We start from the raw sequence: 144,179 nt of genomic DNA, 5'->3' as shown, positions 1-144,179 counted from the left end.
TTTTTAAATCTTTTATTTCACTACTTGGATAAGAATAAAATTTTACTATGGATCCTATTTTTTTATATGTGCTTGCAAGCTTTAAAATATTATAAACACCTCATGTGAACAAAAGGCTCGTGACAAAATACCCAAAGAAGAGAGAATTATTACGGATGTTAACTCTTCTAGGTTGTTTTTTAAGACTTGTATTCCACCTAATGTACTCTTTTGCAAAGTCCATATAGGTTGCTCTTACTTAGGTCCTACACTCAACCATGTTATGAATGTAACATCTACTTTCTTGTCACTTGTGTGCAGTTTTAATTTTTCCACAATCATGTGGATTGCATAACATCTTAATTGTCATTATGTAGATGCATGTCTCCCATGGTTAAATAAGTTTTTATCTTTATAAGGAAGTGATTTAACTTCAATATACTTTGGACTTCACACACCATCAAGGCCAAACAAAATACATGCCATAAATAATAGCTACATGAAACCACCACCACTCAACTTGCTTTAGTATTGTGTGTAATGATGGAATCAAAGGCAAGTAGCATTACATTCCAAATTTATGCAAACAAAACAAAGATGAAATATCTAGTGTCTACTCTTGAATCCCTTTATTATTGACAAAACAACGATGCAATATTTAGTCTCTACCCTTGAATCCCTCTATTATTAACAATATCATTTGATTAAGGCTTTCCTAGAAGTCTCTCAATGTCCTTGCATAAGGTCAAAGATCTTAGGCACTCCAAGAGGGTCAAAGAGGATGAATTGATGAAAATGAACCTCGAGACTGACAATGACCCCAAGATGGTTTGGGTCAATGCCAAGCTGGAAACTGAGTTCTGTGAAGAAGTCTGTGTGTTGCACACTTCTTTCAAAGATGTCTTTACTTGGAGAGCTACACTGAGGTGAAGGGGATTGATCCCAGCTTCTACCAAAACTTGATCAATCTAAAAGAAGATGGCATCCCTATCCGGCAACAAAGATACCGGGTGAACTCAAATTATGCCAAAAGGGTGAAGGAAGAAATAGATAAGCTATTACAAGTTGTGTAAGATTCCTCCCCAGCCTCTCAAGATATCCAGCATCTTCCTCTGTAATCAATCCCCTCTTCAGAAATATAAAAGATCTTATTTCTAACTGAGAGAGAGAAAATATTCTAGAAAGAGAATATTCAGATTTTGAATATTTTTAGATAGAAAAATATCTCATCTTATTAAAATTAATTCCCCTGAAACAGAAATTCAAAAAGAACTTTCCAATGTGCAATTGGAATTAATTGGAAATGGGTATAAAGGACCTTAGCCTAAGGGTCTAGATTTTCAGAAAATTTTGGATTATGGTCCAATTAAGGTTCCTATGGGCCAATAAGATCAATCCATGTGTGGGGAGGAGATAAATCCAATTTTGTAAAAGAAGATACCCAAAAATGAGTAAATGCTCACATAAGATGAAGAGTTGAATATGTACAAGGTTTATTGGTAAGAAACTATGAGTAATATAAAACATATGAGATATTTTGGGTATAATGATTCCATTTTGACACATATGTAAGGAAGGGGAGTCCCTTCAATGCTCACATAAGATGAAGAGTTGACTATGTACAAGGTTTATTAGTAAGAAACTATGAGTAATATCAAAAATATGAGATATTTTGGGTATAATGATTCCATTTTGACACATACGTAAGGAAGGGGAGGCCCTTCAATGAGGTGCCTACTTCACATGCTTGATTGAGTTTTAAATCTTCAAAAATTGAGATATTTCATCTCTCCTCTCTCCTAATTCAAGTCTAGTTCCAAAAAGTTAGCTTAACTGACCTAAAAATGGTCAAAAATTGACCAAACTGATTTGAAAAATTCTAGAATCAGTTTGTTTGGTTAGGAGCTCAAATTTTCCTATAAATAGAAGCCTCCCCCTTTGTTGAAAAACAATAGTGTTTTATGCACTGTTACTCTACTCCACCCAAGCCAAGAACTATGAATTTATTAATAATTCACTAGTTTTTGACATTTCCCTCTTCCAAAGATTGGTTGGCCACTCTTGTTCAAACAAGAGTTGAACCCTCAAACCATCAAGCCAAAGGAAAGCTTTCAAAGTCATTAGTAAGTTGGTGATTCTTCTTTTCACTTACTTTATGGTTTTTATGGCTTTAAATGGTTTTTATGCTTTATGTCTTCTCTAAAAATGTAATACCTCATTACAAAAAGGCAATTCCCTCTCTTTCCTAACAAAACCAACCATTCTCTATTCTAGGTGCATGGTTAATTGACTAATGTCAAGTTTTTATAATGTTTGTTTCAATTAAGTGGAGAAATGTTTACTTTAGGATAATTTCAATACTTTTGGTGCACTTTTAATTATTTTTAAAGACTTGAAAATTTAAAAAATGGTCAGCCATACAAAGGAGGTTATGGCAAAATTTTTAGAAATTAGTGAAATAAAATTCATCTTTTATTATTCTAAAAGAGTAATCCTTATGGTTTCTATATTCTAAAGTATCATTTTCATGCATAGGGGTATGCATAAAAGATGATTATTTTATTATAAAAGTGTTACTTTTATCATATTTGAAATTCATGCATAGGAGTATGCATAAAAGATGATTATTTTATTATAAAAGTGTTACTTTTATCACATTTGAAATTCATGCATAGGGGTATGCATAAAAGATGATTATTTTATTATAAAAGTGTTACTTTTATTATATTTGAAATTCATGCATAGAGGTATGCATAAAGATGATTATTTTATTATAAAAGTGTTACTTTTATCATATTTGAAATTCATGCATAGGGGTATGCATAAAAGATGATTATTTTATTATAAAAGTGTTACTTTTATCATATTTGAAATTCATGCATAGAGGTATGCATAAAGATGATTATTTTATTGTAAAAGTGTTACTTTTATCATATTTAAAATTCATGCATAGGGGTATGCATAAAAGATTATTATTTTATATAAAAGTGTTACTTTTATCATATTTGAAATTCATGCATAGAGGTATGCATAAAGATGATTATTTTATTGTAAAAGTGTTACTTTTAACATATTTAAAATTCATGCATAGGGGTATGCATAAAAGATGATTATTTTATTGTAAAAGTGTTACTTTTATCATATTTGAAATTCATGCATAGGGGTATGCATAAAAGATGATTATTTTATTATAAAAGTGTTACTTTTATCATAATTAAATTGCATGCATAGAGATATGCATAAAAAAATAATTATTTTATTATAAAAATATTCTTTAAAAAAATGATTATTTTATTGTAAAGGTGTTACTTTTATCATAATTGAATTTCATGCATAAAGGTATGCATAAAAAAATGATTATTTTATTATAAAAATATTCTTTAAAAAAAGATTATTTTATTGTAAAAGTGTTACTTTTATCATATTGAATTTCATGCATAGAAGTATGCAAAAAAGGGATTATTTATTGTAAAAATGTTACTAAAAAATGATTATTTTATTGTAAAAGTGTTACTTTTATCACATTTGAATTTCATGCATAGAGGTATGCATAAAGATGATTATTTTATTGTAAAAATGTTACTTTTATCATAATTGAAATTCATGCATAGAGGTATGCATAAAGATGATTATTTTATTGTAAAAGTGTTACTTTTATCATATTTGAAATTCATGCATAGGGGTATGCATAAAAGATGATTATTTTATTATAAAAGTGTTACTTTTATCATATTTGAATTTCATGCATAGAGGTATGCATAAAAGATGATTATTTTATTGTAAAAATGTTACTTTTATCATATTTGGATTTCATGCATAGAGGTATGCATAAAAGATAGTTTTATACTAAAAGTGTGATTTTCATCCTAAATGGATTTTATGCATATATTAGATACATAAGAGAAATTCTTTTATTCTAAAAGTGTAATTCCTACTAAATTGAATTTATGCATAGGAAGATGCATAAAAGATTGATTCAAAAGTGTCATTCTCATTTAAAATGAATTTATGCATAGGAAGATGCATAAAAGATTGATTTTTATTTCGAAAGTGTTATTCTCTTTAAAATGGAATTTATGCATAAATAGATGCGTAAAGAAATCTTATATCAAATATAAGAATTCTCTTGTATTCTATAAATAGATATTGAGATGTGATAAGATGTGATAAGATGCATATGGGAAGTGATAGGATGTGATAAGATGCATATGGGAAGTGATAGGATGTGATAAGAGGTGTATGAGATGTGATAAGATGTGATAAGATGCGTATGGAAAGTGATAGGATGTGTATGAGATGTGATAAGATGTGATAAGATGCGTATGGGAAGTGATAGGATGTGATAAGAGGTGTATGAGATGTGATTAAATGAGATAAGATGCGTATGGGAAGTGACAGGATGTGATAAGAGGTGTATGAGATGTGATAGGATGTGATAAGATGTGTATGAGATGTGATAAGATATGATAAGAGGTGTATGAGATGTGACAGGATGTGATAAGAGGTGTATGAGATGTGATAAGAGGTGTATGAGATGTGATAAGATGTGTATGAGATGTGATAAGATATGATAAGAGGTGTATGAGATGTGATAGGATGTGCTAAGGAGAGTTAGGATCTGATAAGATGTGTACGGGATGAAGTAAAGAGTGTATCTGATGGGATAAGATGTATATGGGTTGTGATAGGGCGAGAATGGATGTGATATGGATGTATGAATATAGATATGGATGTGAATGTGAATGTGGATGTGTATGTATGGATGTATAGATGTGGATGTGAATGTAGATACGGATGTGGATGTATGTATGTATGTGGATGTGGATGTATGAATGAGGATGGGAAAATGGATGTATGCAGGTACATGTGGATGTATGGATGTGAATGTGGATGTGGATGTGGATGTATGGATGTAGATACGGATGTGGATGTATGTATGTGAATGTGGATGTATGAATGAGGATGTGAAAACGGATGTATGAATGAGGATGTGAAAATGGATGTATGCATGTAGATGTGGATGTATGGATGTAAATGTGGATGTGGATGTGGATGTATGGATGTATGGATGTGGATGTGGATGTGGATGTGTGGATGTGGATATGGATGTGTATGTATGAATGCGGATATGGGATTGGATGTATGATGTGGATGTACGAACATGGATATGTATGTAGAATAATGAATGTGAATGTGTATGTAAAATAATGTGTCGTCGATATGAGTAAATGGATGAGAATGAGTACATATTGAATGAAATGTGGAATAAATAATGTGGACTGAGGAGGGATAATGTGGAAAGACGAGAGTTCGATATAGAAACTGTATTTTGTGACTGTTTGTAAATGATTGTTTTATGTCAAGAATGCTGAGGAAGCATTTTGACCGTCTTATGGATTAAAGTCATGGAGACCTAACTGATAAAGTTGCAACGGTTGACGGAGAGTCAATGGAGGACATCTCGCGTAGCAAGGTCGACCGAGGTCTTGACCAGCCTTGGTTCGATCTAAATGGTGAGCTTCCGGTACGGTGGATGAGGGACCAAGGAAGCGGCCTATGAGTGAAGCGCTAGGTCACCTGCGAAGGATCCTAGAGGGTGCTGACCATACGGTGCTCGGGCTCTGGGTCACCGAAGATACCCACACGTGCGTCATGGAAGATATTGGAACAAGGAGTAAGAGTTGTTTACTGAAACCGGGCATGGATCTGGTTGATTGACCTTGCCGGTCTTCAACGGATGAGTCCATGGCTCTCTTATATGGATCTGTTGATTGATCTTGCTGATCTTCAACAAGGATTCCATCTTGATTTTTATATGTGAGAATATTGTCGGGTATTATGAGCTAGGAACTATTGAAAAGGCCCCCCAATACTTCCCTTAGAACCATTCCAAAAATGGGGCCTTGACTTTGTAGGTCCATTTAAGCCCCCGGGCCATTTTACCAGTCATAAGTATATCCTAGTAGCAACAAACTACAACACCAAATGGGTAGAACCCTGTGCTCTCCAAGATAACACAACACAATCAATTGCCAAATTCTTGTACGAGATGATAATCACTCATTTAAGATGCCCGATCGAGTTGATCAGTGACCAAGGCAAGCACTTTGTCAATGATGTCAACAAAGAACTAGTCACCCAACATCTCATCATTCATAAACGCTCCACAATATACTATTCACAAGCCAATGGTCAAGCTGAATCGACCAACAAAATCCTCAAGAAGATTCTCACAATGTTGGTCAATCAAAATCAGAATGACTGGTAGGAAAAGCTTTAATCAGAATGACTGGTAGGAAAAGCTTTATTCAGCTTTATGGGCATTTCGCACAGCCTACAAGATTTCGACTAGAATGACACCATTCAAACTAATTTATGGCACTGAGGTAGTCGAACCAATGGAATTCCTAGTGCCAAGTCTCGGCATCACCATTGTAGAAAATTTAAGACCACAAGAGTCTCTTCAGCAGCATCGCTTGGACGAGCTCCTTGCATTGGACGAAGCTCCCTTCAAGAGTTTCTATGTCACCCCACAGTTGTCTAGAAAAGAAGGAAGAAATGGGTCGATCGCCACTCAAGTTTTGGATATTCAAGGAAGTAGATATAGTCCTCTTATTTTAGTCTCGCATGGGTCCACATTTTGGAAAATTGAAGCTCTGAGGGACATGACCGTTCTGAATCATCTAAAAGTTCTATGATAGCACTTTCCTTCTCGGCATGCTCAACGGCACAGTTCTAGAAGCGAGTCTCTAGCTACCGCATGTGACCCTACCATGCATCGATGCTCTTGAATCCCTTCATTAAGGCAACAGAACCAACAATCCACTACCTGAGCATCCATCACCATCATGACAGCGACCCTCTCCAAACAATCATGAAAGATTTTCCTCAAGTGCTTAGCGACAAGACGCAGTCTCATCAAGAATTTTCAACCGTTGCATGCCAATGCTACATGGTAACTCTTAAACCCCCCAAAAAAAAAATCCAACTAATCTTTGTGTATTTATCTATTTGCATGCAGAACCCCTTCTCGCCCCAAGCCATAACCCTTTGCCTGTAATGACCTTCAACACTTTCTCTCTCCTTACACATGCTTTTCACATAGCCATGAAGAAAACCATATATCTGACCAAAGACCAACTTCTAACCCTAGAAAATCCAACCCCCATGTCCAAAACTGAAGAACAACCCGTCTGTACATCCACAACCCATGACGTGCAACACACTCCCAAAACCCAACATCCCCATTTCCTTCTTATGTCTCTGTTTACACAAGCTGAAGTTACCATTGCCTTGAAAAGAAGCCACCATCTACAAACGGATGTGTCTAGACATGGAAAGAGTGCCATGAATTAGCCATGAAAACTTGGGCTTAAGATCCAAGAAGATGTAATAGATATATGTCAAAAGATGATAAAAGGTATAACGACATAGACCAAGATCACTTTTACAGTGCCTGACCATTTCTCATGGCTAATAAATATGTCCATGCTCCCAAATCTATGCTCAAGGGACCCATTTAAAGAGTGCCATGAATTAGCCATGAAAACTTGGGCATAAGCTCCAAGAAGATGTAATAGATATATGTCAAAAGATGATAAAAGGTATAATAGCATAGACCAAGATCATTTATATAGTGCCTGACCATTTCTCACTGCTCATGAATATGTCCATGTGCCTCGACCCATACCATACATGTGCCTAGGCCCATACCCATACATGTGCATGTGCATATATAATTGTTTCATTTAGTTTTATTATTACTTGAGTGATAAACTAAATATATGTTGATGATATCTATCTTAATTCCTTAAAGTCTTTATTTGTTTAATATCCTCCATAGCATGTGTGTTTGAAAGGTATATACAATCTTATTTACTGAAGTACCAAAATAGTTGTTATTTGCTTTTTCATTCACATCATATTATATTTGTTTAAAACTCTTAATAGTTATGATTCGCTTTTTAAACTTGCATGGTAGGCTTCTTATATTTATCTTAGTTATCTATCCTTTATGTTAAATTTGCAGCAATGTGATGAGCTATGATGGATCAAATGTAAGAATCAACATCATTAACAAAGTGATTAGACGATGATTAAGATAAGATTAGTGAGCAATTAACTGATAGCTTAATGTAGGCATGGATAATAAAAAACCAGCAAATTCTCATTAGACCAATGCCTCAATTTATAGAGTTTATACCCACAAGATGCCTCAATTTATAGAGTTTATACCCACAAGATGCCAAGCATCTAATCCCACTGATCTCTCCTTGATTCACTCCACCTCTTTTTCTTGATTCTCTCCATCTCTTCACTTTTCCCAGAATATCTCCACACATCCTAAATCTTTTCATGCTACCCTTTATTCTCTCCCAGTAGATACCTCTTACCTTTTCACTCCAATGCCTCAAGTCCCTAAACTCATAGTCCTTGACACACTCTCTCTCTATGTTCCAAGGCTTACTACAAGTGTCCATGACCTTGAGTAAAGTGCTCACACATACATCTACCACATGGCCTACATCATCGGTGGCTCAGAGGTGGTTTTACTCTGTTGGGGCAAGCTACATTGGATTGTGGGGTTTCTCTCTCTCTCTCTCTCTCTCAAAAAAGATGATCTGACTCCACTTCCTTAGGAGTCTCCATCATGAAGTTTGCCAATGTATTCCTTCTCCACTGGGTTTGCTGTAGAAGCAGTCTCTTGCCATGTGTCCTGGCTTCCCACAGTTGTGGCAAGTGAAGGCCCTTCCTCCTACTCTGCCTTTTCCTTGTCCTCGTCCTCGTCCTTGTGAAAATCCTCCTTGGGGGAAGATTGATTTTTCCTCTCCAGCTGTTGAGTCCACCCATTTCTTCTCTTTGACTTTGGTCTCTTGCTCTAGTAGAGCTCCTTCTATCTCATGCAGCTTCAATTCAGGTACATTCTTTAAGGTTGCTACAATGTTTTCATATTTACCTTTGTCCACACTCTTCAGAAGCACTGCTAGTGCCTCATCATCCTCTACCTTCTTGCCAATGGCTGCAGTTGTGCTTAATGCTTTTGTATTTGTTCCAGTGTGTGATTAAAGATTCACTGCTAGTGCCTCATCATCCTCTACCTTCTTGCCAATGGCTGCAGTTGTTGCTTAATGCTTTTGTATTTGTTCCAGTGTGTGATTAAAGATTCACTTTCCTTCATATCAAGTTTGTAGAGTTACCCAATGGTAAATTTGAACCCTCAATTGCACTAAAATATAATGATTAGTGCTGATTAATCACTCATTAGCAGGGGAGGCTAGATCTGGGGCCTTAGAGTTCAAATAAGCTCAACTCCTTTCAAAGGCATCAATAGCAGTTAGTCTAGTAGAGGATCAAGCCAAGAAACAAAAGATTTGACCAAACATTGAATGCTTAATCTCTGTTTTACCAAAGTCACTTGCAGATTTGATGCAGAGCTTCATGCCACTTCTCCTTGAGGAATTTCAAAAATTTGACATCACCAGCATGTATAGCACCCTTGAAAACCCTTGGGACCAAGAGGAATTAGATCAATTGCTTCTATAGAAGAGAAGATCTGCAAATTTTTTCAAAAACTGGCGCTTGAAAAATTGTGATTTTCAACAGCTTCTCCCAGCAATTTGGCGATTCGACGTGACTGGCTTATGCATGGGGAGTATGGCTAGATGTGGCTAAGAGGGTTTGGGCTAATGTTATGGCAAGAGAGAGAGAGAGAGAGCTCCTCCACCAGCTGGGGGTAGAGAGGCTAATTGAAAAAGAGCTAAATTTTTTTGGTTATCTCTTAATCCAAATTAATTGGGTGATTAGCAAGACAATGAGCTCATAAATTGGATGGATTCTAAGCTAGGATCTAATATCATGTTAAATTTGCAGCAATCTATGGTGGATCAAATGTAAGAATTGTAACATACCCATTGTAAATAACAATGTACTTGCTTCAGAGTTGAAAAATATAACTTAGTTTGTCATTTTTACGATCAGAAAAATTCTATTTTTGGAAAATGAGCCATTTTTGCTTAGAAATTTGTAATTTTGAATCCAAATTTGGAATCTACGCGTAATTTTATGCTTAAAATAGTTTTTTTTAAACTAAAAACGGGTACCCGGAATGGGTTTAATTAAGCTTTTAAGTCTTTAATCTGCGAACTTCCGACCTAAAATAGTAACTATCCAGGCGTCTAATCAACGAACAGAACACGTCCCCATGGTCACGGGGCAAGGCCGGACATTTTCGTCAAAAAAATTTTTGACCCCCCGGGACGACGGCGGGCGGTCGGCGTGGGCCCCACCACCACGGGCGCCGCCAGTGAAACGACCGACAATCCACCCGGGACACCCAAGTGTGTACATGACCTAGACGCACCCTCCAGCACACCCCTACACGTACCCCCTCCTCCCAGAACCCTCTATCCACAGGTGTCGCGCTCTCTCTCTCTTGGGGACACCTCCACCCCCATGTGTCACTTTCTCTCTCTTCGAGACACCTCCACCCCCAGGTGTCTCGCGCCCACACTCTCTCCCGGCGGACACCTACACCACCCAGGTGTCGCCTTCCCGCACCCGGACGTCCACCCTCCAGCACTTATAAAAGGACCCTCCCAGCCCCCTTCTCCGAGAAAGCCCCCAGCAAGGCCCTAGGCGCAAGCCCTCCCTCAAGCTCTAGGACATGTCCTACACTCTTCTCCCCCCCGTGTGAATAGACTTAAAGTGTGCTTGTCCTCCAACCCTTGCCTTACTCTTCCCTAGGCCTCCCTAACCATGCACTTCCCTAGGCCTCCCTAGGCATACACTCTTCTCAAGAGCTCTCCAAGTTAAGGACACCTCTCAATCCCCCCCCATATGCGGCGACTTAAACTTAGGCTAAGAGGTCTTTCCTACCCATAAGCCCAACAAGCTTTTCCTACCCCAAACGGACTCCGTTTTCGAATCCGTTTGAACCAGTAGAATTCTCTCTTTTCTCTCCAAGTTCCCAACCTCTTATATTCACCCCGTTCTCTCTCTATTCTCTTAAAACTAGTGCTCCTATGGCGCCGAAACGCTGCCGAAATGAAGAACCACGCGCTGCCCAAGGAGGGAATGAAGCGAATCGCGTCCCTGCAATCGACTTCGCCCCTCTTGAAGCAAATAGGCACGAAAACGATAACCAGGTTGGTCATTTAACAAGTTTAAGTAAAATTCTCTCTTATGAAGCTTAATGCAAAGATTCGAAACAATAGGAAAGGAACCAAGGTTAAACCCCTAGTATAGATGGCGTAAAGTACCTTATGGTTACTCTTAAGTAAAGTTATAAGAAAATAATCTTGCTTTTGAATCATTGTCTTTCCGAAACGATGGTTTTTGTTAATGTGTGAATTGATTGAATAAAGGCTATGTCTCTTTTTATTGGATATACTACTGGTTTATTGCTAACATGCAGGTACAGCTTCTCCCCCCCTTAGCTAACTCCGTGCTTGCCTGTGTAGCCGGGCGGAGGATATAGCGAGGCCGGGAGTCAGCCCAGGGCAATCCCCTCCTATGCCACTGGGAATTGGATTTCACCACCAGGGTGATGTATATATGCTGCCTAGTTCTGTGGGTCCAGGCTAGTGCGGTGACTTAACCCCCACCTCATGAGGAGACGTCCCCTCCGAAGGGCGAGAGGGTTTGGTACAAGCGGCAGTACCTGAGGGGGTGACAGGACGGCTTGGCCCTCATCGGCTGGCTGACAACGAGGGGAGACGGTCCGTGAGGTTTACCCAGCTGGTTGAGGCTGGAAGATCGAATTCTAGATCATCGGTGTGGTTGTGGTTGTGGTTGTGGTTATGGTTATGGTTATGGTTTGGACATGGAAGTTTGGATTGGAATATCGGCCCGGTCCCAGGGTCTTTGTAAATATTTTTCACTGTAAGTATGTTTGTTGATTTCAATGTTGTGCTAAGGAAGATTTCTTTTCAGGAATCAAGTGTAATTAATTAACAAAGGAATTTGTTTTTAAGTGTTTCACAGTGTGGTAGGACTTAATTAGAAAACAATTGAATGGGTGAGTGTGTGGAAAGTGGGAGAATGGATGCCCTGACAGTACCATTCTAAGGATGGGTGGACCCGATCAGTCGGGTAGCTTTCTACTAGTCGTAACTTACGATACTTAGGGAATAGTAGAGTTCCGAACAAGACTTGTTTTAGGGGACCAAGCCAACGGCCGTGCCTCATGAAATACGGGGGGAAAAAGGCGTTGGCTTCCTTGAACCAAGTGTTGGTCTTGTTCCATCTCCACGCACATTCCGTGCTGGGGATTAGAATTTCCTTTAGGACTATGCTTCCCCTGTGAGATAGAGTTAGATCCCTCCGTTTTCTCGTAACCTCGTATTTCTACGAGATTGAGGTATCGTCAATCGGAAAATAACACGAGACTTAACCGCCTATCAAAAGGATTCCCCCGCTCTACGGGTAGGGGTCCTTTACAAGAATCAACATCATTAACAAAGTGATTAGATGATGATTAAGATGAGATTAGTGTGAGAAATTAATTGATAGCTTAATGTAGGCATGGATAATCAAAAACCAGCAAATTCTCATTAGGCCAATGCCTCAATTTATAGAGTTTATATCCATAAGATGCCAAGCATCTAATCCCACTGATCTCTCCTTGATTCACTCCACCTCTTTTGCTTGATTCTCTCCACCTCTTCACTTTTCCCAGAATATGTCCACACATCGTAAATCTTCTCATGCTACCCTTTATTCTCTCCCAATAGATACCTCTCACCTATCACACCCATTCACTTGTATATTTCAACACTTTAGAGTCTTAGAGTAGCTGAATAGATTTTAATATTTTAAAATATATCATAAACTTATGCTAAGTATTTTATCCCATACCTTATCTATTGCACTTATTACATATTTAATATTAGATATCATGGTACAAAGTTATTGGATTATTTTATGATTGAATCGATAATAGAAACTAAATCAAGGTGCTAAGTTCTAAATAATAGTCTTATTACAAGTTTACTTCTAAGTATTGTGGCATGGAATTGGTTGAAGACTTATATTTATTTAAAGTATAATTGAATTTACTATACAATGAAAATAGAAATAGATTTAAAATGTATATGTTTATAGGAGATTAATCTCTATCCTTTTTTTTAACTTTCTATAGTGGTTTTTGAATTTAGTTTTTGTGGAAGGGATGGTTTTGAAGTTCAAATTAGTGGGTATATGAGGTTTCTCCACCAAGAAAGCATGTGGGAGACAAAAGTCAACTTTTTATGACATCCTCTTAGACTTATCTTACACCCTTGTTATGCATGTCATAAATAACACCTAAATGTGGATTCTATCTAACTCATTATACATCTTCTCATTGAATGAACATTGATCACTAATGAGTCGTGGAAAATAGTGATTAGAATTCAATCTAAGTTTAATCTTTTCACTAATTTGTTTTCTTTTTAAAATGATTAAAAGACTTTAGGTTACTCTTACATATATCTGTCAGTGTTCGGTCAAGACCCGACACTTGCGTGGTTCCAGACCACGTGCGTGGTTCTAGACCACCTAGTCAGCTCCGAAGGCGACATGTCACATGACTAATGACACTGTGCCCAATACGATAAGCCAACGCTAGAGCCTTATGCCACGGTTCTACCTAGGTCAAGGAAGTCAGTTGCGCTAGAGCAACGGTTTGCTCTTGCCACCTCTGAGATGCTTGGCCTCGTTCCTAGTCCTGTCTCTGAATGGGAATCTCTTCCAGACAGGATTGACTGAGGACTAAGGTACAAGTTGAAAGACGTTCAAAATAGAGACGACACACTTGAGAATCAGACAACACAGAACAGGGTGAAGATGGCACCAACAAATTGATCTATTGTTGAGTAAGGCTTAGCCCTGTATATCCTCACCCCTCACTCCCTCTATCCTTTCTTTTACATTCACCCACATGCTGTGACATGAAAAACTGATATCTTTCATTTTCAATTTTAAACATATTTTGATGGTTTCTCAATGGTAATAAGGTGGAAGCTTGTCCAAGAAGATTGCGGTGCCCACAATGGAATAACGGTGTGGTGATGCAGCGGCTTGGCAGCTACCCTGATAATAGCATTCTATCTTCAAAGATAATGGTTTACTTGATTTAGGGTGCACACATTGTAAATGCCACAAGTATGCTTGATAAATACTTTGGTATGGTAGATAGGCTAGTGATGTGGAAAATAAAAGTGGGCCTTCATGCTCACATGGATTTTAATTGTATTATTAATATAGTATTCACCATAAGGCTACAAGTTGGGGAGTGTGGAAGGCATGTGGAGGAGTGTGTGTAGGTGGATAATTAGGAAAAATTCTTCTAGAATGCCTACATGGAAGAGGATAATTCCACCATGTGTAAGTGGGATCTCCACCTACATGCCACGTAGACTTGGCTATTATCTCATCACACTTTCAAAGTCAAAAAGTCTTCAATTTAATAATCAATAGAAAACTTAGCCTAAGAGGACAATTGATGGTGACATCTACCCTTATGTCACTGAAGGGTTGAAGATTTTTATGTTATAATTTGTAACAATGGAAGAGAGGGTGATTCTCCACCTATAAAAGGAGCCCTCCTCTCCCTTTCAAACCAATGAATGAAAGCCTCCTCAATTGAGCATTTTGTGTCATTGCCATTCTCTTATCTTCAAACCCTTATTCAAACACTCTCTTTACATGTGAATGTCTCATTTAGCATTAGCGACTCATGCTTAACCCAATTTTAGACCTCTTTGATGATTCATGATTGATAAGTGGGATAAGGAGTTATTATCTTGGTGGGCCTGTGACTTCTCAAGGTAGCCCTTGCCTTATTGCCACCCTTCTTTGGAGGTACCAATGGTTTTAGTAGCGGTAATGAGCATGTGGAAAGACTTTGGGAACCATAGGCAAATCTTTATGATAGTCCGCTAAGCAATGTTAACCCTTACCCTCTAGCTTGAATCATGAAGGAGATGAAAGGCAAGAGGCTATGTGACAATTGAGGTTTCATGCAAAGAGAGGGAAGTGCAGTTTTTGTGGTCTAATACCCAAATTTCAACCAGTAATTACTCATCTCGGGGTATTGGTTTCTAAAATTGATCATATGGCTAGGAAGATCTTTATATTCTCTTTCCACTCATGCAACTAATTTCTTAATCCTTTACTTCATTGATGATCACAATTTCTCCCAAAGTTGCTAACTTTTAGGCGAATTTTGGCAGTTTTATAGAGTCTTGTAGTAAAATGCTCATAACTTTTCGCTCGATTGCCCGTTTTTGAAAGTTTTTATATAGGCGCGAAGCTCTCTTCAAGATCTACATATCTATGTTATCCTCTTTTACATAGCCTATATGGATTTAAAACTGTAGTTCTCTGTGTGTCTATTTTTATAGACTTTTGGCCATTATTTCTTCTTAATAATGATTAATTCCTCTTAATCTCTTATCATCAAAAAGCAAATCCAATGTATCTTATCCTCTTGTAAGTGATTGCTATATTCTTTTGCTTTAAGATGTTCCATCCAAATCACCCAATTCGAACGGATGAACCTTACCAACAACATGCCCCGTATGTTTCCGTTCACATAATCCTCAGTCGGAAGATTTTCCTCCAACAAAGAATTGCCCTCTTGTTTGGAGCTGCAAGACTGGCATAAATTCTTACTTCTCGTGAGCCTTTCATCTTTCCTTCCATGAATTATGATCTCACATTTGATGTGTTTATCTTTATCTTAACCTAGGGAGGGTGTGAGGCAGCTCAAAAACACAAGAAGGCCACTATAGCTCGCCGACTCACCACCTTCAGAACACTCAAGCACAAGGGGCACCACCAGCTTCTCTAGCTGGAAAGAAAATCAATCTCTCTCTCTCTCTCTACCACCCCACTCAGAGATATCCAAAGAAAGGCAATTCAACAGCTCACATATCTTATTATAAAAGCCTTTTATTCATCAACAAGGCTAAGCCACTCACATGTCATCTATACAAACCCTGTTTGACCATCTACAAGGGGTGATCCATCACCATGGATTTCATTAATTGACAAACTTCAACCCACTCTCCCTCGTACTCTCCTTTATCACACACTCACAGCAAACAAACACACACACACTGCCCAAAGCTTGCTCTTGATCTCACACCAGAAGTCTCGAAACAAGGCAACCCTTCCCAGTAGAAAGCCAGCAGCTTTGCTCGCTTTGTCAGTAGAGCCACTCGAGTGCGATCTTCTCTGGACCCGGTCTCCTTTCCACGCAACTATCCCACACTTATCAGCTTCAAATCCTTGATCTGCTGTCTTCACTCGCCAACCTCTGGCTCTGCCTTTGATATCTGCACACTCCCAGCAGCATCACCTAGCGGCCCTTCCACGGTTGGCAGTCCATTTGTAGCACCCAACCTGCACACCTTGACGCCTGCCACTGCAGCGCTTCACCTTCACCGACGAAGCTCCTTCGCGTCTCTCCTTGTGCTGTGGCTGCCCTTGACCACCACCTAAAAGGCCCCTCACGCCAGTCCACACGACCTTACTCTTGGCCTTTCCTCTTGCGCGCTGGCAGCCAAGCCACCCACTTCAAGGCAGCCTCCCTCTATGTATAGCTGCAGCTGTGCTTCTTGAGGCCGTCACAAGCCAAGGCGGCTCTTCTTCACCGTCTGTCCCCCAACCATATCAACGCAGTGGCTTGCTATCCTTGCGCCTCCACACTTGTTTTACCTGACACCAGCTGCGCCCAAACTCTTCCCTTGGCTTGGCTTGCAGAGTTGCGCCAGAGAGCCCCCCAGCTGCTCTTTACACACGCATGCGCTCCACGCTCCAGAGCCTTCCAGCTTTTCGTTTCTGCAGCTACGTCAAAGAGCCCACTGTCCTTGTCGCCTCTCAGTCACCAAACTCACCACGCTTTCGCCAGCCCTCTGTCAGCTGCGCTCACCTGGCTGTGCAGCTATGCCCCCAGAGAGCTCCTCTGCAACAACACCTCGGTCGCTAGCAGCTTCGCACACGGCTGCTCTCTCACCTCTCTCCCCCTTTGGAATGACGAGGCCCCCCTTCCTGCACTCAGCGATCCTCTGCAGTGCCACACACACACTTCTGTCCACCTGGTTCGCTTGCACACCACACCACAAGGGCAACTCTCTCTTTCTTTTTGCGACCTCCCCCTTCTTCTCTGTTGGTTGGCACCTTCCACCACCTCCTTCACGCCGTCGCCTTCCTTCTAGATATCAAGCTGGCGGCCAAAAGATCTTCCACTTGGCTATTTATAAAGTGGCCAAGTGTATCATATATTTTATTTTTTTCTTCAAAATAATGGCCACCACTTACAATAGCCTCTCCTTCTCCTTGTGTTTCGGGTTATCACACCCAGCCCATAACCTTTCCAAAATTATGCGAGGGTTGCCCACAGCCTCGTGATCAGCATCATCATACCAAGACGGCCATTCCAAACCTAAAAGATTCTCAAACTCAAACATAAAAGCAATTATATTTTGCTGGCGTCGCTTGTAAATTTCAATAATTACAGTCTGAATTTAGCTCTCTCCACATCAACCAGCATGTCTACATTTATTTTCACCAGAGGCTCATCAAAACCCATTATTGATATCCACATGCTCATCCACCTCTTATTTACACACATCCCAGACACCTTCTTGATGACTAAAAGCTCATACAATAAAAACTTCAAGTCTCCAGCAACTGCTTCAAAGAAAAATGCATTCACTAAATCACTCCAAAGCCATTCCGTCTGTACACTTGCCAGGGCATTCAGGGCAAAGTTTTATTGCACACCACGCATTCCATATGTACACGGACTCAAAACATCTTTACAGAAAAAAGCCTGACATACTTTGCCCAACCCCCAGCCTGCTGAATCATTCATGATCAGCAGTAAAAAGTATTTCAAGACCTAAATCCATATCTAAAAACTGCCTTTCATCTGGAATCACATCTTCAAACACTGCATCCTGTACAATCACCATCAAACGTGCATAATACTTCTTCAGCCTATATCCATTTACCCTGGAAGCATGTAAAGTCCCATCTAAGTCTGCCAATTGATAGGTACCATTTACAAATCCTTGCATCACCAAGAAGGGTCCTTCCAACTTAATTTGAAACTTCTTATGAAAGGCATTATCCAGTCTGCTATTATAACGTAATACCAGATCATCCTTCATAATTCCTTTGCTTTTAATCTTCTTGTTGAACTTCTCCAGCGTCCTTGCCTGCATATCTTCATAATGCTTCAAAGCATTATCCCTGTTTAGCTGTGCTTCTTGTAAATATAACAGTCGCTCTTTAAAGGCATCTTTAGGCTCTTCCAAAAGCTTTTCCAACATTTTAACAACTGGTATCTCCACCTCAATAGGCAATAAGGCTTCTTTCCCATAAACAAGATGAAATGGAGTGAAACCTGTACCAGACTTAATTGCTGTTCTGTATGCCCACAAGGCAGCAAGCAGCTCCAGATCCCAATTCTTGCCTTGTTGCTCCGTCACCTTGGATAAAATCTTGATCAATTCACCATTGAAACGCTCATTCAAGCCATTACACTGTGGATAGTAAGGTGTGGTAAAACTGCGACTGATCTTCATTTTTGTACACAAATAATTCATAAGCTCTGCTCTGAAACCTGGACCCTGATCTGAAAGCAATTCCAATGGCACACCAAATTTACAACAAATATCCTGATATACAAACTTTGCCACCTCCTTAGCAGTAATTTGTTTCACTGCCTTTGCTTCCGCCCATCTAGAAAGGTAATCAACTGCAGTCAAGATGTAGCACTTCCCTCGGCTGGTAATAGACAATGGTCCCACAACATCAATTCCCCATTTTTCAAAAACATCATAAGAAAGAATTGTCTTCCTCATCTCAGGCCTTAATATTTGTCTACTGTGAGCTTGGCATTGTTTGCATGACCTGCACCAATGATTAACATCCTTATGTATACTTGGCCATACATAACCTTCCTGTAATACCTTATGCAAGGTGATCTTTGAGGCAAAATGTCCACCGCATGCTCCTTCATGATTTTCCTTAAGACTTTTGTAGATTTCTTCTTTCCAAGGTACCCGTCGCATTATCAAATCAATTCCCTTCAAATACAAAGCATCACCAATCATCACATACCTTGCAGCTTTCTTGATGAAACCATATTTTTTTGATTTGTCAATACCATTAGGAATCATCCCTGTTAACAAAAATTCCTCAACATCCTATAAATTCTCCCTGCCACAATAAAATGATGCATGAGCTTTAAGAACAAAAACTTCACCAATCATTCCCTGGGCTGCTTCATGAGCCTCCTCATTATGGCCTCGATCCACATGCTTTAGACTCCAAGCTTTAAATTCCTTCAGTAGACCCTTAATCTTGAAACACATTTCCTTGAGTAACATATTCTTTGACTTCCAAACTCCCAATACCTGTTTTACCACAAGCAATGCATCTCCTCGCGAATGCGAATCCTGTGTACACCATGCTTCAAGCATATTTGCAATCCAACTTCCAGAGTCAGATACTCCGCTTCATTGTTGCTATGTGCATCCACTTTAACACCCTTTTTAAAAACAAGGCAACCCTGTGGATCATAAAGCACCAAACCTCCTGAGGCTGCATCATGGCTTTTCCTGTAAGAACTATCAAAATATAATAAGTGTGCATTCACCAACTCAGCCGCATCCTCAACTGGCTTCTTGATGGTCTCCTCCTTTATAAGAAGAGGACTCTCCTTATATGTCAGTAGATCAGCTAAGGTAGCCCTGGTACTCTCTTCCACCAAGAATGAGAAAGTAAATTCCTGCAACTCAATCACCCACTTCATCATAGCCTTAGATAAATTTGTACCATTTATCAACTGAGGCAAAAAAGTGTAGCTCGTCAAAAATACAAAGGGACGAGGCAACAAGTAATGGCGGAACCGCCTACATGCATAAAGTACACTAACCATAACAAGTTCCACCTCTGATAGCAACCTTTCTCTGGCAAGTTTTACTCTGCTAGCACAGTAGACGGGTTGCATATAATGGGATTCTTTCCCCTTCTACAACAACATAGCTCCAATAGCATCTTCACCTATTGAAGGATTGACATAAAATACTTGTTCCCAATTAGGTGCCTGCATTGTAGGAATAGCTCCCAACACCTCTTTCACTTTCTGGAAAACAACCTCACACTCCTCCGTCCAATGCAAAGGATCATGCTTTGCTGCCTGCTGCAAAGGATATAACAATTGTGAAGATAGAGAGATGAAACGAGCCATATACTTCACCTTTTGCACAAAAGTAGCCAGTTGCCTTGTATTCTTTGGGGTAGGAAGAAGAAGAAGAGACTTGACTTTATCAGGATCTGGATCAATACCATTCTCTGATATAACATGGCCCAAGAGCTTCACCCTCGGTTGAGCTAAAAAACACTTTTTTGGATTTAATTGACCACCACACTCATCATAACGCTGAAAAACTGTAGCCAACTTATCACAATGCTCTTGCCTGGAGCTGTATATACAAAAATCATCAATAAAATCCTTCACAAACTTATTCAAAAAAGGAGATAATACCCAATTTGCCCTTCTCTGATAGTAAGCTGGTCCATTCATCAATCCAAAGGGAAGAACTTTGTAGCAGAAACACCCCCACGGTGTAATGAAAGTCGTCTTGCGCTGGTCTTCTTCTGCAATCTTTAACTGGAAATAACCTGAATACCCATCACAAACACTATACCTTTCATAACCAGCTACAGTATCCAAAATCTCATCCAAAAAAGGTAGGGGGTAAGAATCCTTCTTCGTAGCAGCATTCAAAGGCTTGAAATCCACACATATACGCCACCTGCCATCCTTCTTTGGACTCACCACCGCAGGACTTACCCACTCAGCTGTATCTACTGGTGGAATGAAACCTGCACTCAACAACTTATCAACTTCCTCTCTCAGGGCCTGCATTTGTTCTCGTCCCATCCTGCGAAGCTTTTGCCTAACTGTTCTTACACCTTCTTTCAATTCAATCCTCAAGTCTGGCCCTTTAAATCCTCGAATCTCTCTATAAGAAGTGATGAACAATTCTAGAAAATGAGATAGCATATTAACATATCTAACCTTTTCTCCACTCAAGAGATCCGGACTCAGCATTCGTTCAATCAGCTCCTCCTGCTTCTTCTTCACTTCTATCTTTGGCTGCAGTAATTCCTCGATCACTTCATATGACCCCATAGTGTCTTCTCCCTCAACACCCATTTCTTGCATTTCTTTATCTTCATTACCTTGTTGCTCTGATATTAGGAAAGCCACATCTGCCCCTTCTGTGCCACTTTCTCACTTGGTATTATGTCCTACTACACAGCAGCCTTTGCCTGTAGTTAGGAACCAGGTTTATCATTTGATCTTGAGTGATATTTGATTTCATCTTGCTGAGATCCTCCCAAAAGTCATATTCTTTGCTACTTTTATCCTCATCAGCTGGCGTGCCTTGTCTTCCATGCATCCTTCTTTCTCTCTCTTTTTCTTCTCTTTCTTGTTCTTGACTTCCTCTTGTTTGTACTCCTATCTTGATCCCTCTCGGAGATCCTTCTCTTTTTTCTCTCCAAACGCTTCTACTGCCTTGGGCTACACCTAGTCCTGGTTGGCACTTCAGTGCATGTCCTCTAGTTTCCCTCTCGTCACAAACCAGCTTCTTTCCTACTGTAATCTCTTCTTCCTTTTTGATCAGGTTTTTCCTATCCAAATTTCCCAAGCGTGGGCCTTCGTCGTGTATGGTCTTCACCATTCCTTGTGCACTTTGCACTAGTTTGGTTATCTGATCACCACGGACTGTGTGATGTTGCCCACTCCTTTGGCTTCTATCTCTGTTCTGGTTTGGCATTCATTCATGTTGGCAACTTGGCATGTCCTTGTGATCTTATTACTTGTGTCACTTTTGGTAGCTTTTCCTTTCGTGCCCCATGGTCTATTATTACCATGTTCATAGCCGCATCATTTCCTGATGTGTTTGCTTCCCTTGTGACCTTGCCTCCTATAATTCCTGCTGATGTTGAAATATAGGGCAATCATTTTGCCAATTCCCTGGTCCATTACAATAGAAGGAGGCTCCCCTGGGACCGAATCTTCCACCTCCCTCAAATCTTCCACCTCCTCTTCCAAATGGTTTGTTGACTTGGGGTGTTTTGGTAACTTGGTTGATAGTGGGGGCTTGTTGCTCTGTAGCCTTTCTGCCACCCTTGGGATCCTATTTTGTGTGTTATAGTAACACGTCTCTGTAGTGTGGTTATGCCTTTCGTAGATGGTGCATAATTGATGTGTGGTCCTTCATTGGCACTCCTTGTTTGTGTGCCCTTGATTGTTGCACCTCGTGCACCAGACATCTGGTCTGAGTCCTGATCCTACATATCCTGCGATAATCTTGGCTAGGGCAGCCCTTAGTTCTTCTTGAACTTTCTCTCCCTGCTTCTTGCCTTTTTTTTCGGGGGCTTCCACTCTTCGGCATCCGACTCCTGACTGGATCTGGATTCTGAGGTATCTTCTCCAGAATCAGTTTCTAACGTTTCTTCCACATTTGTCTTCCTCTTGTCCTTCTTTTTCTTTTTGGAGTCTTTGTTGGTTTGCTTCAGGACTCCTTCTGCTCTCTAAGGGCTCCTGCCACCACTTTCTCAAAGGTCAGGGTGTCCAGATCATATGAGGCTACCACCGTCTGGAGCTTTTCCCTTAGCCCTCTTACAAACCACTGGCATAGTGTGGCTGTAACAAGACGGTTGGGGGCTGGTCCAGTTGCATTAACATTGCTCTGAACTATGCTGCATAGTCTTCTGTTGGCCTCTTTTTCTGCGTCATCTTGTGCCGCTTTTCTAGTACTTTTGCTATGGTCTTGTCTTTCTTGAATCTTTTCATGAAGGCCTTCTTTAGCTCTTCAAATGTCTGGAAGTGCTCTAGACTATACTGAGTGTACCAGCTTATGGCCTGGCTTCCCAATGTTGTAGCAAAATACTCAGTCTTTTGCTCCAATGGAGCTCTATTTGCTTGGAACATGGTTTCAAAGGCAAAAGTATGGGCTTCCAGGTCCTCCTCACTCTTGCCTTTAAATTTTGGGTATTTGAGAGACATCCTACCCCCAACTGCGAGTTCTTCCCCTTCTTGAGCTTCCAGTCTTCTGTTTGGACGATCTTCTTCTTGATTCCTTGCTGGTTTTGGAATCAGCCTTTACACTAATGGGGATTCATGTCCAGTCCAGGTGATCTTCTTCATGATTTCTTTGTTGTTATAGAATCAACCTTTCCAGATGCTGTGGAATTATGTTTGCCAATCTCCTTGGTCGGTGCAGAGGACAATGCGATGGTTTTCCTTGTTCTACTGCTTCATCTTGTGTACGGCGGTACCGCATTTCCCGGTTTGTGCTTCCTTTGTTCTCCATTCCTGTTCCATTTCTCTTATAAGTCAATATTAGGAAAAACCCCATTCCCATGAAAAAAGTGGGGTTATGGTAAACTCATCCAAAAGTTTGTCAAAACATATTCATGTGACATATCATTGAAAAGAGCTGGAAAGGTAGAATCTAGATCTACTTTGTCCGACAAATTTGGAGTTTGCATGTTCAAGTTATGGCCAAAATAATTTTTTTATTCCCATTTTGAGGGATTTTTCCCATTTCATCTAATATTGACTTTTATGCCTCTCTCTAGCATTCCCAACCCTATGTAGTCTATGCTTTCTTTCCAGTCTATCCTATTAATTGTGCAGGACTTAACCTATACTAGCCAATATCTTCTACTCTCTACCGTCATGCCATTTCCCTAGCAGGATTGCCAAAAGTGTCAGTGTCCGGTCAAGACCCGGTAGTTACTTGGTTCCAGATCACCTAGTCGGCTCCAGAGGAGACGCAATTAATGACACTGTGCCCAATACAATAAGCCAATGCTAGAGCGTTGTGCCACTAATCTACCTAGGTCAAGGGAGTCAGTTGCGCTAAAGCAACAGTTAGCTCTTGAAACCTCTAAGATGCTTGTCATGGTTCCTAGTCCTATCTCCGAATGGGAATCTCTTCCGGATGATAGGACTGACTAAAGACTTGAGCTGAAAGACAAATTCAAAATAGATAGGTCACAACTTGAGAATTAGACAGCATAGTACTAGGTGAAGATGACACCAACAAATTGCTATATTACTGAATAAGGCGTAGCCCTATATATCCTCACCCCTCGCTCTCTCTATCCTTTCTTTTACATTCACCGGGTATTACCCATTTTGGCAAGAATCATTTACAAGGTTGTTACAAGAAAATATCCTGAGTTGTTGCCCAATGGACATTCTTGGTGTGGCAGTGGGTGGCTGCCAACACTTAAATAACATCCAAATGTGAATGGTATCCAACTCCCTAGGTATCTTCTCATTGAGTACACAACTCATTAATGAATTGAGAAAAATAGTGATAAAGACTTAATTTAAAAAAACTATATTATTATTATTTTTGAAATGATTAAGACTCTAATAAACCATTAGTTATTATTAATTTAAAGCATGCCTAAGGAACAAATTACACTAATGACCACTCTAAATAATTCACTTGAACCAAAATTTGAGGGTTGTATTTCATCCCTACTTGAAGAAAAGAAGCAACTAAAGAATAGTACACAAAGAACCACAAGGGAACAACCATTCTACATCAACAATGGCACAAAATAATGCTACCACTGTGGAAAAAAAGGACACTTCATAAGTGAGTGCAAACTCAAACATAAGTCAAAATGTGGACACTATATACCTAGGCACAAAGAAGAGAAATACAGACTAAAGAACCAAGAAGCCAACTACATGAACTCTTCATCATCAAAAAAAGAGAACAACCTCGACAAACATATCCTTCTAAAACCAAAGCTATATTGACAGGCCTCACCACGTTAGCCTATGGTTCACCAAATGAGTAGACCTAGTCTTTTGCTTTCATCACACCTAAGAGTAGTAACTTATGCACCGAGGGGGGTGATAACATATTTTATTATGACAATTGACCACCTTAAGTAGCATGTTACACTAAGGAGGGGTGATGGATATTTTGTAACTCACATCCAACCACCTTGTAGTAGCCTAAACATAAAGGCACCAAGGGGGGGTGTTGCGATTTTGTGGTGCCTTGAGCATAAGATAGAGGCAAGGCATGAGTATGTTGAGATATCGAGCTCAACTAGTGCTACGGCAGACATTGATGACCCAACTTGGCGATAGTTTCCGCACTTATCTCACTGGCATGGTTGGTGAGATTATGGTTTATATGCCACCAGTGGATGATAGGCTATGTCACAGCCACTTTGGAGTACTAGAGTTATGGCATAGTTATAGCGCCAGCTCACATAGTCGGGTTCACACTATAGACTGACCACTTTGTATGTTGTAGGAGAGTACTTTCCCTTTATGTATGTACTCTTATCTTTTAGTTATGTTGTTATAGAGAAGAGAAGAAGATAGAAGAAAATTCAAGCATCCATATCTCTTGTGTCTTGGACTCTTTTGTGTGTGCGTGTGTGTGCGTGTGTGTGTGTTTGCTTGCAACAAGGAACGCAAGCTCTCTCTCTCCCCCCCCACATTGTCTTTATGGTATTAGAGCTTCAATTTGTGTGAGAGATAAGGAGGAAAGAAAGAATCAAGGACAATCTAGCAAGGAAGTGGTACATGGGTAAGAGCATTACCATCTCTTTCCCTTCTTGGTTTAGGTACAACACCCCTCTGTAGCTCCGGTAGCTACGCATCTCCGATTGAGGAGATGTCTTTGCATGCTTGGAGGTGCATGTGTGGTACTGCGTAGGACTTTATATTGGTATTTTATACTTAATTTTTTTGGCAAGAATCGCATTTTGGGCACTTCTCAGTCTTCGTTATGTCACTACAAGGTAGTTTTAACAGTTTCACAGAAAGTTCTAGTTGAGAATTGTCTCTAATCGAAATTTGGTTATTGTAGCATATCAGTGCATTTTGGGAGTGCAGATAATGCTTGTATATGTATTGTGGATATTGGATATATGTACATGTACTTTGGTCAGATCTGTTGACGTACAGGTTGTGCTGAAGTACCACTGTAGTAGTCAAAGAAGATACTACTACAGTGGTCACATCTGTTGACGTACAGGTTGTGCTGAAGTACCACTGCAGTAGTCATAGAAGATACTACTATGTTACAGGTTGCATACATAAATTATCTATTACGGTTTTTTTATTATTGTAGGAAAACATGTCTCGTGATGGAATCAATCAGATTGTCAATGAGAAGCTAGATAAGAACAACTTCTATGCCTCGAAGTTTAGAATGACCAATTTCCTTATGGTGGGTAAAGGATTTTGGGACTGCCAAAGGAGATAATGAGGAACCTCCTGATTTATCCGAAGAGAATGCCACTCCAATAGACATAAAGGCATTCAAGGATTAGAACTAGGGTTCAAGGAAATTCATGTATTGGCTTTCCATTAGTGTCACAGACACGATGATAGGACACATACATGATGGGAAACACTCTAGTAGGTGTGTGGTAGAATTTGGTGTAAATATTCTAGACCCCAACACAAAGGCAAGGAAATTGTAGCTAAAGGAAGAGATACATACTGTGGAAAAGAAAAGCATGTCAATCAATGAGTATGCTTTAAAGATCAAGGGAATTGTTGAATCTCTTCGGTCTATCAATGTATCGGTGGAAGATGATGACTTGGTAAGTGTCTATTTGAATGGGCTTAGCAAAGAGTACAAGCCACTCAAGACTTCCATATTCCCAACTTTCAGGACTTGGTTTCTATGTAAATTATAGAAGAAAAGTCTTTAGGTGAGGACTTTTCTTCACAAAGAAAGAACACATTTGAACATGTCTTTTACTCCAATTTAAGTAGAGGTCGTGGTCGGGGCCAAGGTGGTGAAGGACGAAAAGGAAATTATAATTCTAGACAATAGTCTGATGATTCACAATAGCAATCATACACAGGTGAAAGAGGCCAGTCTAAAGGCAAGACGAGCTAAATAGGCCAAAGAAATCACAATGCAAATAGCATAGAGTGCTATTATTGTGGCAAACCAGGGCACATGGCAAAGGACTACTATAAAAAGAAGAATTACATTAAAAGTGGAAAGTTGCAATAAGGCAACTATGTATCATCTAGTACACAGGGAGGTGATGATAGAAGTGAGCAATGTTTTGTGATGCAGCACATGCTCAGTTCCATAACAGGAGATGTGTCAAGATCTCAAGATACATGGGATGTGGATTCTAGTACCTCTAACCACATGACCAGTTATAATAAGTGATTTAGAGACATGTAGAAAATGGAAAAACCAAGTTATGTAGAAACAAGTGATGATATTGTGCATCCTATTGTGCATGCTGGTAAAGTTCCATTGTCTATGCAGGATGTAGGATGAAAAAATGAATTACTTGGTAGATGTACTTCATGTTCTAAATATTACAAAGATCTTGGTTTCTGTTACAAAGATTGTTAAGCAAGGTCTGCAAGTCAGGTTTAATCCTCAAGGATGTTTTGTGGAAGACTTTAAAAATTAGTGTCGTTTGGTTGCAAAGGGTAACAAAAATGGCAGGATGTTTACTTTGGATGTGAACATGCTTGAAGTAAAGGCAGCCATGTTTGCACATGGAACATGTGTCATTATTTAGAGATATTGACATATAGCACAAGCGCATTGGTCATGTGAATGTACAACGAAGTCTATGCAGGCCGAAAATATTATTGTAAGTTTACCAAAGTTTAAGGTTGATGGTATACACAAAATATGTGAAGCATGCCAGCTTGGTAAGCAGGTCAAACATGCTTTCCCACATGAAAAGCATGTGATTTTGCCAATGAGTCATTAATCAACACTAATCATTATATTTTGGTGCAATTGAGGGTTCAAATTTGCCATTGGGTATCTGATATAGATCCCTATAACTTTAGATTACAATTCAGAGACGGTTTGATACTCCAACCATTCAGTACATATTTGTTACCCTTGGCTTTTTGTAATTTTTGGTGAATTTATGCTGATAAATCTGTTGTAATCATTACCTAAACACCAGATTGAGTTGTAAAAGGGTAGACACTACCCTTGAATCTTGAAATTGGATCAAGAGATAAGACCCCCTTCACATCATCATGAGCATGGTACAAGAGATAGCCAAATTTAACGGGGAGTAGTTTTATACATGGGGAGCAGTTTTATACATGGCACAAGAGATAGCCAAATTTAATGGGGAGCAGTTTTATACATGGCAAACAAAAACCATGTATTTGCTCATGAGGAAAAATCTATAGTTGAGGGAAGAGATGAATGTCCAAAGGTGAGTGGGAAAAATGAGTGGAAGAGCTGCTGGAATGAGAAAGCATTAGGACTCATCGCACTCAGTTTAAATGATGAAATCATTCATCACATCACAGGGATACAATGGGCAAAAGATGCATGGGATGAACTCAATAAATTATTTGGCACTCAAGCAAAAAATTCAAAGATAAATATGTTAATGCAATTCTATAAACTTGATATGAAGGAAGGTGAACCTTTAATCACACACTTGAACAAATACAAAAGCATTAAGCAACAACTGGCAGCCATTGGTAAGAAGGTAGAGGATGATGAGGCACTAACAGTGCTTCTGAAGAGTGTGGACAAAGGTGAATATGAAAACATTATAGCAACCTTAAATAATGTACCTGAATTGAAGTTGCATGAGATAGAAGGAGCTCTAATAGAGTAAGAGACCAACGTCAAAGAGAAGAAATGGCTGGACTCAACAACTAGAGAGGAAAAAGCATTCTTTACCCGAGGAGGATTCTCACGAGGATGAGGACGAGGACAAGGAAGAGGCAGAGTAGGAGGAAGGACCTCCACTTGCCACAACTATGGGAAGCCAGGACACATGGCAAGAGACTGCTACAGCAAACCCAGTGGAGAAGGAACGACATCGGCAAACTTCATGGAGACTCCTAAGGAAGTGGAGTCAGATCATCTTTTCTGAGAGAGAGAGAGAAAGAAACCCCACAACCCATTGTAATTTGCCCCAACAGAGTAAAACCACCTCTGAGCCACTGATGATGTAGGCCATGTGGTAGATGTATGTGTGAGCACTTTAGTCAAGGTCACGGGCACTTGTAGTAGCCTTGGACACATAGAGAGAGAGAGTGTCAAGGACTATGAGTTTAGGGACTTGAGGCACTCGTCGCGGGGGCTACCAAGTAAGAGGGAAACTTGGTATAGGGTCCAGGTGTGCTAGAATTATTCACTTGATGGGGAGGTGTTGAAATATACAAGTGAATAGGGTGTGTGCGGGAACAAGCCCTTAGCAAGTGGCTATAAAAGAGAATCTATAAATGAGTGAGAAGTAGTGAAAAGGTGAGAGGTATCTACTGCGAGAGAATAAAGGGTAGCATGAGAAGATTTAGGATGTGTGGAGATATTCTAGGAAAAGTGAAGAGGTGGAGAGACTCAAGAAAAAGAGGTGGAGTGAATCAAGGAGAGATCAGTGGTATTAGATGCTTGGATGTAAACTCTATAAATTGAGGCATTGGCCTAATGAGAATTTGCTAGTTTTTGATTATCCATGCCTACATTAAGTTATCAGTTAATTGCTCACTAATCTCATCTTAATCATTATCTAATCTCTTTGTTAATGATGTTGATTCTTGCATTTGATGCACCATAGCTCATCACATTGCTGAAAATTTAACAAGCTTGGCATTCCATCTGTGGTTACTCCTAGTGTAAGGAGAACGAGGACTATTTTGAGGACATCTGGTAGTGATCTAGATGTACGCAGCTCTACAAGGGTTAGGTACCCTATTGATAGATTGAGATATGATGGATTTATAGCTTATCATTATGCTTACATGGTTAAAGCCAAATAGGAATTGGAGCCGACTTGTTTTGAGAAGGCACTTGGAAATAAGAAATGGGAAGATGCCATGAATGAGGAGATGGCAGTATTAGATACAAATGCAACATGGAAGTTAGTGCATTTGTAAGGAAGAGAAGGCATTTGGATGTACATGGGTGTATAAAGTCAAGCATTTGGATGTACATGGGTGTATAAAGTCAAGCATAATGTTGATGGTTCAGTGAGAAGGTATAAGGCAAGATTGGTGGCCAAGGGCTATGCGCAGACTTACGGCATTGACTATGAAGAGACATTCAACCCGGTTACAAGAATGGCAACCGTGAGATCTGTCATTGCTATGGCTGTAACAAAGGTTTGGTCTTGACATTAGCTATATGTAAAGAATGCCTTCTTGCATGGTGATTTAGAAGAAGTTTACATGATGCAGCCACTGGGTTATGAGAGTTATGCACACCTAGATTTTGTGTGCAGGTTACACAAATCCTTGTATAGCTTAAAGGAGGCACCCAGAGCATGGTTAAACAAGATCAGAGAGTATCTTGTTACCATTGGATTTTGGATATCCAATGCAAATTTTTTATTTTATGTGAAAAAGACAGATAGAGGGATCATGCTATTAGTCATCTATGCGGATGACCTGATTATCACTAGTGATGGTGATGTTGACATACATGATGTCAGGAGCATTTTGAAGCAAAAGTTTGCGATCAAGGATTCGGGTGAGCTGCAGTATTACTTGGACATAGAGGTGGTGAGATCACCTCATGGCATTTTGTTATTGTAGAGACAATATGGCTTGGACATGTCCAAGTATGGTATGATAGGTTGTAAGCCTATTTCAATGCCATTGGAGTAGAACACAAAGTTTTCCATAGATACAGGTGAGATTTTGGAGGACCCCATTACATACAGACGCATAGTGGGGGTAGCTATTACTACATGACCATTACTAGGCTAGACGAGAGTTATGCTGTTGGACTTGTGAGTCAGTTTATGCAGGTCCCTAGGAATCCACACTTGGATGCGGCTAGACGAATTCTCAGGTATATAAATTCCATAGTTGATTATGGACTTTTCTATGAGGCTGGTATAGAGATATAGCTACATGGGTACACAAATGCTGAGTGGGCTGGTATTGTTGCTGATAGGAGATCTACCAGTGGTTTTATGTTCACATTTGGGAGTGTTGTTGTGAGTTGGAGCCTAAGAAGTAGCCAACAATTTCCTTGTTAAGTACAAAGGCAGAGTATGGGGGTGCTGCTATGGCATCTTGTGAGGTAGCTTGGTTTCAGAAGCTACTTAGTGATATGGGTGAGCCTGTGGATAGGGAAGTTGTCATTTATTGTGACAACATGAGTAGCATAGTTGGCTAGTAACCCAGTATACCATGCTAGAATGAAGTACATTGAGGTGGTGTATGTCAACATAGAGGATCAGGCGGCTGACATCTTCACGAAGGCATTGGGCACAAAGAAGCTCCATAAGTTTAGGAGTTTACTTGGAGTGTAGTTTGTGGAGTTGAGCTTGAGGGGGAGTGTTGAGATATCGAGCTCAACTAGTGCTACGGCAGACATTGATGACCCGCCTGGGTGATAGCTTCCACACTTATGTCACTAGCATGGTTGGTGAGATTATGGTTGATATGCCGCCAGTGGATGACAGGCTATGTGCTAGCCACTTTGGAGTACTAGAGTTATGGCATAGTTATAGCGCTAGCCCATATAGTCGGGTTCACACTATAGACCGACCACTTTGTATGTTGTAGGAGAGTTATGGCATAGTTATAGTGCCAGCTCATATAGTCGAGTTCACACTATAGACCAACCACTTTGTATGTCATAGGAAAGTACTTTCCATTTATGTATATACTCTTATCTTTTAGTTATGTTGTTGTAGAGAAGAGAAGAAGATAGAAGAAAATTCAGCCATCCATCTCTCTTGTGTCTTGCACTCTTTTGTGTGTATGTGTGTGTGTGTGGTTGCTTGTTGCAAGGAACTAAAGCTCTCTCTCTCCCCCACATTCTCTTTAGCATAGAGGACCAAGATTAGGAGCATTTAACCACATCACACTTGGAAATTATCCCACATGACCCCATATGCAAAAGGGGTGCCTCCCTCATATAAAAGGGCTCATTTTCAAGAAATGTGAATAAGCTAATCTCAAGTCTCTCTATGAGGACAAGTTGCTGTCTTGTAACCTAACTGAACTTCATTCAAGATTAATTAGTTTAATTATTTCATCATTGTGTTTGTAATTAGGCTTCATTCTTCATAAGATTAAATTAAATTAATCATGAATTTATCAATGTGATTAGGGTATAATGAATTTAATCAATATCAACATCATCATTATAATGGAAGGCATTGATGGTCGATGGCCATCAGACAATAGATCATCATTGTCATCATCATCATAAGCATCATGGAGGGCATTGTTGACCTCTTCACAGTAGTATTCATTAGCCACAACAGGAGACCTAGTGCCACATTGTAGACCAACACAATGGCAAGCATTAAAGTTAGCACATCATTTAATATATAACATTATATAAATATTATTCATTCAAGAACTGTCTGACAGGAGGTAGAGCACATCAACTAGATCCTCTAGCATATATATATATATAAGCATGAAGTCATAAATCATTCATTCATATCATTATTTCATAGAAGCTAGAAATCTAGAAGTCAGTAGAAAGCATGTAGAAGACCATATCTCCTCTATCTTAATCATGTTTATTTAACATATCATTTTTTACCAAGCTTAGGGTTTTGGATGAGTATGACAAGGCGTCCATGCATACAACACTTAGTTGTGTTAAGCTGGCTTGTATCAGCTCTTTTTATCCAAAGCACTATAAGTTTTCAATGAGATATTGTGTGAATACTTTTTTAATAGTTGTCAAATAAGATTTATTTACAAAAGTGACATATCTTTATGTATACACTATATATGTATGCTCGAGCATTGACAATATGGGTGAGATTTCATATTTGTTTTTGTTTATATTAGGTGTGATTAAGTTGATATTGTAAAGTTTTGTGAGTAGATTTACATGGAATCAAGATCAACCTTTTTTTTGTGAAGTTTGAAAAACAACATGGACTTTCCATTGATAAAAATTTTTAATCTTGAATCATAGGTGTTTATGCATGCTTTTATCCCTACATAGTGAGAATATTAAGGTTACAAATTTTTACATTATTCATATACTTGAACACTTTTTTATAAAAATATAATACAAGTGGTAACACTCAAAATAAAGTGTCACTAGAAAATATTTCATGCTCTTTGCAAAAATATTAAATATTAAGATTAGGATTTTTTTGTTTTAAGAAATTTAAAATTGTTAGATTAGTGATTTTATTATTATTTTAATCTTGACTAGATCATAAAATAACATGTCTTATTTATTTATAATGTCTCTAGCATGCCTAATGGTGTGCATAGATATCAATAGTATGTAGATAAAAAAGACTCCAAACAATGTCTTCTTCACGATGTTGCTCGGTAGGTAAACCTAAGGCAATAACACTTATATTTGATTCAATAAAAATACATAGTATATTAATTTATTTCATTTTTTTATTTTTCTTCCATATCTCTAAATTTGTACTCATCCACTAGAAATAAACTATGTATTAGTTTTTAAAAAAAATTAGTTTATCTTTGTATTTATATAAAATTCAATCTCATTGATGCTTAAATTTATTTAAGTAAATGTGTTCTCATTTGGATATTTAAGGCTTATATTTTTAAGGAGAATTTTTTGTGAATATCATATTTGAAATGATTCTAAAATTTTGACCAATTTAAAGATCATATTGCTATATGGATTTTCGTTATCACATTATGTAATATTTTCACGTCTAAATACTATAAACATCTTACATGAATGACATTAGCTCATTTCTTTGAACTCAATAATTATAAGTTTAAATTTTAAGTATGTTTTTATGCCTTATGGTTTGGTGAAAATGGCCATCTATATTTCACAAAATTTCACCAACTTTAAAATGGAACATAAACCTTAGCTTATGCTTAATTAATATTCTCTAGTGAAAGTGATTAGAAAAGTACTAGCTACTCTACAATGAGTTTAATATTATGTATTAAATGCTATATAACATTTTTTAAAGAAGTTCTTTAGTTATGTGTGTAGATAAAACCCCTAGAGCGAGAAGTCATCACACACATGTTTTTGTTTTCTTTAAGATTACTAGAGAGAACAGATGACTATTTGTTAGAAAGTAATTGATCAAGTGTAATTATAAATGAGGGGGTGTATGCACCTTAGAGGTAGGGGTGTTGCTAAGGTTATGAGAAAACACACTGGTAAATTGTAAACCTAAAAAGTTTTTCCCACCAAAAGGCATCTACTTCAAGTGGGCATCTGTTGTGTACAAAAGCCTTTGATCAGCATTAAGTGAGCCTAAAATTTAAGCAAGGTGAACTTAAAATCAAAGGAGATGATTAATATGTGTAGACAAGCTAATCCGTGATCAATCTATTCAAATCTCCTCATCTAATAGAATTTGTGCATGTTGGATCAACTCTGTAGCATTATCATTATCTTGTCATCATTAGTGTTTATTATGTTTCTTATACTTAGATTATGAAAAAATTTAATATATACTCTACTACTATCCATATATAATCACTCCTAACTTGCTAATTTCAAGTTGGTATCATAGCCTAACACCATCCCTTAACCATGTATGCATTCTAAGATGCGTAACTAGAAAATACCATCAAGCATTAATTAATTTGCTAATCTATTTTTTTTCTCTTCCACCCATTCATTCAAATCATTTCAAATGAATTGATTGGAGGGTTCTTACTGAAAATTTCGGCAACCCTTTATAATCCCCCACAAGATCAAGGATATCATGTACATCACCTCACATCAAGTACCTTAAAGCGGTTCACATATAAATAGGGAGGCATTTCCAGATTGTTAAACTCTCGAAGTAGTATAAATCATGCTAATTGAAGCTATAGGAGTCTTTAACTACATAGCCCTAAAATCATTCAAGTGTGCTAAGGGTAGATATTAGCCTTAAAATCATTCAAGTGTGCTAAGGGTAGATATTGATTTTATAAGGGTAGATATTAGCCTTGAAATCATTCAAATGTGCTAAGACCCTCTTGATTTTCATAAGTATGGCCACATAATTATTACTAAAGAAGTTCATGTGATTAAGGGCTTTGACACATGGCATCCACACATGGCAAGTACAAATAAAGGATCTAGTCACGACAGAGAGTTTGTGGGGAATTGTAAATGATAGAGGAGTATTTCTTGGAGTCCATAGTTGAGATGAAAAGATATAAGAGTAGAGATAAAAATCTCTATTCACCACTGCAATGGGATTATGTGTACATTCATACACGACATTACAGTAGAAGAAAACTCCAACGAGGCACAAGATGAATTGGAAACTTTATTTGGGGAGGAAAAGGGAAATAACTCTAAAATCAACCTTAAAATATAATGTTTTGGTTTGGACATAAAAGTAAATGATTCTTTTCTTACACATGCTAATAAAATGAAGAGTAACAGGCAACATTTAGCTAGTATTAGCTCCCTCATGGAAGAAGAAGATTACATCACCATCCTATTGAAGAGCACATATTGAAGATCATGCCAGGTTAAGAGTTTGGGCCATTGGTGGGCCAGCTTGAAAAAAAATTTTGAACCAAATTTTAACGGCATAGGAGCTACACTCATGGGGTGAAGGAAGAGAACTTGTTAAAGAGTATGCCAAGTGAAGAGTTTGGGCCATTTGTGGCCTTATCGATCCAAAGTTTAAAGGCATAGAAGCTACAATCATGGTGAAGGAAGAATAAAGGATCAAATCTAGAGTTTCACCTACAATAGAAGAACAAGAATTCTTCTTAAAAGGATGATCAAGACTAGGAGAGTAAGAAGAAAGACCAAGATGAAGTGTCATTGTTGTTTGTAAGATGATAGACACATTAGAACATTTTGGAGCTCATTTGTAAAGCCTTCTAAGAAATTCACGAATTCCTATTTTCTCTCTCTAGAAAACATGTACAAATATAAAACAACTGAATTTTAAGATGTGATTATTCTACTCTTGCATTTATGAATAGCTGCAAGCTTTTCATAAATTCGAATCCTAATATAACCTTATTCTCATATAATTCGTGTCAGCTTGTCATAAAGTAGTTATTTTCGTATCTTATAAACCAAGATAGGGCTCTTTAATGAAGCATTTCGCGCTTAGAATTGAAATTCTAATAAACCCCTTGATAGTATAAGCAAGATATTATCACCCTATCTTCACCCTTACACGTAGTCCATGGAGAGCAACAGTGTAAGCAACCATTCTACTAACGTGCTTAACGAAGTAGATAATAACATAAAATATCATTCCCACATTGATCTTGATAGTGAGTATGAGCCCATTCAAAAGCGTAGAAAACAATCTGTAACACTCTCATCAAATGATAAGGCAAACATGAGAGGGTCTGGTTTGCAGCACATAGATCTTTGGTGTGATGGATCAATCTATCCTATCAACCCTACAACCACTTCTCATCCTCCATTCTCTAATCCCACAACTCTATTACGTTTTACAGGAGATAAAGTCAATGGATTGCTAGGATATTATCAATTCATTATTGCCTATGCAAATAGTGAAAGGCAATACTCTCAATACCAAGCAGCTCAACTTCTTCGTTCAACTGAAGAATGCAAGGCACTAAAATTGACCTTTTAAAAACCAGAATGCATCGGAAGTGCATTTGTTTCCTTATTTCTTAAGGGTAACACCTGTCGAGTGAAGAAGTCATTTTTTATGCTTGTTTCTTTAAAATTTTGACAATACAATCATCCCTATACATAAAAATATATGTATGTTTACTATATACATATATGTACAACAACAACTGTATTGTCATACTTGTAAAGAAATATACTTAAATATATTTTAACATACAACACAATATACCAAAATCTTTATGATAGTCGAAAGGCGCGATATCCCGTTTCCAGTCTTCTTATTTTTCCTTATTCACGTCAAATGGCTACTAGATGCATATATTCTAGCTACTCTAAGCAAATAGTCAAAATTAAAAGATCCTAAATTAATAGCTACTCAAAGTGAATATCACATTTTTTGGTTATATGCACCATATTTCTATACAATTCTACCTGTGAATATAGTTGTGTATGTGTATATAGAGACACACACCCACACACACACGAGAATTTGGTCATGATAGCCGAAAGATGCGATATCCCATTTGCAAACCTCTTAGATTTTCATATTCACGTCAAATGGCTATGAAGGCGCAAGCATAGGTATATATATACGCACACACACACACACACACACACACACACACACACATATATATACGTATCTATTTATGATAGTCGAAAGGCGCGATATCCCATTTCCAATCTTCTTATTTTTTCTTATTCGCATTAAATGGCTACTAGATGCATATATTCTAGCTACTCTAAGCGAATAGTCGAAATTAAAAGATCCTAAATTAGTAGCTACTCAAAGTGAATATCACGTCTTTCGGCTATATGCACCATATTTCTATATGATTCTACGTGCGAATATAGTTGTGTATGTTTATGTAGAGACACACACACGAGAATTTGACCATAATAGCTGAAAGACACGATATCCCATTTGCAAACCTCTTAGTTTTTCATATTCGCATCGTCAAATGGCTACGAAGGCGCAAGCATAAGTATATATACGTACACACATATATATATATATATGTATATATACGTATCTATTTATATACATATACATACATACATATATATATATATATATTCTTATATACATATATTTTCATGCTTGCACCTTTGTAGCCATTTGATGCGAATATGAAAATCTAAGAGGTTTGCAAACGAGATATCGCGTCTTTAGGCTATCATGACCAATTGCTCATATGCTTGTACCTGCATTTATATAGAAATGTAAAGCGTATATGTGGATGTGTGTGTGTGTGTGTGTGTGTGTGTTGTGTTTGTGTATAAAGCGTATTTGAGATATATATATATGTATATGTATATGTATATGCTTATGGATATGTTTTGAAATGTGCAGTTTTTTATATGGCGAGGACTAAGAGAACTGTGCCCGTAGGCAGGGCAAGGGTCCCGATGTTGGTACAAAAGCTGCTGCTAAACAGAGGAGAAAGGGAAAGCCTATGCATATTTTGAAACAGGCGAGATGTAGTAGATTTTCTCAAAGGGTAACTATTTTAAGGGAGATTAGGAAAGCTAAAGAATGTATTGAGCTCTGTATTCCTAAGGCTCCTTTCCAAAGGTTAGTGAGATCAGTTTGTCATCAATGGTGTCTTCAGATGAGGTGGAAGAGAATAGGCTTGCTTTGTCTTCACCGAAGATTTAATTCTAGAATATTTCAATGATATGTGTAAAGTTGCTGCACATGCACACAGAATCACCATCATGATTAAAGATTCGGAGACTCTGAAGAGAGTTAGATGGAGATTCCAGAAGCTTCTGTTTCCTACCGCGCCGAAATGATTGATTGTAAAATGAGAGATATTCTTATGATACCCCCTATTAGGAAGCAGAGCGATTACATAAAGATCACAGAGGTTACACATGAAGTTAATAAAAGAGCTAGGGCTGAACAGGAGGCCCTGCAAGTTACAACAGGAGGCACTGAAGCAGGAGAATGCAATGGCCATGGAGAAGCCTACAGAGGTTGAGCTTTCAAGGGACAAGTTGTACCAGGAGGAAATTGCAGAATTAGATGCTGTGAATTTACATGAATTGTTAAAATTTCAGAATGGTATATATGTCTTCGTAGCCCTGGACGATGGGGAGAGACAACTTAGTCTCGACTTGGTGGACTTAAATATACTGAAGCAAGAGAGAGATCAGATATCTGACTCTATTTTGTATGTTTGTCTAAAGTAAGTTCTTCTTCATCTGAGTCTAATATATTTGTTTGCTTCAAGTTTGATAATTTCTGGTGTTAATGTTTATTTTTTTATTTGGCAGTTTGGTAAAGTGTAAGATCCCTGCAGAGTCCCAGACTAAAGTTTTTATTCTTAATTCTCAACTGGCTCCTCTGCTAAGGATCAAAAGTAGTCCACCGGATAACATAAGAAGATGGTTTATCTCTACTGCAACTTCAAGGAAGTCAACACGATTATTTTTCCATATGAATCAAGGTAAATATACATATTTTTTGATATTATTTAAAATTTTGATTGATTTAATGTCTTGTTTTTAACTCTGGTTTTTAATGTTTCAGCAATCATTGGAGCCTTATCTGTTTGGAGGTAGACAAGAAGATTGTCTGGACTATGAATTCCATACCAGCACCCTGAATTGAGACTGTGAGTCTTGCTCATTTATGTTACTCTAAATTACCAAGTCCTTTTGCAATTTCTGGTGTGTTATTAAATTTCTATACCTTGAAAGTTGTATTAAGAGAATGCTTGCAACTATTGGCCCTATTTGCCTTGTTGAAGGCATTTTTGATTCTGCAATCAAGGAAATATCCATGCCATATCAAATAGATGGCTATTCGTGTGGCTGGAGAACTATTATAAATGCAGAGTACGTACTAGATAGCCCTTCGTCTCCCCAAATGTCTACTTCAGGAGGAAATATGGTGTAGAATGTTCAAAGATGTGGTGGAAGACTCTTTTGTCCTTCAGAAAAAGCTGGTTGAGACTTAACTGGAGAAACAAACTATTCTCTTCTGCTCCCTCAAGATCTCAAAATCCCCTTCTTGTAGCTTTTTAAGTGGCAAATGGAAGGAAGTGTTGAACCTATCCTATTGGGATGGCTACCCCACAGAGGTACTTGAAATTCTTTTCTCAGCCTAGGGATCTAGTGGTCCCATAACTTTAACCCTCCTCTAGCTCTTCTAGATATTGCTCTTGCCAAAGAAACTAAACAATAGCGGACTAAGAAGACTAGCTTAGTATTGGGACTGGTCTCTGGCGGCAGGTTGGAAAGAGTTGGATCAGCTAGTCATCACAAGTCTTTGGCCTACTATCTAGAGAAAAGCATCTGGCTAGACAGATGATGGCAAAAGCACAGAAAGTATGGGTATCTACTGCTTTTGATGACTCTTGTTTGATTAAAAGACTCGATGTGGTTCAATGGTTTGTATAAAGCTAGATAAAGGGACAACTAAGGTCCTTTACTTAGAATTGAGGAAAACTGAGCTCAACACTGAATTCTGCAATAGAGCGTGGAAAGTAAACTATAGAGCAAGAACTTGGAGGAAGAGGTGGAAACTCATTTAGGAGTCAAACATTCCCTTGAAATTTTAGGTCTTTTTATGGAGACTTTGCTTTATGGCCCTTCCCATTGGGTCTAAACTCCTTCAAAGGAGCTTCACTTTAGGCTGCTACCCCAGGTGCACATCAACTCTTGAAGATGGAAGGCATGCTTTCTTGGATCGCCCTACTATATCTGGGACTCTTGGGTTAGAATTGGAAAATAGGTAGCCAAGTCCTTAGGTGTTTAGGGTCGCTAGGGGGATTGGGTTCTAGGTAGGGGGTGGAATCTGAAGATGTCACTAACTTGGTTTAATATTATTAGATATGGCTCCTTATTATGGGAAATATGGGTATCTAGAAATAGTATTGTGTTTCAGAAAGGGGGGGAAATAATGGTCTAAATATGTGGTTGAATTGATGTATAAATGTACTCGTTTGTGTTAGTCTATATACTATTCTAGCAAGCTAAATGATGCTAATATTTTTCAGGCAATATACTCTCTGCAAACTAGGATGAGTCGATCTACTGATCAGCAGACCCTTGTACATACTAGGTTGTCTAATATTTGGGTGCATGCAGGATTGATTAGGATATGATGTGAAGACTAGGCCTCTCAAATTTGGGCCAAAGATGTAAGATCCCTATTCCCACCGAGCAACGGATTCGGGGTACTGGCAGCGGAAGTAGCGCTTCTCGCGCGGGACAGGGGTCCCACACTCGGGGCCTCGCCCACGGATATCCGGATAAGAGACTGATCCGTCGGTTGTTCCAAAACCGAACCCGGAAAAACTTTCTTAACCGGAAGCACGGGCGATTCCACCAGGATAACTTTTTACTCTAACGTAGTCAAGATCATTTCTGATCGAGATGATCCAATTACATCTATAAGATACTTAGTCAGTTCAAGGAAGAAACTTGCACTTGGATCATTGGGATCAACGCTTTTTTCCCCATTCAAGAGGCACAGCCGTTGATTCCTATCCATAGAACAGTTACTGTCCGGGATTTTTTTTTTCTATCGTAAAAATAAAAGTTTGAGTCTCGATTTACGGATCCATCAGTCCAGCCTAACCCCATCCAGTCCCATGGGTTAGCCAACCGCCCAACCACTGTAGTGATGGGATCCAATTAAGAATTTGGTTAGGTTTTGTCCCGGGTACCAAGGAAAAGAGTTCCAAGGCCCCCTAGCCGGATGTTCATGCAAAATAAAACTAGTCACACCACTCACACACCCAATATGAAATTGCCTTTTCACAGATTCATCCAGTTTAAAACAATCCTTTAATAAAACCATAGTATCACTGATCACCATCTTCCAATATCCAGTTGATTCTTAATTTTCCCATCATTCCTTCATCAGAGTATCTATGGCATCATTGGCAACTAGGACGCTCACCACCTGTCCACACAGGGGCCGTTTCCTAATCCCTAGCCCATAATACTCGGCAATATAATCTCTTATCAAGATGGACTCTCGTTGAAGATCAGCAAGATCAACCAACAGATCCATATAAAGAGCCATGGACTCATCCATTGAAGACCAGCAAGGTCAATCAACCAGATCCATGCCCGATTTCAGAAAACAACTCCAACTCTTGTTCCAATATCTTCCTCGACGCACGCATGGGTATCCTAGGCGACCCAGAGCCCGACGCACGCATGGGTATCCTAGGCATATCTTCTCATGAGGAAGAAAACACGCCAGTAAGAAGACCCGCTCAGAAAACCCAAGATGCCTTGATCTCATGACGCAGTAGTATCGGGGACCCAAACCCAAAGCTTCAATAACCATGGCCAAGCGAACATTGCTACGAAAGTGCTGCTGACCCCAGGGTGTTACCCTAGTTATGTTTTGATAGGTCCGCCATTTGGTCTGCGCTACAGAAGTTCCTAGGTGAGGAAAAAGTGAGCGCTCATACTGTTCTATAAAGTCTTTCTTCACAGACTCTCTTGCGTCTTGAAGGTGAGAAATCATCAGGGATAAAACTAATTCCTGTTGCCAAGCCGCCATGAAGAAGATTAAGAAAGAAAGGAGATTGATGGGAGTAAGATTACTGTGAGCGGCAAGTAAAAGTTACGACTTATATAAAGGAAGGAGCTAGCGTAACCTAGAAGCCAACGGTAACTTGCCACTGAAGTTTTACCGTCTTTCCATGATTTGGGTTTGGCACATTTTTCTATAGAAGGCATTAAGAATTTTGAGATGAGGAGATAAAAGAAACTTGTAGGCTAAGTCACCTACTTTCATTGAATTCAGATATAAGGATCACAATATCTGGGGGATAACTTCTTATACTCCCCAAGAGATAAAGAACTTCTTTTGGGCCGTACTCGAATGAAAACCAAAACCTTGGTATCCAAAACACCGATTCTCACTTCTAAACTCATTGTTCTAAATCCTTAAAACAGGTGGGACTCTTGAGAGTATTCTAGGGAAAGGGTCTTCCTTTTTTTAAACAGAAACTTTCTTTTATTTTAGAGAGGGAATAATTATAAGATCAGAAAGGGAGATTCTTACTCCTGTATACCTCGAAGGCTGGGGAGGAATCTTACATTCTACCCCACTTAAAAAGAGCGAGATGTCCTCATCTCGCAAGGTAGAGGACAGCTCTTTTTCTTAAGATCCAATTTTATTCTGGGGTTCCTTATATTCTGGTCAACCCAACAGAACACTGGGATAAATATCCCTTATATAGAACTGATCATTAAATAACAATTCATTCAGATCATATCATTCATATCTTTAACATGATAATGGTCCATTAGACCGCAAAGTTTCCTTCGAAACATTCCTCCACGGAATTTTCAGTCAAGCAAGTTCTCAATTTGACATTCTACCGGTCAAGTATTAACAGTAACAATCTGACAACACAACCCACTAATCTCATAGTGATTTGCTGAATTCATTATCATCATTCTAGTTATGAATATCACCACAGGGACTCGTCCCATTCCCCCTCATTGTGGTTTCATTATATTTCAACTAATTTTTTAAAAAAATCATCATTTTTCAATCAGAATTTTCAATCAGAATCCAAATCAATTCATCAATTCTCAAACAGAATTAAAAATCATATCAATCACATTCGAAATCATCATCTGGATAGCATTAACGCTTATAATTTCAAGTCTTAGATTTACTCGTATATACTGTCAGTAAAGAGCTGCAGTATACTCTCGGTATATACGGGTAGTCACGGCCCTTGGAATTATAAGGTAAATACTATCATGTCTAGGCCTCAAGCAAGTCAGGGATTCTATATAATTGCGGCACTTCCATCTGAAGACCCAATTACCAAATTACGAGTTTCAGTTTGAATATCAAATTGTATGAATTATATCACATAATTATAACCTTTTTGTGTTTCTTGATAAATTTTTGATATATTTGTCTTCTCAGTTGATCTTTATTAACCAAATGCTCTGATACCAACTGTAAGATCCCTATTCCCACCGAGCAACGGATTCGGGGTACTGGCAGCGGAAGTAGCGCTTCTCGCGCGGGACAGGGGTCCCACACTCGGGGCCTTGTCCACGGATATCCGGATAAGAGACTAATCCGTCGGTTGTTCCAAAACCGAACCCGGAAAAACTTTCTTAACCGGAAGCACGGGCGATTCCACCAGGATAACTTTTTACTCTAACGTAGTCAAGATCATTTCTGATCGAGATGATCCAATTACATCTATAAGATACTTAGTCAGTCCAAGGAAGAAACTTGCACTTGGATCATTGGGATCAACGCTTTTTTTCCCATTCAAGAGGCACAGCCGTTGATTCCTATCCATAGAACAGTTACTGTCCGAGATTTTTTTTTTCTATCGTAAAAATAAAAGTTTGAGTCTCGATTTACGGATCCATCAGTCCAGCCTAACCCCATCCAGTCCCATGGGTTAGCCAACCGCCCAACCACTGTAGTGATGGGATCCAATTAAGAATTTGGTTAGGTTTTGTCCCGGGTACCAAGGAAAAGAGTTCCAAGGCCCCCTAGCCGGATGTTCATGCAAAATAAAACTAGTCACACCACTCACACACCCAATATGAAATTGCCTTTTCACAGATTCATCCAGTTTAAAACAATCCTTTAATAAAACCATAGTATCACTGATCACCATCTTCCAATATCCAGTTGATTCTTAATTTTCCCATCATTCCTTCATCAGAGTATCTATGGCATCATTGGCAACTAGGACGCTCACCACCTGTCCACACAGGGGCCGTTTCCTAATCCCTAGCCCATAATACTCGGCAATATAATCTCTTATCAAGATGGACTCTCGTTGAAGATCAGCAAGATCAACCAACAGATCCATATAAAGAGCCATGGACTCATCCATTGAAGACCAGCAAGGTCAATCAACTAGATCCATGCCCGATTTCAGAAAACAACTCCAACTCTTGTTCCAATATCTTCCTCGACGCACGCGTGGGTATCCTAGGCGACCCAGAGCCCGAGCACCGTATGGTCAGCACCCTCTAGGATCCTTCGCAGGTGACCTAGCGCTTCACTCATAGGCCGCTTCCTTGGCCCCTCATCCACCGTACCGGAAGCTCACCATTTTAATCGCACCGAGGCTGGTCAAGACCTCGGCCGACCTTGCTACGCGAGACGTCCTTCATTGACTCTCCGTCAACAGTTGCAACATTATCAGTTAGGTCTCACGACCTTAATCACAAGATAGTCACAATGCTCTCCCAGCAATCTTGACATAAAACAGTCATTTACAAACAGCATTTACAAACAGTTTACAATACAGTTTCTATTTTTACTTTCATTTTTCCACATTATCCCTCATCAATCCACATTACTTATTCCATATTCCATTTATATGTATACTCATCCCCTCCCATCATTTTCCATCTCAACACTTCATATTCCTTCACATCACATATCGTATATTCACATTCATACATGTATTCACATCTCTACATCCACATCCACATTCACATCCACACATCCACATCTACATCCATACATCTATTTTTACATCCACATCTACATGCACATTCATGCATCCACATCCATACATCCACATCTACATGCACATTCACATCCATACATCTACATCTATATGCGTACATTCTCATCTACATGCATACATCCACATCTCTATGCATACATCCACATCCACATCCACATTCACATTCTCCTCCTACATCTACATCTACATGCATACATCCACCTCCACATTCACATCCACATCTATACATCTACATCTACATGCATACATCCACATCCACATCTATACATCTACATCTACATGCCTACATCTACATCTCCATTCACATCCACATCTATACATCTACATCTACATGCATCCATCCACATCTCTATTTACATCCTCATCTATACATCTACTTCTACATGCATACATCCACATCTCTATGCATACATCCACCTCCACATTCACACTCACATCCATACATCTACATCTACATGCAAACATCCACATCTCCATGCATAATAAAATTCTTTTAATTAATCTAGGATGATAGTTCCTAGAATATAGTAGGAAGTCCTCTTTTTATGCTTTGAATGAATTTATTTTATGCGTAATTTCTATAAAAATTTTGCCATAGCTCCGCTACTATGACTGATAAATCTCAATTTTTTTCTAAGGGATAAAGCTTATCATTAAGGAAATAATTAGAATGCTCTCTAATTGGGTCATCAATCCATAATGGATTGGATCATCAATGTGCGTAAACTAAAAGCATAGCAAAAAACCATTAATTTGGCCTCAAGCATAGCTTAATCTTGGATTAAGGAAAAGCTTTATGAAAAGCTTCATTTGGATTGAGAATGGGTCATGAGTATGACCATTTCTTGAGTGAGAGAGAGAAATTACATAAAAACCATTAGAATTTTAACATAAATGGAAATTAACTTCAATAGCATTTATTAAATTATGTAACTCTTCACTACTATTCACCAATTAACTTCAATAGTATTTAAAAAACCATACCAATTAAACTTCTCAAGCTTGAGAGGGGTTGAGAAGAGAGAATCATTGAGTAATTATAGAAAAGATCAAAATTCAATATACTTACCTTATAATTTGCTTGATTCTTTATTCACGGTAGAGGCCCTCAACCAATCAATTGGTTTAGTATGTTGATGGAGCCACCAATGGGGATTGAAGAAAGAGAGAAGTGTCAAAAACTAGTGAATTATTAAAGAATTCACAGTTCTTGGCTTAGGTGGAGTAACAAAGCATAAGACACTATATATTTTGGCTTAGATGGAGTAGAGTAACAAAGCATAAGACACTATATATTTTAGCTTAGGTGGAGTAGAGTAACAAAGCATAAGACACTATATATTTTGGCTTAGGTGGAGTAGAGTAACAAGGCATAAGACTCTATATATTTTGGCTTAGGTGGAGTAGAGTAACAAGGCATAAGACTCTATATATTTTGGCTTAGGTGGAGTAGAGTAACAAGGCATAAGACTCTATATATTTTGGCTTAGGTGGAGTAGAGTAACAAGGCACATTGTACATAATAAACCTTGTACATTTTCAATTCTTCATCTTATGTGAAATATGCACCTCCTTTAAAAAAAACTCCCCTTCCTTACATATGTGTCATAATGGAATCATTTTAATATTGCTCATAGTTTTTTACTAATAAACCTTGTACATTTTCAACTCTTCATCTTATGTGAGCATTTAAGGGACTCCCCTTCCTTACATATGTGTCATAATAAAATCATTATTCCCAAAATATCTCATATTTTTAATATTGCTCATAGTTTTTTTTACTAATAAACCTTGTACATTTTCAACTCTTCATCTTATGTGAGCATTTAAGGGACTCCCCTTCCTTACATATGTGTCATAATAAAATCATTATTCCCAAAATATCTCATATTTTTAATATTGCTCATAGTTTTTTACTAATAAACCTTGTACATTTTCAACTCTTCATCTTATGTGAGCATTTACTCATTTTTGGATATCTTCTTTTTTACAATTTGGATTTATCTCCTCCCTACACATGGATTGATGCTATTGGCCCATAGGAACCTTAATTGGACCATAATCCAAAGATTTATGAAAATCTAGACCCTTAGACTAAGGTTCTTTATACCTATTTCTAATTAATTCCAATTGCACATTGGAAAATTCTTTTTGAATTTCTGTTTCAGGGGAATTCATCTTAATTATATGAGATATTTTTCTATCCAAAAATATTCAAAATCTGTATATTCTCTCTCTAGAATAATTTTCTCTCTCTAGGTTAAAACAGTTAGAAACAAGGTCTTTATATTTCTGAAGAGGGATTGATTACAGGGGAAGATACTAGACATCAAAAGGGGTTGGGGGAGGAATCTTACAAAAGACCAAAAGATGGTACCAGGTCAAGGAAAAGCACCGTAAGGAAACATTTGTGGCCTTCACTGAGAACCCCCGGGGACCAGACGAGTGGTCAAGGTGTGGACTGGCAAGTATGTGTTGGAAAGGCTGGCCCCTAAAGGATGCACCACTGAAGCTATGATGATTGCATGCATGCAGCTTGGGTATCACGTGTCTTGGAGCCTATCCTCATTTGTGTGGGGAGATGATTGACAGGATATGTTATGTAAGCTGCGAAATTGCAATGTAAATGAGTTGGAATAGTCTCTAGCTCAAAGTCTTTGGCCCATGGTATTTTTGGTACCTTTTGTACAGTTTCTCCATGCTAATATTATAAATATCTTTCTCCCAAAAAAAAAGAAAGAGAAATTGAATAAGTTGTAGATTAAGATGAACCTTATCTTTTCCCCAACCCTGCTTTAAGCCCTAGGTGGGATGGGGTTAATTAAAGTGAATATATTTGCGCTTGCTACCCCTGTAGGCCCTATGCGTGACAGTGCTCTTAGCCACGAGATTTGTGTAGCTAGATTGATGAGTGAGCATTAGTTAAGTTTTGAAATTTGGTGAGGGCGCCATCATTCATGGTGGGTTGAAAACGTACCTGCTAATACGTACCTTGCACGCGTTCAGGTCGCCGCGTTCAAATAAGTGCACCAGCGACTCTACCACTGCAAGTTGCAAAGGCATCCAAAGTTTTCTAAACTCCCAGGGCAGTGGCGGGAAGATAACGCAAGGTGCACGGGACTCACGCCCGTAAAATCCTCCTAGATTTCGCCAGGCGGTTGGGACCAGTGTTTTTTTTTCCAAGTAGGGTGTGCTTTTTCTTAAGAAGGCCTCTGTCAAATTTGTCTTTCAATTTCTAAACTCCCAGGCAGTTGCCCGTAAAATCCTCCTAAATTTCGCCAGGCGGTTGGCCAAGTTGGTTCGTGTATGAGAGTGTGTGTGAGTGCGCTGTAGAACAATCCAGAGCTGGGACGTGCACTGCAATGCGCAGTGTACTCCGCACCGGCAGGTACGTGAAGCACGTCGGAAACCGTAAGCTATTATTAAGAGAGTGGAAACCGTAAGGTTATTAAGAGGGTGGTGCCGGGCCACACGTGCCAGCCTCGCCATTAATGATCGACGGAGTTCTTTCCCTTCTTGTATTTTCCGTGACCCGTCCTCCCCCTCCTCAAAACAGCGATTCTCATACAAATAAAACACACGACCGACCTGCTCTTTTTTTAACACTACCTGCAGCCTGCCGCGCTCACACCCTCGCACTTGCACGATCGGCCAAGCCAAAATGACGTCGTCCCGCACCACTATTTCCCGATCAGCTGCAGCCGCCGACATGGCTCCTCCCCTTCATCTGTTGGTTGATGATCCTGCGCCTGCGGAAAACCGACCATCATCGGGGCCGCTGTCCGCCACCCAGGGCCGCGCCACCAACCCCATCAGTCGAATCGCGAAGCCCATCAACCGCCGGCTCACCTTCTCCAAGCGCCGCAACAGACTACGAAAGGAGGATTACGAGCTCTCCGTCCTCTTCGATGCGGAGGTGGACGTCGCCGCCACTGGAACGCTCTTCGAGTTCGCCAGCTCCAGGTAGGGGCCTTCGTCTAAGTTGTCCATTGTATAGTGAATTAAAGCTTTACTGCGTTTTCAAGAGTGAAACAAATATTTGGAATCTCAAGATTAGATGAAATTATAAATAAACGGCTTTCTCCTTTCTCCCTTAGTAAGCCCCAAGGAAAGGTGCTATCTCTTGTTAAAAACGATATGTTCCAGTGACTATGAAAATGTTTGCATAGCGCACATCACGTGTCCCGGCTCAAGGTTCGTGAACTCCTGGAGTTTATCAAGATTTTATTCATCAGTAATCTCACTCAAAATATAATTTGGGCCTTAATTTGCGTCTTGATTTTCAGAAGTATAAGGAGTGGAGAGCTACATATTCAGTTTTTTCAATTAAAAGGGAAGTGCTTTGTTTTGATAGCTTGATATAATTTGAAATGTGATTGTAAGCTTCAATGTGATGAGCTATTCTCATGAAGTCATGCATTCATTAAAACTTTGGTCATTATAAGCAAAACACTTGTATAAGATTATGTAGTATATTGCCAATGAGGTGATAGCTCAACTGGTGAAGGTGTTTGCCTAGAACCAAGAGGTCCTGGGTTCAAAACCCCCCCTTCTACTTCCTCGGCAGACCTACGGGTGTATAAATAAGGGCCTACGGGCGGCTGTCTATGGGCAGTGAAATTTCGTAACTATGGGACGATCTTGAGCCAAAGGCCACTTGAAAAAGAAAGAAAGAATAGGTAGTATATTATCATTTCTTTGGTCTTGCAACACTAACCTTGACAAAAACACTTCAATACAAATATGTAGCATACTGCAAAGGCACATGAGCTATAAGAACTAGAGTACAAAATGATGTGATGTGTATGAAAAAATTGTCTCTCTTCAGAATGGTGATATTATGAGTTGTGATTATAAACTCGTATGATTAAGTTGATCAAAACGTAATTTGTAATGCTCATGACATCATGCATTCATTAAGAATCAAAATCTTGAACATAAAGAATTAAGGGGTTGCTTAAAATCGTATATAATATTGACATAAATCTTAAAAGAAGGATGTATTATCATTATCATAGGAAATATTTTGTCCACAATTAATTTGACCTTGAAACATTGACAATAAGTAAACACTTCTATAAGAACATGTAGGACAGTAGATAGGTGTGTGAGCTGCAAGCAAGCAAGAAAAGGGCATAAGAAGAGCTCACAAATAAACTATTATAAGGAAATGATAGTGTATTGCTTATTGCTAAAAACGAACAACTCACTAGTTCTCACACCAGGCCGACCAAACTTAAAAATGATATGGTCTCCGTTACTAGTCTTAAGCAAACATTTACACAAAGTCCTTAGACTTTCCCTATTTGACATTAAGCACAAGGTAAGGATGCTTTATACGTTTTGACGCCGTCTTACACAAAAGAGAAGTGCACATTCGAGCGGGTAAGATGGCAAAGCACCTTATGGTATGGAAAATTTTGTGACATGTAGTATATCTTGCAAGAAAATGTTCTTGAGACCATTACTATAATGTTTGCATTTTCTTTATCCTATCAAGGTTATTATCCTATCGTGTGTTCTTTTACTTGAATTTCCTTGCATGTTTTAGATGAAACTTGAAGTTGAAGTGATCTCAATGAGAATTCTTACCATATATAGTTTCTATATTCGACCAAAATACTATGTAACATAGTTTTGCATTTCATTGTATGGATCAATAATCATCTTTGTAAATTAAAAAAAAAAAGAAAAGTAACCATGAAGACCAGAACCTCGTTTTTTCCACCTACCATAGATCTTTCAAAGAGAATTAAAAAGTACGTATAGATGTTTATTAAGGTAATACTAAGTGAATAAATCGAGAAAATACCGCCATTATCTCACCATTTTTTCACAACAAAAAAAGTGAGATTTCACAGTACACAAAACATGTCTATGTTATGGACTACCACACCTCCAAGAGGGAACTCAATGTATTCACCTTAGGGAAGAGCAATAAAACACAACTATCATAGGGCACTTACCAATGCTTCGAACCTGTGTCCCTTGAGGTCTCCAAGCTCACTTGAGAAGCTTGAATTCTCCAAGCTCCACCTCCCCGCTTTCACCGTAGAGTTGCTCATACCACCACACAAGGCAATCACTCTCTCTCACTCCTCGATACAAGCATGCAACATATAAGTCTTGATTAAGGAGGATGATAATAACAATTAGCATTAAATGAAAACATAGTAATACTACAGATGATTGAAAATAGAGACCACACATTGCATTGATTTGATGCCTTTTTAACTAGGAAGAGATACATGCATTAGCTTGGCTCTAATGGTACTAACCTTTTTCATAATTATCTCCATGATGATCTCCACTGCTTGCTTGATTAGGAGCCAAGATTATCTCAAATGTAGGCATGTAGCCAAGAATATCTCCAATGTAAGGTGTGTCTTTTGTTGTACATCTATGAGCTTTAACAAGAGTAAAAGGGCCAAGACTAATGCCTCAATAACCTTTGAGATTTGAACTCTACCAAAAGAGGATGTTCATGTGTGCATGTGATGGAGCATATCCAACATCCTCCTTGATCCATACATGGAACATGAAAACATAATGCAATAGCATAGCTCCTATGAGCATAGCTCTACACAAAAATGCATGAGTCCTAGGTATTTTCTAATCATAGTGCATCCCTCCAAAGCCCCATCATCACTCCATGAAACATAGTGCCTCATGTGCACAATCATGAGTTGGGCATACAGACCCAACACTCCCATGAATCTCCCCTTTGAGGGCTATATGGCCAAGTGAGAGACAATGTGGGAATAGACATATCACATAACCTACATCATCGGTGGTTAGAGGTGATTTTCCATATGGGAAATGGAGAGTAGTACATGGCTTTTAAAAAGCCCATGATGCCTCTTCATCATCATAAGCCTGGCATTCACATGGTTGCATAGAGCAATGTTTTCTTCAAGTGTAGACGTGCTAGCAATGTTTGCTACACCTTTGTTGTAGCATTTTTCTGCAAGATGTCCTAGCTTTCCACATGTTGTGCATTGAAGCTTTGGTTTATCCTTGTGATAACAATTCTTTGCAAGATGGCCAATCCTACCATAATGAGTGCATTGAGGAGGTTTATTATTCTTCTTTTAAGTGAGATATGCTTAATCCATCAGAGGCTTCCTGTCGTAGTTGTTTCTTTTTATATTCTTCCACCCATAAGAGAGGACTCCACATCTTGAATTTTCAGATCCGGAACATTCAGAAGTGTAGTTACAATATTATAATATTCTTCAGCCATACTGTTTAGCAATAAAGCTATTGCCTTGATATCTTCTAATTGTGTAAGGAGACTTTTCATCTTATTAAGACGATTGGGAAAGGAGTCACCGGTCTTCATAGTGAGCCTAAAGCTTTGTAGCTTCAGATTTATCTTTGAATTCTTTCCACTAGTACCAAAAAGTCTATTAAGAGTTTGCCATGCTATTTTAGCTGACTCTATGTTTGAAATATGATGTAAATATTGATCGCCAAGCCCAAGTGCTAGAATAGTAAGTGCCTTAGTGTTAGAGAGTTCCCATTGTGCTTTTCCTTCCCTTATGGTGGGTCTATCATTTTTAGATGTAGTAATTACTTTCCACAAATCTTTCTTTTGAAGGATAAACCTTTGCCTAGTCTGCCAAGTATGAAAATTTTCCTCAGTAAATCTTTCTAACTGTGAAGTTTTAGACATGATGGCAAGGTCTTACTTGAGAGACTCTCTTCGAGCAGTGTCTAATGCTGAGGTAGAAAGAGATTAGTTATCCATCACAGTTCCATACAAATGTTTGTGGCAAGAAAATCACCTAAACCAATATATTTGTCATAATTAAAATACCATAGTTTTCTATCAAGCCTTGATTTTAATTTTTATACTCAGTCTTTTCCTCATCTTAAGAATTTGTTTAGTTGGCTGATTTACCAAAGCTTTACAGTCAGATGAAATTTGTATGATTTCTTCACATGATCTAGTCATATCATCAATAATTCAAAGAACATTGTAAAAGAGTGTTCAAATACTTGACCTTCAAAGAAAACCACCTTGTATTTTGTTGTCACAGCTCCGGTTGAGTTGAGCAGAGCTGAAGGAGATCAATTCACCAAGGCATGACTGTGATGAGCAGATGAGTTTGATTTTTAATAGGCCTTATTACTAAGGCTTATAAACCTTATGAAAATTATTTACTTCAAAGCCTTAAGAAAACTGGCCACATGGCTTGGGTAGCACTACCAGCAAAGAGCGAAGCTGGCCGTGTGGCTCAGCTCAGGTGTTGGCAGCATTGTTCTTAATCTGCCGCCGGTAGCATCTAGCAGGTCTTTGGCCCATGGCGATGGAATGGAGCACGGATGTGGCAGCGATGGCAAGCGCTCAGAGTCGATAGAATTCTAATGAAGGAATGCATAGGCTACTCTAATCGAACTTGGCTATGATACCTAATCTTGATTAAGGAGGATGATAATAATAATTAGCATTAAATGAAAACATAGTAATACTACAGATGATTGAAAATAGAGACCACACATTGCATTGATTTGATGCCTCTTTAAATAGGCAGAGATACACGCATTAGCTTGGCTCTAATGAGATGATTAGGTACTAATCTTTTTCATAATTATCTCCATGACTATCTCCACTCCTTGCTGGATTAGGAGCCAAGAACATCTCCACTGCTTGCTTGATTAGGAGCCAAGAATATCTCGAATGTAGGCGTGTAGGCAAGAATATCTCCAACGTAAGGCATGTCTTTTGTGGTACATCTATGAGCTTTAACAAGAGTAAAAGGGCCAAGACTAATGTCTCAATAACCTTTGAGATTTGAACTCTACCAAGAGGATGTTAATGTGTGCATGTGATGGAGCATATCCAACAAGTATAGAGAAGGCACAAGTGCTAGAGTTCTCTCTCTCAATCTCTCTCTCAAGAGACAAAAGCAAGAGCTCTCAATAGCACAAACGAAAATTGTGTCCATTGATTATGAGAAAATGCCTTGTATACAATTGGTCCTTATTCACACTTCGGCGCCCAAAACGTACTTAACTAAGGACTTGGATGGCCAATATCTCATAATGTATAACTTTTATAGTGCCTTTGCATGACACTTATTAATGTCCTCAAATGGAGGAGCATATTTGTTAATCCAAAATGGGATTAACATCTCCCCCTACTTGATATAGCTTCTGTCCTCAGAACCTCTTACCAAGGTCAAAAGGACTGGTCGCCAAACTCGTGATGATAGAAGTTCTGGCACGACTAAAGGTTTTTCAGGGTTCTCATGAATGCAACGTGTGATATCCAAAACCTAGTGTGGACCATGTCCTCGAATGTGACATGCATATATGCTGGTAGACACCTTAGGCGATGATAATATAACATCATACCTCTGTCACTCGGTCCTTGATTCATGTTGAACTCCAGCTGATCAGCACCATATCCATCATATTTTTCTTTGGGTTGATCTCTCAAGACCACGAGCAGTTTTAGGAATCGAACACTAGCCATAATTACCGGGTCCGAGATATGGTGCCATGCCTATATCCAATTCAGTATCTACTTTCTTTTCTCTCCTATATCTGTAAATGTTGCTGGCATGAAGATGGGGAAGTTATAGCAGACATGTGAATCCCGTTGCTTTGCCTCTTGAAACTCCAATGGTGTCCACCTTCTCTTTAGTGGCATGTACAAGAGATCTACTCTTTGTGCTGGTGGTGCACACATATATTGATTGGCTATACTCTCGTATTGTAAGATAATCTTTTCTCCAATCTGGCTGTATTCTGAAATCCTCTAGCTTGGGGTTAGAATCATCTGTGATAATTGTTGTATAACCCCCTCTTGTGTGGATTGGATTGGCCTTCCTTCACCTGCGGAAGCAATAACTGATCATAAATATCACAATCCTTATTTACAATAGATATGCCAAATGTGGATTTGCCATCTTGGTGCTTCGTGCCACGTTGGACCATTAACTGCCATCTCTAGCCAAACGTAGTAGCTCTTCTAATTATGGTCTAGGTGCTCAGAGAGGATACGGTACATAGGGTTGTTTCGTTGGTGTGACATCTGATTATGCTTTGGGTAGGATCCACCGAGTAGGTTCAAATGGTGTTATTTGCATTAATACCTTGAACATGAGCTTTGGTTTGAGTAGCGGATTCCCGGCTCTTATGAATCCTTCGTACTCTGCAGCACACAAGGACTTGAGAATAGATTCATTAGTAAACGGTTCAATTATATCTTGTGGGGGAGTGTGACTTACCCCTTGAGTTGGCCATGGGGGTGGAGACAGTTAAGCTGCCGGTAACTCCTCGAGGGTGAGAGTGCTAGTGGGAAATTCTAAGGGTTGAGAAGGAAGAGTAGAAAAAATACAGTCCGCTTGAGATTTGTCAGTAGGCAAAGCATTTGGATATGGATTAAGTAATTGATTGGCAACATTAGAATATACGGGATAAGTAGGATTAAGTGATAAACTTGATGTTTCTTCTTGACCATGTCCTGAATTTGGGGGTGGGTGGTTGGGTTTGTGAAGCTTCATAAAGTCTTGTAGCTCAGTTATATCCTCTGGATTTATGTTGGGATACTCAATACGTGTTTTATCAAAAGTATAAAGGACGTTGGTTAATATGGCTTTTAGATGTTTGTAGACATTATGATATAGTCTTACTTAGAATACCAGAAGGATGATATAAAGAGGACTCACATAGATTTAAGTGCTAATGAGTATTATATACCTCTAGCCACCCATGGCTTCTGATCCATTGATAGCTTTGGGCTACAACCTCGTAGTTGGCCAGTGTGTCAGGAATATCATCTGGAACAAACAGGTCTAATTTATCGGCACTATTGTCCAAGATTTCGCAGTTTTGTAGCACCCATCACCAACTACAAAGGTTGAGCACAATGGGGTGCAAGGGATAAAAGTAAATATCTTTAGGATCAGTTAATACTAAGTCCCCTTGAAAAATTCCCATGATGAGGGTAGGATCATCATCATGTTCTGTGTTTTAATGAATAAGTGTTAGTTCTCCTAGGCTTAGGTCATCAGACAGGTGTATATCGTATTGAAGTAAAGAGAGGGTTAGTGTAGACAAAAAGAGAATCAGAGTTTGAGAAGGGGCCTGAGGAGTTACTCGCAAACTGACCTATCTCCAAGGCTCGCTCAAGGAGTAGTCACATCTCGTCTGTGGGTTCTTGTCGTTGGCTGCGTTCTTGGATGGCTAGTTGGCGTTCCAACTCTTGGATGTGCGAGTCCTTGATAGCTGTTTCTCTCACCATCTTGGCAGCATCTAGCTCTTCAAAGCGCCTTGTTGCTTCTTCTTGTGCTCGTCTCATGGTAGCTTCCCTTCCTTGAGCCTCTGTAATCCTTTGAAGTCTTTAGGTAGCCAAATTTTCACTTTCTTGTAGGCATATGCTCACTTATGGTAGCGCTATGTGTGAACAAGGTTAAACCAAGGGCACTTTTTCCCATGTGGTTTTTCCCCTTCGACATCAAGTGTGAAAGAACACTCTAACATATAATATTTTGTACTTCTATATTATATGGATGTGGCACACATGCAAGGGTTGACTTGCATTTTGTGGATGTCACAATTTTGGCTCACACACACACTCTCTCTCTCTCTCTCTCTCTCTCATTTCTGTGTGTGAGCTATTCTACCCTACACCTAACCCTAATGTGCAGGTTTGTGTGTGTGAGTGGTGTCAGAGCTGGGAGCTGGGAGAGCTGGCCTTGAAATTCTGCTGCTGGAAGAAAACCTGTAAATTTTCATCGCTCTGTAGATTTTCGTCGCCGTCCGTCCGCAGGTTCCGTCGACGCAGGTTCCGTCCGCCGTCGATTCCGACCGACGGTTCTGCCGCCTCTGCCTCCGTCAACCAAAGCCGACGGCACTATTGGGGAGCCCACCACCGTCGCTCAGCCCACTGGCGGTGCCTCCCTCTCCAGCCGGTGGAGATACTGCAACCAGATCCGCCGCCGCCCCACCAACGACCCTGCTCCGTTGTGTTCCGACCGTCGCTGCTGTTGCCCAGCAGCGACCCTGCTCTGGCTGCCCTCGCCGTTTTGTTCCAGCCGCCCTCTCTGTTCTGCTCCGGTCGCCTTTGACATTTCATTATGGCCGTTCGTCGTCTCCTGTGCGCACCCGCCAGGGACTCCAGCGCCGTGCCCAGTAATCGGCTCCCGTCCGTTCCGACTTGCCTGTGGCCTCCGACTCCAGCATCGTGCTCACCTTGCGCCTACTGCTTCTGTGCGTTGTTCGCGCCCAGCGCTCTTCATCGCCTGCACGACACTTGCCCAGCGCCCCGCCTCCTCTGACTGGCCCGACACCTACCTCGTCAGCTGTGTGTGCCCTCCTCGACACCTGCAGCTCCGGCACACTCTGCACGGCTCCATCTGGCTTCCACGTACATGCACCCGCCTGCAGCTCCAAGTGCTTCTCCTCATTGAGTTCCCAGCTCCGCCGGCTCCCACCATCAGCTCTAATTGCTTGTGTGCTCCCCGCCTAACATCATTTACACTCTGCAACTACAAGGTATTCCTAGTACACATTTTTGGTCAAACCCAAATACAAAATTTGCAGCCATTTCAGTGCAGGTCATATGCAAATTTTGTAGACACCTCTGTGCAAGTCAGATTCAAAGGAAAGTTGTAGGTGCAATTAGGGGGGATGCAGATCAGCCAGCCCCAACACAAGAAAATCCTCATGTAGAACATGTGGAACAGCCAGACATTCAGCCCCCTTCTATGGAAGAAGTGGAAGATCTTGTCAGGGAAGAGCAAACAGCCATAGACACAGCCATGTCAGTGCCAAGATGGTTGCTGCAAGAAAGCAAACTTGCAGCTCCACTCACAGGTAGAACAAGGGCTAGTTCCAGCCATGCTTTGAATATACATCGTGGGAGTCTGCATTAGCAATGGGTGGTCTCTTTGATTCAGAAGAGTCTTCTTCTTGTGAAGAAGCACATGAGAATGAACATTGGTTGCAAGCTATGCAAGCTGAAATTTCTTCTATCATGAAGAACAATATATGGGATCTTGTGGAATTGCCTAAAGGCAAGCATGTAATTGGAACAAAGTGGGTGTACAAAGTCAAAAGAAAGTCTGATGGTACTATTGACAAGTACAAAGCAAGACTTGTGGCTAAAGGCTACTTCGAGAAAAAGGGAATAGATTATGAAGAGACTTTTGCTCCTACTTCTAGAATGACCACAGTAAGATCAGTGATTGCATTGGCTGCACATAAAGGATGGATAGTGCATCAGTTGGACATCAAAGCTGCATTCTTAAATGGGGATTTACAGGAGGAAGTATATGTAAATCAGCCCATTGGCTTTGTAGTTCCTGGTGAGGAACATAAAGTATGCAGGTTACACAAAGCATTGTATGGGTTAAAGCAAGCTCCAAGAGCTTGGTATGATATTTTCTTTGTATTTGGAGGTATTTGCAACAGTGGCCACTGGGTGGAGTTATGGCACGTATACTATTTTATTACCCTGGCAATAACCTTGTGCCATTAGCAAGTCCTTTTGAACCCATTGCTTACGAAGGCTTTATGGAGTGTTGTTTTGTTTGGAGTACTACCAACTTACCTATGAAGACCATTTCTATCCCTTGTCTTCTCTTTGAACCTTTCTTTTGATGCCTTATTGACGCCCTTCCTCATCCTTGTAGTTTGAAATTCTTGACATATGATCGGCCAACACATGTTGTGTCCCATTTCTCACCGTAACTGTGAAGTCAAATTCCAATAGTAATAGCAACCAGTGTGTGATTCTTCATGTGGTGCAAGGCTTGTTCAGCAAATATAATAAGGCCTGATGGTCTAGGAAGAACACAAATTGTTGGCCAATAGGTAATGTCGATACTTCTTGACTGCATAAACCATGGCCAACCCTTCTCGCTCTGTGGTGGTATAATTCGCCTTTGCATCATTCAATTAGCGACTAGCAAAGTAGACTGGGTAGTCCGATTTGAACTCACCACGGTGTGGCAATACGCATCCAATAGCAAAGTTTGATGCATCGATAGGCACATGAAATATAAGGTCCCAATTAGGTGGTCTTAGAATTAGCAGGCTAGCCAGTGCTTGCTTCAATCTATCATATGCTTCCTGGCATTCCTTAGTCCATTCAAAGAGAATGAGTAGCTTATATAATGGCCTGGTGATTTTAGGATAGAAGATTATGAAGCGGCAGTCATACCCAACATGGCGATTTCATCTCTTTGTAGTTCTAAGCAAAACAATCCTTAAACTCTTTAAGGAGAGTAACAAGCTTATTTTCTTCAAATGGAGTCAAGTCCTTAGTGATATAAATAGGTTTGGTTTTCTCCCTTGGTTCCACAATATCAACTTCCTTGACTTCATCTGGGCCATCGTATGATGTGGACAACCCATCTTCCTTAACTCTTTTTGCCATCAATCGGACCACCTTTCGTTCGTCAATTGTGTAGGTTTTGAAATGTTCTGGTACTCAAAGCAGGCCTGGTTTATCCTCATTCTCACTTTTTGTTTTAGCCATAACTTTCCTGGCCTCTCGCTCAGCTTCTGCCAATGCTTTGTTTCATTTTTCGGTGCCCAGTTTTATAAGCTTAGGCATTTTTTATTCTCGAAGGATGAATTCCTCCTATGTTTCCCTTCAAGTGATATCTTACTCAATTTCTAACCCCAATTCTTAGAAAACTCATTGTGTACCTTAGTGGCTTCAAGGTATCTTAACCACTTGACATCCGTGGATTTTCTTCGTAGTAGGGCATTTCATCGAGCGATATATCATTCTTGCTTTCACCATCTTCTAAGGTGTTGGGCACTAGTACGGCCCTGTGATCTAGTCTCTTCTATGCTAGAGGCCTCCTCTTCTGATTCCTCATCAATGGTTTGCCAATTGACCATACAGACAGAGGTAGTGGAAATAGTTCTAGATTCCACATATTGGGTTCCTCAGGGTTGCATCACATCTATGGTAGCTAGCACATGCATCAAGTTTTCACTAAAATCCAGAGGAGGAAGTGATGCATACATTTCCATTTCCTCTTCCTCTTTGTAATTTTCCCCATGAGCTGGCATATTTATACGGATGTGGTTCGTTCGGTTGTGACCGAATCATTACCGAACAATTGCCCTTCCATGGGGTGTGCTTTCCATGTTCTCAGATTTATCTTTAGAATTTGTGAATCTATCCGAACATACACATGGTCTAATGCCCAATCGTGCACCAATTTGGATTCCCTCATGGTCTCCCCAATATTATGCCACGAGTCTGGTTGGCATAGAAAGTCCATTACTACAAATGTATTATGGTAGAAAAACGTAAAGAGTTTGAGTCTCACATTCTCTAAAAGCCCAATGGGCCTTGAAGATGTTCTGTCTGCCATTTTAATGGTAAGATATACTCTTTTTTGGATCGGTTTTTTCCCAGTTTTCCAACATCATTTTGTGATGATGCTAACCCCCACCCCATCATCCAAGATAGCGAATGCGTGGTATCCATTATGATGATTGGGATCATAGAATTAGTGTTGTCGCTTTTGTAATAACGCCCCAACTGATTAACTAGTATCTGGACGACTCTTGTTGTTCTTTCCCTTGTGTGTTTTAAGGTTCTTTCTTCCAAAGGTAAGAGAACATCCTCTGTAGTGTCGGCTGGCCTTAGTCCGCTTTCTATCCATTCCTTTATGTCTTCCCATAATGTTGGTGAACTACGTAGTAGCAGTTGTCCCAATGGCATTTACATGGAAGTAAACAATATGGCCGCGAGGCTGCCTACGTCTCTCGATTCTTTCTTCCAAAGGTAAGAGAACATCCTCTATAGTGTCGGCTGGCCTTAGTTCGCTTTCTATCCATTCCTTTATGTCTTCCCATAATGTTGGTGAACTACGTAGCAGTTGTCCCAATGGCATTTACATGGAAGTAAACAATATGGCCGCGAGGCTACCTACGTCTCTGGGTTCTCTAGCAATTGAGGGTTCCTTCCATGTGTGCATCTCGTATCCATCCCTAGGGAATGAATGGATGGACTCATCCTATGCGTCTTCCTCAAACATTCTTGACATGGTGTTTCCTTGAGATCCCTCTTCCGTCTCTTCTAGAATTGGAGTAGGTAGGTCCAATTCCCTTTTCCTTGTTGGTTTGTTTCTTGGATACATTGTATCCTTGACCCGATTAGCACTTAACTTGACTTCGTGAAATCGTTGACACTCTTCCACTAGGGCCCTCGCTTCTTCTAGCTTCCTTATCTCCTCTCTTCAGCATTTGGGTATTCATCGAATCCCTTAGGGGTTGATGGTCTTTTCCCTTGCGTCTCTTAGTTAGGTTCTTTTGGTTTGATCACTTGATCCCTCTCTTCTCTTCTTCTCTTCATTGAGTGGATTTGGTGTTGATCGTATCTTCCTCAGATCCATCTTAGATTGTGACCGTGGTGTCACCCTTACCCACTTTTTTCACCCTCCTTCTCCTGCCATCTTTGGAAGTGGTTGCATTTGTTGCGTTCTTCCCTTTGTCCCCCAATCGGGCCTAGGCACGCATGTTAGGGCATTGAGTGGCGTGATGTTTCCAGGCTCCAAATTAATGGTTCGGACAGTGGCCTGATTAGAAGTGGAAGTCAAACCACTTGCTCGGTATGGAAAATCTTTGATCAATTCCACATTTAGTACAAGTAAGTGTTGGCATGTCATTGGGTGGTGCAGTCAATTGTTAAGGTTGGTGTGTATGAATCACATTCTTGTTTGGACATTCAGCGATTCAATTCAGTCCACTGCAACCAAAACATTGTAGTGGTCCTCTCCTCATGTGTCGTTCTACTTCAATCCTCTGCAGATCTAATTCTACTTCCTTTGAGGTTGGGAAGAATACTTGACCAGTCCTAGCTGTGCTTTCGATGTCTCTTGTCATTCGGGGGGTGCCAGTGTTTGACAGCCTCAAATTTGAAGGTTGGATAGGTACTTCTTACCTTGGACCAAGTCTTGTGCTGGTTAACAAACCCATGCCTGTAGATTGCATCTCTTCATCATTGGTAGTTTGGAGACCAAAAAATCCCAGGGCTATATCAATGATACCGTTGGATCTAGTGGGGGAGGGTGGTTTCTCCTCTTCTTGAAACCTAGAGTATCGGAGCCCTTCTTTTATGGATTCTTTAGTATTAGTTTCTATGGTGGCTAGATTTCTTACAACACTCAATACTGAGTGGCATGAACCCACACTCTATTGATAGGAAGATCCTGGGTGATTTGATGCACTATCGTCAGGAGTGAGGTTGTCTCCCTGATGAGCTTTCCAGACCTCAAGTGAATGTGAATATGATTTGATAAGCTATTTTGCTGCCCTAATTAAATTTTCATTAGATACTATTGACTTGTTTTTTGAGGCCGTGATTGTAGAGAATAGTTCACGGCCTGAAATTTTAAAAAACTGTTCACATCATGAACGATGTTCAGCACTTTCGTGTTTAAAGTTTTTTCTTAGGACTCACAAATCCACGTTTCCTTGTTATGATTTTTATTGGTCTCAAGAAATTCCTTTACCTTAATCCGACAATACCATGTTCGTGAGTTAGATTTAATTAAGGCGTGAAATTGCAGAAATAGTTTACATCGTGAAGGGAAAATGTTTCACTTCGTGAAATGCAAATGGTTCATGTCGTGAAATGAAAATGGTTCATGCCATGAAATGCTCTGAAATAGTTCACGTTGTGAAATGAAAATGTTTCACGCCATGAAATGCAATTGATTCATGTCGTGAAATGATCTGAAATAGTTCAGGTCATGAACGTTTTCTGCTAATTCACAATTCTTAATTTTGTTTGGCCCATGGTGTCAGAGGTGTCAAGATAAGGCTACTTATTTAAGGCAAGGTAATCCCGTGAATTACGACACTAATTGCGACGATCATGCCAGGAGGGTTTCACGCTGTGAAGTTGTAGAAAATGTTTCATGTCGTGAGATGGTCTCCTGCAGTTTCACGTGGGAAATTCTTGTGTTGACTAAGATGAATTTGGATGCAAAATCCTTATCCAAATGCTTCCAAAATTATTGTGCCACGTATAAGGAATGTAATATGATTTTAAGACACAATCAATGGCTCCTTATTTTTTAAAAGTAAAGAAAAACAAAACATCACCCTACTCGTTCATGTTAACGATTCTAGTGATACAAACATCAAAATTGACTAGAAAAAATAGTGTCCACCACACAAATACACAACAAAAACAACCAATTTCTCATAATTTTTCACTTCCACTCAAATCTTATCCATTTATTCCATACACAATACACTACCAAAATGCAATTAAGGTAATGATGAATATTATGTAATGGGAGCTGAAACTCAAAGAGGACAGAAGAAACAAAGGTGTTTCCCCTGCAATGGCGCCAAAAAAATTATGGGCTACCATACCTCCAAGAGGGAGCTCAATACATTCACCTTAGGGAGAAGAGAAATAGAACACAACTGTCATAGGGCACTTACCAATGCTTCGAACTTGTGTCCCTTGAGGTCTCCAAGCTCACTTGAGAAGCTCCAATCCTCCAAGCTCCACCTCCATGCTGTCACCGCGTAGAGTCGCTCACACCAGCACACAAGGCAATCACTCTCTCTCACTCCTCAATACAAGCATGCAACATACAATTATAGAGAAGGCACAAGTGCTAGAATGCTCTCTCTCAATCTCTTTCTTAAGACAAAAGTAAGGTCTCTCAATAGCACAAAGGGGGATTGTGTCCATTCATTATGAGAAATTACCGTATATACAATTGGCGCTTATTCACATTTGGGTGCCCAAAACTTACTTAAGTGAGGCCTTGGGTGGCCAATATCTCATAATGTACAACTTTTATAGTACCCAGCATGACACTTATTAATGTTCTCAAATCTCCAAAATGGGACTAACAGTCTAGAATAGTTATGAATTGATTTTGTAGCCTCTGACTACACTTAGAAAACTCGCAACTTACTCAGATAGGTGAATATTCATTATTTATATAACCATGAAAATCTTTGGTTTTTCACAAAAGGAAAACAAAGAGCTCAATTATCAGTAAACATATTATGCAAAGTCGTGTGTGAAGATTAAGAATGTATCTAATATCTTTGCTCTCTATCATAGCAACTAACCAGACAAAACCTCACCATACTATATATATATAAGGATAGAAATAAGGCCTTTCTCTTACCATTTTGATCTTATTGTGTCAATGCACTTTTTTTATGTGTAAAGGATGGGATCCAAAAGGAAATAACAAATTTTGAGTATTAGTCTTCATTCCAAAGGAAGAGGCTACTATTTGTAACATGTAAAAGCTTAATAAATAGAATCAATACTTTAATGATAGAATTCAAGAATCTTTTGTGACAAAGATAACACATAACATAGAGAGATATGTGTAAAAATAGAGGGAGAGGGAGTCTGACACAGTATTAGGTCTCGAAAATCCTCTCTAGGCACCCACAATAAATGGTGTATTTGCTTTATTAGAATTATGTAAATCTATAAAATCTTCTAGTTCTTGATCTTTAACCTTCACCTTGGTTCAAGAGTTTTCCTTGGCTATCATGGCCCTTGCAACCCTTTCTGAATTTGTAAGATGAGAAATGAGATTCTTGCTTATGCTATTTATAGCCCTTTGTATGCTGGTCGATTTTCTCTTATAGGTGTCGGCATGTTGAAAAGTCTTCCACAACTAAAAATCATGCATTTTCAAGATGCGCTTCACACACCTAGACCTAGCCGCCTCTTGCATTATTGTCCAGGCTACTGCCTACTAGGACTGTGCAATGTTAGCTTACCTTGATGTCTAGCCTACCTAGATGGGGCTAGCCAAGACCTTATGGGCTAGCCAACTTGGCCCCCCTATCCCTTCTAAGCCTGGCCGTCTTGCTTCCTAGGCCTTCGAGGCTTGTCCACCCCACTGACAACATGTCCTAGCCAATGGTGGCTATTGGTTTTGGCCCTGGGCTTCTTGGCCCCTTAGGATGGCATAAGGCCTACTCAGACTCTTAGTTCAAGGATAACAATCCCTTTTTGGGGTAGCCCAAAGGGCTACCCCATATTGTAATGCTCCTTGACCCCCTATCCCTTCTAAGGCTGGCCGTCTTGCTTCCTAGGCCCTCGAGGCTTGTCCATTGATAACATGTCCTAGCCAATGGTGGCCATTGGCTTTGGCCCTAGGCTTCTTGGCCCCTTACGGTGGCCTAAGGCCTACTCAGTCTCTTAGTTCAGGGATAATAATCCCTTTTTGGGGAAGCCCAAAGGGCTAATGTAATGCTCCTTGAATCATAGCTTGAGGACTTGTAAGACTAGAACTTTGATTCTCCACCCAACCACATCCCAAATGGACCCTAGACACATGGTTATATAGGACTAGGTGATGCATGAACTTTGAAGTTTAGTCCCTTGACCTTTCAATGGCTAGACAAGTCCCTTTCACTATCCAATGGCTCCTTAACTCCCCCTAGAAGGGGCCACCTATTTCTGTGGCCTTTAGGCTTCCCTTATACACCATCTACATCCCTTTTACATTGAACTTAATGCCTATTAACCATTGCTTTAGGCATTTCCAATTTGAAATCCCCTCAACCTTATTTATATGCAAATCTTTTACATGTAAATAATCTTTTCTTGTCTTACCTTATAGTGTTTCCTATCAGCCTCATAACAGTTGCCCCCTTACATGTAAACAATCTTTTCTTGTCTTACCTTATAGTGTTTCCTATAACACCATATTGGGGAATATGGGAATTTCCCATAAGTTTGGGACATGTGGTCAAATCTTTGGATTAATGATAACTTGAACATCGTTACTCCAAATTGAGCGCTCTATAGCTCACTAGATTCCATTTTCCAAGCGCTTTCCAACAATAGGTCACATGATATGGTTTTGAAAAACTTATAGGCATGTTATCCAGGTCCCACCTTTTTAGTATTCAAAAAATGGGAGTTGGAAAATTCCCAAACTCACGAATATAGTGTTCTATCAGACTCATAACAGTTGCCCCCTTACATGTAAGTATATGCTCTAAGACCCACGTGTAACACACGGAAGCTCTAAGAGTCTTCTTTCAGCCCTAAACACTACTGGAAAACATCTGATGCAAAACACAAGAATGTAGAGAGAGTAGAGAGAGAGAGAGATGTGCTGGAAAATTCAATATATTACTATAGTACAAAGATGTACTTGTCTATAGCCCTAGGATACCTTGAAGAAAAGGTGCTAACACCCAAAATTTTGTCCCCCTATGGGACTCCTACTGACCCAATCCCTAGAGGATTGAATGGTTCTAATAATGAGCACATGGCCCCCTTTTATAGACCCTCTAAGGCTTGGCCAACTGGCCAGTTCCACAACCATAAAACACTTCAACGCTGCCCGACTGGGCAATAACTGCCTTAAACGCTGTCCAACTGGTGGTTTTCTTTGATCATTAGTCACCACTGTCGCCTTGTCCTTTGGAGCGCCTACAACGGACACAACTCTGACGTCATCCTTCATGCAACCGTCAGTCCATTCTAGCAGCAGCCGACAGCCTCTTCCATGTTGTTCTTCAAGACCAATACTACCAAACAACACTCCTTGCTCCAGTTTCTGGTTCTTATCTGGTTCATAGTCTTTATCTGGCTGCCTCTTCTGGATCAGCACTAGATAATTGTCCATGGCATTGATCATACACATGACATCCCATTCTACTAAACTTGATGACGGGATTCCAGCCTGTTCTTGGATGACTGTCATCATTCCATTCTATTCTTGGAGTCCCTCTGTCATCCATCCATCCCTGGCAACCCTTTTCTCTGAAAGCCCGGCCCGATCTCCAAACTACTCTGTCTCATAGACTAAGATCTATGCATCTGGTTCCATCTAGTCCACAATCCATTCTTGCCCTGAATCTGAACACTCTCTTGGTCTTCATTCCTGAGAAATGAGTCTCGCACTCTCACATCACCCTTTGGAGTATAATCCTCCCTTGGGACCGTTGCCCGAGGACCTATCTGGCTCACAGGACTGCCATCCCCTCTGGCTTCGTGGAACACCACCAAAAAAAACCTCCTAGGAGCTCTTCCCATTCTATGTTCCTTGCCTTGGGCTTCGTATCCGTGTACTTTCCTATACCTTAGACCTATACACCATCATATGGGACTGATTTAGTGTTTAGCTTTGCTGAGCCTGATGCTCTGATACCAATGTAACATGCGGAAGCTCTAAGAGTCTTCTTTCAACCCTAAACACTATAGCCCTAGGCTACCTTGAAGAAAAGGTGATAACACCCAAAATGATGTCCCCCTATGGGACTCCTACTGACCCAATCCCTAGAGGATTGAATGGTTCTAATAATGAGCACATGGCCCCCTTTTATAGGCCCTCTCTAAGGCTTGGCCAACTGGCCGATTGCTCGGCCAGTTCCACAACCATAAAACACTTCAGCGCTGCCTGACTGGGCAATAACTGCCTTAAACACTATCCGACTGGTGGTCTTCTTCGATCATTAGTCGCCCACTGCCGCCTTGTCCTTTGGAGCGCTTGCCAGCCGCCGGTCGACACCACTCTGATGTCATCCTTCATGCAGCCGTCAGTCCATTCTGGCGCTGACAGCCTCTTCCATGCTATGCTCCAAGCACAATACTACCAAACAGCCCTCCTTGCTCCAGTTTCTGGTTCTTATCTGGTTCATAGTCTTTATTTGGCTACCTCTTCTAGATCAGCACCAGAGAATTGTCCATGGCATTGATGACACTAGGTGCCTAGTACTTGGCTACAAGTTAAACAACAAGGTAGGACAATGTGCACCTGGCCAAGACCATGTACAAGACTTTTACACTTGACCTTTGATGCTTAGAGTGTAACCCTAGGTGACTTGTCTCTGACTGGGGGCTCACACGGGACCAATTTCCACTTCAGGTCTTGCACCTTCTATTTAGATATGTCCACGTGGCATCCAGGTGTGGGATGCACGTGACAAACTTACAAGGCAAGCAGAAGAAAGTGGAAAAAGATTGCCTCCATGTCCCAAAGATACACTTGTGTTCCTCTACAAGGATTAAGTGGTAGTGTACATTGTGCAAAGAGATGTGGATATCCCTGAGGGCATGTTGCCCAAAAAAATGTGTATCACCTCTAAGTTCAGATCCTCCAGTCCAGATGTCTTATGGCCTATTCCAACCACCTTTATAGGGTGATCCTGGGCATATCTTGGCTCGTAAGCCATCTTCCTGTGCTGCTTACCCAGGCATGCCGTGTGCCCGTCCTCTCATCGGCCTATTGAAATTGCACATGAATGGGTCGTTCCTCTGGATACCTTTGCCTTGCCCTCTTCATTGTGTCCATACCCATGCCTAGTGTGAAGACCTAGGGCTTTGATTGCTCTAGTCTAATGATATCTTCTTCGAAGATGGTCTACTCAACTTCCCTGGGCCTTCTTTTCCCGCCTCGACTCCATTTCCACCCATAGGGTGGTATGCATGTAGGTTCAGTCTTCGGCACTCCCCTTCCCCTTTTTTCTTGGTGACTTTGTTGGCGACGGGAATTAGTAGGGTCTCTCTTCCAATGACTTGTTGCCTCCTTACTCGGATCCACGAGTCATAAGAGGCCGTTTCTTCCATGCATTGCTCTAGATCCGGGGGAGGGGTTTCTTTCCTATCTTGATGCTTCTGCCTAGGGGCTGCTTTGTCCTTGTCTCTCTATCTTAGGCGTTTCTAACTGGTTCATGAATTTTGCAATTTCATTGAAGTTAGAAGGTCTCATGGAATGTGCCTAGATTAAATTTTGCATACATTTAAGAGGAATCTCCTTCCAGACGCCCATGCTTCTTTGGCCCATTTCTTCTTGGATTCTTTTCTCTGCAGGTGATCTTTTTCTCTTTTTTTTCCTTTTTGCCTAGCTTTGGAAGTCTTCTATCATTTTTTCGTTTGCTCGCATTTCCTCTACATGTACCCTTATCATGGCATCCATTTGATCTTATCTATTCCTAAGGTCAGTGTGGGATGTTGTCAAGGTGACCTTCAGCTCACTGTCATTTCCCCCCCTTTTCCTCTTGTCACCCTTGCAGGCGTAGCTACCTCTACCTCCTTTTTTAGAGCATTTATTGTCTTTCCTTCTTATTTCTGCTACTCTTTAAATTCTTCGATGAGTGTCTCTAACTCTTTAATTTGAAATTTGGCACGGCCTTATCGTTTTACTTTTCCTCTAGTTTCTTTGTAGCTACCCATGCATATTCTTTCAACTCTTCATCATGGATCAGGTCCATTGATGAACCTTTCCATAAAAAATTTCCTTTCTTTTCCTTTCTCACTGTGCGACTGGCTTCTTTTTGTCTCCCCCCTTAAAGATGGTGAACCTCCTTTCCAAAGACCACTAATTCTTACTTTAGCTGCTCATTTTTCAATTACAGATCTTTTTCTTTGCTGGTGTCTACCCCACTGTTGCTGGCCTCCTTGCCCAATGCATAGATTAAGCTTAATCTATGTATTGATCTTAATTTATGGATTAAGCTTAATACATGCATTAAGATTAATCTATACATTAAGCTCAATCTATGGATTAAACTCTATTCATGCATAGAGATTAAATGTATGCATCAAGCTTAATGCCTAGTTTAAGCTCTATGCATTAAGCTTAGTGCATGCATTAAGCTCTAATATGCATTAAGCTTAATGCATAGGTTAAGCTCTATGCATGTATTAAGCTCTATGCATAGCGCTTAATGCATAGATTAAGCTGTATGCATAGAGCTTAATGTATGCATTAAGCTAAATGCATAGGTTAAGCTCTATGCATGTATTAAGCTCTATGCATAGCGCTTAATGCATAGATTAAGCTCTATGCATAGAGCTTAATGTATGCATTAAGCTTAATGCATAGAGTAGGCTCTATGCATGCAGTAAGCTCTAATATGCATAGAGATTAATCTATGCATTAAGCTTAAGCTATTTGCATGCATGGTTAAGCCTAAGCTAACCCTAAACCTCGGCACCGACCAAGGGAAGTAATTAGTAATACAAAGCCCTAAAAGATTAAAGAATAAAAACAAAAGAGACCTTACCTCTATATTGTCAACCTAAAAGAGATAATTAGTGCAAGACCTACACAACATAAAAAGGTAAAAGATTGATTAGTAACACATTTAATGAACTCTACCTACCAAACATAAGAGATATACAAAAGAGAGCTTACCTCTATATTATCAAGCTAAAAGAAATGATTAGTGCAAGATCTACATAACATAAAAAGGTAAAAGAGTGATTAGTAATACATTTTTTGAACTCTACCTACCAAACACAAGAGACATACAAAAGATCAATACACATTAAGCATAGACACAAAAAGGAGAAGGAGAAGAAGCAAAAGAAGGTTAGTATTCTATGCATTAATCCTAATCACATTATGTTTCTTATTATTTCTCATTAAGTTTAGCATAATAGAATCAAACCCTAACCATTAGGTCACACCATAACTTGTAGAGTGATGGATAGGAAAAGAAAGAGAAATAAGAAGGGGAAGGTGAAGAAGAAGAAGAACCCTAAACAAATACATTAGAATAAAACATAATAGAAAAATACCTTCAATAGCTTACACCATAGACATATAGTGATAAAGAGAAAGAGTCTCATGAAGAGAAAGAGAAAGGGGAATATAAAGAATCTAGGTGCATGAGAGGAGAGATAGATTGATGAAGCGGAGGAGGTGGTGCAGAAACTTAAGGAAAGGATTGGAGAGAATTTTTTAGGGGAGAGAAAGATAGGCATCGACGGCGCCATAGGTTCAAAAAGTTAATTTTCTCTACGTTTCTATAAGCGTCATTAAAATTGATTCCTAAAAATACATTAACAATGCTTTAATGATACTTATGACATTGCCTATAGTAACAATGGAAAAATTCCAGAGAGAGAACTTATACATATATAATTGACACTGCTAGTTTTAGTACATGTATTCATATTTAGTTTTTTAATTGCATACTTTTTGCCCAATATAGATGTCTTCTACTAGTTCAAGTAGTGATGGGTCACCACCATTAATTGGAGGTCTAGAGTGGTTGCAAAGAAGAATCCCTTGATCATATGCAAGATGCAAGAATGTTTGTGTACGTGAACATCGAGTGACATTCGAGCATATCAAAAAATGGGGATGGTTTGAACCAATACTAGCCAGCTTGATGATGTAAGGCAATTCCTCAGTTAGTATATAAACTTATGAGATGAAATGTAAACTCATGGTTTGCCATATATAATGTTGAGTATCATTTTTAAATATGGTTCATTAGGATGAGGAGGACATGGACATTCATGTACAAGTATTACAACAATATGCCTTATTATTTTGTCATTGGGAGAAACTTGAGGAAGGAGTACAAGCGTCATAAGGAGCACTTTGAAAGTTGAGCATGTTTAGTACATTTCGAAGACCTAGGATCTCCTTCACATGAGATAGAGGAACAAGATGTTATGGAGGAGATGATTGCTCACTTTTCTCAAAGCGAGGGTGAGGAAGAGACACCTAACTTTGAAACACATGAAAGAGAGGATGTGTTACACAAGGAGGCTAACACATCACTGTATGAGGGTGCAAAGTACTCAACTTAATGGGCATGCTTGAAATTCTTGAACTTACAAACAATATATGGATGGAGAAAAAATAGTGTGAATAACCTATTCCGATTATTAAAGAAGATGATCCCAACAAACAATTTTATGCCCGAAAGAAAAAGTGATGCTCAAAAAATACTTTCCAAGATTGGTATGGATTACACTCAAATTCATGCATGTTGTAATGATTGTGTACTATTTAGGGGTGCCTTTGCCGATGTCATGCAATGTCCCATTTGTGGAGAGGATCGTTACAGGATGGATTTATAGGGTGCAAAAAATTTACAAAAGGTATTGAGGCACTTTCCTATTTACCTCATATTCACCATATGTTTTGATATCAATCCATTGCTGGGTTAATGACATGGCATGTGAACCATCATTCAACCGATGGAATGATGATGACTCCGGTTGACTCACTGGCTTAGGCTCACATGAGGATGGATGGCCAGAGTTCAAAGATGAGTCCCGTAATTTACGGCTTGGATTGGGTGAACCCATTTAGATTTAGGTCTACATCATGGTTCACATGGCCCATTTGTTGAAATATGCAAGTGAATGGTGTGTGCGGGAACAAGCCCTTAGCTAGAGATTGTAAAAGGGAGTCAATAATTGAGTGGGTAGTAGTGAAAAGGTGAGAAGAATCTACTAGGGTAGGGGAGGTGGCACAAATAAAGGAGAAATCAGTGGTGGGGAATGGGTGCTTGGCACCTTGTGGATGTAAAAGCTATAAATTGAGACATTGGCCTAATGAGAATTTACTAGTTTTTGAGTATCCATGCCTACATTATGCTATTAGATTAATTGTGCACTAATCTTACTTTAATCACTTTCTAATTGCTTACTAATCATGTTGATTCTTGCATTTGATCCACCATAGCCTATCACATTGCTTAAAATTCAACACTTGGTATCAGAGCCTAGCTTAGCATTGAGCTATTGTTTTAAGCCTAACCACCTTCTTCATTACTAATTAGGTGCTAATAGCCTTATAAGCCATTTTTCACTTTCTGAAGTACCCACACTCAGTGGAGCTTAGATCTCTCCCTCCACACAGCTCCATTGCCTACAAAATTCACACACCCTCTTTCCAACATCTTGGCACCTAGGCGTGGTACCTCAAAAGCTCAAACCGCCGACGAATGCAGCCAAGAAACATCGATTTGCTGGTGTCATGTTTTTGAAAAAATTTACAAAATCGCCATCATGACCTTGAATTGGAACCATTGGAGCTAGCCCAAGGGGCTTTTGGGTGTGCTTAACATGCTGGTGTCCTTAGAATTTTGAAATTCGTTAAGGAGAAGCTATATCAAGCTCTAGATCAAATTTGCAAGTGACTTTCGTAAAACAGAGATTAAGCATTCATTATTTGGTCAAATCTTATGTTTTTGGGCTTGATCCGCTACTACTAGAATAAGTGATATTGATTCCCTTAAAAGGATTTGAGCTCATATGAACTCCAAGGCATCAAATCTAGCCTCCCCATACACTTTATTTTTTGCACACAAAACAGGAGATTAATCTCACTAATTAGTGATTAATTAACATTAATCACTAAAATTTGATGCAATTGATGGTTCCAAGTTACCATTGGGTATGTGATATAGATCTCTATCACTTTAGATTGCAATTTGAAGTTGGTTTGATGTCCCAACCATCCAGTACAAAACCAACTATCCTTGGCTTTATGAAATTTTTGGTATATCCATGCTTGTTGTAAACTTGTTGTAATCATCATTAAACACCAAATTGGAGTTGTAAAAGGGTAGACGCTACCCTTAAATCTTGAATTGGATCAAGAGGTAAGGAATCCTTCACATTATCATCATGAGCATTGCACAAGTAGCTAAATTCAATGGGGGAACAATTCCATACATGGCAAGCAAAAACCATGTATTTGCTCATGAGGAAGAATCTATGGGGGGTAGTTGAGATTGTAAGCTACAAAGCTTAAGTAGATGAAAATGTGATGAGCTATTCTCATGATGTCATGCAGTCATTTAAACTTTGTTCTTGCAACACTAACTATAAGAAAAACACTTGTATAAGAATATATAGCATATCATCATTTCTTTGGTCTTGGAGCACTAACCTTGACGAAAACACGTCACTGCAAATATGTAATACATTGGAAAAAGGCACATGAGCTATAAGAACTAGGGTACAAAATGATGTGATGTGCATGTAAAAATTGTATCTCTTCAATAGAATGGTAATATTATAAGTTGTGATTTTAAACTCATAAAATTAAGTCAATCAAAATGTAATGTGTAATACTCATGATGTCATGCATTCATTAAGAATCATAATCTTGGACATAGAATTAAGGGGTTACTGAAAATCATGATATTATTGACGTAAGTCTAAAAAGAAGGATGTATTATCATTATCATAGGAAATATTTTGTCCATAGTTAATTTGACCTTGAAACATTAACAATAAGTAAACACTTCTATAATAATATGTAGGACATTAGACAAAAGTGTGTGAGCTATAGAAATCAACACGGAAAATCTCATCTTATCTTGCAAGAAGATGTTCTTGAGACCATTATTGCATGGTCAAAATAATATTTACATTTTCTTTACACCATCAAGATTATTATCTTATTTTTACTTATTTTTCCTTGCATGTTTTAGATGAAATTTGAAATTGAAGTCATCTCAATGAGAATTCTTACCTAATGTAGTTTCTATATTTGACCAAAATACTATGTGACATAGTTTTGTAATTCATTGTAAAGATCAATAATCATATTTGTAGATATAAAAAAAAGATTAATAACCATGAAGATCAAAACCTCATTATTGAGCATTGAAAAGTACGTATGGATGTTTATTGAGGTGAGCCTAAGTGAATAAATCAGAAATATAATGTCATTATCTCTACATTTATTCACAAAATGGAAGTAGGGAAATTTCATTGCACACAAAAAGAAATTCAATAGTTATGAATTGAATTTGTAGCCTTTGTCTACACTTACAAAACTCACAGCATTCTCCGATGGGTGAATATTCATTATTTATATTACCATAAACTACATCTTACAAGGTAAGGAAAAGAAAGTAGAAAAAGACTACCTACATGTCCCAAAGATGACACACTTGAGTGTTTACATGGAGCAAGTGTGGTAGACTACAGCGTGCAAACTTCAAAGGGATGTGGACATCCTTGAGGGCAAATTGCATTTTTATGATCATTACAATAATTCATGTTGTTCTCATTACTCTAATATTATCCCCTATCCTTAGCCCCTCCTTAAATTCTTCATCTATATTTGTAGAAATATAGCACACATAAGAGTCCTAAAATACTACTCTATATAATGCAAACGAAAGAACTAGTACAAACTAAACTCAAGTACAAGATGTAATCTGAACTTTACGACCTATTATACACTCATCATCTACATATAAATGCTATGTGAAGTCCAACATTGAGAGAAAAGAAGATGAATATGATGGTTTAGCTATGGGTCCATGTATTTATATGCACCAATGCTCCTAGTTAGCCAAAAGTAGTTCTCTTGGCCACATGTACCTGATTTCCACTTCCCCACTACCACAAGGTAGTGCCACATGTTATGTGGAGTGTCAAACTTTGCATGTGAGTTGCTATCCGATGTATGAGTGTGTCATGCATAGGTGTCACATTCTCTCGTACATGCATTATAGATGTCCTCAGCTCCTTGGCCTTTTGATAAGCTCTCAACAATGGGAAAGATCTTGTGAACTCTTCCTCATAAAACCTAAGTGACTATTAGATTAGGTAGCCCTTTAAAACTTGAGGAGATGCTAGAGCTATGTTTTACTAGAACCCCACTTGTACTAGTGTAAAACAACATTCTTCGGTAGTATGACCTCATGTAAGCCTTTGTCATCCACCAACTCAAGTTTATCCTCATTCAATAGAGTGCTATGTGATACTCTACAAAGTTTCTTGAATGAAAGACTAGATGCATCCTCCAATGGCTTGGTAGTTCTAGCTTAAAAACTACATCACTGAGCTTCTTAATAAAATCGTAGTCAATGGGTCGTTCCTCTTTGGAGCTAGTTTGGAAGCAACTTCCCTACGATGTCTAAGCCTTTGATTCATGGTCTTCAAAAAAATAGAATCTCTTTTTTGAAAGTGCTATCCTGATGATGAAATGGGATTAACATACACCACCACATTTGGTTTTTTAGCCTCTGCTAATTCAACAAGTTGCTTTAACCTGGTCTACACCATAATTCCTTGTGGGAGTTTTGAGAGCTCGGGTCGTCAAGTTAATAATTAGACAACCATATGCAACCTCAAAGGGAGACTTCTTTGTCTATGCATGCACTTAATCGAATGTCTTTTAAAGTATTTGTCTAAGTTGTGTTAAATTGGCTTATATCAACTCGCAACCGCAAAGGGAGACTTCTTTGTCTATGTATGCACTTAATGGAATGTCTTTTAAAGTATTTGTCTAAGTTGTGTTAAATTGGCTTATATCAACTCTTTTTATCCAAAGAAATATAATTTTTCATTGAGGTACCATGTTAATGGTTTTTGATGCTTATCAAATAAGATTTGTTTACAAAAGTGCCATATCTTTTTGTATACACTATACATATACTTGTGCATTGATGACATGGGTGAAATTTCATACTTGTTTTTGTTTGTATTATGTGATGATTAGGTTGATATTATGAAGCTTTGTCAGTAGATTCACATGGAATCTAGATCAACCTTGGTTTTTTGTTGTGAAGTTTAAAAAACAACATGGACTTTCCATTTATGTAAAATTTTCTATCTTGAATCATAGGTGTTTATGCATGCTTTTACCCCTACACAGTAAGAATATTAAGGTTGCAAATTTCTACATTATTCATATACTTGAACACTTTTTTTTAAAAATATAGTACAAGTCTTAGCACTCAAAATGAAGTACCATTAGAAAAGATTTCATGCTCTTTTCAAAACTATTAAATATTTAAATTAGGATTTTCCTTTGTTTTAAGAAATCTAAAGTTGTTAGATTAGTTAAATTATTCTTTTTAAATCACGACTAGATCATAACATAATGATTTATTTCTTTATAATATCTCTAGTGTGCCGAATGGTGTGGAGAGATATCGAGAGCATGCAGACAAAAAACACTCCAAAGAGTGTCTTCTTCAGGATGTCGAGGTAGGTAAAACTAAGATGATAACACTTATATTTCCAATAAAAATACATAATAATTTGTCTCATCTATTTTCTAATTTTTCCTCTATATCTTTAAATTTGTATTCATCCATTAGAAATAAACTGTGTATTAGTTTTGTAAAATTTTTAGTTTTTTTTCTATCTTTGTATTTATATAAATTTTAATCATTGATGCTTAAATTTATTTATATGATTTCATGTGTTCTCATTTGGATATTGAAGGCTAATAATTTTTAAGAAATATTTAACTTTGTGTATTCTATCTAAAATGATTCTAAAATTGTGAACAATTTAAAACTCATCTTGCTATATGGATTTTAGTTATCATATTACGTAATATTTCCATGTCTCAATACTATAAACATCTTATATGAATAACATTAATATTTCCATGTCTGAATACTATAAACATCTTACATGAATAACATTAACTCATTTCTTTGATCTCAATAATTCCAAGTTTGAATTTGAAGTATGTTATTATGCCTTTTGGTTTGGTGAAAATGTCCATATACATTTCACAAAATTTCCCCAACTTTGAAATGGAACCTTAGCTTATGCTTGGTTGATATTTTGTAGTAAAAACAACTAGAAAAGTACTAGCTACTCTACCAACGAGTTTAATATTATATACAAAATGCTGTATAAAATTTTCAACCAATAAGTTTTAAGTTCTTGAGTTATGTGTGTATATTAACGATAAAAACCCTAGAGCTAGAAGTCTTTGCACACTTGTTTTGTTTTCTTTAAGATAGTCAATAGACACTAGAGGAGATATGACTATTTTGTTAGAAAGTAAGTGATCAAGGGTATTTTGAAATGAGGGGGTGTATGCACCTTAGAGATAGAAGTGTTGCTAAGGTTATGAGAAAATACACTAGTAAATTATAAACCTAGGAAGGTGTTCCCACTAGGCATGATAAGACTCCTAGCATGGACTTTGAGTTGAAGTAGACATGATAAGACTAAAGAGAAGGAAAAGGATATTATTACTTCCTAGAAAGGAAGTTAGGATTCATATATGCCCTTTTAAAAGGGCGTATTGAGAGCATGAGTCTCACCCATACTTGTAACCCTTTTTCGACCTAATAGTGTGAAGACTCAAGTCAAAGTCAAAATTGTAGCCAAGATTCAAAGTGAGGTGGACCACTTTATAAAATGAGTAAGAGTGTAGAACCAATACATGTATGCTAATAGGAATTCAATAGTTAAGGGGTAGTGTTAGAAAATAAGTGATGAAGGAGAGGATACACCTTAGAGATAGAAGTGTTGCTAAGTTTATGTGAGAAATCAAACTAGTAAATGTTAGGAAGCAATGTAAACCTAGAAAGGTATTCAACATGGATGGTAGATTCCTAGGATGAAGACACCTACTTCAAGTGGGCATGCACATGATGTGCATTTAATCAATAAGAAGATCAGGGGGAGGTATACCTAGAATCAAGAGAGATGATAAGGGCATGTGTACATGAGGATTGTGTTTGTGTTAGATCAACTCTCTAGCATGTCATTATCTTTTCATTAGTGTTAATTAAATTTTCATGATTATGTTCAAGTATTGAACCTTGCCCACTACTATCGACCCTATTACTCCAAAATTTCTAATTCTAATTTGTTGGTATGAGAACCTACCACTATCCCTTAAATATCTATGCACTCTACGACGTGTCTAACTAGTACATGTCATTAAGTATTAATGACTTTGTTGATCTGAAAATTTCCTCTTTTACCCATTCACTCTAGTAATCTCAAGTTAAGTGATTGGAGGGCTTCTCTTGAAGATTTTAGGAACCCCCATAATCCCACAAGATCAAGGAGATCATCTACATCAGATAACATCAAGGAGATCATCTACATCAGATAACATCAAGCATCCAGAGCAGAACAAACATGAATCGGGAGAGATTTTTAGATCTATGTTGATTAGAGATGAGATCAATGACGACTAGTATAAGACACTTTTTATGATGCAATTGAAGATATAAGAATATTTAGCTATCATTGATCCATGATCACGTCAACTCTTATAGCTTGATTTGCTCTCTAACCTATTCAAATCTTCAATGTACTCTTTGTTTTATAGCAAACCTTTACCGACAAATAGAGTGTACAATTAATGCATAAAGAAGTGTTAATATTAATCTTTAAGGGTTTAAATATCTGATTAGGCCATTGATAATCTTCTATTTTGTATCATATTACACTCCAATTTCATTTGGGCACATATATCACTAATTTAAAACATGTTTTTTTTGGGGGGGGGAGGGGGGGCAATTTTTTTTTTGGGGGGGGGGAAATTTTTGCTTAAAATAATGTAAAATTTTATTTGTTTTCAACTCTAAGACTTGGATCGTTGGAAGCCTTTAAACTTAGATTTTATCTCTTCTTGTTTTTGTCACCAAGTGTGAAGGGGAGGTAAAATCTTGGAAAACTGGATTGGTAAGCTTTGAATAATAGAGGACACCAAGCTTGCAATAGAAAGCTTTTAATATCAAGTGCTTTTCTAACAAAAGAATAGTAAAGCGTTTTTAGGTTTAAAGCTTAATTAAGATTTACCAAAAGCTTTATAAGAAAGCGTATGGCAGTAGCGCGTAGCGCTTACATAGACAATGGAGATGGCATGCCATTCGCATGAGGTGATGTAATGCTGCCAGTGGGTGATCACCAGGTGGATGAGGGGAAAATTAATTAATTGGCGGCGACGAGAATTTCAGCAGGCAGTCGGTGCATTTTTTTTATTTTTATTTTATTTTTTAAAGCAATTTTTTTAAATTTTTTTTAAAAATGTAGAACCCCACGTAGCATAGGAGGGTGAATTTTGTGATTCATCTCTTCTTCTTCTTCTTCTTCTTCTTCTTATTTTTTGAAAAATCAATAAAAAGTTATTATGGCCCTCGATTATGGAAATTGACTCTAGAATCCAAGACTAGGAGGAGGTTGAAGCCCTTGCCCTACTAGTAAATCACATCCATATGGCTTGATTATTAAGGATTTAAGAATTGAAGAAAGTGGTTTTGCAAAAAAAAGAGGTGGTTTTTGGGTTTTGTAGAAGTTGTTCTTAAAACGTTGGTATTGCACCCTAGTTCTTGATCTTGATCTTAATCTAACGGCTCATAAGATTCCCATAAACCATCCAAGCTTTTTTGCCTAGAGGTTTTATAGCCTTCTTTGCTTTATCCTTAATGATGTCCAGATGGTTTTATAGCCTTCTTCGCTTTATCCTTAATGATGTCCAGATGTTTTTATAGCCTTCTTCGCTTTATCCTTAATGATGTCCAGATGTTTTTATAGCCTTCTTCTCTTTATCCTTTGGATCTTTGATGATGTCCTCTCTTTCTCCAAGTACTTGTACCCTTGTTGTAGCTTTTTGAAGGCCTTTCCTCTTTCGATATATTCCTCCTTGATTTTTTAAAGCTTTAGATATTATAAAAATTAAACCTTTGACCTTCCTTGCACCAAATAAATTGCATAAACCTCGATTTTTTTTAACTTTTTCTTCAAAAGTCTTTCTCCTTAAGTGGTCGCCAAATCTCTGATACCACTATCATGACCTCTAAGACACTTAGAGAAGGAGACTCTAATTTCTCAACACAAAAATTATAGTAGAACCTATATTTGCATAAACCTTAATAAACCAAATTAAACAAACAAAGAAAAACATGCAGAATGGAGTCATCGTCAACAAAAGAGTGGATTGAATCCCCTCCTCATTAGAGTGTGATCCTTGTAACGAGTCTCCCATATTTATATATATTAGGAAAAGTGCTTACTTCCCAAAAAGATAATTATAAAAACAGAGCACAAGCAAGTACTTATCTTTATTTATATGTATTAGAAAAAGCGCTTACTTTCCAAAAAGATAATTTCAAAAGCGGAGCACAAGCAAGAGCTTTTCTTTATTTACATGTATTAGAGAAAGTGCTTAATTTTCAAAACGATAATTCCAAAAATAAAGCACAAGTAAGTGCTTTTAAGTTTATGAGTGTGCAAGCTCTACAAAAAGATAGTAAGCATTAATATAAAGTATTGGGCTTACCAAAAGTAAGTATTAATATAAAGTATTGGCCCTACCAAAAGTATAAAATACTATTCGGTATGTACAAAGGTATAAGACCTTAGCCTTACCAAAATATAGATGCCTAAATATGAAACCATAAAAGGTGTTCACATGTCTTCCAAAATATCTCATAGTGGTCCAACACATGTTTCACTCACAATTAACACATAATCCACCACTCATTCTTCGCCTACATCCAAAATAGTAATAGTCAGTGCACACATCTGATTAAACACATTAATCATGACCATATCAGACTAGTGCACATAGCTTGATTAAGCACATTTATTTTGGCAGACAGCATAATAACTCACACAGCTTGATTAAACACATTAATCTTTGTAGATGATATAAAAGGGAGCATGCAAGAATACAATATCCCAAAGTAAAATAATGGGCATCCCCAAAGAGGTTACGACTAACATATGCACATACATTCCTTGAAATTTTCATGAAATCAACCATTACTCCTTATATTTACTGATGTAAAGCTACCAAGTAGGTTGGGGGATGTGCTTGCTTTCCTTTACTAGGCGCGTAATGAGCCACGCCTGCCAGCTAGCCTTCTTACGCAAGCATGCACTTAGAGTGCGATAATATTAATAAAGGAGACTTGATATATGAGCTTCTCACAAGTATTAAAGAACTGAGAGAGAATCTTGCATATATTGATGAAGACAGTTGATTGGTGAAGGGTTTATCAAATTCACACCAAGATTTTTCATCCACAAATCTTCTTATGATAAAGGGTAACCCAAATTCCCCTATGTTTGATGAGTTGGTTGCAGTATTGTTGTAAGAAGATAAATATCGATAAAAGAAAATTAGTATAGGAGTGCGTATAAAAAGGTAAAGGTAAAGGTAAAGCCTTCTCTCAAGGTGGTTATAAGCTAAAGTAGGAATCAACCTAGTCTTCTGGCAAGGATGGCCCGGGTGATAATCCTAAGAAGAAAGGAAAATTCAACTATTGTCAAAATCCAACTTGTTATATTAATTAATGTAGAAAAAAAGGTTTGAGATGGAGAAGAAGAAAGAGTCAAGCATGACTATAGCTAATTCATTAGCACCAAGTGCTAAAAATAGGGAATTAGATTCACATGATGATTGGGCATTGCATAATAGTTGATATTAGAGTAAGTGCTCTTGGATCTTACCTTCTCAAGATTCTCTTTTGATTGTCTTAGATCGAGCTATCCTTTGAGTAGGTGTTTTTGTCTCTCACCTTTCTCATTTTCTCTCATTATCACCTTCTTCTAAAGACGCTCTTCTAATTGTCTTAGATTGAGCTATCATTTAAGGTGGAGAAGGTATACCATATAAGTTAATAAATTTATTGGTTGATAAAGTACCATGATTTTCAAAACTTTCAAGCCGTTTTTGTCAGATTTCATGACCTGTTTGCATGCTATAATGTTTCAACAAACATCCTAGGGGAGTGTCATTTGAATTGTCTTTATTCAATTTTAGGTTTCAAGTAGTGTAATGACATAAATTTTTTGTTCCAACATGGTGTGCATATTCCATAAGTATAAAAAGGTTGTCTCATCATCACTTCTTTGTCATCATCGACATTACATGTTCGATCTCATCATTTAACTTCTTTGGTATCATTGTCATCATTGTTATCTACTTTTGCATCCTTGCTAGTGACATTTCTACAATACATTGTGTCATTTTCATACAATTTGCATGTCTCTTCACTATCAATTCATTAAATGGGCATTGCCACCAATACTTGTAGGTTGGGATATTTGCATTTTGTGTTATAGATTCATTAATTGCAAAATAAAATGGTTTGAACCATGTATTTAGGATGCTTTCCACCATTAGGAATAAGATTAAGGGAACTAACTACCCATTGTATTGGTTGCCAAAGGGCTTTATAATGTCTTTATTAGCATTGATCTTACCAACATAGGAAAATACAGGAACTTTTGATAGTGACCACAACAATGAGTTGAGGAACAAAGGTCTTTGCTATAAATGTGGTGAGAAGTGGCATAAAGAACACTTCAAGTCATGCAAGACTAAGGATGAAACTATCAACATGGTTGTCTCAATTGTGAATGAACTTTATGCATTTAATATTAGATTAAGTATTGTACAAGAAATAGCCCACTTATGAGGGTACTAGAGAAAGGGTGCTACACATTGTGGAATACCTCATCAAATAGAAGGGTTTACCTAGTGAAGAAGCATCATGGAATCCTACCATACTTTTAGAAGGTCATGTGAGAAAATTTTGAATGCATTTGGTGAGGTAAATGTAGGGGAACAACATTGATTCAACTTGCTAGCAATTCCTAAAAATCATTGTTAGAGAGATTCATACCACTTGAGAATGAAGATACTTGCATTGCTAAGATAGCAAACTTGATGTACTTTCTTGGAGAGTAAGTTTTGGGTTGTTTTCAAGGAAAATGATGAAGGTTATAGCTATTAGAGATCATTTACAACCATGCTTGAAAAGTATAATGATGCTCTCACAATTGGATTAAATATGACATTCATTCATTCACATTTGGATGATTGGTACCCAAGTACTTATGATTGGAGATCCTACCCATGTGGATTATCTAATCGATGCAAGGTTTCATAGATGAAACCTGTAGGTGGGGATGGTTTATAAGAAAGTTCTTATGGACCATCTATAATAGTAGGGTCAAGGCCATGGGCTTGGGGGAGTTGCCCAAGTATGGGCCCAAGTATGGGGTGCATCAATATGTGGTAGTATATAAAGGTAGGAAGTATAAATACCAACTATGGGATCTAACCAAGGATATAATTATTTTACTAATCAAATGAAGCTTTCAATATTTCTTTGCTATGGTGTTTCTCTCCTACACGAGTGTGGACTCCTCTTAGGTCTAAACCATGTGAACTTTGGTTAGATTTTGTAAAAAAAATTTGCTTCCTTTCTCAATGAAGTTCTCTTGTCTTTATGAGTTACTCATAGTGCTTAGTTGTATTCATTATGGCTAGTCTCATTATTCTTATTGTTGCTAATCAACACTTTGTGTGAGTTACTCTATGTGAGTGTTAATCTACCCTTATTTCTTAATTTGTTTGTCCACCATTAAGAAACCCTCTTGTTTTTAACATGTAGTAGATCATTAAGAACTATGTTTACATATCTAAAGTCACACAATATTTTTTTTTCCTTTCTTGTTTAAATAACTTTTTTATCTTCATTTATTTGTAATGGTTGTTTAAATAGTATTGGAGGTGCAAAGCTCTTACAACAAGGGAGAAAATAGACCACTTAAAGAATCTACAAAGGTACTCTTAGTACATCTGAAAGTTTACTCAATAGTGCTAAAACTTTGGATATACATTGCGTATAATTTTGCATGTGACACTTTTCTTAAAATCATGTGACACCTCCTCTAAAAACTTTTACAGCTACATGTTGGGTGAGAGTCTCATGCCCTTGAATCTTCGTGAGATTGAAGATATTGAAAATAGAATGGTTATTGCACTTAACAAGATAAGAGAAAGAATGGTAAGTGTTGTTTACATTTTATTACAAGTTTTATCTTTGAATGGTATGTGAAAATATTATTCAATATGGTAAAAATATCATTATTTTCTTAACGTTAAATTTTTTCTATGTTTCATGATGTAGGTGCAACTATTACAAGATGAAGCTCAAGAACTTTGTGAAAGGGTAAGATTTATAAATAATAATGAGATGACGAATATCATTTTTAATCTCTGATATGTTTTGGGTAAGATTTATAAATAATAATGAGATGACGAATATCATTTTCAATCTCTGATATGTTTTATTTAATATTTAAACATTTTTTTTGTTTAAATAAAATTATAAATTTGGCAAATAAAATTTTCATGATGAATAAATCTATAATAGAAACAAGTTAGTATTAATTGTATACTATTATAATAGACATAATAATAGCCACCATATTTACAACAAAATAACAGGCATAATAAGAGTCTACAAAATATAACAACATTAAAGTTTTAAGGCCTATATTTGTAATAAAGTGAAATGGTCTTATATAATGAATAATGGACCCAAGGTCCAATGGATCATGTCCATGGACAACACTTATGATAATGTGAAAGGGGTGGTCATGTATATATGTCAAATAGGCTATATTTGGGGTACCTTTTATTGATAACCAACATAATATAAGTCAATTGCTCTCTTCTCTCTCTAAACCTAGGCTAATCATCCTAATCTAAGATAATTAGGTTAATCCAAGGCTAATCTAGAAGCTCTTTTCTTTCATTGGTATAAGAGCTTAGTTTTTGATCCACTTGCTTCTTGGTTTCAAGAAAATTTGAGAAATTCTTGGATTTTTTTATTTTCTTGATCAAGAAGAGGGACATGGTGATCTTGATTGGGTGAATTTAATCTGCTTGATTCATTTTCTAAGCTTTTAGGGCCGTGCATTTGCTAAGGACCAAATTTTGAGGAAATCACTCCTAATTTGAAATCCCAGGACCAAAATTGGGAAAAGTTTGCTCATCAAGATTAATGCTAATCCAAAGATGTTTTTCCCCTTTCCTCTTATTTCTTGCTTGATTTTTGAGTGATACAAGGCTTAAATCTCTAGTTAACAACTTGCCATATCTTAGGGCTTTGACTTGGGAGGTAATAAGCTTCACAATGAGACTAGCTTTGGTAACCTTCGTTGAGGATTTCTACCCGTGAGGGTGCTCGATAGAAGGTTATTTATCAATTTGGGGTTTTCATAATAGGAACCTTGATTGCATGCAATTGGATAATTACTCATGCTATTCACTTGTATGGAGAGCTATATCATGCCAATTAAGACAATCATATGTCTTCAATTGAAGCATAAGGAGAACACTAAGCAATATTTGGGTAATTTTCATCCATTTTCATCATTTCTTGGTAATTGAAGGTTTATATGGATCAATCTATGGCATTGAGATCCTTATATGCACTACTACATGTCATTGGAAAGTTTTCGATGCCATTCATAACCATTTCCATGCTATGATATGTCACATGACATGTATGAATCATGGTATGGTTTCATATGAGCTTATGGGATGAATATGTATACCATTGATCATGTTTGATGCAAGTGATATAAGGCATGCCATATGCTCTTATGAGAAGAGGCACATGTTTTGAGAATTGTGGAGGGCAAGTGATTGAAGTTGTATATGGGAAGACATGCTTTTGAATCTCCCCTTTGCAATCATCATCATCACCATTAAAATCTTGTATTGATTGATTGGCATGCATCTATACGTTCCATTTGTAAGTGATCTACACTCTCATCAATTTCTAGGCTTTCATTTGATTCTTGCATAACTAGAAAGCCAGATATGTGGTGAGGGTACCTTGGCAATTAGGGAAAGAGGCCAGTGATAGTGTGCCTTGAACTCACCATGCCATGAGTGCCATGGTAAAGTGGTACGGTGAGGGATTAGGTACAATGGTAGTGAAGACTTGGCACAAGCCCTTGCTCTTGGATTTAAAAATTGAGTAAGGGGGTTGGAAGAGCTTGCTCGGGAGATTGGCAATCTTCAAAGAACTACATCGACCTCCAAGTGCTCTCAGTGGATGTATTTTGATGGGCAAAGATTTGGCAAGCAGTGGATATAGTATTGCAAGTGAAATTTAATTGAGTTTACATTGAGATTTCATTGCAAATACAAAGGAGGCATTGTCAATTTTTTTGCAAAAGCACATATACAAGGCACTTGGGGTTGGATTTGGATGCACAAAGATGCAAATTTATGTGGTGCATGGTTTTAAATGGGTCCAAGACATTGCCAATGCAAAGGGGAAGTGTGGATAGCAATTGGTGACAATCTTGAAAGTTTTCTACTGCGTTGCTAAAACGTAATTTAGTCCAGGAGGGTTGGGGCTAGTGGTTTACATAGCTTTATTCTACTCTCTAAGGGCTCCATTTGGATCTCTCAATTTCTCCATTATGACTTCGCCCGGCAAGTCTCCCCGCCGCAAGGCAAAACTGGTGCCTAGTCAAAAACAATGAATGAAGTTTGAGATCTGCGCGTATGGGGGCATTGTACATTTCATTAGCTCCCTGACAAACCAAAGGGTTCTTGATTTCGACAACATTGACTTGATGAAATGGTAGTAGTTGTGACCCATCAAAGGGGTCAAACAGAGGAATGTTGCCAATCAAATTTGGTCAAGGCATTGACATAGATGTGTAGGGCTAGCTTAAAGCATTTCATCAAGCTAAAGACTTTCAAAATCACCTTCCATTTGATGAAGATTTGGCCACATTTGTGTTAAAGTTGACTTCTCCAAAAAATCAAAACAGAGAATAGTACAAGTTGACCAAGTCAGAGGCAACTACATAAGTGGATAGAGCATTGAAATACCCCTCTATAGATCCAAGGAACATTCAATTTGGATTTTGGGAACCTTTCAGCAATTAAGATGATGCCAAAGGCCAAACCCAAAAAAGGGAACTACAAGGAAGCTCTTAAGTATGAAGCGGGCACATAGGAAGGATCAAGTGGTCAACCAAAAAGAGCCTTACTTAAAGGTGCAAGGGGAAATACCATCAACCTCTAAAGGAGTTGGGGAATACCCAAATGCCGAAGAGGAGATAAGAAAGCTCGAAGATGCCATGGTCTTATTAGAAGAATGTCAATGGCTTCATGAAGCCAAGTTAAGGGCTAACCAGGTCAAGGATACAATGTATCCAAGAAACAAGCCAACAAGGGAAAGAGAATTGGACGTACCTACTCCAATTCCAGAAGAGATGGAAGAGGGATCTCAAGGCAGCATAATGTCAAGAATGTTTGAGGAAGATGCACAGGGTGAGTCCATCCATTCATTCCCTAGGGATGGATACAAGACACGTACATGCAAGGAACCCTCAATTACTAGAGAACCCAGAGACATAGGAAGCCTCATGGCTTTACTGTCCACATTTGTGCAAATGCCATTGAGACAATCGCTACGCAGTTCAACAACATTATGGGAAGATATAAAGGAATGGATAGAAGGTGGAATAAGGCTAGCCCACACTACAGAGGATGTTCTATCATGTCTGGCAGAAAGAACCCTAAAACACACAAGGGAAAGAATAACGAGAGTCATCAAGATACCAGTTAATCAATTGGGGAGTTATTACAAAAGTGACAACACTAATGCTAAATTGGGGAAAACCTGATCTAGAAAGAGAACATATAATCGTTAAAATGGCTGACGGAACATTCTCAAGACCCATTGGGCTTTTGGAGAATGTGAAACTCAAACTTTTTACGTTTTGCTACCATCATACATTTGTAGTAATGGACTTTCTGTGCCAACCAGACTCATATGAGACCCTTCATGAGGGAATCCAAATTGGTGCACGATTGGGCATTAGATCATGTGTATGTGCATAGGGATTTGCAAATTTTAAAGATAGATCTAAGAATGTGGAGAGCATACCCATGGAAGGGTAACTGTTCGGTAATGATTCGGTCAGAATTGACGGACCACATCCGTACAAATATGCCAACCCACTGTGGAAAATTCCAAAGAGGAAAAGAAAACGGAAATGTGTGCATCACTTCCTCCTCTGGATTTCAGTGAAAATTGGATGCATGTGCTGCTACCATAGATGTGATGCAGCCCCAATAGGTGGAATCTTGAACTATTCCCACTACCTCTGTCTATATGGTCAATTGGCAAACCATTGATGAAGAAACAGAAAAGGATGCCTCTATCATAGAAGGGACTAGATCACAAGGCCGTACTAGCACCCAACGCCTCCAAAAGATGGCAAAAGCAGAAATGATATATTGCTTGACCAAATGAAACCCATGGATGCCTAGTGGCTAAGATACCTCCAAGCCACTAAGGTACACTGTGAGTTTTCTAAGGATTGGGGTGAGGAATTGAGTAAGATATCCCTTGAAGGGAAACATACGGAGAAAGTCATCCTTCAAGAACCAAAAACACCTAAGCTTATAAAAATGGGCATCAAAAACAAAAAAAATCTTTGGCAGAAGCCGAGCGAGAGGCCAGGAAAGTCATGGCTAAAACAAAATGTGAAAATGAGGATAAACCAGACTTGCTTTTAGTACCAGACCACTTCAAAACCTACACTGTTGAGAAACGAAAAGTGGTCCGACTGATGATAAAAAGGGTTAAGGAAGATTGGATATCCACATCCGCCCTACTAAAGTCAAGGAAGTTGATATTGCAAGACCACGGGAGGAAACCAAACCTGTTTATATTGCTAAGGACTTGACTACAGCTGAAGAAAATGAGCTCGCTACTCTCCTTAAGGAATTTAAGGATTGTTTCGCCTGGAGTACCACTTGCAACATATGATCCCAATCATGGAAGGATCAAGACCAACCAGGCACAAACCATACCATATGAATCCTAAATATGCGGCAATTATCAAGGAGGAAATCGATAAACTCATTGCTGTAGATTTCATCTATGAGATACAACATACAGATTGGTTGTTTTACTAATTGTAATAGTGCGAAAAAAGAATAAGAAACTTAGGGGATGTGTCGATCTTAAAAAGGTCAACACAGCTACTAGGAGGGACCATTATCGATTGCCCTATACGCAACATGTTTTGGAGAGAGTTGCTGGTGAAAAAGCTTACAGCTTATTGGACAAATTTTTAGGCTACAATTAGGTGTCTATAGCACCAGAAGACCAGCATAAGACAACTTTCAATACAACTTGAGGGACGTTTGCATACAAAGTAATGCCTTTTGGTCTCACCAATGCCCCAAGAACATTTCAACGATTGATGTGCACAGCCTTCAAAGACTACTTGCAGAAGTGGTTGGAGGTATTCATTGATATGTGTGCACACTCTCGATGGGCAGACCATCTAGCTTACTTAAGGAAGGTGTTTGAGCAATGTTGATTATATCGTATATCCCTAAACCCTTTAAAGTGCCAGTTTTGGGTCAAACATGGTGTGATATTGGGACACATTATCTCAAAGAACAGTATATCCATGAATGACAGCAAGGTCAAGTTGATCTTGGAACTGGCACCACCCACTAATTACAAAGTTGTGTAATGGTTTATGGGCCACATTGGGTATTACCGCCGCTTCATAATCTTCTATGCTAAAATTGCCAGGCCATTGTACAAGCTACTAAGTTTCTTTGAATGGACTGAGGAATTCCAAGAAGCATATGATCTATTGAAGGAGGTATTATCTAGAGCGCCAATTCTAAGACCCTCCAATTGGGACCTCATATTTCATGTGCATATCGATGCATCAAACTTTGCTATTGGATGTGTACTAGCACAAATGTTAATCCCATTTTGGATTAGCAAGTATGCTCCTCCAATTGAGAACATTAATAAGTATCATGAAACAACACTATAAAAGTTTTACATTATGAGATATTGGCCACCCAAGGCCTAGTTAAAAACGTTTTGGGTGCCCAAGTGTGAATAAGGGCCAAATGTTTATAAGGCATTTTCTCATAATCAAAAGACACAATCCCTCTTTGTGCTATAGAGAGATCTTCTTTGTGTCTTGAGAGAGATTTAGAGAGAGAGCATTCTAGCATTGTGCCTCTTCTATGCTTGTATGATTCATGCTTGTCTGGGAGAGTGAGATAGAGCGATTTCCTTATGGGGGACGGTGTGAACGACTCTACGGTGATAGTGTGGAGGTGGAGCCTGGAGGTTTCGAGCTTAAGAAGTGAGCTTGGAGGCCTCAAGAGACTCAAGTTTGAAGCATTGGTAAGTGCCCTACGATGGTTGTGATCTATTGCTCATTCTTTAGGTGAATGCATTGAGTTCCCTCTTAGAGGTGTGGTATGCCATAAGATTTTTGGCACCGTTAGGGAAACACCTTTGTTTCTTCCTTCCTCTTGGATTTTTAGCTCCCATTGCATAAGATTCATGATTTCCTTTGCATTCTGGTAGTGCATTGTGTAGGAAATGAATGGATAAGAAATGTGTGGGGAGTAAAAAAGTGAAATTGGTCGTGTTTCTTGTGTATATGTGTGGTGGAGTGGTCTTAGAATAGAGCTTCACTGTTTTTTCTAGTTAATTTTTATATTTGCATCATTGAAAGCATCAACCATGAATAAGCAGGTTGGTGTTGTATTTTTCTTCTTTTCTTAAAATCCACAAAAATATAAAAACTAAGGAGCCATTGACTATGCCTTGAACTTGTATTCCACTCCTTAGATGTGGCACAATCATTTTGGGAACGATTGGATAAGTATTTTGCACCCAAAATCATAATAGTTGATGCGAGAAGTTTCCACGTGAAACTACCGAAAAATGTTCATGCTGTGAATCATTTTCTGCAATTTCATGCTGCAAACTGTTCTGACATCAGCGTCGTGATTAACACCGTAAATCACAGGATCACCTTGCCAAAAATAGGTAACCTTATCTTGACAGCTCTCACACCACAAGGTCTGATAAAATCCAGAATCGTGAAGGTGCAAAAAATTGTTCACGACATGAACTATTTCAGAACTCTTCACGGTGTGAACCATTTTAGAAAACTCACGGTGTCAGCACGGCATGAACCCATTATTTTTCAGGATGTGAAACCTTCTATTTTCCCGATGTGAACTTTTTCCTACAAACTCATGGTTTAGTCCAATCCAACACATGAGTTTGGTATTGTCAGGTTAAGGCTACGAAAGTCTAGAAAGGAGTGGAACCTACAAGAAGGACGAGGAATTCAGACCCCAAAAGAAAAACAAATTTGAACACGTGAAAGTGTAAAAATTCATTCACGATGTGAACTGTTCTCTACAATCTCACGGCCTCAAAAACAGATCAACAAAATATAATAAAAACTTAAATTGGGTCATCGAAGTAGCTTATCAAATCATACATACATGCACTTAAGATTTGGAAAGCCCCATCGAAGATGATCTTACACCTGATGATAGTGCATCGAATCACTAGGATCTTCCTATCAAAAAAGTGTGGCTTTAGGTCACTCAATAGAACTCACTTGAGTGTCTTAAAGGAACCTGACCACCGTTGAAACTAGTAGTGAAGAGTCCATGGAAGAAGGGCTGAGGTACTTTGGGTTTGGGGAAGAGAAGAAACCACCCTCCCCAACCAAATCCAGTGGTATCATTGATATCGTCAGGGGATTTTTGGTCTCCAAACCAGTCATGTGACGAAGAAGTGCAATATGTGGGCATGGGTCCGTCAACCAGTGCTAGACTTGGTCTAAGACAAGAAGTGCCCATCCAAACGTCAAATTCAAGGCTGTTAAACACCGGCACTCCCCGAATGAGACGAGACATGGAAAGTGCAACCAGGACGGGTCAGGTATTCTTCCCTGCCCCTAACATCTGAGCAGTGGCATAACCATCTTTACCCCCGCAGGGATTGGTGTGGTGCTCTATGTGCAGATTGAATCACACTACCACTGAATGTCCACAATTAAGAGCAAGGCCATAAGTCTATTATGCACACTATGTAAAATTAGGGAATCATGACACTTCAATGTGCAGGTATCCAAGGTTCCAAACTATTGCACAGCTGCCAACACCTAGAGCTCCATTGGCTTTACCACCACCACATGCATAGATCACTGCTACTACAAGACAACCCTACTCTTCCTATTTACCTAGGGGGATGTTCCGGGTACAAGAAACTTCACCTCTACCACCACCAGTTAGGCTAAAATCAATCAAGTATTGATTGAAGAGCCATAAGAAGATGTTGATATGGTACATGAAGTAGAACTTAGCGGAGAGTGCTATGAGGAAATTACGGAGGTCATGCCTAAATTCTATGTCCTATAGAATAGCATGCCGGTACATGTGTTTTGAACCATGGTAGAGTGGAAGTGTAAGGGCATGAACTTGAACATGAGGAGAGGACCACTACAATGTTTTGGCTGAGGAGAGCTACATCAAATTGATGAGTGTCCAAACAAGAATATGGTTCATACTCAACAACCCCAACAAGTGACTGCTTTGCCAATGACATGCCAGTACTCACTTGTACTAAATGTGGTATTGATCGTTTGATCAAGGATTTTCGTGGATACATTGTATCTGCCGTGACCCGGTAGCCCTTAGCGTGGCTTCATAAAGCCATTAACATTCTTCTACTAAGGCCTTGGCATCTTCGAGCTTTCTTATCTCCTCATCCGCATATTGGGGTACTCTCTGTCTCCTTTCGGAGTTGAGGGTCGCTCGCTTTGCTCCTCTAGGTCCAGCTCTTTGTGGTTGATTCTTTGATCCCCTTCTCTCGAATGGGTGGATTCAGTGTTGATCGTATCTTCTTCGAATCCATCTTGGATTGTGACCCTTATGTCACCCTTGCCCACTTTTTTCACTCTTCTCTTGTGGCCAGTTTTGGAAATGGTCGTATCTAATCAGTTCTTCCCCTTGTCTCTCCCAATTGGGCTTGGGTGCGTTTCAGGACCTTGAGTGGTGTGATATTTCTAGGTTGCACACTAATGCTTCAGATGGTGGCATGATTATTAGTGGAAGTTGAACCACTTGCACGATATGAGAAATGGTCAACCATCATACAAAGGAGGTTATGGCAAAAATTTCCAGAATTTTGTAAAAAATAAAGTTTATTTTTATGTTATTCCAAAAGAGTAATTCCCACCATTTTTGCATCTAAAAGAAATATTCTAATTACTCCGTGTACATATTCACCTATGAATATGCATGGATATCACCGATATTAATTATTAAATTTGATTCTATGCATATAAATATGCATAAAATAGTTTTTTTATTATAAAAGTGTTATTCTTATTAAATTTGATTTCTATGCATAGAAAGATGCATAATGGAATTTTTTTTATAAAAGTGTTATTCTTATTAAATTTGATTTCTATGCATAGAAAGATGCATAAAGAAAATTTTTTTTATTACAAAAGTGTTATTCTTATTAAAATTGATTTCTATGCATAGAAAGATGCATAAAAGGATTTATATATATATAATAGTGTTCTTCCCATTGAAGTTGATTTCTATGCATAAATAGATGCATAAAGAATTTTTATATCAAAATTAGAATTCTCTTAAATTCTATGTTTAGATTCTATGAGTATTTGATAAATGAATAATCAAATACTCTAAGAGAGAAATTTCTATCGTTTTATATTCACACGGATTGAAAAAAAAAGTTCAAAAAATCTATTGAGATCGAAATATTCAAATAAATGATTAATTTATTCCTCATTGGAATTCGTAACTAATTTAAAAATCAGTTAAGTGAATATTCAAAGAAAGAAATTCAATAAAATAGTAACTGAATTATCAAACCTTTTCGAGAAAGATAGTTCAGAAAAAATCTTATCCAACTCAAACCTTGAATCAGACTATGACCAAGACCAAACTCTTTCGTCAATTTTGAGAAAAGAAAGTATGACCAATTTAGAAAAATACACTCAAAACTCCCGCCAAATCTGAAACTAAGTTTGAGACCCTTCGAATTGATCTATGGATTAGGGTTATAGAATTCGAGAAATTTTGGTATGAAATTCAGAATTCTAATCAAGAAGTTTTGGGAATACTGATTCAAGAAATACTCCTTGTATTCAAAAGAAAATCAAACTAAAAACTTGCTTAGAAACCTTGTTTTCTTAAAGGACTGTCTTACACCAGAATGTTGGAGGGAGCATTTGGTATATGTTTTTCTAAGGGAAGTTCGGTTGCAACAACTGGCGCAGGGAGTGTTCAAAGGACGGCTCACGCGGTAAAGCCTACCCAGGTCTTGACTAGCCTCGATATGGTTGAAAAATGGTGCACACTTCCGGTACGATGGGCGAGGGCCAATGAAGCGGTCCCTAAGTGAAGTGCCAAGACACCTAAGGAGGATCCTGGAGGGTTCTGACCAGGAGATGCACGGGCTCGTGATGTCTATGACACCCATGTGTATGCCGTGGAAGATATGTATAATGGACGAAATGATTATTGTAATTTGTTACTGGATCTCGTTGTTGCTAACCAGTTGGTCTCAACGGAGAGTCCAAAGTGATACTGTTGTTACTGGACCTCGTTGTTGCTAACCAGTTGGTCTCAACGGAGAGTCCAAAGTGATACTGTTTTTTTATAGAAAATGAGGGGCTGGATGGAATTTTTGAGTTATGACATTTGTAACCAATAATTGTTTGTCAATGGATTATTTTATATGTTAAAGTTTTAAAGAGGAGTGTGTGCCTATTTGTATTTGAAAGCAAAAAGTTAAGAAAGGTAAAAAAGCATTGATTTCTTCAAACCAAGTCAGTGTGATAGTTTGCCTTATGTCTAGTTTAATCAGGTGAAGGATAGAAGTCTCTTGACCCCGTTAGAAAATTCATTTAAGAAAATAAAAAAGGGAGAATCGTCCCCATTTTTCGGGCAAGGAAAATTTTCCCAGTTTCGGTTTCAAAATGACCACTAAATTAGTCTCGTGTCCGGACATTTGAGGGCGAGGCCCAGAGTGGTGTTAAGAGTATTGATAGAAACAGGTAGCATCCTTGGACTGCCCTTTTTGTGGCCGTCACAAAACAGTCCGCCTCCATGTTGAGATATCGAGATCATCTAGTGAGGCGGTGGACACTGACCCACCTGGGGGATAGGTCCCACACTTACACCACTGGCATGGTTGGTGAGATCATGGGTGATATGCGGCCAGTGGAATGACAGGCTATGTGTGACAGGCAGCCATTCTAGAGACTGGCATAGTTATAGCGCCAGCTCATTTAGTTGGGTTCACACTATAGAGAACCCTAGTATGTATTTGGTTGAGTACCATTTCGTATGGTGTGTACTCTTATCTTTGTAAATGGTGCATTGAGTGTTGTGTGAAGAAGAAGAAGATTTTCAGCCTCTCACCTTGTGTGTTCTCTTTTTTAGGGTTTTGTTTGTGTGTGTGTGCTTGCAAGAGCTCAAGCTCTCTTCTCTTTTTTAGGGTTTTGTGAGTGTGTGTGTGCTTGCAAGAGCTCAAGCTCTCTTTTCCCCTGCATCTTTTTACTCCACATCGCAACAATGTAGGATCGCACATTATGTTTGTTGCTGCTGCGGTATCCAACCGCATTGAGGGGCAAGGTCCACAGCATGTTGCACAGTAGCTGCCATTCACAGCCACATTGAGTATGAACTAAAACTAACCGCAAAGAATTCGCCATTCTCATCATGATCTGCACCACAATCACCATTCTCCTATCACCTTTGCCTTTCATGCCAAATTGCAACAGCCTGGAACGCTTTGTTCCTCCCGGACTCCACACACTCATAACCATTATGTGAGACAGGTGCTTCCACTTGAATAGGTGCTTTCACAGAGAGATAAAGAGAGAGTGGCTTCGTGTTTCTAAGCACACGGACGGTTTCTCCCTTCTTCACCAAAGGAAGGAGATTCTGCACCTCGTGGTCGCCATGTGTTAAGCGTATTGACACACACACACACACTTAACCAGACTATGCTCATACACAGAGATCAAGAGAGAGAAAGAAAGAGAGAGAGATTATCCATACATCCTAAGCCATAATTGAATTATGAACTGAATACCCGATGATTACAATGGTTAGTGCCTCCTCTTTAATAGGCCTTGTGCACACCTCTTCAATTCTCCCTTTGCACCTACTCTTGTGCCTCTTGGTATCCCCTCTTATGCTAAGTTAGGTTCCCACCTAACAAGTGGGAAACCCTTCCTGCGCAAGAGGAAGCTACTTCCGCTGCTAGCAACCACAAATCCGGTGCGCAGAGGGGGTAGAGGGGTCTCACACCACACATAGAGATGTGATCATGAAGAGTTTCAAGGTAAGCGAGGAGCACGAGGCCAGGTACCAAGCATTGGAAAACAATAATTTGGTTCTCAGCCAAGCTATTGCCCAAAGAATTAAAGAGAATACGGATCCGAAAGCGCAGCTGGAGCAAGCTAAAGAGCAACTTCAAAAGGAAGTTACCCATAACCATGAGCTAGCAGCCATTCATGCCCACAACAAGTACATGAGCTCTAGCATACGTCCCTAGCCAAAGAAGAGGAGCTACAAAGCCAGATCCAGATGCTATCCTTAAGTTTGAAGGAAGCAAAAAGTAGAGCTACGCACTTGCAACAAGAAAGAGAATAGACAAGCTAAGATGCAGAGAATGGTGATTGCACACCACGAGGCAATGGTGCAAGTCACCCAATAGTTTTACAAGACAATTAAAGACTGGCTGTCCCCAAAAGACTTCAAAGAATCACAGAAGCTCAGGAGGTGCAAGAGGAAGCAGCAAGGCGCTTTGAGGAGTTGGATGCTGCACGAATGGTTGGAGAAACAACCATATCAAACCTCCTCATCTCACCAATGACTCCCGTGTACAAGAATTGGAGCGACAACTAGCCATACATGATCAAAATCGAAGACAAGAGCCTACAAACAAAATGCGCCTACTCCTTGAGCGAGCCTCGGAGATAGGTCAACAATTGCCAGTAACTCATCGGGTCCCTCCTTAAACTCTTACTCTTGTTTTGTCTACACTAGCCCTCTCATTGCTTCAATATGATATAAATCTATTTGAGGACCTAAGCCTAGGGGAACCAACCCTCATCAAACAAAATAGTGAGCGTGATGCTGATCCCACTATCATTATGAAAATTTTACGGGGGGATGTAGTTTTAAATAATCCACAGGATAATTACTTTTATCCATTGCACCCTATTGTGCTAAACCTTCGTAGTTGGTGTTGGGTACTCCAAAACTCTGAAATCTTGGACAACAATGTCAAAAACTTAGACCTGTTTGTTCTAGATGATATTCGCAAAACACTTGCCACAACTACGAGGTGGTAGCACAAAGTTATCAATGGATTATAAGCCATGGCTAGCTAGAAGTCTACAATACTCACCAGCACTTAAACTTATGTGAGTCTTCTTTATATCACCCTTTTGGTATTCTAAAACTATACCATAATATCTACAAACATTTAGAATCCATGTTAACCAATGTCCTCCACGCTTTTGATAAATCACATATCGAATATCCTAGCATAAGTTCTGAGGACATCAATGAGCTCCAAGATTTTATGAAACTCCACAACCCTAGCCACCCACCCCCACCAGCTCAAGCCATGGTCAGGAAGAGACACCAACTTCATCATCCAACCCTACTTATCGAGTGTATTCTAATGTAGCTATTAAACTACTTAATCCGTATCCTAATACACCACCTACTAAACAAGTCTCAAGCTGACTGCATTTTTTCTACTCTCCCTTCTCAACATATAGAATTTCCCACTAACCCTCTTGACCCCCCCAAGGAGGTACCGGCACCTGACCCATAACCCCCACAGAAAACTTAGGAGGTACGACATACTCTCCCCCAAGATATATTGAAGCTTTTACTAATGATACTATTTCGGAGTCATTGTCTGGTGCAGAGTATGAAGGCTTCATACGAGCTAGCAATCCACTACTAAAGCCAAAGCTAATGTTCAAGGTGTTAATGCAAATAACACCATTTGAGCTAACTCAAAGGATTCTACCAGAGGCCTACTCCAAGGTCGCACACCAAAAAAGAAACATTATGTACCGTACCCTCTCCAAGCACCTTGCCCAGATTTAGAAGAACTACTACCTTTAGTTGGAGAGGGCACCTTGTGGTCTAACGTGGCACAGTAGACCAAATTAGACAATCCATAATTAGCTGACCTGTTGAAAATCAGAGTAGTAACATTCATGATCAGTTATTTCTTTCAGAGGTGGAGGAAATTGCACCCCACTCCACACAAGAGGGGCTATAGTGGCCAGTGTTAGATTCTTAAAATTGCTTGTGGTCCTGATTGATCAACCCAAGGAATCATATGATGGGTATGAAGCTGAGCAACTGCAATTGGACATGAATCAAGGTCCATCTGATAGGGGCATGATGATGTACTATCATTGCCTAAGGTGTCTTCCTACCTACATGCATGTCACATTCTAGGACATGGTGGACACATGGTTTTTGAGATCACACTCAACATTCAGAAGAACCCTCAAAAAGCTTTAATCACACTGAAACTTTTACCGTCATGAGTTCGGTGACCAGGTCTTTCGATCTTGGTGTAAGATTCCTCCCTAGCCTCTCAAGATGTCCAACATCTTCCCGTGTAATTAAATTCCTCTTCAGAAATATAAAAGATCTTGTTTCTAACTGTTTTAACATAGAGAGAGAAAATATTCTAGAGAGAGAATATTCAGATTTTTAATATTTTTGGATAGAAAAATAACTCATCTTATTAAAATGAATTCCCCTGAAATAGAAATTCAGAAAGAACTTCCAATGTGCAATTGGAATTAATTAGAAATGGGTATAAAGGACCTTAGCCTAAGGGTCTAGATTTTTTAAAAAAATTGGATTATGGTCCAATTAAGGTTCCTATGGGCCAATAAGATCAATCCATGTGTGGGGAGGAGATAAATCCAATTTTGTAAAAGAAGATACCCAAAAATGAGTAAATGCTCACATAAGATGAAGAGTTGACTATGTACAAGGTTTATTAGTAAGAAACTATGAGTGATATTAAAAATATGAGATATTTTGGATATAATGATTCCATTTTTGACACATATGTAAGGAAGGGGAGGCCCTTTAATGAGGTGCCTACTTCACATGCTTGATTGAATTTTAAATCTTCAAAAATTGAGATATTTTATCTCTCCTCTCTCCTAATTCAAGTCTAGTTCCAAAAAGTTAGCTTAACTGACCTAAAAATGGTCAAAAATTGACTAAACTGATTTGAAAAATTCTAGAATCAGATTGTTTGGTTAGGAGCTCAATTTTTTCCTATAAATAGAAGCCTCCCTCTTGTTGAAAAAAGATAGTGTTTTATGCACTGTTACTCTACTCCACCCAAGCCAAGAACTATGAATTTATTAATAATTCACTAGTTTTTGACATTTTCCTCTTCCAAAGATTGGTTGGCCACTCTTGTTCAAACAAGAGTTGAACCCTCAAACCATCAAGCCAAAGGAAAGCTTTCAAAGTCATTAGTAAGTTGGTGATTCTTCTTTCACTTATTTTATGGTTTTTATGGCTTTAAATGGTTTTTATGCTTTATGTCTTCTCTAAAAATGTTATACCTCATTACAAAAAGGCAATTCCCTCTCTTTTTGTTACTTTTATCATATTTGAAATTCATGCATAGGGGTATGCATATAAAAGATGATTATTTTATTATAAAAGTGTTACTTTTATCATATTTAAAATTCATGCATAGGGGTATGCATAAAGATGATTATTTTATTATAAAAGTGTTACTTTTATCATATTTGAAATTCATGCATAGAGGTATGCATAAAGATGATTATTTTATTATAAAAGTGTTACTTTTATCATATTTGAATTTCATGCATAGAGATATGCATAAAAAATGATTATTTTATTATAAAAATGTTACTAAAAAAATGATTATTTTATTAGTAAAAGTGTTACTTTTATCATATTGAATTTCATGCATAGAGGTGCAAAAAAATGATTATTTTATTATAAAAATAGTATTAGAAAAAAAATGATTATTTTATAAAAGTGTTACTTTTATCATATTTGAAATTCATGCATAGGGTTATGCATAAAAGATGATTATTTTATTATAAAAGTGTTACTTTTATCAGATTTGAAATTCATGCATAGGGGTATGCATAAAAAAATGATTATTTTATTATAAAAGTGTTACTTTTATCATATTTGAAATTCATGCATAGGGGTATGCATAAAAGATGATTATTTTATTATAAAAGTGTTACTTTTATCATATTTGAAATTCATGCATAGGGGTATGCATAAAAGATGATTATTTTATTATAAAAGTGTTACTTTTATCATATTCATGCATAGGGGTATGCATAAAAGATGATTATTTTATTATAAAAGTGTTACTTTTATCATATTTGAAATTCATGCATAGGGGTATGCATAAAAGATGATTATTTTATTATAAAAGTGTTACTTTTATCATATTTAAAATTCATACATAGGGGTATGCATAAAAGATGATTATTTTATAAAAGTGTTACTTTTATCATATTTGAAATTCATGCATAGGGGTATGCATAAAAGATGATTATTTTATTATAAAAGTGTTACTTTTATCATATTTAAATTCATGCATAGGGGTATGCATAAAAGATGATTATTTTATTATTAAAGTGTTACTTTTATCATATTTGAAATTCATGCATAGAGCTATGCATAAAGATGATTATTTTATTGTAAAAGTGTTACTTTTATCATATTTGAAATTCATACATAGAGGTATGCATAAAAGATGAGTATTTTATTGTAAAAATGTTACTTTTATCATATTTGGATTTCATGCATAGAGGTATGCATAAAAAATATATTTTTATACTAAAAGTGTGATTTTCATCCTAAATGGATTTTATGCATATATTAGATGCATAAGAGAAATTTCTTTATTCTAAAAGTGTAATTCCTACTAAATTGAATTTACGCATAGGAAGATGCATAAAAAATTGATTCAAAAGTGTCATTCTCATTTAAAATGAATTTATGCATAAGAAAATGCATAAAAGATTGATTTTTATTTAGAAAGTGTTATTCTCTTTAAAATGGAATTTATGCATAAATAGATGCGTAAAGAAATCTTATATCAAATATAAGAATTCTCTTGTATTCTATAAGTAGATATTGAGATGTGATAAGACGCGTATGGGAAGTGATAGGATGTGATAAGAGGTGTATGAGATGTGATAAGATGTGATAAGATGCGTATGGGAAGTGATAGGATGTGATAAGAGGTGTATGAGATGTGATAAGATGTGATAAGATGAGTATGGGAAGTGATAGGATGTGATAAGAGGTGTATAAGGAGATGTGATAAGATGTGATAAGATGCGTATGGGAAGTGATAGGATGTGATAAGAGGTGTATGAAAAGTGACAGGATGTGATAAGAGGTGTATGGAAAGTGACAGGATGTGATATGAGGTGTATGAGATGTGATAAGATGTGATAAGATGCGTATGGAAAGTGACAGGATGTGATAAGAGGTGTATGAGATGTGATAGGATGTGATAAGATGTGTATGAGATGTGATAGGATATGATAAGAGGTGTATGAGATGTGATAGGATGTGCTAAGATGAGTTAGGATGTGATAAGATGTGTATGGGATGAAGTAAAGAGTGTATCTGATGGGATAAGATGTATATAGGTTATGATAGGACGAGAATGGATGTGATGTAGATGTATGCATGTAGATGTGGATGTATGCATGGGAATGTGAATGTGGATGTGGATGTGGATGTATGGATGTAAATACGGATGTGGATGTATGTATGTGAATGTGGATGTATGAATGAGAATGTGAAAATGGATGTATGCATGTAGATGTGGATGTATGGATGTAAATGTGGATGTGGATGTGGATGTATGGATGGAGATATGGATGTGTATGTATAAATGTGGATATGGGATTGGATGTATGATGTGGATGTACGAACATGGATATGTATGTAGAATAATGAATGTGAATGTGTATGTGAAATAATGTGTCGTCGATATAAGTAAATGGATGAGAATGAGTACACATTAATGGAATGTGGAATAAGTAATGTGGAGTGAGAAGGGATAATGTTGAAAGACGAGAGTTCGATATAGAAACTGTATTTTGTGACTGTTTGTAAATGACTGTTTTATGTCAAGAATGCTGGGGAAGCATTTTGACCGTCTTATGGATTAAGGTCATAAAGACATAACTGATAAAGTTGCAACTGCTGACGGAGAGTCAATGGAAGATGTCTCACGTAGCAAGGTCGACCGAGGTCTTGACCAGCCTCGGTTCGATTTAAATGGTGAGCTTCCGGTACGGTGGATGAGGGGCCAAGGAAGCGGCCTATGAGTGAAGCTCTAGGTCACCTGCGAAGAAGGATCCTAGAGTGTGCTGACCATGCGGTGCTCGAGCTCTGGGTCGCCGAAGATACCCACACGTGCATCGTGGAAGATATTGGAACAAGGAGTAAGAGTTGTTTTCTGAAACCGGGCATGGATCTGGTTGATTGACCTTGCTGTTCCTCAACGGATGAGTCCATGGCTCTCTTATATGGATCTGTTGATTGATCTTGCTGATCTTCAACGAGGATTCCATCTTGATTTTTATATGTGAAAATATTGTCGGGTACTATTGTGAAAAGGCCCCTGAGTGAACAGGTGGTGAGCGTTCTGGTTGCCAATGATGCCATAAGTACACCGATGAATGAATGATTGGAAATATGGATTCAACCAGAGAATTCAAGGATTAAGTCAATATTCGATAAAGTGGGAAAAATCCCATTCCCATGAAAAAAGTGGGGGTAAGGTAAACTCATCCAAAAGTTTGTCAAAACATATTCATGTGCCATATCATTGGAAAGAGCTTGAAAAGTAGAATCTAGATCTACTTTGTTCGACAAATTTGGAGTTTGCATGTTCAAGTTATGGCCAAAACAAATTTTTTAAATACATTCCCATTTTGAGGGATTTTTCTCATTTTATCTAATATTGACTTGATTGTCATCAGTGACATAATGGTTTCATTAAAGGATTGTTTTTAAGTTAGTTGATGCTGAGAAAAAGGCAATTTCATATTGGGTGCGTAAGTGGTGTGACTAGTTTTAAGTTTGCATGAACTTCCGGCTAGGGGGCCTGGGAACTCTTTTCTCTGGTACCCGGGACAAAACCTAACCAAATTCCTAATTGGATCCCATCACTATAGTGGTTGGGAGGTTGGCTAACCCATGGGACTGTGGATGGGGTTAGGCTGGACTGATGGATCCGTAAATCGAGACTCAATTTCTGTTATTACGATAGATAAAGTAAATCCCGGATAGTAATTGTTCTATGGATAGGAATAAACGGTTGTGCCTCTTGATGGGGAAAAAAGCGTTGATCCCAATGATCCAAGTGCAAGTTTCTTCCTTGATCTGACCAAGTATCTTTATAGATGCAGTCGGATCAGCTTGATCAGTAATGGTCTTGACTACGTTAAAGTAAAGAGTTATCCTAGTGGAATCGCCCGTGCTTTTTGGGTAAAGGAAGTTTTTTCGGGTTCGGTTTTGGAAAAATCGACAGATTAGTCTCTTGTCCGGATATCCGTGGGCGAGGCCCCGAGTGTGGGACCCTGCCCCGCGCAAGAAGTGTTACTTCCGCTGCTGCTAGTACCCCGAATCCGTTGCGCGGTGGGAATAGGGATCTCACAGTTGGTATCAGAGCGAATTGGCTAATAAAGATAAACTGAGAAGCCAAATACGTCAAAAATTTATCATGAAGCACAAAAAGGTTGTAATTGTGTGATATAATTCATACAATTTGATATTCAAACTGAAAATTTGTAAGTTAGTAATTGGGTCTTCAAATGGAAGTACCGCAATTGTATGGAATCCTGACTTGCTTGAGGCCTAGACATGATGGTATTTACCTTATAGTTCCAAGTATCATGACTACCCATATATACCGAGGGTATAACTGCAGCTCTTTACCGGTAGTAACGAGTAAATCTAAGACTTGAAATTATAAACATTAACGCTATCCAGATGATGAATTCGAATGTGGTTGATATGATTTTTAATTCTGTTTGGAATTGATTTGGATTCTGATTGAAAAATGATGAATTCTGAAATTTAGTTGAAATGTAATAAGCTAAGCGAAACCACAATGAGGATGAATGGGACGAGTCCCTGTGATGATATTTATAACTAGAATGATGATAATGATTTCAGCAAATCACTATGAGATTAGTGGATTGTGCTGTCGAATTGCTATTGTTAACACTTAACACGGTAGATCAAGTTAAGGGATGACAAATTGAGAACTTGCTTGACTGAATTTTCCGTGGAGGAATGTTTAGAAAGAATTTTTTCGGTCTGATGGACCATTATCGTGTTAAAGATATGAATGATATGATCTGAATGAATTGTTATTTAATGATGAGTTCCATATAAGGGATATTTATCCCCATATTCTGTTGGGTTGACCAGAATATAAGGAACCCCAGAATAAATTGGATCTTAAGAAAAAGAGTTGTCCTCTACTTTGCGAGATGAGGACATCTCGCACTTTTTAAGTGGGGTAGAATGTAAGATTCCTCCCCCAACCTTCGAGGTATACAGGAGTAAGAACCTCCTTTTCTGATCTTATAGTTATTCCCTCTCTAAAATAAAAGAAAGATTCTGTTTTTCCCAGAATACTTCTCAGAAGCCCCACCTATTTTAAGGATTCAGAACGATGAGTTCAGAAGTGAGAATCGGTGTTTTAGATACCAAGGTTTTGGTCTTCATTCGAGTACGGCCCAAAAGAAGTTCTTTATCTCTTGGGAAGTATAAGAAGTTATCCCCCAGATATTTTGGGCCTTATCTGAATTCAAAGAAAGTAGGTGACTTAGCCTACGAGCTTCTTTTATCTCCTCATCTCAAAGTTCATAATGTATCTCATGTAAGCCTTCTATAGAAATATGTGCCAAACCCAAATCATGGAAAGATGGTAAAACTTCAGTGGCAAGATACCCCGTTGGCTTCTAGGTTACGCTAGTTCCTTCTTTTGTATAAGTCATAACTCTTACTTGTCGCTCGCAGTAATCTTACTTCCATCGATCTCCTTTCTTTCTTAATCTCCTTCATGGCTTGGCAGCAAGACTTGGTTTTATCCATGATGATTTCTCACCTTCAAGACGCAAGCGAGTCTGTGAAGAAGGATTTTATAGAACTGTATGAGCGCTCACTTTTCCCTCACTTGGGAACTTCTGTAGCTCAGACCAAATGGCGGACCTGTCGAGACATAACTAGGGTAACACCGTGGGGTCGGCAACACTTTCGTAACAATGTCCGCTTGGCTATGGTTATTGAAGCTTTGGGTTTGGGTCCACGATACTACTGCGTGATGAGATCAATGCATGGTGGATTTTCTGAGTGAGTCTTCTTACTTGCGTGTTTTCTTTCTCACCAGAAGATATGCCTTTACCCAATTTTCGGCTTGCCTCTTAGAGGTCCTTTTGTTAGATCACCTCATACCAATGAGGTAGGTGCTGCAATAACCAGCCGAATTATTCCCATAGATGAGTTACCTTATACGTGTGCAGCTTGTGAGTGCTGCTTTTGTGACCATATGATGGACGGGCTTATGGAATTGTAAAAAGTTCTTCTATCTTGTTGTATATGATCCAAGAGTGAATAAAGTTGAAATCTTTGTTCTTGTCTTGAGTCTTGCTCTCTTTGAGACTTTTCTTGGTGGTTAATCTTAATTAAATTTTCTCTTAGTCTCATATTCGTGCATCTTGCGGAATTACCCCCAAATTGCGAGATGAGGGCATCTCGCGTTTTTCAAGTGGGAGAGAATGTAAGATTCCTCCCTAGTCTCTCAAGATGTCCAGCATCTTCCCGTGTAATTAAATTCCTCTTCAAAAATATAAAAGATCGTGTTTCTAACTGTTTTAACATAGAGAGAGAAAATATTCTAGAGAGAGAATATTGAGATTTTTAATATTTCTGGATAGAAAAATATCTCATCTTATTAAAATGAATTCTCTTGAAATAGAAATTCAGAAAGAACTTCCAATGTGCAATTGGAATTAATTTAGAATGGGTATAAAGGATCTTACCCTAAGGGTCTAGATTTTCAGAAATTTTTGGATTATGGTCCAATTAAGGTTCCTATGGGCCAATAAGATCAATCCATGTGTGGGGAGGAGATAAATCCAATTTTGTAAAAGAAGATACCCAAAAATGAGTAAATGCTCACATAAGATGAAGAGTTGACTATGTACAAGGTTTATTAGTAAGAAACTATGAGTGATATTAAAAATATGAGATATTTTGGGTATAATGGTTCCATTTTTGACATATATGTAAGGAAGGGGAGGCCCTTTAATGAGGTGCCTACTTCACATGCTTGATTGAGTTTTAAATCTTCAAAAATTGAGATATTTTATTTCTCCTCTCTCCTAATTCAAGTCTAGTTCCAAAAAGTTAGCTTAACTGACCTAAAAATGGTCAAAAATTGACCAAAATAATTTAAAAAATTCTAGAATCAGTTTGTTTGGTTAGGAGCTCAATTTTTCCTATAAATAGAAGCCTCCCCCTTGTTGAAAAAAGATAATGTTTTATGCACTGTTACTCTACTCCACCCAAGCCAAGAACTATGAATTTATTAATAATTCACTAGTTTTTGACATTTTCCTCTTCCAAAGATTGGTTGGCCACTCTTGTTCAAACAAGAGTTGAACCCTCAAACCATCAAGCCAAAGGAAAACTTTCAAAGTCATTAGTAAGTTGGTGATTCTTCTTTCACTTATTTTATGGTTTTTATGGCTTTAAATGGTTTTTATGCTTTATGTCTTCTCTAAAAATGTTATACCTCATTACAAAAAGGTAATTCCCTCTCTTTTTGTTACTTCTATCATATTTTAAATTCATGCATAAGGGTATGCATAAAAGATGATTATTTTATTATAAAAGTGTTACTTTTATCATATTTGAAATTCATGCATAGGGGTATACATAAAAGATGATTATTTTATTATAAAAGTGTTACTTTTATCATATTTGAAATTCATGCATAGAGGTATGCATAAAGATGATTATTTTATTGTAAAAGTGTTACTTTTATCATATTTGAATTTCATGCATAGAGGTATGCATAAAAAAATGATTATTTTATTATAAAAATGTTACTAAAAAAATGATTATCTTATTGTAAAAGTGTTACTTTTATCATATTGAATTTCATGCATAGAGGTGCAAAAAAATTTTGATTATTTTATTGCAAAAATGTTACTAGAAAAAAAAAATATTTTATTATAAAAGTGTTACTTTTATCATATTTGAAATTCATGCATAGGGGTATGCATAAAATATGATTATTTTATTATAAAAGTATTACTTTTATCATATTTGAAATTCATGCATAGAGGTATGCATAAAAAAATGATTATTTTATTATAAAAGTGTTACTTTTATCATATTTGAAATTCATGCATAGGGGTATACATAAAAGATGATTATTTTATTATAAAAGTGTTACTTTTATCATATTCATGCATAGGGGTATGCATAAAAGATGATTATTTTATTATAAAAGTGTTACTTTTATCATATTCATGCATAGGGGTATGCATAAAAGATGATTATTTTATTATAAAAGTGTTACTTCTATCATATTTGAAATTCATGCATAGGGGTATGCATAAAAGATGATTATTTTATTATAAAAGTGTTACTTTTATCATATTTGAAATTCATGCATAGGGGTATGCATAAAAGATGATTATTTTATTATAAAAGTGTTACTTTTATCATATTTGAAATTCATGCATAGGGGTATGCATAAAAGATGATTATTTTATTATAAAAGTGTTACTTTTATCTATTTGAAATTCACGCATAGAGGTATGCATAAAGATGATTATTTTATTGTAAAAGTGTTACTTTTATCATATTTGAAATTCATGCATAGAGGTATGCATAAAAGATGATTATTTTATTGTAAAAATATTACTTTTATCATATTTGGATTTCATGCATAGAGGTATGCATAAAAAATATATTTTTATACTAAAAGTGTGATTTTCATCCTAAATGGATTTTATGCATATATTAGATGCATAAGAGAAATTCTTTTATTCTAAAAGTGTAATTCCTACTAAATTGAATTTACGCATAGGAAGATACATAAAAGATTGATTCAAAAGTGTCATTCTCATTTAAAAAAAATTTATGCATAGGAAAATGCATAAAAGATTGATTTTTATTTCGAAAGTGTTATTCTCTTTAAAATGGAATTTATGCATAAATAGATGCGTAAAGAAATCTTATATCAAATATAAGAATTCTCTTGTATTCTATAAATAGATATTGAGATGTAATAAGATGTGATAAGATGCGTATGGGAAGTGATAGGATGTGATAAGAGGTGTATGAGATGTGATAAGATGTGATAAGATGCGTATGGGAAGTGATAGGATGTGATAAGAGGTGTATGAGATGTGATAGGATGTGATAAGAGGTGTATGAGATGTGATAAGATGTGATAAGATGCGTATAAGAAGTGATAGGATATGATAAGAGGTGTATGAGATGTGATAAGATGTGATAAGATGCGTATGAGAAGTGATAGGATGTGATAAGAGGTGTATAAGGAGATGTAATAAGATGTGATAGAAGTGATAGGATGTGATAAGAGGTGTATAAGGAGATGTGATAAGATGTGATAAGATGCGTATAGGAAGTGATAGGATGTGATAAGAGGTGTATGAGATGTGATAAGATGCGTATGGGAAGTGACAGGATGTGATAAGAGGTGTATGAGATGTGATAAGATGTGTATGAGATGTGATAGGATATGATAAGAGGTGTATGAGATGTGATAGGATGTGCTAAGATAAGTTAGGATGTGATAAGATGTGTATGGGATGAAGTAAAGAGTGTATCTGATGGGATAAGATGTATATGGGTTGTGATAGGGCGAGAATGGATGTGATGTGGATGTATGCATGTAGATGTGGATGTATGGATGGGAATGTGAATGTGGATGTGGATGTGGATGTATGGATGTAAATACGGATGTGGATGTATGTATGTGAATGTGAATGTATGAATGAGAATGTGAAAATGGATGTATGCATGTAGATGTGGATGTATGGATGTAAATGTGGATGTATGGATGGAGATATGGATGTGTATGTATAAATGCGGATATGGGATTGGATGTATGATGTGGATGTACGAACATGGATATGTATGTAGAATAATGAATGTGAATGTGTATGTGAAATAATGTGTATGTGAAATAATGAATGTGAATGTGTATGTGAAATAATGTGTCGTCGATATGAGTAAATGGATGAGAATGAGTACACATTAATGGAATGTGGAATAAGTAATGTGGACTGAGAAGGGATAATGTTGAAAGACGAGAGTTCGATATAGAAACTGTATTTTGTGACTGTTTGTAAATGACTGTTTTATGTCAAGAATGCTAGGGAAGCATTTGGACCGTCTTATGGATTAAGGTCATGGAGACCTAACTGATAAAGTTGCAACTGCTGACGGAGAGTCAATGGAAGACGTCTTGCGTAGCAAGGTCGACCGAGGTCTTGACCAGCCTCGGTTCGATTTAAATGGTGAGCTTCCGGTACGGTGGATGAGGGGCCAAGGAAGCGGCCTATGAGTGAAGCGCTAGGTCACCTGCGAAGGATCCTAGAGGGTGCTGACCATACGGTGCTCGGGCTCTGGGTCACCGAAGATACCCACACGTGCATCGTGGAAGATATTGGAACAAGGAGTAAGAGTTGTTTTCTGAAACCGGGCATGGATCTGGTTGATGGATCTGTTGATTGATCTTGCTGATCTTCAACGAGGATTCCATCTTGATTTTTATATGTGAAAATATTATTGGGTACTATGAGCTAGGAACTATTGAAAAGGCCGCTGAGTGAACAGGTGGTGAGCGTTCTGGTTGCCAATGATGCCATAAGTACACCGATGAATGAATGATTTGAAATATGGATTCAACCAGAGAATTCGAGGATTGTCATCAGTGACATAATGGTTTCATTAAAGGATTGTTTTTAAGTTAGTTGATGCTGAGAAAAAGGCAATTTCATATTGGGTGCGTAAGTGGTGTGACTAGTTTTAAGTTTGCATGAACTTCTGGCTTGGGGGCCTGGGAACTCTTTTCTCTGGTACCCGGGATAAAACCTAACCAAATTCCTAATTGGATCCCATCACTACAGTGGTTGGGAGGTTGGCTAACCCATGGGACTGGATGGGGTTAGGCTGGACTGATGGATCCGTAAATCGAGACTCAATTTCTGTTATTACAATAGATAAAGTAAATCCTGGATAGTAATTGTTCTATGGATAGGAATCAACGGCTGTGCCTCTTGATGGGGAAAAAAGCGTTGATCCCAATGATCCAAGTGCAAGTTTCTTCCTTGATCTGACCAAGTATCTTTATAGATGCAGTCAGATCAGCTTGATCAGTAATGGTCTTGACTACGTTCAAGTAAAGAGTTATCCTGGTGGAATCGCCCGTGCTTTCTGGGTAAAGGAAGTTTTTCCGGGTTCGGTTTTGGAAAAATCGACGGATTAGTCTCTTGTCCGGATATCCATGGGTGAGGCCCCGAGTGTGGGACCCTGCCCCGTGCAAGAAGTGTTACTTCCGCTGCTGCTAGCACCCCGAATCCGTTGCGTGGTGGGAATAGGGATCTCACAGTTGGTATCAGAGCGAATTGGCTAATAAAGATAAACTGAGAAGCCAAATACGTCAAAAATTTATCATGAAGCACAAAAAGGTTGTAATTGTGTGATATAATTCATACAATTTGATATTCAAACTGAAAATTCGTAAGTTAGTAATTGGGTCTTCAAATGGAAGTACCGCAATTGTATGGAACCCTGACTTGCTTGAGACCTAGACATGATGGTATTTACCTTATAGTTCCAAGTATCATGACTACCCGTATATACCGAGGGTATAACTGCAGCTCTTTACCCGTAGTAACGAGTAAGTCTAAGACTTGAAATTATAAGCATTAATGCTATCCAGATGATGAATTCGAATGTGGTTGATATGATTTTTAATTCTGTTTGAGAACTGATGAAATTGATTTGGATTCTGATTGAAAAATGATGAATTCTGAAATTTAGTTGAAATGTAATAAGCTGAGTGAAACCACAATGAGGATGAATGGGACGAGTCCCTATGATGATATTTATAACTAGAATGATGATAATGATTTCAGCAAATCACTATGAGATTAGTGGATTGTGCTGTCGAATTGCTATTGTTAACAATTGACACGGTAGATCAAGTTAAGGGATGACAAATTGAGAACTTGCTTGACTGAATTTTCCGTGGAGGAATGTTCAGAAAGAATTTTTTCGGTCTGATGGACCATTATCGTGTTAAAGATATGAATGATATGATCTGAATGAATTGTTATTTAATGATGAGTTCCATATAAGGGATATTTATCCCCGTATTCTGTTGGGTTGACCAGAATATAAGGAACCCCAGAATAAATTGGATCTTAAGAAAAAGAGTTGTCCTCTACTTTGCGAGATGAGGACATCTCGTACTTTTTAAGTGGGGTAGAATGTAAGATTCCTCCCCCAACCTTCGAGGTATACAGGAGTAAGAACCTCCTTTTCTGATCTTATAGTTATTCCCTCTCTAAAATAAACGAAAGATTCTGTTTTTCCCAGAATACTTCTCAGAAGCCCCACCTATTTTAAGGATTCAGAACGATGAGTTCAGAAGTGAGAATCGGTGTTTTAGATACCAAGGTTTTGGTCTTCATTCGAGTACGGCCCAAAAGAAGTTCTTTATCTCTTGGGAAGTATAAGAAGTTATCCCCCAGATATTTTGGGCCTTATCTGAATTCAAAGAAAGTAGGTGACTTAGCCTACGAGCTTCTTTTATCTCCTCATCTCAAAGTTCATAATGTATCTCATGTAAGCCTTCTATAGAAATATGTGCCAAACCCAAATCATGGAAAGATGGTAAAACTTCAGTGGCAAGATACCCCGTTGGCTTCTAGGTTACGCTAGTTCTTTCTTTTGTATAAGTCGTAACTCTTACTTGTCGCTCGCAGTAATCTTACTTCCATCGATCTCCTTTCTTTCTTAATCTCCTTCATGGCTTGGCAGCAAGACTTGGTTTTATCCATGATGATTTCTCACCTTCAAGACGCAAGCGAGTCTGTGAAGAAGGATTTTATAGAACTGTATAAGCGCTCACTTTTCCCTCACTTGGGAACTTCTGTAGCTCAGATCAAATGGCGGACCTGTCGAGACATAACTAGGATAACACCGTGGGGTCGGCAGTACTTTCATAACAATGTCTGCTTGGCTATGGTTATTGAAGCTTTGGGTTTGGGTCCACGATACTACTGCGTGATGAGATCAAGGCATGGTGGATTTTCTGAGCGAGTCTTCTTACTTGCGTGTTTTCTTTCTCACCAGAAGATATGCCTTTACTCCATTTTCGGCTTGCCTCTTAGAGGTCCTTTTGTTAGATCACCTCATACCAATGAGGTAGGTGCTGCAATAACCAGCCGAATTATTCCCATAGATGAGTTACCTTATACGTGTGCAGCTTGTGAGTGTTGCTTTTGTGACCATATGATGTGGACGGGCTTATGGAATTGTAAAAAGTTCTTCTATCTTGCTGTATATGTTCCAAGAGTGAATAAAGTTGAAATCTTTGTTCTTGTCTTGAGTCTTGCTCTCTTTGAGACTTTTCTTGGTGGTTAATCTTAATTAAATTTTCTCTTAGTCTCATATTCGTGCATCTTGCGGAATTACCCCCAAATTGCGAGATGAGGGCATCTCGCGTTTTTCAAGAGGGAGAGAATTTAAGATTCCTCCCCAGTCTCTCAAGATGTCCAGCATCTTCCCGTGTAATTAAATTCCTCTTCAGAAATATAAAAGATCGTGTTTCTAACTGTTTTAATATAGAGAGAGAAAATATTCTAGAGAGAGAATATTCAGATTTTTAATATTTTTGGATAGGAAAATATCTCATCTTATTAAAATGAATTCTCCTGAAACAGAAATTTAGAAAGAACTTCCAATGTGCAATTGGAATTAATTGGAAATGGGTATAAAGGACCTTAGCCTAAGGGTCTAGATTTTCAGAATTTTTTGGATTATGGTCCAATTAAGGTTCCTATGGGCCAATACGATCAATCCATGTGTGGGGAGGAGATAAATCCAATTTTGTAAAAGAAGATACCCAAAAATGAGTAAATGCTCACATAAGATGAAGAGTTGACTATGTACAAGGTTTATTAGTAAGAAACTATGAGTGATATTAAAAATATGAGATATTTTGGATATAATGATTCCATTTTTGACACGTATGTAAGGAAGGGGAGGCCCTTTAATGAGGCGCCTACTTCACATGCTTGATTGAGTTTTAAATCTTCAAAAATTGAGATATTTTATCTCTCCTCTCTCCGAATTCAAGTCTAGTTCCAAAAAGTTAGCTTAACTAACCTAAAAATGGTCAAAAATTAACCAAACTGATTTGGAAAATTCTAGAATCAGTTTGTTTGGTTAGGAGCTCAATTTTTTCCTATAAATAGAAGCCTCCCCCTTGTTGAAAAAAGATAGTGTTTTATGCACTGTTACTCTACTCCACCCAAGCCAAGAACTATGAATTTATTAATAATTCACTAGTTTTTGACATTTTCCTCTTCCAAAGATTGGTTGGCCACTCTTGTTCAAACAAGAGTTGAACCCTCAAACCATCAAGCCAAAGGAAAACTTTCAAAGTCATTAGTAAGTTGGTGATTCTTCTTTCACTTATTTTATGGTTTTTATGGCTTTAAATGGTTTTTATGCTTTATGTCTTCTCTAAAAATGTTACACCTCATTACAAAAAGGTAATTCCCTCTCTTTTTGTTACTTTTATCATATTTGAAATTCATGCATAGGGGTATGCATAAAAGATGATTATTTTATTATAAAAGTATTACTTTTATCATATTTGAAATTCATGCATAGGGGTATGCATAAAAGATCATTATTTTATTATAAAAGTGTTACTTTTATCATATTTAAAATTCATGCATAGAGGTATGCATAAAGATGATTATTTTATTGTAAAAGTGTTACTTTTATCATATTTGAATTTCATGCATAGAGGTATGCATAAAAAATTGATTATTTTATTATAAAAATATTACTAAAAAATGATTATTTTATTGTAAAAGTGTTACTTTTATCATATTGAATTTCATGCATAGAGGTGCAAAAAAAATTGATTATTTTATTGTAAAAATGTTACTAGAAAAAAAATAAATATTTTATTATAAAAGTGTTACTTTTATCATATTTGAAATTCATGCATAGGGATATGCATAAAAGATGATTATTTTCTTATAAAAGTATTACTTTTATCATATTTGAAATTCATGCATAGGGGTATGCATAAAAAAATAATTATTTTATTATAAAAGTATTACTTTTATCATATTTTAAATTCATGCATAGGGGTATGCATAAAAGATGATTATTTTATTATAAAAGTGTTACTTTTATCATATTTGAAATTCATGCATAGGGGTATGCATAAAAGATGATTATTTTATTATAAAAGTGTTACTTTTATCATATTTGAAATTCATGCATAGGGGTATGCATAAAAGATGATTATTTTATTATAAAAGTGTTACTTTTATCATATTTGAAATTCATGCATAGGGGTATGCATAAAAGATGATTATTTTATTATAAAAGTGTTACTTTTATCATATTTGAAATTCATGCATAGGGGTATGCATAAAAGATGATTATTTTATTATAAAAGTGATACTTTTATCATATTTGAAATTCATGCATAGGGGTATGCATAAAGACGATTATTTTATTATAAAAGTGTTACTTTTATCATATCTGAATTTCATGCATAGAGGTATGCATAAAAGATGATTATTTTATTGTAAAAATGTTACTTTTATCATATTTGGATTTCATGCATAGAGGTATGCATAAAAAATATATTTTTATACTAAAAGTGTGATTTTCATCCTAAATGGATTTTATGCATATACTAGATACATAAGAGAAATTCTTTTATTCTAAAAGTGTAATTCCTACTCAATTGAATTTATGCATAGGAAGATGCATAAAAATTGATTCAAAAGTGTCATTCTCATTTAAAATGAATTTATGCATAGGAAGATGCATAAAAGATTGATTTTTATTTCGAAAGTGTTATTCTCTTTAAAATGGAATTTATGCATAAATAGATGCGTAAAGAAATCTTATATCAAATATAAGAATTCTCTTGTATTCTATAAATAGATATTGAGATGTGATAAGATGCGTATGGGAAGTGATAGGACGAGAGTTCGATATAGAAACTGTATTTTGTGACTGTTTGTAAATGACTGTTTTATGTCAAGAATGCTGGGGAAGCATTTTGACCGTGTTATGGATTAAGGTCATGGAGACCTAACTGATAAAGTTGCAACTGCTATGATGGAGAGTCAATGGAAGACATCTCGCATAGCAAGGTCGACCGAGGTCTTGACCAGCCTCGGTTCGATTTAAATGGTGAGCTTCCGGTATGGTGGATGAGGGGCCAAGGAAGCGGCCTATGAGTGAAGCGCTAGGTCACCTACGAAGGATCCTAGAGGGTGCTGACCATACGGTGCTCGGGCTCTGGGTCGCCGAAGATACCCACACGTGCGTCGTGGAAGATATTGGAACAAGGAGTAAGAGTTGTTTTCTGAAACCGGGCATGGATCTGGTTGATTGACCTTGCTGGTCCTCAACGGATGAGTCCATGGCTCTCTTATATGGATCTGTTGATTGATCTTGCTGATCTTCAACGAGGATTCCATCTTGATTTTTATATGTGAAAATATTGTCGGGTACTATGAGCTAGGAACTATTGAAAAGGCCGCTGAGTGAACAGGTGGTGAGCGTTCTGGTTGCCAATGATGCCATAAGTACACCGATGAATGAATGATTGGAAATATGGATTCAACCAGAGAATTCGAGGATTGTCATCAGTGACATAATGGTTTCATTAAAGGATTGTTTCTAAGTTAATTGATGCTGAGAAAAAGGTAATTTCATATTGGGTGCGTAAGTGGTGTGACTAGTTTTAAGTTTGCATGAACTTCCAGCTAGGGGGCCTGGGAACTCTTTTCCCTGGTACCCGGGACAAAACCTAACCAAATTCCTAATTGGATCCCATCACTACAGTGGTTGGGAGGTTGGCTAACCCTTGGGATTGGATAGGGTTAGGCTGGACTGATGGATCCGTAAATCGAGACTCAGTTTCTGTTATTACGATAGATAAAGTAAATCCCGGATATTAATTGTTCTATGGATAGGAATGAACGGCTGTGCCTCTTGATGGGGAAAAAAGCGTTGATCCCAATGATCCAAGTGCAAGTTTCTTCCTTGATCTGACCAAGTATCTTTATAGATGCAGTCGGATCAGCTTGATCAGTAATGGTCTTGACTACGTTAAAGTAAAGAGTTATCCTGGTGGAATCGCCCGTGCTTTCCAGGTAAAGGAAGTTTTTCCGGGTTCGGTTTTGGAAAAACCGACGGATTAGTCTCTTGTCCGGATATCCGTGGTCGAGGCCCCGAGTGTGGGACCCTGCCCCACGCAAGAAGTGTTACTTCCACTGCTAGTACCCCGAATCCACCGTTGCGCGGTGGGAACAGGGATCTCACACTCAGGGTAATAGATTCTGAGGACAAAACCTATATCAGGTAGGGGGGATGTTAATCCCATTTTGGATTAACAAGTATGCTCCTCCAATTGAGGGCATTAATAAATGTCATGAAAAGGCACATTAAAAGTTGTACATTATGAGATATTGGCCACCCAAGGCCTTAGTTAAGTAATTTTTGGGCGCCCAACTGTGAATAAGGGCCAAATGTATATAAGGAATTTTCTCATAAAATGAATAGACACAATTCCCCTTTGTGCTATTAAGAGCTCTTCTTTGTGTCTTGAGAGAGAGAGATTTAGAGAGAGCATTCTAGCACTTGTGCCTCTTCTATGCTTGTATGTTTCATAATTGTGTGTGGGAAAGTGAGAGAGAGTGATTGCCCTATGCAATGGTGTGAGCAACTCTACAATGACAGCACGAAGGTGGATCTTGGAGGTTTGGAGCTTAACAAGTGAGCTTGGAGGCCTCAAGGGAATCAAGTTCAAAGCATTGGTAAGTTTCGTACAAAAGTTGTGTTCTATTGCTCTTCCTTTAGGTGAATTCATTGAGTTTCCTCTTGGGGGTGTGGTAGCCCATAACATCAAAGAGCACTAATTCTGGATATAAATGGTGTCTTAATCAGCTCCTTCAAGCATGGTGAATCAATTTCATGCTATACAATGTCCATGCAGCTTGTGGAGTATGGTGGTAGAGAAGACAAAGTCAGGGTAAGAAATGATGCAATATGTTTTCTGCAGTAGGCCACTGACAATTTTATTGTGTTCATATGGAGTTGTGCACAAGAAAAGCCAGTTAGTGATCTACTGAATGTTGCATTTCTAGTTCAAGCACAACAATTGAGTGACCACCTTCTCAGCCAGTCAAATTGTACACCATATGAGGATTTTGAGTGCACGCCAAGGACAAAAAAGCCAATTTTCTTCAAGCACTTGTTTGATTTTTGTGGCAACAATGTTTGACACGAGGAACATGGTAATAATGGATGATTCATCCTATAAGTGTTTCAGAAATCCTCATCACTGATGCATTATTATTACCAAGTTTCATGATCTTCCAAAGCAAGAGGTGCAAAATTATCTTATGGACAGGATGGTCCCATGGCTGTGGATGTGGCTATTGGCAGAATGCTGACCTACCTATGCACTTGAGAATGGAATTAACATAGCCCTAGACCTTGAGAGCCAAAGTGTTTACCATTTTTGTGTTGCAGACTCTTAACATGTTATTATAATTCAGAAACATGGATTATAGGTTGTTGCCTAGCATCTCTATATCGTTTTCTTTGCCCTAGTGCCGTCTCAAAGCTCGTTATCCCATGCGTTCATGTGGACGCTCTTATGTGGTTGTTCTAATGTCTGTGGTTTTGGAAAAGTGTTGGTGTTTGGCTTCTAGGTCTACTCACTTGGGCAGTTAGGGCTTTTAAGCCCTGTTCGTTTTGTTATAGTTTGGCACTTGGGGTTCTAAGCCCCATTTTTTTGTGAGTGATAAAGTATCAGATATTTGGTGTAGATGGGCTTGGCCCAAGGTGTTGCCCTTGTGGGCATAGCAGGGTCTTATAGTTTCAAGATCGCATAATGGTGACTCATTGCAATGGGAATTTACATCAACATTGTATCTCTATATTGTGCATATTTATTTAGTGAAGTTGTATTATAAATTGATGTTCACAGTGTTATAGCTATGTTGTATATGCTAGTTATCATATCACTAGCATACATGTACATCAACGTTGTATCTCTTTTTTTTTTTTTTTTTTTGAGGAAACACAGAGCTATAATACTGAGTATGAAAAAATCCCCAAAGTGCCAGTGGTGGCCTACTGAGGGGGCATACAAACTGTGCAGTGAGAGGCGAGAAGCCTATGAGCAGTCGGTGCTACATCACGGTGGATGATGTGATGTGTGCAATATGAACCACTGTGGGGGAGTGTACTCCCATCTAGCATGTCCTCCAACAATCCTGAAGAAGAGACCCGTGCGCCCCCAACGACGAATGAAGGTCTGGAGTCTGTCCTGAGCTGTCTGTGAAGGCCGACAGGAATCATCATACGTGGAACGCAGTGCACGGATAAGATCGAGCCAAATCAGGACTAGAGTATCACGTGTCGATTGCCGCGTGTGACTAAGGACATGGAGACAACGAGCTCTCCAAATGTTCCACATCGCAATCGCAGCAATCACCATAAAAACATCATCCCTATGCCAATGCTCCATGTGCAAGGCGTCAGGTGGAATCATACTGAGGTACCCCCTCCGATACCCCGTCGCCGTAAGCATAAGCACAGCATCAGTGCCCTCACCCTCAAAGAACACATGAGGTCCCGACCAAGGAAGGAGCCATAACACAGACCCCCAACTGAGGAAACCTGCATGCTGACCAGCTCTGCTGAGAAGAAGAGCCACTGCTCGCCAAACAGAGGAAGCCATAGGACACGACCAGAGGCAGTGGGCCTGAGACTCCTGAACCTGATGATCACAACATATACAAATGGGATCATGGCCCATCAAGGCACCCCAAGTGCCGACGGCAAGACCAGCATGAGCAGTCAACCAAAAAAAGAGAGTGATCCGCCGAGCAATCCTCAGCCTCCAAATAGATACCCAGTACTGTGCCAGGAAGGCATGAGAGAGACCTGCATGAAGCCAAGTGCCCGAACGCGTAGGTCTATGTAACTGTCGTCGAAGCAAGCAGTGCCTCCCAATCCAAACAGTATACCCGAAAAAGGAAGTATGCCTAGCGCCGGTCTCCACAGCAGGCCACTCCCATTCCCCGGGGTCCCAAGTCAGCTGCGAAAGAGGCCGTCCCTCCCAGATCCATAATCGCCAACGGGCAGCCATACCAATGTGAAAAGACGGGTCCACCTCCCGTCTTTTCCTGAAAGAGCCTACAACACGGATGGGAGTCCAGTCAGCCTGACGCAGCTCCTCTAGGCAACCCAAACCATGAAACTGTAATCTGACATGGCCAAAAGCATCTGGCATGCCCATAGGGATAAAAACCATAGGCCAATAACAATGGGAGCTCCAAACAAGAAAGGGTGTACCTGCAGTACCAAACATGCATAACCATCCTGAGTGCTCAGGCATCTCATGTAAACCCCGAATGGCACGATCCCAAAGCTCTGGAATAGCTGCATCAATCTCTGCAATCCGAGGCAGAATACCCCTGCCTATGGAGAACTCCTCCTCAATAAAATCAGCCGGAAGCTGCCGTGTCTGTGACCAAGCATGCATCGAAGCAGCCGGGCCGCTATCCCAAGCCGCCCAGTCAATGTGGGTCCTCTGGCCAAGCTGGCGACCCTCAGTATCCAACACATGGGGATTCCAGATCAAGGGCTGACGCTCAATCTCTGGCAGAGGGGCAGGAGAACGTCTATGCATGCCCTGTCTCATGGAGATCCATATCTGTAAAATGGAGCGCATGAAGGGTGCTAGATGAGCTGTACGCAGAGGAGAATCTGAAAAAATATAGCGTATACACGCAGCCCAAGTATGACCATCGCGGGTTCCCAACTGCGGGGTCACTGTGTGCAAAACCGATCTCAAAAGAAGCTTCCAAGTTTCATTGCCCGGAAACAAGGCGCGGACAATGAACTTGGTAAGCAAAGCACGACACTGCATCTCTGGATCAATAATGCCAAGGCCCCCCTCTGCAATGGGCCGGATAATCGTCTCCCAACGGACTCTAGCTCTAGTGTCAACAGTGCCATCACGGCCACTCCACAGGAAGTTGCGAATCAGGCGGCGAACCTGCCGCATCACTCCCGTATGAAGCATCCAGCAGGAAGCAATGTACCAAACAGATGCCAACAGTACCTGATTGGCCACAAGGACCCGCCCTGCAAGAGACAAGTGCTGGGAAGACCAGTGGCAGAGCTTTCTGCGAAGCGACTGCAAAACCGGCGCAAACTGCTGCTGGGGAGTGATATCCAGTCCAACCTGAAAACCCAGATAGCGACAGGACTGACCCCGCTACAACCATGTAAACCCCTCTGCCACACCCCAAGTTGGGACATCCTCAGAGCCAACCAGCATACCATATGACTTGTGCCAGTTAATGCGAGCACCACTAGCCAAGCAATAAACATCGAGAACTGAACGCGTCACATCAAGGACAGCAATGGCATAACGGACCATGAGCAAAGTATCATCAGCATACTCCTGATCAATCAGGTCACGCTCGCCTGTAAGTGGCAAGGTGACTCCCTGTATATCTCTCTGCCGGGCATGAAGAAAGTCAGAAAGTGCCTCTCCCACAAATAAGTACAAAAAGACTGCAAAGGGGCATCCCTGTCTCACAGAGCGAGAGATGTCAAAAGATCTGCCAACAAAACCCCCAATAGTCACTGCACTGGCTGCTGATCTGTAAAGTGCAGATACTCCAGTGATCCACTGCTGCGGAAACCCCATGCGAGCAAGAGTACCCTCTAGGAAGGACCAATCCACCCTATCGAATGCTTTCTCAAAATCAAGAAAAAGCAATGCTAGGGGAGTGCCAGTAGACTGAGCCCACTCTACCGCCTGATGGTAGCAAAAGATATTATCCAGGATACATCTGTCCTGGATAAAAGCAGTCTGTGATCCATGAATGATGTCTGGAAGAAAGGGCCTCACTCGCACTGCCAGCATGGAAGCTAATATCTTATATACCGTAGGAAGGAGAGTAATGGGGCGCCACTGACGCAGGAGCGTGCCATCCCCCCCCTTAGGTATAAGAGATATGAGCCCAGAGCAAAGAGACTGAGGCATGGTCCCAGAATCATAAATCTCCTGAAGCCCTCTCAGCAAGGGCCCTGAAACTGCATCCCAATGAGTAATGAAGAACTGTCTAGAGAGACCGTCATCCCCCGGGCAAGAAGCAGGGTCTAGAGCCTCTACCGCCTCACGTAACTCCTGGGCTGTGAACAAAGAGCAAAGGGAATGAGCCATGTCCGCAGTGACTGAGCGTCGCGTGTGGGACCATACAGTAGCTCTGGCCGCCTGAATGTCGTCTGTCAACGGATCAGCACTGAATAGATCAGCATAATAGACTGTAGCAATCTCCAGGACTCTATCTGGGTGAGTCTGTAAATGCCCATGGTCATCCAAAACTGCACGTAGAGCAGTCCCACAAGGTCGCTCTCTATGTGATGCAAAGAAGTCTTTGTTTATTCGGTCACCGAGCGCTACCCAACGAGCCGCAGTTGCGTGACCAGAGAACTCAGACCTCCTCTCTTGAACCGACCGGATCTCATCAAGCAACTGTGCATGTGTACCAGCATAATGTGCATCTCCTGGATGGGACTGCATGAGACGCTGCACCGATGCCAATGGTGCAAGCAAAGATCGCTCACGCTGGGCCGCCTCACGACGACAAGCGGAGGCGGTCTCCCGGCAAGAAAAATAGACTCCCTGATACAAGTGGCAAGGAACTCAGCATGTAGGTACTGCACTGCAGAGGACTGCGAAGTGGGATCGGCTCCCCAGATCTGAGCAACCGAAGCAGAAAGATCGCTACCAGAGAGTAGCCTGTCCGAAATGCGAGACCCTCGGCGAACTGCATGAGGCCGCTCAAAAGAAATAGTCAATGAGACAGGGCTATGATCCGACATCGAGGTGCCAGGCCAGATGCAAGTGGAGCCGCCCAGGAAGGAGGCCCAATTGCCAACATAAAATCTATCCAGTCTCTCCAGTAATCGGTCCTGCTGACGGCGTAGACCCCAAGAAAAGGCCAAGGAGCAAGGCAGGCGGGCAAAAGAAGGCGTATACCACGCGTCAACAGCTCGAATGCATAGAAGAAACCTCTCCCAAGCATCCTGCTCTGAAGGTGCGATAGAGGTCAACACAGGGGCGACCTCTGCCTGGAAGTCACGGGCAGACTCAATGTTGTTAAAGTCACCTCCAACAACCCATGAATCTACCGAGGAAAGCAGAGGACACAATGCATCCACTAAGAGGCTCCAGAAAGCTGAACGAGCTCTGGCAAGAGTCGGGGCATAAATCGACAAGAAGCCAATCCGAGAATCCGCAATCCTCACAATCACATACATCGCTCTACCAGGTACCAGAATACCATGCCGAAGTACCGAAGCCACAAAGGATGAGCTAACAGAAATGCAAACACCAAAACTGTGACCGGAGTCCCCAATGGACGGCGACTAGTAAGATCGGGACCCAGATCCCAGGAGGTGACCAAAGGGATGCGCCAGCTTATGCTCCTGAAGCAGCAAGATGTCTACAGATGGCGAAGTGGCGCTAGCAATCTCCCGCTTTAGTCGGGAAGCTCTGTTCCCAACTATCCTCGAAGTACATAAACCATTAACATTCCAAGAGAGTATATGCATAGCACCAAGGAGGAGGAAAAAAGCTGTATATCCGAATCAAACACCCACGAGCAAGGAGTCAGCGGACCCCAAACCATAGGTATAAGGCAACCACAACAGTGTACAGCCAACAAGCCGACCGAAGCAATACATCCCATGAAAGAGCATGTACAACTGTAAACATAGCATGTACAACTGTAAACATAGCATGTACAACTGTAAACATGAAAGAGCATGTACAACTGTAAACATAGCATGTACAACTGTAAACATAGCATGTACAACTGTAAACATGAAAGAGCATGTACAACTGTAAACATAGCATCAAAAAACATCATGTAATATAGCCAGCAAAAACGACTGCATCACAATCTCTGCCTCTTGGAAGAGGCTGTCTTCTCCAAAGCATCATCTTGTGGAGGTAAACAAGGAATCCTCATCCCCTCTGCAAAGAAGCGTACATCCCCGACGAGCCACTGACTAACCACAGTCTGCGCACATCGTAAGACTGAAGCCACCCTCTTGATTCCCCAAATCTGCATAGAGGATGGCATCGAGAAGGAGTCCTGTAAACATATAACCAGTGGCAAGCAGAAGCAAGACTCGGCATCCAACCACTCTAATGCACCACAGCAGCGTGGGAACAGAGAAGAGAGCCAGTCGGCGTCAAGACGGGCACCAAGCCAACCCTGCAACTGGGACAAAGTATGGGAGCGAACAAACTGTAACACACTCTCTTCTGACCAAACCTCAGAGCCTCCGAAGGGTAAGACAAAAGAGTGCATCGGACCTAAAGTGCCCAACGAACTGCAAACTAGCACTTACTCTCGCTGATGGCTGTAAGACATAGAGTCTGATCAAGAAAGGGCCTAAGCCATGGCCGCTGCATTCTGCACGCGTTGCACCCCAAGCTGGCGGGCTGAAGTCTAGAAATGCACGAGGCACTCTAGAAGGCAGAGGAGGAGGTAGTGGAGGTGGAAGAGGAAGCGAAGGGGGCGGAATGGAAACCGGGGGCGCAGGAAGAGCCAGAGGAGCAGGGGGTGGGGCATCAACCTGCATGGAAGCCAGCTGGGAAGCCCGAGGTGAAGGTAACAGAGGGGAGTGAGAGGACTGAAGACCTGCCACTGCAGGTGGAGTCTGCTGACCGTGATCTTGAGAAAACTGAGTGCCCTGAACTGAAGAGAGAGCCGGTGAAAGAGGTCTAGCCAGAGGGATTAGCAGAGTAGGTGGAACTGGAGGAACACGCCGCTCCCTCTGCTGGAAACTATGACGGCGCTGAACGGGCCTCCACTCGTCGACTGGAGCAGGAGCAGAAAGGGGTGGTGGACGACTCGAAGAAGGAACATCTGGCTGCATAGGAGTCTTCCCCTTGTGCTCCGGCTGGGCAGTGGCAGGACGCTGCTGACGAGGCGACGGGAGAGTGGGACACTGCCTAGCCAGGTGCCCCATCTCATGGCACCGAAGACACTGACCAGGTCGGCCAGTGACGAGGAGGCGCTGAGTAAAATGACAAGATCCTCTGCCTGTAACAAGAATAGAGTCCGGAATGGCAGAAGAAGCAAAAAGCTGCACACGAGGAGGACCTGCTGATAAACGGACGGAACCTGGAACAACAATCCCCAAGTCAGAGGCTAAGGCAATGACAAAGTCCTCCTGTACGAACTGACGGGGCAACGAAGGCAGAGAGAGCGTGAGCAGAAAGCGTGGAGCAATCTGTCTGGCCTCGAACTCGTCCTCAGTGAAGGAAGGGTACCAAGGTAAGATATACAAAGCACGCCCCCCAGCGAGGATAGGGACCACTGCGCAAATGGCAGCCACACAGAGGCTGCATCGGGGAGAGTAAGGCCATGAAGATCCCGCGTCCGAGATAGGAGACCTCCAGCACACGACCCTGGTGGGTACCCATAGCAGACTGCAAATGATCACGCAAGGCAGCACGGGTGATGGAGCGACCTGTGATGCGTCCAACAACTGCTCGTTCCCTGAAAATACGGCTCGAGGAGTCCGCTCCATCCATAACTCGGTCAGGAATCACAAACTGGCGAAGAGGTGGTGGGGGAGTCTCCTGGTGGAAACTCGAAACCGGCGAAGATGCCATGCCAGCAGGGGATCCACAGAAACGAGCTTGAGCGCACATGTCTCTCTTCTCTCTCTCTCTCTCTCCTCAACGTTGTATCTCTAGTTTAATTAGTTTATATATTGTGCATATTTATTTAGTGAAGTTGTATTATAAACTGATGATGTTCACAAAGTGTTATAGTTATGTTGTATATGCTAGTTATCATATCACTATGCTGATTAGCATACAACTAGCATACATGTACATGCAAGTTCGATGCAAGTTCGCATGCAAGTTCACATACAACTATGTTAATTAGCATATAACTATGCTAATTAGCATATAACTAGCATTTCCACATGCAAGTTCGCATACAACTATGTTAGTTAGCATATAACTATGCTAATTAGCATATAACTAGCATTTCCACATGCAAGTTAGAATACAACTATGTTAATTAGATAGCATACAACTATGCTAGTTAGCATACATGTATGCAAGTTTGCATGAGAGATTGTGTGTGAGAGACAGAGAACAAGAGAGATCGTGTATGGGTGTAGGTGTGTGTGTGTGTGTGTGAAAGAGAGAGAGAGAGAGAGAGAGAGAGAGAGTCGTGTGTGTATGTGCCCATTGGATAGAGAGAGAGAGAGGTGGTGTCTAGCATACAACACTAGTAGGCACCAAAGCACCTAATCATTGTCCCTTGGTCCTCAGTTTCTCTAAAAGAATACTTCACTACCCCCCAGCCACCCTAATGACCTCAGCTACTCTGCGTCAGTTTCTCTAAAAGAATACTTCACTACCCCCTAGCCACCCTAATGACCTCAGCTACTCTGCGTCAGTTTTCCTCTATGGTCAGCACTAATCTCAGTGTCTCTAGTTTATCAATTTAGAGACTCTCTTGACTCTCTAGCTAACAAAAACCAGCCTCAGCGACATAGAAAGGCTTAGAATCTACCTGCGATGTTATCCCTTTGTTTTCTTTCATAATTCTATCCTCTAGAAACCAAAGTGTCCTCCATTGTCAAATGGCTTCACAAACAAGTCTCAAAACCTTTTAGAACTAATCATTTGACCTCTATCTGAAAATATACTCTCTTGGGTGACTTAGACAAGTCACACTTTGTCTGTCTTCTGCATCCAAAATTAACACCAATTTTGACCCTTCTAAAAATGTCCTCTGTCAAATATAAACCCCCAGAAACCTTTCAAAAGTAGGTAGGATATCACCTTACTAGCTCTCTACTCTGAGTATTACTAGCTCACAACTGCATCCAAATGATACAAATCTACCCAACTACCCAAAGCTGACCTAGCTGATGTAGAATCATTGTTCTCTCAAATTGTTCTCTCAATCAGCTACACCATAGGGATCTCTAAGAATTTAAACACAACCATATCCAAGCCTTAGAAACAATCAGCTACACCATAGGGATCTCTAAGAATTTAAACAAACCAAATCTACCCAACTACCCAAAGCTGACCTAGCTGATGTAGAATCATTGTTCTCTCAATCAACTACACCATAGGGATCTCTAAGAATTTAAACACAACCATATCCAAGCCTTAGAAACAATCAACTGACCAAATGTGTCAGATTGCTACCTCTGACACACTATAAAATAGTAAGCCTTCTGTCTATCTGCTGACAGCCGACATCTCTGATTGTCAAACCAAACCTAGAAACACTTCTTACCCACTCTCACAAGTCAACTCAAGATCCCCTCACTCCAATCTAATGGTTATAATTTCCTGCTCTGACAGACCCAACTCTGTTGACAAAACTAAACTTACCCCAACTAGCTTCATCTTCACAACTTCTCAAATATAAACTCTCCTTAAACAGTTTACTTGAGTTGTGCTGCATTGATCATCTTAATACTTAGCACATGATTTTTGATCAATGTAACCTCATGGTTTCCATGCATGAAACTCATATACCCTTTCTAGAAATTCATGTGAAACAACCCAAGAGCTGCCACCAATTGTATCCAAAACAATGTCAATGGGACCCATATCCAATACAAGTAAATCAGCCTTGCAAGTATAATAATTTGTGAGAATCAACCTCACATCTTTGCATACCATTGTGAAATCCATCTTTGCTCCATTATCCATTTGAACTTCATGCCACAAAGATAAAGCTACCGGCTATAATTTGAGACTGCACATGGATTTGGTGTTAATAAATCTATGCGTGCTTCTAATATCAATCAAAACTTGTGCCACCCTTCCATTAATTTACACCTTTAACCTCAATGTATTTTCCCCTTTACAACCAACATAGGCATCACTTTTGAGATATTGCATAGGGTAGCCATATTGTCCTTATCATGATAAGCACACATAGGCAATGGTAACCCATCATCATAGTCAACATCTCCCCCAAGTCAAAAGGGAATTCACCATCCTTTTCTACATCTTCAACTTCATTTTTGTTATCTTCAAAACACTCCTCATATTCATCCACATCCTCCTTAATGTCTTCATGGTTGGCAAGGTTTGGTGAGAATCATACTTAGGGTCATCTTCTTGGCCTTACAAACCTTTGAATGATCCTTGTTCCATTTGTCACCACACTTGAAGCACAAACCTTTGTCCTTAAAATTATTAATACAATCTTCCCCAATAACCTCTCTTGGTGGATGCTCTCACATCAACTTGATTCCCATCAACATTTTGAGGGCGAGGAAAATAGTTACCAAATCTGAAATTTCTTCTTCCACGTCTTCCATAGATGGTTGGGAATCTAGGATTACCCGTGTCATAAGCAACTCCACTTTAAGATTTTCCCAAAGTTGAAGCACCAATATCAGCCCTAAACCCATGCCTTTCTCCGCCACTAGCATGTGTATACTTTGCCTCATAAATATCCACAAGAAACATGGCCTCCTTGATGGTTTCATGTCTTTGAGCATCCACATCAACCTTGACGCTGCTTTGTAGCCCTTTGATAAACTTCCTTAATTCGTACTTGTCACACTCAAGTCTTCCACATGAAGTGATAACTTCATGAACTTGTGCACATAATCCTTAACATTGCCTGTTTGAGTGAGATCATCCCATTTGTCCACCATCCTTGATCTGTTAAGGGATGAAACAAAGGTTCTCCTCATCCCATTTGTCCACCATCCTTGATCTGTTAAGGGATGAAACAAAGGTTCTCCTCATCACATTCTTGAAATCTTCCCAAGTGGTGATCAAATAGCCATGAGCATTTCTCCACCATCCTTGATCTATTAAGGGATGAAACAAAGGTTCTCCTCATCACATTCTTGAGTGAGATCATCCCATTTCTCCACATCCTTGATCTATTAAGGGATGAAACAAAGGTTCTCCTCATCACATTCTTAAGTGAGATCATCCCATTTCTCCACCATCCTTGATCTATTAAGGGATGAAACAAAGGTTCTCCTCGTCACATTCTTGAAATCTTCCCAAGTGGTGATCAAATAGCCATGAGCATTCAAGTGCTACCGCCATGCATGGACATAACCTTCTAGATGCAAAGTAGAAAACAAGAACTTGGACCGATCACTACGAGGGATAATTTCAAAGTAAAGCTCCATCTTGTCAATCCATTCTTCAAACTCCTCATTGGTTAATCCTTCACCCTTGAACTTAGTAAAAGTCAACTTGTCCTTAAATCGCTTAAACTCATCTTTATCACCACCTCAACGATGAACATGCGGTCTATGCTCAAATGGTCTAACATGATTGCCCCCGAACCCATTGAAGTGATGAGGTCTACTATGATTAGGTTCCATCCCATTAAAATGATGACCGATCTCCTCAAAGTGATGACCACTCATGTGTGAAGGATGATGACCCATCTCATCAAAGTGATGACCACTCATGTGTGGATGATTCCGATTTCCTTTCACTCTTGATTCATCCAAAACTATGCCTTTTCTTTTGTCTATTCACTATTGATTCATCCAAAACTATGCCTTTGCTTTTGTCCACATTTCTCCCTTGCATTGATGAAACCCCATTCATAGGACCATGCATAGTCATATCAGGCATACTTGTTCCACCTTGATGCATCATTGGCGGAGGCAACTTGTCCTTTCTAAGAATAGAACCATGATTCCCATCAATATGGTGGATACTAGCTTGAGGATTATGCAATGCATTTACATATGAAGGTTCCACAGAATACCCATAAGCTTGTGGCCTCATTGGTGGAAAAGTATTTGGTGCATATGGATGCAACATAGGTCCACCATAAGATTTTTTGCCTTTATCCACATCTTTCCTCAAGCTTGTGATCCCATTATGCAACTTCTTGCTTGTACACTCAAACCTCTCCCACCATGAACTAAAATCTTTGGTCCATCCTTTCAATCATAGTTTCCATGAGATACATCATGTTGTTCACGTTCATGTCCTTGCCTTCTTAAGATATTGGTGGAACATTAGCCTCTTTACGCACCGCTTCATTGATATTTCCACTAATTTATTCTTGCATTTCTCCTTGAGCATCCTAACTTGCTTCTTGTCTTATGGAAGTGCCATGATTCCCTAATTTAACACAGTGTGCACAATAAAGTAGTGGCCTTGCCCTTAACTGCGGGCATTTGGTAGTACTGTGATTCAATCTGCACATGGAATACCACACCAATTCTCTACGGGGGTAAAGATGGGTATTTTATGCCCATGCCTAGATGTCTCTTTGCCCTCCTTTAGCTTCAATTTATCTAGTATTGCATTACTAAGCTCTTCCAGAGTCATGTTTCCAACTTTCTTGCTCTGAATTCCAATCTCTTGGTGACTCGAAACACGTGAAGTCGTTGTTGCCGAAGATATTCTAACATCTTCCGATTGTGGAAATTCTAGCATATTATCTTCATATTCAATTGCCAATTTGCAACAAGCATCTAGAGTAGTTGGTTGGGCTAATACTAGATAATTATGCATCTTGTGGTCTCTAACTCCTCTCCAAAAGCAAGGCAATAACTGATCATCAATTAGAATCTCCCATAGTTTGTACCTTGAATTTAAGTGCTTTAGTAGAGACACATAGTCTCTCATCGACTCCATCTGCCACTTCTGGCAAAGCTAGGCACAAACACATTCTTGAGTCGTGTGAAGTTAACCTTATCCTCGGGTTTGAGGGTTTGGAACCACTGATCCACTTTCCCTTTTAGGGTCAATGAGAAAGCTTGAATCATTGTTACATATTCACTAATAACTGGCCCACAGGTTTCGCATGTGGATTCAAAAGTCTCTACATGTTGAATAGGATCCCCATTCCCATGGAATTTTCGAACGAGCTTGGAAATGATGTGTGGTTTCATTTAGGAGCGTCAGAATTCTAGAGTAGTGCCTAGCTCCTCGACCATTCCTCGTCCCATTTCCATACCCATACTCAATAGATTCGTCCTTGTGGCTACATTAAGATTGATGGTTGGATCCACCCTTGGTCTTTGAGGAATTGCTTCCCCCCCACCTAGACCTCTTTCTCTTCCTATGTTGGCTCTTCTAGGAATCTCTGATCTATGGGATGGTCTTGCCACTTCATAAGTCGCTTCTTGATGCCTTTGCATAATTAAGAGTTCCATGTCCTGTAGGAACATACGATGTTTGATCATTTTCTCGATGTCCTTTTTGGTGTACAAGTAGGCTTCCACTTTTCTCGATGTCCTTTTTGGTGTACAGGCAGGCTTCCACTTTTCTCGCCACTCTTGGTAGGTTATCCTCTTCTTCTAGGTTTACAAACCCTTCCTCCGCTCTAGGCTCTTCATTTATGGGTTCTAAGTTTGGAATTCCTCACTCACTTCTTCCCATGACTATTTCCGGCTCTTTACCCCGTGATTGGGGTAAGTTTACGCTTCCCATCTCCTTTTGTTTGGCTCTTTCCCTTTGAGTATCGAGCTCTTGTTTCCTTAAGCTCAACTCTCATAGTTGTCGTTCCACCTCGATCCTTTTCAGATCTAACTCTACTTCCTCTGAGGTCAGGAAGAAAACTTGACCGGCTTTCCATGTCTCTTCTCATTTGGGAAGTGCTCATGTTTGACAACCTTCGAATTTGAAGTTTAGATAGGTACTTCTTGGACCAAGTCTAGCATTGGTTGACGGACCCATGCTCGCAAATTGCGCTTCTTTGTCATTGTTGGTTTGGAGACCGAAAAATCCCCGGACTATATTAATGATACCGCTCGATTTGGTTAGAGAGGGTGGTTTCTTCTCTTCCCCAAACCTAGAGTATTGCAACCCTTCTTCCATGGATTCTTCACTACTAGTTTCAACATTGGTCAAATTCCTTAAGACACTCAATTAAGTACTTTACTGAGTGGCTTGAACCCACACTTTTTTGATAGGAATATCCTGGGTGATTCGATGCACCATCGTCACCACAGGAGTGAGGTCATCTCCGATGAGCTTTCCAGACCTCAAGTGCATGTATATATGATTTGATAAGCTATTTTGCTCTCCCATTTAAATTTTGGTTAGATTTTGTCGACTTGTTTCTGAGGTCGTGAGATTACAGAGAACCGTTCACGGCATCATGAAGTGTAAAAAAATAGTTTAGGTCGTGAACGCTTTTTTGCACTTTCATGTGTTTAAATGTTTTTGCTTTTGGACTTACAATTCCATGTTACCTTGTTATGATTTTCAATTTTCTTACCCTTAATCTGACTATACCAAGTTCATGAGTTTGATTTGATCAAGGCATGAAATTACAAAAAAAGTTCACACCATGAAGAGATAAGGTTTCACATCATGAAAATCAATTAGTTCACGTCGTGAACTAAAAATGATTCATAATGTGAAGGATTCTAAAACGGTTCACGTCGTGAACAAAAAATGGTTCACGACGCCATGAAGTGCTCTAAAATAGTTCACATCGTGAACGATTTTCTGCACGTTCATGATTTTTAAGTTTGTTAAACCTCGTGGTGTGAGAGGTGTCAGGATAAGGATCCCTATTTTTGGCAAGGTAATCGTATGAATTGCGGCATTAATCGTGGCGTTGATGCCTAGAGCAGTTCACGGCATGAAGTTATACGAAACGCTTCACATCATGAACGATTTTCTTGCAGTTTCACATGGGAACTTCTCGCGTCGACTAAAGTGATTTTGGGTGAAAAATACTTATCCAACTATTTTCAAAATGATTTTGCCACGCCTAAGGAGTATAATACAAGTTCAAGGCACAGTCAATGGCTCCTTATTTTTTTAATTTTTGAAAAGAAGAAAAAACAAAACACCAATGTGCTCGTTCACGTTGATGATTCAAGTGATGCAAACATCAAATTTAACTAGAAAAAACAGTGCAGCTCTCTTCCATGACCACTCCACCACACAAATACACAACAAACACAACCAATTTTTCACTTCCACACAAATCTTATCCATTCATTTCCTACACAATGCACTACCAGAATGTAAAGGCAATCATGAATCTTATGTAATGGGAATTGAAACTCCAAGAGGAAGAAAGAAACAAAGGTGTTTCCTCGACAGCGGCGCCAAAAATGTTATAGGCTACCACACCTCCAAGAGGGAACCCAATGCATTCACCTAAAGGACGAGCAATAGAATACAACTGTCATAGGGCACTTACCAATGCTTCGAACTTGAGTCTCTTGAGGCCTCCAAGCTCACTTGTTAAGCTCCAAACCTCAAAGCTCCACCTCCACTCTATCACCGTAGAGTCGCTTGCACCATCGCATAAGGCAATCACTCTCTCTCACTCTCCCACACACGCAGGAAACATACAAGAATAGAAGAGGCACAAGTGCTAGAATACTCTCTCTCAAGACACAAAGAAGAGCTCTCAATAGCACAAAGGGGATTGTCTCTATTCATTATGAGAAAATGCCTTATATACATTTGGCCATTATTCACACTTGGGCGCCCAAAACTTACTTAACTAAGGACTTGGGTGGCCAATATCTCATAATGTACAACTTTTATAGTGCCTTTTCATGCCACTTATTAATGTCCTCAATTGAAGGAGAATACTTTTGTTAATCCAAAATGGGATTAACATTTAATCTTCCACCCATGGAGCGAGAGTCCTCGTCAAATCAGGAGGGGGGAAGCTAGTGGAAGGAAGCTCTCTCTCTATTTTCTCAATAAGTTCGCGTCCGCAGGTGTTTGTGGTAGGGGGCCTCCGCCCTTCTTTTAGTTCTGGGATACTACTTTACCTATACAATTTTCTCCACATTTTTTGTAGTCTTGGGATGCTGCTTGACCTCCAATATAGAAAGTAAAGCCTTGCGGGTGTGCTCATCACAAACTGTGACTGATACCTCTAGGTTCAGTAGAGGTATTTTTCTTGGCATGAAGGGATGTTTGGGAATCTTGTCCAAGCGCCACATTATAGTACCCCAAAGTATGTGCATTAACCCGCTTGACTAACAATCTATGTGCATTAAACTCTTGGGGGGTTCACCTTAAAATATGTAAGTGTAACACACGTGAGTCAATCAGGAGGGGTATATTAATTAAAAAAATTTACAGAACTACATTTACATGAAGGGTTTGTTAAACCAATTTGGAAAAAAACCATAAGTTTATGAAGAAAAAGGGGTCGTTTTATTTATAAAAGTATGTAAGTGTAAGGGATTTTTAAAATACCCATTGAATGCACGTGATACATAAAATTTCTTAGTGGTGAATCCCCCAAGATTAAATCCCTTGACCAGTTGATTGCAATACAAAGACATGGGGGCTGTCATATAGCTAATGTACAACCGAGCTTTAAATATCATCTCTTATGCACCAGCCAAAATTAATGCACTGAATTTATAACAAGTGATACTACAGCATGAGAACATTCCAAGCTTAAGGACTTTGTGGACATGGGGACTTTCAGCCCTTTATGGACATGAAACTATAATAGCACCATTATGCAAATTAGTGAATTGCCTTAAATATCATGCATTACAACAATGATTACATAAAAGAAAGTACATTCCAAGATAGCAAAAATTAAAGAGTTTCACCACTGTGGGCAATATGAACTAGGGCGTATAATGGCAACCAAGTAGAATAGTTGGTGCATGGAAAAAATAGATAGAACACATGAACTACAAGGCTATCTTGGGACAAATAGATGTCTCTGCCCGGCAGAGAATGGAGTCAAAGTTTCTTGCATGCACAAGCTTTGGAAATTTTCATCGATGAACAAGGCTTAGCTTTGGGTGATATACCTTTCACTTTCTTTTTCGGAGTTACCCGATTTGTTGAATAGTTGTGTGCCTTTTTCCTTGACATTCTTTATATGACTTTTTCCAAAGTAGAGTTATCCTATGCATCTTGCCTCACTAATTTCATTCAAAGGTTCTACGAGATCGCACCCATTGACACTCACAGGATCTAACACAATCTTATTTATGTATGTAGAAAGAAGCCTCTAGCTTCTTTGACTCATCATCTAAAGCACATTCACTATCTGAGATATTCGAAGGTTCTACTAGATTGCACATGATGACACTCGCACGATCCAACATAGGACCTTATTTGAGTATGTAGAAGACTCCATCTTCTTTGACTCACGATCCAAAGCACGTTGACTATCTCCATTAGAGTAAATATTGGCCTTTTTCTCCAATACTACTCAAAATTCCCTAACAGCAAGGGAATGCTTGTCTTCACCTCCCTTTTTGATTCTACATTTGGCTAGTATAGTGCTACTGAGCTCGATTTCTTGAAGAAAAAGATGTGGATTTTTTTTTTGGATCAGGTACCCCTTGAGGCCTCTGCAGAACAGAGAGAAGAAACATAGATTACCTATGCTCACTACCATAATATATGCTAACTTGCATATAGTTATCATTGTTTTACATGTTAATTAGAACACCCATATGCGTACAAGCATAGTTCTATGCTAAAAATAATAATAACCATACTAGAACACTCATATGCTAACAAGCGTACTCATATTATAATTAGCATAGATAGTTGTATGCTAACAAAAAAATGACTATACTAGTTAGCATATTCTATGTTAACTATATATGCTAACTAGCGTAGAATATGCTTACTAGCATAGTTACCATAGTTTGCTATGATAATTAGGATAGCCATATGCTAACAAGCATACTCAGATGCTAATTAGCATAGTTATATGCTAATAAAAAACTTATTAGATACTAATTAACACAGGCTAATTGTGTGCTAACTAGCATAGTATATGCTTGTTAGCATATAGTTAGCATAGTCTTCTATGCTAGCTAAAATAGCTATATGCTAACCAGAAGAGTCATATGCTAACTAAAATAGCATAGATATGCTAACTAGAAGACTCATATGCTAATTAGCATTGTTGTAAATTCCAAGTCTTATCTACTAGCTAAAATAGCTTATGCTAACCAGAAGGGTCATATGCTAATTAGCATAGTTGTATGCTAAGTAAAAGCTATGCACACCTCTTAACATAAATTAAGCTAGGTATATGGTAACAAGGATTGTCATATGCTAATTAACACTGTTGTATGTTAATTAGTATATGATAAAAAAGGATTGTTAATTAATAGCTTAACGATGGTAAAAAACATATAACCAGCATAGCATATGTTGATTAGCAACAAACTAACATAAACAATGCTAATTAACATAGTAATAACATATAGTTAATGCATTATGCTAGCCACTCATTATAGCAAGTTTGCTAAATAGCCAAGGATATATGTATTACTAAACATAAACCACGAGCTAATGTCACTCAAAAAAGTACAAGGGTGTAACCTGATATCCAAATGACATTTATAACAGCACTTTGTGGAATCACATAATCACAGTTTTCTTCTCTACATTGTGCACCTTCTGAGGTGCAAATAGTTGCAAAACACATGGAATGGTATACATGGTTGCACGATAGTGAGACCAGTGTGAAATTTTTATTAGCATCCAAAAATACACCACAACAAGTCTGCACATTAACCTGGGAGAGTAAGATTTTCCATGCTCTTACTTCCGTAGGATGGCGCACTAGGAAAGAGGAAAGCCCTAGTGCTTGCCTAAACTTTGTTTAGCATGTCGTGAATGAGGACACACTGCCCTACTAGATTCTTCTCTCGACTTTATAATGCACCTCCAACTTAGTTTGCAAAACATATCTATGTGAGAAATGTACCAGTGTGAATCTATAGAAAAACAAATCATGTACAACAAAAAATAGAAGACTATTTACCTCTATCATAGAGATGTTCCCAGTTCATTTGAACCCCCTCCAATCATCTCCAAAGTTCCTGGTTGTGTTGATATTTTCACTACAAGGTTGGATTTGTCAATCAAATCTTTGAGGCAAGGATGCCATCGTCTCTTTTGCAACTTGAATCTCCAATCTCAATGCTGACAGGAAAGTACCTACTCTCTCTACAGTCATCTACTTTAGCTTTGCATCCTCCTCATAGACTGCTTTTGACAAAAGTGGCACATTTTATTTCTTTCGAGGTAAAATTTTGAGCATCCATGGTTGTAAAATAGTTTTTAGATCATGTTTTCAAGTTGCATGGAGTGTCCTAACAAATTGTTAGTGTGATTAGGATGTGAAGATTATGAGTTCATTTTGAGGACATTGTTTGAGATCATGGGGACTATTTTGACACCTAGCACCGCCTATCACCCAGAAATCGATGAACAAACTGAGAGGTTGAACAAGTGTGTGGAAACTTACTTGAGACACTATTTCCATGATATTCAAGGTGTTTGGGATGAGCGGTTGTTGCTTTCTGAGTTTTCTCATACTATAAGTATGCATCATGAGAGCTTTGGCATGTCACCTTTTGAGGCACTCTATGGGTACAAAGTGAATATGCCAATGATGGTTAAAAAGCAAGAGGGGGTGAATCATAATGCAAAAGAGGAGATGGAAAAGCTGGATGCACTCTTGCAACAATGAAAAACTAATATGAAGCAAGCTCAAGAAAGAGTGAAACATTATGCTAATGCTCATCGGAGGCCATTGGATTTCATCAAGTGTGATTAGGTATTCTTGAGGATTCCCAAAACAAGATATGGTTCTCTCAAGGACAACACAAATACCAAGTTAGCTCATCGCTACTATGGGCCATACAATGTGGTGAGGCGTGTTGGTGAAATTGCTTATCAATTGGCACTTCCATTAACCTCAAAGATTCATGATGTGTTCCATGTGTCATACTCAAATATTACCTTGGAAGATGAATCACCTCTAGTGAATAAGGAGGAGATGATTGAGTATAGGTCGGAAGCAATTTTTGGTACAAGAGAAAGAGTTTTTCGCAACTGTACATTAGTGGAATACTTGATCAAATGGTTAGGGCTACCTAAGAAAGAAGCTTCTTGGAAATCCTCCTGTACATTGGAAGTATTTTAAGGGTTATTGGATGCATTTTGGAACTCCAAGGAGGGTCAAGAATAGTTAATTAACTTGCTAGAAATTCACGTAAATTCACCGTGAACATCCCTACACCCTTGGAAATTGGATGCATAATGTTAGGAAGCTACTCAAGGTTTTCAGCCATTATGGAGGTAGATGTCATGGCTTGTTTTGAGGGTTTATTGACTATTTTATATCCATATACATGCAATTTTGGCTTCCCATATATTATGTGAGCATGAGCTTCATATTTGACATGTGTCCACTAACATATACTCCATCCATGTGGATTGTGGTTGTACATATCAATGGTTTCGAGGATGAAACCTTTTGGGTGGGGATGGTTTGTAACAAAGTGTAATTGTCTTATATGAATAATGGGCCCAAGGACAATGGACCATTCCCATGGACAACACTTATGATAGTGTGAAAAGGGTGGTCATGTATATATGTCAAATAGGCCATATTTGAGGTACCTTTTGATAACCAACAATATAATACAAGCCAATTGCTCTCTTCTTTCTCTAAACCTAGGCTAATCTTCCTAATCTAGGTGAATCCAAGTCTAATTGGTTAATCCAAGGCTAATCTAGAAGCTCCTATCTTTCAATATTCTTCTAACTTGAATATTGCGCATGGTAAATAACACTTGACCCATCATGTGTAACATATGCCATTGAGGGAATGAAATGGGTTAAAAGATGATGTTTTTAGGGACTATAAATTTATCATGAGTGAAATAAATAGTATCTAAAAATATTATATTAAAAATTTCCAAAACAACCTTAGGTCCAACTATGTTACATTCTTAGAAATAGACATCTTAGTAAGATGTCTCTTTTTAGTGAGAGACTTCTTATTTGTACATATAGCCATTAAGATGAATTGTGTTGCATATTCTTTTTAGATGTCTCTTTTTAGTGAGAGACTTCTTATTTGTACATATAGCCATAAAGATGAATTGTGTTACATATTCTTTTTTCATGTGGCATGAGTGTCAAAAATATAAAATATAAAAAACTTATATTAAGTTGTATCCATCTCAATTTCTTTTAGGGGAAATATGTAAGAAGATCCATGTTATCTAGATTTATAGACTTTCCTTATAGACCTATTTTCGAAGCCATATTTTTCACCAAGCATCATTCAAGTAAATTTTTTTCTAAAAGACTAGTATGTGGCCAATTAGGTGATAGCCCAAGTTGTGAAGGTATATGCCTAAGACTAGGAGGTCCTTAGTTCAAACCTGATAATGTTTTCCTCAATGACATCGCCTACAAGTGAATAAAAGGTGCCTACTGTGGGTGGTGAAAAATGGCAACTATGAGGGGATCTTGGACTTAAAGCTAGTTTTTTTAAAAACCAATATATTGTTAATAATTATTAAAAAAACATCCTTGGTCTTTGATTACAATCATTTTAAGAATAATTCATGCAAGAGTTTAGCTTCTAGATGCTCTAAGGTTCTTGGTTCTTAGGCTTAGTTTGATTTTACAACATGTTTAGGAATGACTTACTCTATATTGTAGCATATAGGGGCCCTAATATTCTATTGTTGGAAAACAACTTTGAGTATTTATATCATGTTTTAAGCTAAGGACTAGCATGCCCTTAGAATGCCACCCATAGACATGAACATAGAAACACTTGTCATTAGCTTATCTCTCATAGTTCTTAGAGTAGTTTGATACCCACCTAAGGCATTACCTTGGAAAGTGGCTAGGATCATGACAACAACCAATTACTACCTTATGAGGAGTTAGCATACTATAAGACTGATGTGCCATAGCATACCCACTAAAAACTCTATATGCACCATAATTTTTTGAGTAGGAATTACCATACCCTCACTAGCTGTTGTCTCAAATAAGTTTGTGTATTTCATTTCTATTTTGCTTTATCTACGTGAGAAAATGGTACCTATAATACTTTTAATGTTCCCAATACCAAACTATTGTGGCAAGATAGTGAGCGCACTACTAGGCATGCATTAGATGTATGAAGTGGATGAGATTTTAGGAAAGTGCATGGGATTCTAAGAATTCCCCATAATGAACATGATTTGAATGTGTGACTTCCTTGACTGACATGAGTGGGTGAGTCAATGTGGTTGGTTATGAGAGCTTCCACATCATGTGGAATTTGTTGAAGATCTTGAAATTAAGTAAAGATGTGGATTTTGTTAAAAATCTTGAAAGTAATTTGTGTAGTGTGTTGCATTTTTATTTTTGAATTTTTGATTGTAGGAAGCCCTTCTTCAAGAAGAAAACAATCTTCTCAAACTAGAGGTAAGAAGTTATGATTCACTGTTTGACAAAGTTGTGTGATGAAGAAACTTAGGTGATCTTATGAAGGTTCTATTGACATAGCTTTCCAAGGCTATTTCTATAAGGGACAATGTTTCCTTATTGGGTGTGAGCACTCATACCATCCAAGAGTGTTCAAGTGACAACTTATCCTCCACCCACTCTATAGAAATAGTAGTTGCTAAATCAACCCAAGAATCTCCAAAATCAATCCAAGAAGATGATGTGACTTCTCTGTATCTTGGGTACGTATGTCTTCTACCTGTATTTTGAAGACTTCAATTAATAAAATCTAATATAGTAATGAACCATGTTTCTAAACATCTCCATTATTTCCATGCTCACAAGTCGAAAAAGCTAATGAACCATGTTTCTAACATCTCACCATTATTTCCATGGTCCTAGGTCGGAGTTGTTTCCATCCAATGTGGAGTAATACGACGTGCTATCCTTCTCATAGATGTAATGCCATCCAAGCTACACAAAGCGTCCAAAATGTGTAGATATGGACTAGAATATTCTTCTTGAAGGATATTCTTCTAGTATGTGACTACTCTTATTAAAGCTTTATTAACTACCTCTATTTGATGTGATGGATTATTTTGGTGATTCCATGTTCCCACATGTTAATGAGTAAGATAAAATATAGCTACTTTTCCCACATATTAATTAGCGAGTAAGATAAAATATAGCTACTTTTTTTCTAACCTCTTCTTTATCATACCTTATGCAAGGACATTGAGAGACTTCTAGGAAAGCCTTAATCAAATGATATTGTTAATAATAGAGGGATTCAAGGGTAGAGACTAAATATTGCATTGTTGTTTTGTCAATAATAAAGGGATTCAAGAGTAGACACTAGATATTTCATCTTTGTTTTGTTTGCATAAATTTGGAATTTTCTTTGCATGAGTCTTAATTGATATAAATGGATTAAGTTACATATTCTTGTTTGTCAGTCACATATTTTTATCACCTATATATACTGGATCTTTGTAATGCTACTTGCCTTTGATTCCATCATTACACACAATACTAAAGCAAGTTGAGTGGTGGTGGTTTCATGTAGCTATTATTTATGGCATGTATTTTGTTTGGCCTTGATGGTGTGTGGAGTCCAAAGTATATTGAAGTTAAATCACTTGCTTATAAAGATAAAAACTTATTTAACCATGGGAGACATGCATCTACATAATGACAATTAAGATGTTATGCAATCCACATGATTGTGGAAAAATGAAAATTGCACACAAGTGAGAAGAAAGTAGATGTTACATTCATAACATGGTTGAGTGTAGGACCTAAGTAAGAGCAACCTATATGGACTTTGCAAAAGAGTACATTAGGTGGAATACAAGTCTTAAAAAACAACCTAGAAGAGTTAACATCCGTAATAATTCTCTCTTCTTTGGGTATTTTGTCACGAGCCTTTTTGTTCACATGAGGTGTTTATAATATTTTAAAGCTTGCAAGCACATATAAAAAAATAGGGTCCATAGTAAAATTTTATTCTTATCCAAGTAGTGAAATAAAAGATTTAAAAAATCTTAATTTTATAAATATAGGAAGAAAGTTATTAGAGATTATGTATATGGTGGACTATTGTATAATCTTTCTCTCTCTCTCTCTCTCTCTCTCTATATATATATATATATATATGTATGTATGTATGTATGTATGTATGTATGTATGTATGTATGTGCCTCCCTCTCGATACGCACAGCAATAACTTCAATGCTAACATTTGATGAGGCCATCACAAACAAAAAGAAGGAGGGTTTGGGTTGTTTTACTCTTCTAACAAGGCTTGGTGGCAATGCTGTATAACAAATTGCTTTGGAGCTTGCCTCTATATTTATAGTAGTGGGAGAGGTTCAACACTCAAAATAAAAAAATATATTTATTTTTTTAATTGTTATTTATAAAGGTTGATAAAGGTTTCTTTCCTCAAATTTCGGCACCACAATAAAAAATGCATCTGGATTACCTTCAGTGCAATCAGGTTACAACTCCATTTTTGTGGTAGTTGACAGACTAACCAAGGTTACCCATCTGATCCTAGATGGGCGAGACAAAACAGTCCCATAAGTCCAGATATCATAATCCATGTCCCAAGTAAATGGGCGAGACAAAATAAGTCTCCTGCCAACAAGACATCGGTCCACATGACCCTTGGCATAGACATAAGTCCCGTCATGTCCACTTTACCACTTGCACTCCGTGTTGGTAAAATGAGCTCCCAGTTAACCAGTATCGGGGTATGTACCATCATATGCTTAAAAAAAGCTAAGGTCTTTTCTTGGTCCGGACCCCAATGGTACAACACATCTACATGTAATAGCCTATTGAGAGGGACACAAATGTGAGCATACATCCTTACAAACCTCCTCTGATAGCTGGTTTGCCCTAAGAGATCTTGCACCCCATTAGGGTTAGTCGGTGCAAAGAGTCCAACAATTATAAGGATCTTCTCGAGATGGGAATACATATGATTGGATGTGGATTAAGCAAAGTGAATTGATTATTTAGAAGTTCTGCTGGAATCTAAGGTAGAGAGGTGGAGGAAGCGCTTCACTCTTTTGAAAGAAAGTGGCAAGATGCCAGATGAGGAAATGCAAAGAACTAGTAATCTACAAAGGAACATCGATGGACATAATCCCTAATGACAAAATGCGACAGAATGCATGGGAAACAACTAAAAGACTGGAAGACAGTGCCAACGATGAAGCTCCCCTTAGACCCTAGATAGAGGAGTACAAATGTCCTGTGGAAGAATTCAAGGAGCAGCAAAGGCAAGATGGGGAGCCTATCAAGGATCAAAGGAGGAGGCCAGAATTGTTGGAAACAAGAGTCACAAGGGCAAAATGGGGTAAAATAGATTAACAAGCTAAACATCGCTCTGACCACACCACTACTTAGACCCATCTCATAAAGAGACAGGAATATATGGACATAATGAGAAAATATCATGCCGTGGTAATATGGAACAAGGAAAGAATGATAGAGGACTTCGAAGCATGGGCAAAAAGGGAGAAGGCAGAGAAGGAAGAGTTGCAGCGCTTAGGGTCTAGGAAGAGAGGAAATAAGGAGACTCAGAGCTCTACAAAAAAATTGCCCTCAAGCACATGAGGAGCTTAGTCCAGGTTGCTAAGCAAGCAGAAGAACTGCAACCATCGAACTACCAGGATGAGATTGCAAGTTTTATGCACATGTTGGACGGGAGGCTAAAGAATCATGGGTAGAGTAGCTCACATGCCAATGAGTGAGCACACGAGAGAAGCCCCTCATCCGGATCCTGGGATGTTTGGGAAAGTGGGGGCATCTTATGACTCGTAGACCCGAGTGAGGAGGAAATTGCTCATGCACCAAGCACGACTGATAGTGCCCCTCACCAACAACGCAGTCTCCTGGTAGGAAAAGAAAGAGCAAGATACAGTCTGGAATCAATTGGTAAACCCCCGTATGGATGGAAGTGGAGTCAAGTAGAAGGAGACCAAGAGAGCCTGAGTAGACAGTGTTCTAGAACTCTGCCATCCTCCCAGAGTTGGCGGAGCCCCATGCTTTTGTTGGTGATAGTTTCCGCACTTATGTCACTGGCATGGTTGGTGAGATTATGGTTTATATGCTACCAGTGGATGATAGGCTATGTCACAGCCACTTTGGAGTACTAGAGTTATGGCATAGTTATAGCGCCAGCTCACATAGTCGGGTTCACACTATAGATTGACCACTTTGTATGCTGTAGGAGAGTACTTTCCCTTTATGTATGTACTCTTATCTTTTAGTTATGTTGTTATAGAGAAGAGAAGAAGATAGAAGAAAATTCAGGCTTCCATATCTCTTGTGTCTTGGACTCTTTTGTGTGTGCATGTGTGTGTGTGTGTGTTTGCTTGCAACAAGGAATGCAAGCTCTCTCTCTCCCCCCCCACATTGTCTTTATGGTATTAGAGCTTCAATTTGTGTGAGAGATAAGGAGGAAAGAAAGAATCAAGGACAATCTAGCAAGGAAGTGGTACATGGGTAAGAGCATTACCATCTCTTTCCCTTCTTGGTTTAGGTACAACATCCCTCGATAGCTCCAGTAGCTACGCATCTCCGATTGAGGAGATGTCTTTGCATGCTTGGAGGTGCATGTGTGGTACTGTGTAGGACTTTATATTGGTATTTTATACTTAATTTTTTTGGTGAGAATCGCATTTTGGGCACTTCTCGGTCTTCGTTATGTCACTACAAGGTAGTTTTAACAGTTTCACAGAAA

The 144,179-nt window shown here is 38.9% G+C and overlaps 1 protein-coding gene across 2 annotated transcripts; it reads left to right on the top strand.

The window, feature by feature from the left end:
• Nucleotides 1-48,469: 48,469 nt before the first annotated feature.
• Nucleotides 48,470-140,545, top strand: LOC147626619 (MADS-box transcription factor 23-like). 2 transcript variants are annotated; one of them, XM_086816966.1, is made up of 8 exons: nt 48,470-49,021; nt 76,697-76,754; nt 84,047-84,108; nt 84,232-84,331; nt 84,455-84,496; nt 139,862-139,903; nt 139,985-140,166; nt 140,327-140,545. In XM_086816966.1, the coding sequence occupies exons 1-8, from the start codon at nt 48,720-48,722 to the stop codon at nt 140,355-140,357; spliced, it is 819 nt and encodes a 272-aa protein (XP_086673092.1). In that variant the 5' UTR covers nt 48,470-48,719; the 3' UTR covers nt 140,358-140,545. The 2 variants fall into 2 exon arrangements, with proteins under 2 accessions (XP_086673092.1, XP_086673091.1); XM_086816965.1 differs by having other exon boundaries at nt 48,471-49,021; nt 76,676-76,754.
• Nucleotides 140,546-144,179: the final 3,634 nt, after the last annotated feature.

The sequence above is a fragment of the Cibotium barometz genome, chromosome 22 (genome assembly GCF_041138505.1).
Source record: "Cibotium barometz isolate CiBa-2024 chromosome 22, ASM4113850v1, whole genome shotgun sequence".
Lineage (NCBI taxonomy): Eukaryota > Viridiplantae > Streptophyta > Polypodiopsida > Cyatheales > Cibotiaceae > Cibotium > Cibotium barometz.
The sequence above is the reverse complement of the archived record's forward strand: the minus strand, read 5'-3'. Positions and strand labels throughout refer to the sequence as shown.

What these genes read in the sequence shown, in the direction of transcription:
- LOC147626619 (XM_086816965.1), top strand. Translation starts at nt 48,720, where the DNA reads ATGACGTCGTCCCGCACCACTATTTCCCGATCAGCTGCAGCCGCCGAC. An exon ending in CTCAAGAACTTTGTGAAAGG is followed by an intron (nt 84,497 to 139,861) that starts GTAAGATTTATA and finishes TTTTGATTGTAG; the next exon opens with GAAGCCCTTCTTCAAGAAGA. An exon ending in ACAATCTTCTCAAACTAGAG is followed by an intron (nt 139,904 to 139,984) that starts GTAAGAAGTTAT and finishes CTATTGACATAG; the next exon opens with CTTTCCAAGGCTATTTCTAT.